Source organism: Salmo trutta, chromosome 17 (assembly GCF_901001165.1).
Source record: "Salmo trutta chromosome 17, fSalTru1.1, whole genome shotgun sequence".
Classification (NCBI taxonomy): domain Eukaryota; kingdom Metazoa; phylum Chordata; class Actinopteri; order Salmoniformes; family Salmonidae; genus Salmo; species Salmo trutta.
In genome coordinates this window covers 43,635,980-43,758,277 of record NC_042973.1, presented here as the reverse complement: position 1 = coordinate 43,758,277, position 122,298 = coordinate 43,635,980, and the positions used below count along the sequence as shown (strand labels likewise).

Here is a 122,298-nt window from a genome sequence, read left to right as displayed (position 1 = left end):
GCTGATTTAGTCATTTTGGCTGCAGCGCCGGGGGAGGGGTTAGGATGCCTGCCAGCATTTCCTTTTCCTGAGTTAGTTATTTTCTCTTGGGGAGGGCGGGGGGGGGGGGGGGGGCGAGGGGAGGGGCTGAGCGGAGCTCCATTGGCGTCGTGCCTCCTGACCTAGATTAGCGAGGCCCACTCCTATTTTTCAAAACCTTTTTTTTTTTTCTGAGCGGTTTGGCTGGAGATGTCTTCCTGTGAGACTCCCCCTCCCCTGCCGCTATGTTTCACTGTAGACATACTCCATCTGCAGTCTCTGTTTCCATCTGAGAATCTGCTCTATACCTAGGAGAGGCTTTAGTTCTGATCTGTGATGATAGGTCACAGGGGTTTGTGATGAGGTCTGTTGGAGTATTCACGTTGAACCATAAATGATGTCTTACAACTCTTTGTTGCCATTTTTTCATTTTTTTAAATTAAAATGCCCCTCTCTGGAACTACTTCCTTTGTTGCCAACTCTTTGTGTGCCAACTTCCCTCATTCAAAGGCCAAACACTTTTTATACAACACCCAGAGTGCAATTATTGTTTTGCGCAATAGACAGATGAAGACCATTAGTTAGAGGTTTTTCCTCAGCAAAGCCACTATGCACATGTAAACAAAAAATGGTTGTATATGCTTCAGGTTTGTGGTCGGTTGTGAATCACCCGTGTTTTGTCATTTATTGTTAGTGTTTTGCATTAGTCGGTTGTTGGAGAGGAAGAAATACTTAAAAAAAAAAAAAAAAACGTTTGAAAATTTGCACAACATTTTGTGTTGTGCTCTCTGTACATTAGCAGAGTTAAATGATGCATGCAGGACATGTAAAGCCTTTACACAAATGTATGAAATGTATAAGGATTTCAAAATAAAACATGAATTATGGCAAACAAGACTTTGCGTGCAATTTGGTGTGAGCATGCTATTATGAGTATTAACACACTATTGTGCATCCTATTTCTTTGTATTTTCGACTGTATTCCAACAGCAGAATGTCATGTCTGTATTTCTAAGCATGACCAGGAGGGAGTCTTTATATCTACTATTACCAATGAGTATTGCATGGAAAACTGACTGGACAGTATTATTTTGCTCTCAACAACTTCTCTACGCTACCGTGACATACTATAGATACAACCTCCGACGTCAAATGACTTTAAACACGGCCTTATTTTAAAATGGAATAGACTTAAATGGTTTAAAGTGTGCATATGAGAGCACCTCACTGACGACTTAATGCCACGGTGAATCAGGATTAGCTTCAATCACCCAGCTCAGACATTGCCGCCACCTTTCTCTTTCTGGATTCTACAGACTACCCATCTTTCTTACTTTCTCTCTATCGATTTCTCCGTGCTGTCCTCCTACCCTGTCTCTAAGCAGTCCTTTTCCGGCGTGCTTATTTCCTCTAATGGAACTGGCTAACGCTTACCTGTCGCCACTGCGTGTTGTCCAATCAGAATCGAGGACGGTATGGCACCACCGTGTTCATTCTTCCATCCTGGTCACCCAGAGGTGTCATGGCCTTCTTCCTCCTGGCTTATCCCTCCTTATCTCTTTATGGGATCGCCTGCCTTTTTAGCTGCTCAGTCCTACAGAACTCCACCTAGAGACAGAGCCATAGAGCAGTGTTTCTCATCTTCTCCACCTGTGGATCCCCCCCGAAGTTTGCACATTTTTATTCTAACCCCACACATGCACACCTGATTCCACTAACCAAGGGCTTGATGATTAGTTGAGTAGTTGAACCAGGTTAGCCTGTGTGGGGATTCAAAAAAAAAAGGTGCAAACCTGGGGGTCCCCGAAGACAGGGGTTCTAGGGGATCTAACAGATCCTACAAAAGAACCCTGCAGACCGGGCTTAATCACTGATGTCTGCCGATGTTACAAAACATTCGCAGATGCCCGAACAAGATGCAGCCTTTAGAGATAGCTGTAAGGGACCGATGTGAGCCCCCCCCCCCCCCCCCCCCCCACGTCATAGATGTTCTACATTGTTATGGGTTTAACCTGGATGCTCAATCCCCTGTTCTGCTGAGGCTGACGGTTCTCTCGCGCTACACCTGTGGTTTATCACACGGTAATCTTCCTGGACACAGTATTCAGATATCAGGGAACCAATGGCCATTCATTTGCCCAAGGCAAACCTACTGTAATGCCATGTGATGAGTGCATGTCCTGTTTCCTAGAAGTAATTCAGTCCCTGATTGTACCTGACAGACATGGATCACAGTGAGTGATCCCCTGGCGTGTGCTACAGGGATTACACTGGCTACTACAAGGACACCTTTTTATAGCCCAAACTGCAACCACACACCACAACAAGAGTGACGTCTGTGTTATGTACATTTCACAATCATGAGAATAGACAGTTATACTAGCAGCAAGCAGACAGACAATTAGAAGACGAGAGATACACACATTCTGTACATAGTAGCTACAGTGTTAACTACTGAGTACCACTCCAAATGGCACTCCGCTGACAGTGACCCCGTATTCATGTTAAAAGTTCAAACTCTTTTATTAACTCAAACAACTACATTTATTCAAACTTCTACAGTATAGAACCTTGTAAGTTTGGACCTGGGGCTTTGGGGTACATATATATGGCCTGAGGTTTTCATTATTCTCATTGCTAATCTCTGCCGGATAGTGCCGTCCTTCAGGTCCATAATCCCGTTAGGCGAGTCTCATCCTAATCCAGCCAGAACATTGCTGTCCGTCTTGGGCTCTGTGTCCCTGTCAGGTATGCTGCTGCACCACTGAACATACAGGTAAGATATATTACTACTACCTTTTCACCTAATCTCTGCACGTTGAGTAACTCGACTGGATTTACTAAGGGGTTTCTTGTCAAATGTGTTGGTGAGATGTCAGCGTTGTGGTGTGCTTCTGTTGTAAAACAGATTGTGATGGTTGTGTGTAAGTATTTACAGGTAGATGTGAATATTTAAAAGTAGTTGGGGTGGTGTTGTGCAAATTGATAATCCTTGCAATAGTTCACTTGCATAGTTCATTTTGATGACGTTTGCGCAGTTTTTTGTTACAGAGCAGGTGGTACAGACCACTCCTAGTGCTATCGTCTGCAGGGGCAAATCCTCTACTTTTGCATAGCACTTTAGGCTACTCTGCTGCAGTGTGTTTTGTGACTTTATAATATAGTAATTGACTGGCGCCTGCATTGATGCGAAGAAATCAAAGGTGCACAGTTTGAGCTATGATCCTCAGATTAGGCCAAATATCAAGTGGCAAGGGATAATCTATCAGAGTTGAGAAAGTCAGTCTGGGATTAAATGGCCAGCATGCACAGGTTCTCCACAGGTATACTAGTGTGGCAGAGTACATGTTTTGTTGGTGCAACCTGATCTCACTTGGCCTGTACATGGGATGGCATGTACAGTCGGAGAATGCGTTTTATTTGAATTTGATTATATTCAAGATAAAATAATGAAATTGACGTTTTAGAGACCCACAAAAGGCAGCACAGCCACACATGTTTGTTTTCAGCATGTTCTCTAACAGTTGATGAAATCCTTTTCCTGACTGTTGTCCCTGTCTTCCGTTCTGCGGTAACTCGCTTGTCCTCTAAAGCAGATTATCACTAGTGTGTGATGAAGGTTATGCCCTGCAACGTGCTATTCTATTTCCTCTTTAAACGCCAGGTTTTGCCAAACAATGTGATTGCAGCTTCATAAGACCAAAACAGCACAGTTACTTTAATCACAGGCTTAAGTACTGGTAATTATTATCTTCAAGCAGGATGTGGAGAGCGATTATTGGCAATGCCAATATACAACAATGCAACAGCTGTCAGCAAGAGCCAAAGTCAAAGCTCCCCACAAGATAACACATGACACGATATTGCAAAAACTATTTCACGTGCATGAAAAATAGTTCACCAATGACTGTTATAATCAGCATGGTCTCTGAAGTGGCTAGATGAACCTTCAGGAATTTCACGTTCCATTGCAGCATATGTGACATTCTGACTGTCTCTGAGTTACCGGGTGACATAGCAACAAATCTGGTTTATTCATGTTATGGGATGCTCACTTCGGCAGATGTTGCCCTAGTTACTGAGCTGTTGTCCTGGTATTTGCCTTTGTCTCAGGATGTTTAACTGGGTGGTGAAAGTGGTTCCTCAGCCTCCTGACGCCCCTGGCTCTCTGGGACAGGAGACAGCCAATCCCGCACCTGCATCACCAGTAAGAACACCCTAATCACACCTGGTCACAGATCAACTCACCTGTATATCTGATCACCTCGCATGATATTGCCAAAATGATGTAAAAAATTGCAAAAAAAAGTTTTATTTATGACTTGTCCTCTTCACATTACCTGATTGTCTCTCTCCATCTTTCTCTCCAAAAGCAAAAAGTGTCTAAAGATGAAGTCAAAAAAGAAGGTCATGCTTCTCTTCTTCAAACAGTGTGTCATAGCTTTGGAAAACAATGAAACAACTGTGAATACGTGTTTTTTATAAATGCCTATTCAATTTGTTAACCCTCTTCTTCACTTCTGTTTTATGTACGTGAATCTCAACAGTCAATGCAAAACCAGCCAAACAGCAGGAAGAGGATATTTCAGAGGACAATGGGTATGTGTGTAAAATTTGACCTGTGAGCATTCTGGTCTGCTTGCATGCAGACTTTTTGCCATGATGGTGATGAAGGTGGCGGTGGTGATGATGATTCTCTCTCTCTCTCTCTCTCTCTCTCTCTCTCTCTCTCTCTCTCTCTCTCTCTCTCTCTCTCTTTCTCTCTCTCAGTATTCAGAGTCAGAGTGGAGTGATGACCTGGCTCTCTAATGGCTTCACCAGTGCTCTGCCTCAACCAACAGGCACCCCTAACCTCAGCAGATCCAACTCTGTATCCAGGGTGAATGTTAGACTGTACCAAACACTACCTGTATCAATCAACCAGCCTGTAATTGAATCAGTGTAGGTCTTTTTTAAGCTGTATAAAGGGTTAATATGTGATTCTATGTTTCTCTAATTCTACCCCTCCACTTTCTGCTTCCATCCATCAGTCACTGCAGGAGGTACAAAGAGAGGACGAAAGGTACAAAGAGAGGACTTTTTTGAAGTGTTGGTTTTGTTGATTCTGTTGACATTTTTGTTGCTGTATATTACTTCAAAGCATGTTGAAATGTGGAAATATATCATATTTTTCAAAAACGATTCCTACTTCCAGGAATGGGGTGATTAAGTGGATTGCAGAGGGACTGAGCAAAGTGGTGCCTCAGCCGGATGACAAGTACAGAGAGGATATTCGAGAGGAGGAGGAGGAGGAGACAGAGGTGAGTTGACACTATCGTGTCACCATGTCACGGTTTCTGTGGAAGTAGATTGTAGATGTATTTTTTCAGGAGAGCACGTGGTGCTCCAGGTCCACTGGCTCCAGGTCATCTATAAGTCTTTGCTAGGTAAAGCACCGCCTTATCTCATCTCACTGGTCACCATAGCAACACTCACCCGTAGCACACGCTCCATCAGGTATATTTCACTGATCATCCCTAAAGCCAACACTTACTTTGACTGGAATGAACTGCAAAAATCACTGAAGCTGGAGTCTTATATCTCCCTCTCTAACTTTAAGCATCAGCTGTCAGAGCAGCTTACCGATCACTGTACCTGTACACAGCCCATCTGTAAATAGCACACCCAACTACCTCATCCCCATATTGTTACTTATCCTCTTGCTCTTTTGCACCCCAGTATCTCTACTTGCACATCATCATCTGCACATCTATCACTCCAGTGTTAATGCTAAATTGTAATTATTTCGCCTCTATGGCCTATTTATTGCCTTACTTAGATTTTTCTATTGTGTTATTGACTGTATGTTTGTTTATGTGTAGCTCTGTGTTGTTGTTTTTGTCACACTGCTTTGCTTTATCTTGGCCAGGTCGCAGTTGTAAATGAGAACTTGTTCTCAACTGGCCTACCTGGTTAAATAAAGGTGAAATAAAAAAATATATACTTTATTCCTAGATTAAACATAAATTTAAAACATCATTTTTGTCAGGTTGCCTCATAATAGCTTTTAAACAATATAATAACTTTTAAAACATAATTACTACATGCCTAGTAATGATGCTACATTAAAATCTTAGCTCCCCATGATAACGCGATATTCTCACTTAAAATCACTTTTGTAAAACAATTCTGCTCCCCGCTTGATGAATAACCGGCAATGGTCTATAATGATGTAACAGGCTTTTGAATAACTAGCTTAATCAAAGCCAATGGTGTCACAGGGCTTTCAGAGAGCTGTGAATGAGACGCGATAGCAACGTAATACCATGAGAGAGGTTTACAAATGTAATAATCTGTTATGAGATCCATGGTGTTAAGACATTACCCACTTCCTCTCACCATTATCTCATAAGTATCTCCTCGATTGAACTATTTCTTTTACAGTGGGCCTACTGTTAGTTTTAAAAGCATCGAGCCCTCTTAAAACTGACTGGTTATGGCTTCCCAGGCTCTCCCGAGGTCCGCCTGCTGTAGTTTCAATTGTATTCTTGTTCAGCTTTCAGACATTAGCTTGGGTGGTGCTGATTATTCATATCTGACATGCTGATTATTCATATCTGACATAACAAAAATGCCATTGTGCTGGAGTTTCTTTTTCTAATGCCCGTAATGAGTTTTGTTTTTTTACTTTATGTTCCTTTATGTACTTAAGACGCACGAAGAGTATATCGCAGAGCCATGTGTAAGTACAGCTAAATAACAGGCTGTATCTGGGCCGGACACCCATCTACCCTCTGAGTAGTCTGAGTAGTCTGAGTAGTCTTACAATCAGTAGTCTGCAACCAATCCACTGTAGCATTTGCTCTAAAGCTTCACATGCGTTCAAACATTTATTTGAAGGATTCAAGGATAGAATAAAAATGGTGAAGTTATGGACAAATGATATCAATGATTGATGAAATCTACTCCTTATCTTACAGACATGTGCAATAGGATACATTGCTAATGATTTGGGCAGGAAAACATTATTCGGAACATTTGAACAGCATTCTTTTGCACCTTCTTATAAGTTGCACACATTTCAAATATTCCAGATCATGTGGTTAAAGAAAGTTTCAAATCCATAGGTACAGATATGGGTACAATTATATCAGTAGATTCCTAATTCCTTTAAAACAACACCCTGCCATACATAAATGGACATCAGAGGAGCATTTGAAACTATTATAATGTAATAACACCCCATAAAATGATCAAAACAGTAATATGGTAAATATTACATATAACCTTCATTGTAAAAACGAAAGTTTGTGACTCTGGCTTCTCTTTTTCAGGTTTATAACATGAAAGATGTGCCAGGTATATGTTTACATTTGTCACACAGCAATCCCATTTTCTGTGTACTGGTATGTCACAAAAGTTGCAATTTCTTTGACTCATTGTTGATTACATATAACTAGTTATTGATGTGGTCACTGAGTGGTCTATTTTCTGTCTAGACGCAGAGCCCCTCCCACACATACCTGTGGTGGAGATCTTTTCAGACGATGAGGAAGAGGATCGGGTACCACAGTTCCCCCTCAAGTGAGTCACACAGAGACCTCCCCCCCACCCCCTCCCACCTTGCCTTCCATCCTTACCTCACTGAACAGACACATCTCCACAGCCAAATCCACCTTTACTTGCTGACAAAGCTTGTCTTAATCCTAATCCTCTCCCACCCCCTCCTCTCTCTCTCTCTCTACCCCCCTCTCTTTCTTCCTCTTCCTCCCCGTCTGTCTTGCGTTGCAGAGTGGTTAACTGGATTAAGAATGTTATTCCTCAGCCTGTGATGCTCCCTGCAGGTTACGTAGAGGCCCAGAGTAAGGCCCAGAGCAAGAGGTCATCTCTTGACAAAGGTACAGTCAGAGTTTAAATGTTTGAGGCCGGTTACCTGGACATACGCTGATTGTACAAACATTAGGAACACCTTCCTAATATTGAGTTGCACCCCCCTTTGCACTCAGAACAGCCTCGATTCATTGGGGCATGGACTCTACAAGGTGTCGAAAGTGTCCCACAGGGGATCCTGGCCCATGTTGACTCCAATGTTTCCCTCAGTTGGGTCAAGTTGGCTGGATGTCCTTTGGGTGGTGGATCATTCTTGATAAACACAGGAAACCCAGTGTTGCAGTTTATGACACACTCAAACCGGTGCACCTGGCACCTACTACCATACCCCATTTGTTCAAAGGCACTTTTTATTTTGTCTGGCCCAATCACCCTCTGAATGGCACACGTACACAATCCATGTCTCAAGGCTTGAAAATCCTTCTTTAACCTGTCTCCTCCCCTTCATCTACACTGATTGAAGTGGATTTAACAAGTGTGACATCAATAAGGGATCATAGTTTACAGTCTATGCCATGGAACGAGCAGGTGTTCCTAATGTTTTGTCCACTCAGTGTAGATTAAGCCTGATCCTGGACTAAGAAGCATACTCAATGGAGGATAACAATTGAAATAACTTTTTAGTCCCGGACTAGGCTTTATCTGTGTCCAGGAAACTGGTCCTTATAGTCTAAATCTACTAGCTGTACATCTATGCTACTGTTGTACACCTGTCTTCTCCTTTCCTCTCAGTTTTGTCGCCACCTCCTGAGTCTCTCAAAGGTGACGAGGACTCACAAAACTCCAAGTAAGTTTCACCCGTGGGCGCTATGCTACTCCTGTCACAATGTAGGCTCAGCTGTCTGTATGTGTCTGTTTGTAAGTTTCTGTGTTCCTTTCGGCCCGTTAGTAAGGTGTTTCTCTATGTGTACCACAGTGTCGTGGGCTGGTTTGTGACGGGGCTCGGCCTCAAGATGCCACAGCCTGTCGCGAGATCAAGAGATGACGTTGAAGTTGTGCAGAATGGTAAGTGTTTATTATTATTGCTTTTCTTTTTTACATTTCTCTTCCCTTCAAACTGATGTCCCAGTTCAAAATAAAATCAGATTGTAAATCACATAATAGACTCACATTCTATTTCATTTATTTAATTGTCTTTTTTACTAAGTGTTAAAGAACTGAAGAGACAGTAACCCTCTCCTTCTGTTGGTCTGTTTCAGACAGAACCTAACTCAGTCCATCTTCTGTTGGTCTGTTTCAGACAGAACCTAACTCAGTCCATCTTCTGCTGGTCTGTTTCAGACAGACCCTAACTCAGTCCATCTTCTGCTGCTCTGTTTCAGACAGACCCTAACTCAGTCCATCTTCTGTTGGTCTGTTTCTGACAGACCCTAACTCAGTCCATCTTCTGTTGGTCTGTTTCTGACAGACCCTAACTCAGTCCATCTTCTGCTGGTCTGTTTCAGACAGACCCTAACTCAGTCCATCTTCTGCCGGTCTGTTTCAGACAGACCCTAACTCAGTCCATCTTCTGCCGGTCTGTTTCAGACAGATCCTAACTCAGTCCATCTTCTGTTGGTCTGTTTCAGACAGACCCTAACTCAGTCCATCTTCTGCTGCTCTGTTTCTGACAGACCCTAACTCAGTCCATCTTCTGCTGGTCTGTTTCAGACAGACCCTAACTCAGTCCATCTTCTGCTGGTCTGTTTCTGACAGATCCTAACTCAGTCCATCTTCTGCCGGTCTGTTTCAGACAGAACCTAACTCAGTCCATCTTCTGTTGGTCTGTTTTAGACAGACCCTAACTCAGTCCATCTTCTGCCGGTCTGTTTCAGACAGACCCTAACTCAGTCCATCTTCTGTTGGTCTGTTTCAGACAGACCCTAACTCAGTCCATCTTCTGCTGCTCTGTTTCTGACAGACCCTAACTCAGTCCATCTTCTGCTGGTCTGTTTCTGACAGATCCTAACTCAGTCCATCTTCTGCCGGTCTGTTTCAGACAGACCCTAACTCAGTCCATCTTCTGCTGCTCTGTTTCAGACAGATCCTAATTCAGTCCATCTTCTGTTGGTCTGTTTCAGACAGACCCTAACTCAGTCCATTTTCTGCTGGTCCGTTTTAGACAGACCCTAACTCAGTCCATCTTCTGTTGGTCTGTTTCAGACAGACCCTAACTCAGTCCATCTTCTGTTGGTCTGTTTCTGACAGACCCTAACTCAGTCCATCTTCTGTTGGTCTGTTTCTGACAGAACCTAACTCAGTCCATCTTCTGTTAGTCTGTTTCAGACAGACCCTAACTCAGTCCATCTTCTGCTGGTCTGTTTTAGACAGACCCTAACTCAGTCCATCTTCTGCTGGTCTGTTTCAGACAGACCCTAACTCAGTCCATCTTCTGCTACTGACATAGATGATTGTGGACATTTATACAGCTCAACTGATCAACCCGGTAGCTGTGAGACATTGCTTCAAAAGAAATTGAACTCCCCTTTCTTTATGGATTTCAGATATTTTTGTTTGATTTTAAATGTATATAGTCAGTGTATGTCAGTTTATTAAAATTAACTGTTTGTCTGTTGATGTCGGTTATTCAACTCTTGTCGATATGTAGCAAGAAATGGGTCTTGTCTTCATTGAAGTAATCTTTGATGTAATGTGGATGCATTAAGAGATTATATTACAAAATACATACAGACACATAGAGCTATCAGGCAACATTGATACTCATAGTTTTTGTACATGAAAGATACCATATTAAACTACCATCTTGTATTGTATGCTTGTGGCATAATTACACATCAAAAACTTAAGCCATGAGAGATTATTTTATGACACTACAAAAGCGCACACAGAAAAACGACATGTTTTGCCCTTGTGACCTATTCTCATCGCCTTGAACTATGTGGCCTAAGGTTGTAATGTTATTTATTTTGATTTGATTGAATTTACTTGAGTGAAATCCACCAAAGAGGATTTGACAAACACAGTCAAGGCAATCAAGTTATTATAAAATAGATTATAAATGATGACATAATGTCTGAACAGTATGGCTGACAGTAAAAAAAAACGTGAACTATTGTAAAAAATAATAAAGATGTCATATGAAATATTATGTGTCATGTTAAGAGATTGATGATATGAAATTCAACAAAACATTTTACACAGTATTCCTTTGGGCGTATTGCTTTTAAATGGAAAATAAAATAAGAGGATGCCATATTTTAATTGTGGATTTCAAATATTTCCCTCAATTCAAATGCTACACTTCCAACACAATTGATTGTTCACATTAACATGTTGACTCTGGGTGTCATGTCCAGACAAAGACAGTGACCTACTGTGTGGCTGCTTGTCCCACAGTCTCTAAACAACCCAAAGCAGTGGACCTGGTTCTGGAGGAAGTAGTAGAAGCAGACTTGAAGGATCTGAATCAGGAAGTGCCATCCAAGGCTATGCAGTCAGAACCACTACAGCCTTTTAAGCCCGCACAGACGACACAGCCAACACAGACGACTCAGTCACAGCCGGCACAGCCAAAACAACCAGTGAAACCAGAAGAGCCTGAACAGACTCTTCCAAATGTGCCAGAGTCTACAACACCATCGCTGGAGGATGCGGAGACTCAGACGGGCAGGTGGACTCCCTTCATAGAGAGCATCAAGAGAGAGGCTGAGGGCGTAGCTATGGCTACCATGGAGGAACGGTAAGGAAGGAGTCAGACAAGATCAAATATTTATGTAGAATATCACAGCAGCCTACACACAGTCACTAATTCACACATTCAGTCTGGTTATGGTGATCCAACAAAAGTTGCATATCTTCTCATAGAGTTAACCAAATGTTCTTTTTTTCAGTCTGATGGAGTAATACAATTAGCAAAACAAAGTTAACTTGGGTGCTACACATGACATACTAGTAATATCCCAGAACGTGCACATCTCTGCAGGATGACCCAGGAGCGCGTGGATTTGGTGCGAATGGCGGAGGAGGTGGCCAGACACACAGCTGAGACGACCATCAGGCAGATGCAAGAGGCACAATCAATCAAGCTTTCCATTCACAGCCAGGAAGCCCTTCTGGAAGAAGACGAGGACCCAGAGTAAGTTGTCACTCAGGCCTCAACCTCCTCAGGGTCCCCTGCCTACTCCAGAGAGAATGCATAGGCTAGCTCCAACCACCTGCTGCCCTAGACTTATATAGAAGTAAATGTAACATTTATTGGGGTCATGGTTTGAGACAACTGGCCATAAACGTGTGAAGTCCCTATATGCCTGTACACGTATGTGAGGGGAGGTAGGACTGTGTTTGTCTTATCTGTGTCCATGTCATGCCCTGAACAGGTTACACATGCTACGGGAGGAGGAGAGTGAGGTGGAGCACACTAAGAATAAGATGACAGAGTAAGATATACCCACTCGTACACTCTTAGAAAAAAAAGGTGCTATCTAGAACCTAAAAGGGTTATTTAGCTGTCCTCATAGGAGAACCCTTTGAAGAAGCCTTTTCAGGGTTCTACATGGAACCAAAAAGGCTTCTCATATGGGGACAGCCGAAGAACTCTTTTGGAACCCTTTTTTCTAAGCGTGTAGAATAAGATGGTTTAAGAATAACCGGAACAAATAGAGGGGAATATGCCCATAAAGGTTCTACAGTACCTTTGTGAAATTCACTAGCTGCCTCAATGCTTCTCAGAGTGAAAAACAACAACAGTAGGCTATGTGTTTGCACTGTCAATTGGTAACTTGTTACACCAATGTAAAATATTTTCCTCTGCAGGACCTGAGAAAGTGCTTTGTGTCATATTATTTAGGTATTTGCTAGGGCAAAAACCAAAACGTGCACAGGGGGCTCATGACCCAGTTAGGGAAACCCTGCCATAATCCACTGCAAACTAGCCTATCATCAACAATTTGTGTAATCACATTCAGATCGAGCATTTCTTGTCCAGGCTCGTTCCAAATCTCTCGTGGATGCCCGCTTAGCGTCATTTCATCCTCATCCTCATCCTCATAGAAACCACATCGCTTCCCTTGGCAAAATGGTCCCCTCTCGACGGTTGCCTTAGCAACTGAGCGCACTTCCTATTTTTCCGCTTCGACGCGGGTGAAGGATGGCGCAGGTTTGTCTCGAGTGAATCCATTGAGGGAGGCGATTCTCTCTCTATTTCAAAACTTTTAAACCTAGCAGAACATTTGCAGGCTTGACAACATATTCGTTCATGTCGCAAAGATGCGTCTTAGGAGGGAAACTATTACCTAATGCACTCGAAATATCTTGAGTGTCCAAGTGAGTACTGTAATTAGCATGTCAAGGCTGCCTTGTCCATATTATGCGAATTGTTTTTGACCCAGATGTAACACTTATGTACCTGTTGCTAACCGTTTACTGGCAACAAACTAAATGTCTGAAAATATGTTTCGTTTATTCCAAACTGTACACTTATTTCTTCTAGGGAATTATCTTGATTGGCTACTGAACTGGTTGCTAGGTTGATTACATAATGCAGGGTATTAGTAGACTAGCATTAGCTAGTGAGCTGTTTTGTTGTTGCTCTACCTATGCAATATGGTGTCAGGTGGTTATGATCATCAGGGAGAGACATTCTGTTGTGTTCATATCACTGGGTGCATATTTCTCTGATGTAGCCCTAACTGCCCATGTACTGTAGGTGTCAGGTGTGTCCTGCTAGGGAGGAGCCAGTGGATGCAGCAAAAAGTGACTCTGCATCACCCGACGTTGAACCAGAGCCCCAGGAAGAGCTAGAGTCCCAGAGTGCCTCTCCATCCCCTCCTCCCAGCCCAGAACCAGATCCAGATCCAGTCAAGACAGCAGAGCCTGAACCTAAACCAAAGGCCCAGGATGCCAAAGTAGCACCTGAACCGGTGACCCAACAACCACAGAAAGCAGAGGACGGAACCGCACCTGACACCACTACCAAGGTAAAGTCACAGTGAGGGTTTCTCCTGAGGCCTGTGCAGCTGTTGTACCTGTCAGTAAATGCTATTCCCTGCTGTTGTTCAGTCACTCATGGCTGTTCTGTTCCTTTTTTTCTGCTTACTGTCTCTGCAGGAAGAGGGGGAGACTGCAGAGGAGGGTGGCTGTGGTGGTAAGTATTTGTTCATTATAATACGCTTGTGTTTATGTTTGTAAGGGAATATTGTAATTGAATGTGTTTCTTGGTTTGAAAGTTGCAAGTCCCATGATGGACCTGACCAATCCTTTATCTGTAGAGAATGCATTGCAGTGTGTGTATGTGTGTGTGTGTGTGTGTGTGTGTGTGTGTGTGTGTGCGCGCGCGCATTCATGATCTCTCACAGTGTAGGGATGAATATTTTCCTGGAACTCTACCAAGTTTCAAACCGGGAATAATTGATATTTATCCAGAGTGTCCCAGGAAATACAGCAAAGTGCCTATTTAAAGTGTTTAAAACCAAGATATGGTCACTATGCCAGGGTTCTCCACCAAATAAGAGTGGCGCAGTGCCAATTTGTTGGCTTGGCTGCGCCACTATGTAAAGATTTCAGAGTAAATTAAACTGATATTTAGTAATGATACTATCTTTGACCAAAGTTGCTAAACTTGCTAGATAACCTCCTTCATTGAGTTGATGATTATACAGATAGCAGATCAACTCATGAATAACGGGGAGATGTAGAGTGGAAACTGTTTAAATATCTTTATACAACGGTTGGGTCTAATCCTGAATGCTGATTGGTTAAAAGCGCATTCCAGCCGGTGTTAATTCCACAAGTTACCACCGGCTAAATCTATGACGTTAAAATGCCTATTTACTCTGTTCCATCTGACTGAGCAATCCACTGTCTCTTCAGCCCAGGCAGGGAGGTTCCACTATAAAAAGCATCTAGACATTATCTCACATTTCTTTTAGGCTAACATGTAGTTTTCAACAGCGGAGATTTGTATCAACCTTGCTGTCTGTCTCTCCGATATTTGAAACATTGTTTCAATATTCAAATTGGATCTCCAACTGTCCCATAGTAATGAACAAGTAGGGGTCGGGAGTCGGGATGAGAGAGAGAGAGAGGCAGGCGAAATCATGAATAAGCTTATACAAAGAAATGTCAATTGAAAACAGGTCAAACGAAACGAAGTGCAGCTAGTTTGCAGTCTTTCCAGCTTCAGTTTGAAGTGATTGTTAGCTGTGCTGTTGGCTAGCTCCTCTGAACAACAGTGTCCTGACGAGAGAGCACATTTTCTATGCCAGGCGAAATCGTGCCTCATTAGCTCATTTGTTATGAATGTATGCAAGTAAATGTCACTAGAAAACAGCTTAAACAAATGCAGCTACTGTTGTTAGCCGTAGTTGGCTAGCTAGCAAGCCAGGGATAAGAATGACTGGGTCACGTCCATAAATACAGAACAAAAAGACTGAACGACCGAGTCGCGTCTCTGGCAACCGAACCGATAGAACAAGCGACCAGCCGGCTTGGTTAGCAACCCCAGATTTTTTGGGGGACTATATATTGTGGAATGATGAAATAATATGAATAAATTCATAAAATTAAAAACAAATATGAAAATGTCATTATTTGAACATGTTGGTAACCCGTTGTATAAAAGTGATAATGCCCTCGAAGCCGACTTCGTCACGGGCCTAACAACACCCGAGCCAATATATCCTCCAAACACCAGCTTCTCGGGCATTATCACATAAACGTATCTTAACGGGACCAACTCTGTTTTAAAATATCTGTATCTACTCTCATACCGTTTGTTGATCACACATTCTCTACCGAAGCTCTCGTATGGGCAGCAAGTCGAGACTGTGCAGAGAAGAAGGGGAAATGTCAAAACATACTGTACAGACTCAATGGTTGCTAACATGGGAAGAAGCCTGTCCATGATAGGGCGTTTCTCTGTCTTCTTGACATCTCAGTCGACCAGACAGGGCCTACAGGGCCTAGTTTGGTCGGACCTGGACTACTGCCCAGCTGTGTGGTCATGTGCGGCAAAGAAGGGCATAGGTAAATTGCAGTTGTTCCAGAACAACGCAGCACGTATCGCACTTAGATGTACACTGAGGGAACGTGTCAGTAACATGCATGTCTGTCTCTCCTGGCTCAAAGTTGAGAGATTGACTGCATCGGTATTGGTCTTTGTGCGAGGTATCGATGTGTTGAAGGCACCGACCTGCCTGTTCAAGCAGTTGGCACACAGTTCAGACACTCATCGGTACAACACAAGTCATGCAACCAGAGGTCTCTTCACAGTCCCCTGGTCCAGAACAGAGTCTGGGAAACGCACAGTATTAAATAGAGCCATGGCTACATGGTACTCTGCCACCCCAGGTAACTCAAGCTAGCAATAAAACCAGTTTAAAAAATCAGATCAAAGAACACCTTACTGCCAAAGGGGACTGTGAAGAGACACAGCTATTTTATATATATTGAATTGAAATTTGCACTGTACTATGTATTAGACCTAGATATTGTGTGTATGTACTGATATGTATATTTCTTTCGACGCAAAACCCACCGTTGGTGTCTGTCAAAGACCTCTATTTTCATAACCATCTGACCAGGGTCAGCTGACATGAAAGTAGAGCTCTTTGTCCACGCACACCAGTGGTGGGTTTTGCGTAGAAAGAAAGATGCATATGCAGAAAATAACCCCATACATACTGTAAAATATGGTGGTGGATCTTTGATGTTATGGAGCTATTTTGCTTCCACTGGTCCTGGCGCCCTTGTTAAGGTCAAGTTTACCCAGTAACAGGACATTTTAGACTAAAATCTGGTTGCCAGTTTTTGTATTTTTTATTTTTGAAATATAAATAAGGGTGACAATAATCATGGACTTGACTGTTTATATATATTTTTTGAGGAGGGGGGCGGGGGCCCCATAGCGGCCGGGCCCTAAGTGACCGCTTATGTCGATTTTTCCCGGGGCCGGCCCTAATTAGGATGAGTGTTGTCTAGTGCTGCCTGACTGACGGTATTGTGCTCTCCTCCCAGTCCCTGCCAGCTGTGATGCAGTAAAGAGCTGTCTCATGCGTGTTCCCCACGCGCCTGCGTGCCTCGACAGCTTCAACAACCTGCTGAAAGAGCACAACATCGCCCCTCCTAAAATTCCCCCCATGCCCCAGCTCCCCACCAATCTCTCCCAGTTCACCTCCCAGGTCACCCAGCTAGTGCCCTCTCTCCCCCCAGAACTTGCCCAAGAGCTCTCCCAGTACACTCGGCCATTCACCCAAATGTCCCAGCGTGTTTCCCAACTGCCACAACAGATCTCTCAACTGCCCCAAATGATGTCCCAACTGCCCCAGCAGCTCCAAGTTCAAATAACTCAGGAGTTACCCGGTCTACCCACCAACCTAACCCAGCAGTTATCGAACTTACCCCAAACCCTGGCCAATATCCCCAGCCAGATATACAACTTACCTCAGCGAGCGGGACAATCCTACACCAACGTGCAGAACCGCCTGAACAGCCTTATGCCTCAGGATGCCTAAGCAGCAGCAGCAGAATCCTGACCTGGAGATGGACCAGATGATCCGCCAGGTCCCCCTCCACCACCGCCCCCTGACCCGCACCCCCTCCCCGTCCTCCCCCAATAGTACCCTGGAGATGCCCAACGTGCCCTCCTACCCCCAACTGCCCCCCATCAGCCTGTCCGGGCAGCTGTCAGGGCTTTCCAACCCTGCCTTCCACATCGAGGACGACCCCACGTCTGCTCGGCCCTCAGGTGATTGAGCGGCAGCCCACAGAGGTCCCGCTGTGGCATGATGCCCCGTTCAGTGCTGTGCCGTGCTTAGATCTGCTGGGCTATGTTGTGTTGTCCTCCGTTGTTGACACTAGCACTGCGTTCGTTGTCGTTGTTGTTGTTTGGATCCTGTGGTTCCAGGAAGCTCTTGCTTTAAATGGTCTACTCTGTTTGTTCTCTATGTGTTCTGTTTTGTTTTTGTTCTTATAGATTAGTTTCAGCTGTCTGTTTTGTGATAGGTAATGTCTGTTTTGTGATAGGTAATGTCTGTTTTGTGATAGGTAATGTCTGTTTTGTGATAGGTAAGCCTTCAAGTGGCACTTGAACAACAGAGGAAGAGTCAGAGTATAGGCCACTTGTAGTGTTCTGTTTAGTGTCTAGCATGTGTTTACCACAGTACAAAAGCCTCATTACTATCTGTGTTCCCCATAACATCCCCGGAGAATAGTTGAGTCAAATTAGTGTGTTCCTGTTTCTTCCCCAGCGAGCTCCAGGCTCAGTGTGCACCCTGCTGTCAATGTGGAGGACGTGGATTCAGGCGGAGGGGGGCACCATCGACACATTCGCCAAATCCTCACCCCCCAGGACCCCAACCTCAAGACCCTGACCGTACCCAGAGTGTCCAAAGCCTGCCGCCAGAGGTGAGCCCACACTCCCAACTGAAATTGCTTCCATTTGGAATAAGGGTATTGTACAAATGTAAAGCAGCTAAACACATAACCGCTGTCTAAGTAATGTATAATACTGTACTAGTTCTACTACCATTGAATTGATTTATTTCCCAATCTATAATTATATCTTCTAAATGTATGTTTTCTTTTTCTCTCCTATATTGCTTTGGCCAAAACAGCAAAGTTGCTGATAAAGAGTAAGAACGGAGCATGGATACACAATAGTCGATCTTAGACCAGGGTTCCCCAACTGGCGGCCTGTGGGTGGTTTTATTTGGCCCCCCAAGTTTTCTGAGCAAATGTTTAAAATAAAAGTAATGTGTTCTTTTGGGGGGGGTGACATAATAGACTGTAAAAACACCAGGAAATCAGCTCCAAGTGATTTTAATTTAAGAAATCTGTTCCTAAGTATTCCCACGCATAATAGAGAGACACGTGATCATATACATATGTAAGCAAAGTTTGAAATAGTTATGTTTTAGTCAAATATTATATCTGTTCGGACCTCTTGTGTCCAATTTGCAGTCTACGTTCTGTCCCCCCGACCATCCGCTCAACGAAAAAACGTCCCACGGCTGAATCCAGTTGATGCTCCCTGTCTTAGACTGTATTTCAAAAGTGCAGTGCTCTCTGTTTTGTTTGTGGATAGCCCCATCCGCATGGTTGTGTAGTGTCTCTTTACCTCTCGTTCTACTGGCTGTGCCTCTCATGTTCACCTGCGTTTGCAGTCCTTCGTTCGGCTGCTCTGCTTTGTATTGCGTTGCGCTGTTCTGTCTCATGTTGTGATGCGTTTGTTCTGTTCTGTGTTTCTGTTGTCTGCTATGGCTGTCAGTCATGCCAGTACTAATAGACAATCAACAGACGAGGAGTATCTTGCACTGCATCTCCAGTGTGCCATCTGGTCGTCTGTCCCGGGACTCATTATACGAATGCTTTTGGGGATTGTTTGTGATTATGATTCTCTCCCTCTCCTACCTCATTCTGTTTCCCGGGTTTGCTTCATCCTCCTCTCTTCCTCAACCATCTCCCCAACCATTGGAGTTATTCCACACGCACACTCTCACTCTCACACACTCCTCTGTCCCTATTGATGGATCCATGGGCTGACCTAGTGAGAAGAATCCCAGGAAGATGTAAGATATGCAGTCGTTGTCACGTCAAGGATCCATCCATCCATCAATCCACAAGTCACCGTTTGTCCAATCATCAACAATTCCCCGACTGCATCGCCACTCCTTCACCCCATCCTAACCTGTGTGCCTCTCTGTATAGTTTTTATAATTGTTTACTGTATACTCAAAAGAGCTGATGCTCAAGATAGTTCAGTGTACATGAATGTTAAACCAACATAATGGTATCATGGTCGACCATGTTCCACATACTGTATTCCATACACTTCCCTTCCTGTGTAGAATGTAATGCCCATGGCAAGGCCAAGACTGCAGGGAACACTGATAACAGGGCAGGGTCCAAATGATAGCAGCCTTGGTCTTTCCTCTCCATCTGTCTCTGGATCAGTTCTATGCGTAGTTTCCTACTGTGCCTCAGTGTTGTTCCCTGCCTCCCCACCACAGAAAGAACCTGCACTCTCAGAGTGAGGATGATGATGAAGAGGAGACTGAGACCGCAGTGAGGGCGTGGCCTAGCCAGTCCAGCATCCTCAGCGGAGACGATGGGTGAATACTGATACTGATACCTCCACATCCCCGCTGTTAGCTAGCTACATGTGTCTCCTGCACAAAATGTGTTGGCCAGTGGGTGTCGACAATGTGGTCAGAATGACCTTTCTCATGGCATCGGTGAATGTTTTTAGAAAGGTTGACTGAAATTCTGACACTAAGAAGTTTGTGGGAGACATTTTCCATTTTATTGGTGCTTTTATTCACACCAACATAAGAAGAGTCCGTGTGGGACTGTGTGTCGTTCATATTTACTTCAAGAGAACAGTGATGTCAGGGAAAGTGTTTGGGACAGGTGTGTGTGTGTGTGTGAATTAACCCATGGATGTTTTGTGTTTGAAGGCTAAAGGAACGGCCTGCGTCGTCCGCTAGCCAGGCCAGCTACGTGGTGAACGAGCGCCTACAGGAGCTGGTCAAGATGTTTAAGGAGAGGACAGAGAGGGCCAAAGAGAAACTCATAGACCCAGATGACTCTGATGATGACAGTCCCACTGCCTGTATGTAACACGTTTACACTTTGGTCATGTGCTCAATATACACAACACTAACACTTGCAACACATAGACAGATACAGTTACAAACACACATGGGTTACGAACAATGAGCCTGTTTGACAATACTACCAATAGGGGCGCTAATGTCAAATGAGACCGTAATACTCCCAAAGCAATTGGACATTTCGGAAAAGTCATTCACTCCGTGGCTAATAAAAGGCAGTTGTTGTGAAGGGTTACAATAGCTTTTATTTCCAAGTGCTAACACACAGCCACACAGAACACAGCTCGGGCCCTCCGGCCACGCACATGTGAGCCGCATCAGGAAATACTTCCGCAAATACTTCTTTTTTTTCTTCTTCCTCAGAGTCAGACGAACTCATGGATACCATTTGTATGTCTCTGCGTGCAGTGTGAAGGAAGTTGAAGGTAGCACATTTTTTAGCTTAGTGTAATTGCTGGAAATCTCCAGGAACTACCAACCAGCTCCTCTCAAAAGCAGGGAAATATACCTTCTAACTACACTAAAGCTGGGTGGTTGGTCATTTAACGCCTTATAAAGCTAAACATGGTAATCAATATTTTGTACATTCGTTAATTTGACTGATAATCCTAAGGAACGAGATTCTCCACTTCCTCATTCTGTCCCGTTGTCGCATAGAGATGTATAGAGATCGTAACGTTTTGTCTATCTCAATGGCCGTACTCTCACGGACGCCATAATGAGACAGATACAACGTTGCGATCTCTATACATCTCTATGTGTCAACTGGACAGAGTGAGGAAGAGGATAAAATATATATTACCATGTATAGCTTTGTAAGACTATAAATGACCAACCACCCAGCTTTGGTGTAGTTAGAAGGTATATTTCTCTGCTTTTGTGAGGAGCTGGTTGGTAGTACCTGGAGATTTCCAGCAATTACACTAAGCTAACGATATGCTACTTTTAACTTCAAGTATCCCTTTAACCTGACCTTTCACCTCTGACCTGTGACTCTCTTCTCTGTCTCACCTGCAGCCCCTGCGAGAGCTCCAACACCTCCTGCGCCTCCAGAGGAGCCGGAGGAGGAAGCACAACCAGCCTCCCCTGACAGGGAGATGGAGGAGCAGCAACCCCAGTCTAGACTGTGCTGCAAGGTGACGCCTCCTCGCTGGATCAGAGCCCTGCTTCACTATCGCTTCCCCGCTAGCATCGACCCCTTCACCAGTGAGCTCCCCCTCCCCCTCCGCCGAGCATACACTACCTCCTCTTCTACTCCTCCTTTAACCCTCCTCTCTCATCCTCCTGCTTTCCTCCTCCCTGCTCCTAATCTTGTAGTCAACCCTCTTCATCGCCTCCCTTTTCGAATCCAACTCTGTTGCCATTTCCTGTGTAGACTTCCTTTTGCTTTTATCAGAATGTTAGTTTGGCTCCACCAAGTGGTTAATGGGTTGATCTTTCAGTGACCTAAATTGTTGATCCTGTCATTCAGTACCAGTCAAAGGTTTTAGAACACCTACTCATTCAAGGGTTTTTCTTTATTTGTTCTATTTTCTACATTGTGGAATAATAGTGAAGACATCAACACTAGGAAATAACACAAATGGAATCAAGTAGTAACCCAATAAGTGTTAAACAAATCAAAATATATTTTATATTTGAGATTCTTCCAAGTAGCCACCCTTTGCCTTGATGACAGCTTTGTACACGCTTGGCATTCTCTCAACCAGCTTCACTTGGAATGCTTTTCCAACAGTCTTGAAGGAGTTCCCACATATGCTGAGCACTTATTGGTTGCTTTTCCACTCTGCTGTCCAATTCATCCCAAACCATCCCAATTGGGTTGAGGTCGGGTGATTGTGGAGGCCATGTCATCTGATGCAGCACTCCATCACTATCCTTCTTGGTCAAATAGACCTTACACAGACTGGAGGTGTGTTTTGGGTCATTGTCCTGTTGAAAAACAAATTATATTCCCACTAAGCGCAAACCAGATGGGATGGTGTATCGCTGCAGAATGCTATGGTAGCCATGTTGGTTAAGTGTGCCTTGAATTCTAAATAAATCACAGACAGTGTCACCAACAAAGCACCCCCACACCATCACACCTGCTCCTCCATGCTTCACTGTGGGAACCACACATGCAGAGATCATCCGTTCACCTACTCTGCATCTCACAAAGACAAGGCGGTTGGAACCAAAAATCTCAAATATGGACTCCTCAGAACAAAGGACAGATTTCCACTGGTCTATTGTCCGTTGTTGTGTTTCTTGGCCCAAGCAAGTCTCTTCTTATTATTGGTGTCCTTTAGTAGTGGTTTGTTTGAAGAAATTTGACCATGGAGGCCTGATTCACACCTCCTCTGAACAGTTGATGTTGAGATGTGTCTGTTACTTGAACTCTGTGAAGCATTTATTTGGGCTGCAATTTCTGAAGCTGGTAACTCTAATGAACTTATCTTCTGCAGAGGTAACTCTGGGTCTTCCTTTCCTGTGGCGGTCCTCATGAGAGCCAGTTTCCTCATAGCGCTTGATGGTTTTTGCGACTGCACTTGAAGAAATTTTAAATGTTCTAGAAATGTGCTGGATTGACTGACCTTCATGTCCTAAAATAATGATAGACTGTCATTTCTCTTTGCTTATTTGAGCTGTTCTTGCCATAATATGGACTTGGTCTTTTACCAAATAAGGCTATCTTCTGTATACCACCCCTACCTTTTCACAACACAGCTGATGGGCTCAAACGTATTAAGAAGGAAAAAAATTCCACAAATTAACTTTGAACAAGGCACACACTGTTAATTGAAATGCCTTCCAGGTGACTACCTCATGAAGCTGGTTGAGAGAATGCTAAGTGTGTGCAAAGCTGTCATCAAGGCAAAGGTTGGCTACTTTGAAGAGTCTCAAATATAAAATATATTTTGATTTGTTTAACACTTTTTTTTGCTACTACATGATTCCATATGTAATATTTCATAGTTTTGATGTCTTCACTATTATTCTACAATGTATAAAATTGTAAAAATAAAGAGAAACCCTTGAATGAGTAGGTGTCCAAACTTTTGACTGGTACTGTACCTGCTCTTTCTTTTGAAGTGTGGGGATGATGCTTAGGGGACTTCAGCCTTTGCTGGTGGTTGACCCTGCTTCTCTCTGTCTAGATCTGGTCTATGTGCTGTGGCTCTTTGTCGTCACCTTGGCGTGGAACTGGAACGTGTGGCTGATCCCAATGCGCTGGGCCTTCCCCTACCAGACCCCTAGTAACATCTACCTGTGGCTGCTAGCCGACTACATGTGTGACCTCATCTACATCCTGGACATCATGGTCTTCCAGCCCCGCCTGCAGTTTGTCCGCGGTGGCGACATAGTGGTGATTCAGCCAGCTTAAGGCGACATATAACTGCAGTTGTTAAAGGGCACTATGTTGACGTATTCCATGGAGACCATGCTGCCAGACGAGAGTTTATGTCTCAAATAGATTTTCCAGATACAACACACAGAAATACACGTCAAAATCATTGATGCATGTGTTTTTCTTTGTTTACATTGCAGTTTGACAAAAAGGACATGCGAAAGAATTACATGAAAACTTTCCGGTTCAAGGTAGATCTTCAGCTGAAAATGTTACAGAATTCACTACTGAATAGCTTTGAATAAGAGGCTGTTTTTAAGCGATGTAATGAGGTGTCCGTTTATTTTCTGAGCGTATCTGTGTTGACTGCGTTTCCCTGGGTTCCAGATGGATGTCATCAGTCTTGTGCCACTGGAATTGTTGTATTTTAAAACTGGGATCAACCCACTCCTCCGCTTCCCACGGCTACTAAAGGCAAGGCTCACCTGCCACCTGTACAATCGTGTTATTCACACTGCGATGAAAATACGTAATCTTTCTGAATTCTCCAGGTAATGTCTTTCTTCGAGTTCAACGACCGTCTTGAGGCCATCCTGACCAAAGCCTACGTTTACAGGTGAGCACAGTCAACGTGTTGTTTCGATCTGTATCGCCATGCTCAGATCGCAATGAATAGGATTATATGGACAGGGGGGGGACCTGATCCTAGATAAGCACTCCTATTAATGTGAGATGCTTTTAGAATGCAGGCCCTGGTCTTTCTGAGAGAAGTGAGAGGCAGCTCAGTATGTATAACCCAGTCTCTTTCCTTCTGTCTGGTTTGATTAGAGTGATCCGGACCACCAGCTACCTGCTGTACTGCCTCCACTGTAACGCCTGTCTGTTCTACTGGATCTCTGCGTATGAAGGTCTGGGCTCCACGAAGTGGGTCTATGATGGAAAGGGCAACAGGTGTGTGGAATCACCTTCCTTAACCTCATATCTTTACACTATCATCTTTTAATTGTCCCTGTAATCCATTTTTTTTTCTTAGTTACATCCGCTGCTACTACTTTGCTGTGAAGACTCTGATCACCATTGGTGGACTGCCGGAGCCCACAACGCTCTTTGAAATCATCTTTCAGCTCATCAACTACTTTGTAGGAGTGTTTGCCTTTTCCATCATGATAGGACAGGTTGGTTACCACATTATCAATGCATGTGTTTGAGAGTGCATTATGTAAAATATGATAGTGTGTTTATGGATGAAATATCTAGATGTTATGATATTTGCTGTTTAATAAGACTACTACTTGTTATCTAGCTCTGAATCCTTATTTGACCATTTGTGCTATTATAAGCTGATTAAACTGTTATCAATGGCTGTTGTGATTGGTGTCGTCTCCTGATTGGGCAATGACCGTCTCTTGCAGATGAGAGATGTGGTCGGTGCAGCCACTTCAGGACAGACGTACTACAGAGCATGCATGGACAACACTGTCAAATACATGGCCTCCTACCGTATCCCCAAAGACGTGCAAAACCGGGTCAAAACCTGGTACAACTACACCTGGCAGTCCCAGGGCATGCTGGGTAGGGACATGTTAGTTTTCATTGGGTTGTGTTGCATTGCTTTGTCTTGTGTTGTGTTGACTCTGTTAGTGTCTCTATGCAGATGAACAGGAGCTTCTGGTCCAGCTCCCAGACAAGATGAGGCTGGACATCGCTGTGGATGTCAACTATGACATTGTCAGTAAAGTCTCTCTCTTCCAGGTACGTAAGTCTTAGGGCCTCTTCAGGCTGTCTCAGACCACAGAAGATTTAAAGAGCTCTATCTCTCTATATTTCTCGATCAGCGCTTTCTTCTCCCTTTCAGGGTTGCGACAGACAGATGATCTTTGACATGTTAAAGAGTCTGAGGTCTGTTGTTTACCTCCCGGGGGACTATGTCTGCAAAAAGGTAAAGGCTAAAGCTAGATCCACCTCTCTAGCGAGTCTCTTTTTTAATATGTTTACTGTGCAGTCTGTATGCATTCTGCTTCTTGTTCTTTGTGTAAGGCAAACTGTAAAGAACATGAGATCTGTCCAGTTGTCTGACTGCCCCTCTGTGTTTCAGGGTGAGGTTGGACGGGAGATGTACATTATCAAGGCCGGGGAGGTGCAGGTGGTGGGCGGGCCAGACGGGAAGACCGTGTTTGTCACACTGAAGTCGGGGTCAGTGTTTGGGGAAATCAGGTGAGCATCCTGATGTCAAGTCTGACGTGCGCTCTTTATTTCGCTGAAGCAAGCGCACACATTTTATCCAGGAAAAAGTACTTTTTCCTCCTTAAATGTTTTCTCTTTGGGTTGAAAGCTTGCTTGCAGTGGGTGGAGGAAACAGAAGAACAGCCAACGTAGTGGCTCATGGCTTCGCCAACCTGTTCATCCTGGACAAGAAGGACCTCAATGAGATTTTAGTGCATTACCCCGAGTCTCAGAAGCTGCTCCGCAAGAAGGCCAGGTGAGAGAGAGGAAAAAGTGACTAAAACCTACTTTATTTATTTATGGGAATCCACTGATATTATGGCTGCCTCGTAGTTCATCATTTTTAGAGTGAAATGTAGTACACTACAATTTTTTTTGCATTATTTGTGACTTATTTTGTACATAATGTTTCTGCCACCGTCTCTTATGACCAAAAAGAGCTTCTAGATATCAGGACAGCGATTACTCACCTCGTACTGGTCGAAGATTGTTTCTTTAACAAGTCGGATGCGAAGGATTTACTCCAGACACCTGACAAGGCCCTCATCCCGTCATTGGCAGGAGAAAAAGACAGAGATATCGGGGACGTAGGTCGGGGTGGTGCCTTGTAAGGATGCGACGGCGAGTGGGTAATCTGCCTCTACCATCAGTTCTATTAGCCAACGTCCAATGATTGGTTAACAAAATAGACGAGCTACGATCACGAATATCCTACCAACGGGACATTAAAAACTGTAATAACTTATGTTTCACCGAGACGTGGCTGAACGATGACATGAATAACATACAGCTGGCAGGGTTTACGCTGCATCGTCAAGATAGAACAGCCGCCTCGGGTAAGACAAGGGGTGGCGGTCTGTATATTTGTAAACAACAGCTGGTGCACGAAATCTAATATTAAGTAAGTCTTGAGGTTTTGCTCGCCTGAGGTAAAGTATTTCATGATAAGCTGTAGACCACACTATTTACCAAGAGAGTTTTCATCCATATTTTTTGAAGCTGTCTATTTACCACAACAAACCGATGCTGGCACTAAAACCGCACTCAAAGAGCCTTATAAGACCATAAGCAATCAGGAAAATGCTCATCCTGAGGCGGCGCTTCTAGTAGCCGGGGACTTTAATGCAGGGAAACTTAAATCCGTTTTACCTAATTTCTACCAGCATTTTAAAATGTGCAACCAGTGGGGGAAAAACTCTAGACCACCTTTACTCCACACACAGAGACGCTTACAAAGCTCCCCCTCGCCCCCTACATTTGGCAAATCTGAACATAATTCTATCCTCCTGATTCATGCTTACAAGCAAAAACTAAAGCAGGAAGCACCAGTGACTCAGTCAATAAAGAAGTAGTCAGATGATGCAGATGCTAAGCTACAGGACTGTTTTGCTAGCACAGACTGGAATATATTCCTGGATTCTTCCGATGGCATTGAGAAGTGGCTTCAATAAGTGCATCGATGATGTCATCCCCACAGTGACTGTGCGTACATACCCCAACCAGAAGCAATGGATTACAGGCAACATCCTCACTGAGCTAAAGGCTAGAGCTGCCGCAAACCATCAAACAGGCAAAGCATCAAAACAGGACTAAGATTAAATTGTACTACACCGGCTCCGATAATCGTTGGATGTGGCAGGGCTTGCAAACTATTACAAACTTCAAAGGGAAGCACAGCCGCGAGCTGCCCAGTGACACGAGCCTACCAGACGAGCTAAATTACTTCTATGCTTGCTTCGAGGCAAGCAACACTGAAGCATGCATGAGAGCATCAGCTGTTCCGGACGACTGTGTGATCACGCTCACGGTAGCCGATGTGAGTAAGACCTTTAAACCGGTCAACATTCACAAGGCCACAGGGCCAGACGGATTACCAGGACGTGTACTCCGAGCATGCCCTGACCAACTGGCAAGTGTCTTCACTGGCATTTTCAACCTGTCCCTGACTGAGTCTGTATTACCAACATGTTTCAAGCAGACCACCATAGTCCCTGTGCCCAAGAATACTAAGGTAACCTGCCTAAATGACTACCAAGCCATAGCACTCACGTCTGTAACCATGAAGTGCTTTGAAAGGCTGGTCATGGCTCACATCAACACCATTATCCCAGAAACCCTAGACCCACTCCAATGTACATACCGCCCCAACAAATCCACAGATGATGCAATCTCTATTGCACTCCACACTGCCCTTTCCCACTTGAACAAAAGGAACACCTATGTGAGAATGCTATTCATTGACTACAGCTCAGCGTTCAACACCATAGTGCCCTCAAAGCTCATGACAAAGCTAAGGACCCTGGGACTAAACACGTCCCTCTGCAACTGGATCCTGGACTTCCTGACGGGCCGCCCCCAGGTGGTAAGGGTAGGTAACAACACACTGATCCTTAACACGGGCTCCCTGTTCACTCATAACTGCATGGTCAGGCACGACTCCAACACCATCATTAAGTTTGCCGACGACACAGCAGTGGTAGGCCGGATCAACGATGAGACAGCCTATAGGGAGGAGGTCAGAGACCTGGCCGTGATGTAACAGGATAACAACCTCTCCCTCAACGTGATCAAGACAAAGGAGATGATTGTGGACTACAGGAAAAGGTGGACCGAGCATGCCCCTATTCTCATCGACAGGACTGCAATGGAGCAGGTTGAGAGCTTCAAGTTCCTTGGTGTCCACATCACCAACAAACTATCATGGTCCAACACACCAAGACAGTCGTGAAGAGGGCACGACAAAACCTATTCCCCCTCAGGAGACTGAAAAGATTTGTCATGGGTCCTCAGATCCTCAAAAAGTTCTACAGCTGCACCATCGAAAGCATCCTGACTGGTTGCATCACTGCCAGGTATGACAACTGCTCAACCTCCAACCGCAAGGCACTACAGAGGGTAGTGCATACGGCCCAGTACATTACTGGGGCCAAGCTTCCTGCCATCCAGGACCTCTATACCAGACGGTGTCATAGGAAGGCCCTAAAAATTGTCAAAGACTCCAGCCACCCTAGTCATAGACTGTTCTCTCTGCTACCACACAGCAAGCGGTACCGGAGCGCCAAGTCTAGGTCCAAAAGGCTTCTAAACATCTTCTCCCCCCAAGCCATAAGACTCCTGAACAGCTAGTCAAATGGCTACCCAGACTATTTTTTACTTAACACTTATTTTTCTTGAAACTGCGTTGTTGGTTAAGGGCTTGTAGGTAACCATTTCACTGTAAGGTCTACACCTGTTTTATTCGGCGCATATGACAAATACAATTTGATTTGATTGATTTGATTTGTTTGATGTTTCTGGCTACAGGAATATGCTGACAAAAGACAAGAAGCCTCAGGAGCCTCCGAAGGAGCCGGCCCAGGTGATCCGTCCTCGGACAGAGACACCCAAGCTACTCAAAGCTGCTCTGGAGATGGCTCATCAGAAAACAGGCCTCAAAGGGACCCTTGCAAAGATTAAGGAGAACACCAACATATCCAGTATTTCTCTACAGGTATGGTATTTGCTGTATAAAAACACACACATTGTCTATACACACACAATGCACCCACCCACCCACAACCCCACCCACAACCCCCCCCCCCCCCCCCCCCACACACACACACACACACACACACACACACACACACACACTGAATGAGCTAACCTCTCCGTTTCCCCACAGCCCTCAATGTCCTCCTCCCTGACTCCCCTGTCCCCAGTCTCTCCGGTCTCCAGTCTGGACCCAGAGCGCAAGTCTGGCATCATGTCCCCAACCTCAGACAGCTCCACGTTGCTCCGCCCTGCCTCCCATTGTCACAGATGTGAGACGCTGTCCAAGGAGCAGGACAACGTGGCGGAAGAAGAGGCAGGAGAGAGTGTGAAGAGGAAAGAAAAGAGAAAGCCATGAGTTGTCTCCAAAAGCTTTAAGAGCAGTCTTCATGTGGAGAAATGGATGCAGTTGTTTATCCCTCTGTACTCTGTTGCCGAGGGAGACCAGAGAGAAGAGCCATGGGTCCTAAAGATCATCCAGTTATGTCATCCAATTATGTCTCAGGAGTCACAGAGTCACAGTTCCTGTTCCGTTATACCTATAGACTCTTTTTTTTTTTACCTCACTGACTGTCTTATCCCCTTGACACTTATGTATAGGGCCTAGGCTACCTAATTCCACAGGGATGACGAAACGGGTGCTAAACTGATGTCTTAGACATTGCACTATATGTTTGTGTTTACAATCCCAGGGGTAAATGTACCAATCAGCAATAATTGACACAGACATAATCTCGTTACGGAGATAACAAAGCGGTCTCACAGGGTAGAGCTATATGGGTGTGGGGAGTGTGTGTGTTGGGGGGGGGGTGTTCTCTCCAGGTCTTCTGTTATGTCTGCTTTCGGAAACAAATTCCTTCTCCTAAACCCTAGTTTTGTTAATTTCCTATTTATTCAGCAAGGGGAGAATTGTGATTGGAAAATACTATAGAGATGTTGGAATGTGAGGAAAGATTTCGCTGATGTTTATAAGAAATGTTTACGTTTTGTAAAGATGACCAGTTGTTTATAGTTTTGTTCAATGGAATATGTTATTTTTGCCTTATTTTTCATGGCCCTTGAGGTAGTGTTTAGTGTTTCTGGGGTGAATGGGTCAAATATGTATATATTTTTTTAACTGAAATATTGAAGTGTACAGGCCTAGATTTAAAAATGTAAACAAATGTCAGCATGTAAATCTAAATATTGTTTTGTATGTGCACAGGTAGCAGTGCAGCTGCTGGTATGCTGTCAGTTCACCATGCCAGACAATCAAAGATTTACTTTAGAGCCAACAACTATAGCTAACAAATTCATTTGGAATTTAGCTGAACAAATTATGACAACAGTTACAACAGATTTTGACATGACAGGTATGTTTAAAATGACTGTTTATCATTTTTTTTTACTAACTTGACAGATCAGAAGACTCATGTCCACAATCTATACATGTACATTACATGTTTTTAAGTTTGATATTATTATTTCATGCTGTTAATCAAATGCTGTTTCATAAGTTCTTGGCTTGTAATACATTGCAAATGGAAAACTAAATGGTGTGTATTTTCCATTAGTTTTCACAGGGAAATACTTAGACCCTTGTGTGTAGTTTTTCAGAAATCAATGAAAGGTTTTACATAATTATATAGATCCTATATTCCCACTTGGAATACATAAGGTCTAAAAACCAGCTACCGAAACTGCCAGACAATCTGTAGATTGAATGTGAATATTATTATCATGTTGGTTGACTACGTTCTTTGTGGGTTTAATGGTATGTATGGTGTAGCTCAGTGGTTCCCAACCTTTTTCGGTTACTGTACCACCAACTGAATCTTGCTCTGCCTGGAGTGCCCCATGTGCATTTTACCAGTAGGCCTATGGTCTCATGAATCTTCTCAAGTACGCCCTGTGGATAGGCCAAGTACCCACAGAGGTCTTGGTACTGCTCATTGGGAACCACTGGTGTAGCTGACAAAAGCTGGCAGCATGCATCACATGCTGAGAAAAATAGCATTTGTGATGCGCCACGCAGCAAATCTGAATGCGTTGATATCACCATGAGTGTTTGATGTTTTTGTGGATTCTTTTAAAAATAAATCATTATGTGATTAAAAATAAATCCCTGTCGTCTTTGTGTGGTTGAGTGATATTGCTGGCGATATGAAGCTTGAGAAATGGATATAGATTTACAATGGAAAATGGACACCACAGTAACATAACTCACAAACAAATCAGTTTGAATTTATACATTCATTTAGCTTGATTTCTACAATTACCAGCTTGGTAAAACTGCACAGTGATGTGAGTCTGAAAATGATGCAGAAAATATAATAGTAAAGTAGTTAGCTAACAACTACCTCTTCCTGAAAGCCCCTTTGTGTCTAGGGCTCTATTTCACTTTCTTAGAGGAACAGGACCAGTTAAGATAATTGGACTAAGAATTCGATGTAGGTAGGCCTTGACTGGCCTCACACTTTTGAGGTGTCAAATTGTGAAGTATGCACTGGGAAAAGTGTAGTATGTCAGTGACCAGGAGTGGTCTTATTTTGATGAATTGTGTTTATGAAGAACAGAGGAAGGTTGCAGTGAGCATCAAAAGAATCCAGACAACAGAAGGGTTGTTTTGAACTTCGGAGTAGAGCACCAGTCAAAGGAGGCATCTCAGGGGTGACAACGAATGTTCATGTTGAATCCCTGAAGTGTGATTGGTGCCCGGCATCTGACCCGTTGGGTGAATGGAGAAAAATTAAGTATTTCAGTCCTGTTGTTTTTTGATGAAGAGCAAATACATACGCATGTGAAGCATGTAAGAGCTTTCGTTCCCATACCATTGCAGTGTAAGAATTGTAAAGGATTTGGCCATGTTTCAAGTGTGTGCAGACAGACAGAGTATATTGAAGAACGGTGTGTAGAAGGACTACGGTGTTGCAATTGTGGGGGAGATCATGAAGGAGATTGAGGTAACACAATTTAGCGCGATCAATCGAATATCCCATGCGGAGGCGATTACAATAATTGAGAAAACAAGTGATGGTAGTGGACGCACCGCGGCCTGTGGTAAATGTTTGCTGCCAGGCAAAATATACCCTGTGTGTTAAAAAGGTGGATTTTGTGGCATTCATTGCCACAGTTCTAAACTGTTACGAACAAGTTTCAAAGAAATCTGAGAAACTGGACATTATTGTGGCTGAGGCAGAAACGTTTTGGGGATTTTATATCTGAAGACTTGCAAGGGGTACTGGCGCCGGAAGACCCGCCCTCCCAGGTTCCCCTTGAGCCTGTAGGGATCAGATGTGCTTTATTTATTTTTTTACAGAAAAGTTGTTTTGATTTAGTTTAGTTTATTTATTTTTTGTATTTCGTAAAATTTTGGGGAATCCTGTTTCAATCCCGCACAATAGGTGGCAGAATGCACATTCAATTGTGCGATTGCCAATCTTCCATAAAAGAAGAAGAATCCTAACCCGATCCCGAAGAAGAAGCCCCTGGTTTTAGTGTTACGTCAGAGGGTTTGTTTTGATCTGCAGTCAGCTGAGGGACCATCTGTGGCGCTGGCAATAATGTGAAGAGGGTGATGACATCTTCGTGCTCTGAATTAAATAACTGTTGTAGTGAGAATTGAAATGCATCAAAAGAGCTCAACTTGGCGAACCAGGTCTGATTGGGGACGTGAATGAATGAAACTAGTAAGATTGAAGATCGCGAGCTAATGTAATGATTAACTAAACTAGCCAGAGAGGAAGCTAGCTAGCTGGATAGCTACCGTTATAACGTTAGTTAGCTGACAGCGTAGCTAGCTCATCAGCTAAAATCGGAATTGAAAATGCTTGACAGATATTGACATGATCAATATAGTGGACTACACTCAATCTTGTAATCCAAGGATGTGACTGGGGATGAGAGAAATAACCATGGAAACGCCTGAGTTACCTCTTGAGGTAAGACTAGCAAAGAGGCTAGTAGCCTGCTTCATAAAATAACAGTTGGCGTCACTGTGGTTGTCAATGCTTTGGGTGTCTTGACTAGCACGGTTGCGTCAACAACTTGATATGTTACTACCAGCACAATAGATGTTAACTAACTAGCTAACACGTTATAATGCACTGATTATTTACATTTTTGGCACACCTGATTTGATCAATTTCCTTATGCATGGTACTATGATAGAACTGTTGTAAAAGACCTGGTGGTCCAATCAACTTCCTGTCTAGATCGTCACCTACATCCTAAGTTTCCTCAAAGCATCAGACAGGAAGGAAGCCTCTCTGGTCTGCTGGAGCTGGTATGATGCGAGCCAAGACCTCCAATTCCAGGTACTATTATATTCCACAATTTCCCCTTAATCTCACTAACTTCACCAATCTCACTAACAACCTAATCCTAACTCTGACTCCATTTTCCAGAGGAATGACACCTTCAAGTTCCCAGCCTCTATCTCCTCCCTGGATCTGATCCGGGGCCTGAGTAGGCGTTCCCGCTGCAGCCTGGTCATAAGCCATCTGGATGGGTCCAGTGTGTCCCGGGCTGTGCTTCAGGAGATAGGGCTCCATCTAGGCCCTCGGCTGGAGAGCCTGGCCCTGCCAGGAAGCAGCGTGACCGAGTCTTCCCTCCTGGCCCTGCTGCCCCACCTGACCGCCCTGCGCAGGCTTGACCTCCGTGGCCTGGACAGCCTCTTCATGTCTGGAGCCTTCCTGTCCAAAGAAGAGCACCGCCAGCAGGTCAGACAGACCCTGTAGGCTGGAGATGATGATGAGTATTCTTTTTCTAATTCTTTTTTCAATTGTATTTTTACATATGCCAGTTTTTTAAAATGAGTTTGTCCTTTTCCTAGGTGCGGGTAGCTTTAGCAGGTCTTGAGGAGCTGGATCTCTCTGACCTGCGCTATCTATCAGACCTCACTTTCAACCGACTCACGGGCTGCACTCTCAGACTTCGCCGTCTCTCCCTGGCCGGCTGCCACATCGCCTTTGAGTTTGACCCGTACCGTGGCTGCCCCGTGGGGCCTGACTCCTCTGCCCTGCTCTCCCTACGGAACCTCCGCAGGCTGCTGCAGGAGCAGGCCTCCACCGTGCGGGGGCTGGACCTGAGCAGAACTAGCATCACCCCAGAGTCGCTGCGCTCCGTGGCCCAGGTAGGGGGCCTGTCTCTAGAGGAGCTGCGTTTGCGGGGCTGCAAGGAGCTGACCGACTACTCTGTGGAGGTGCTCTGCAAGCACCAGCCTGGCCTCCGGATCCTGGACCTCAGCGCCTGTACAGAGCTCACCAGCCGGGCTGTACTGGCTGTGGCCCTGGGTCTGAAGGGCCTCCGGTTCCTCTCTCTGTCCCGGGACTGGAGGATGACGGATAAAGGGCTGGCTGACCTGATGATGCTGCCGGAGCTGAGGACCCTGGATCTGTCTGAGTGCCTGCATGTCAGTGGGGCTGAGATAGTGAAAGGGCTTTCTGCCCTGGAGCCCAGGGCACGGTTGGAGACACTCAGCTTCAAGAGCTGCACCTATATCAGGGTCAGTGTGTGTGCTGCTCTCTCCCTCACATTACTATGACTTTACCAGAGCTGTTTTACCTGACTCTTTCAGGATTTCTCTTTTATAGAATGAAATGTTTATCAGGACATCATCCCTCATGTTCCTTTGTTTCCCATCTCTCTCCCAGGACCTGGCTGTGTTCTCTCTGGCTCGGCTGCTGGGCTCCAGTTTGCGGGAGCTGGACCTCACCTCATGCGTCTACCTCACAGACCTGAGTGTGCGTGCTATCGCCACCTACCTGCCCGGGCTGGTGGTGCTGCGACTGGGCTGGTGCAAGGAGATCACAGACTGGGGACTGCTGGGCATGGTGGAGCTCACCAAGGAGTGTGAGCCCAGCAAGGAAATGGTGAGAGAAGGCTGGGTGGGGGAAAAGTCTAGAAGTCTTGGGAATAGGATATAAGCAGACTAGCTGGTCTTGACTTCGCTTATATTCATGTTACCACCACTGTAGCTTACTACGACCGCGCGCCCCTGACCTTCAACCTCTCACCCTGCCTCCTTTGTAGGAGGACAAGGGGCCCAGCTTCACCCGTACTTTTGGAAATATGGGTTTCTTCCGGCCTCCCAGCATGCCCTTCCAGGAGAAGCCCCGGCTGGTGACGGACGAGGACCTGGGGGTGTTCAAGGAACAGGAGGGGTCCTCACTGCTGGCCCTCAGGAGCCTCCAGGAGCTCGACCTGTCTGCCTGCTCCAAACTCACTGACAGCAGCATCACACAGGTTGGTCTACTATGAGAATATACAGGCTATGGTTAGGGCAAGGAGTTTTAGGTTATTTACCAGGGCCCAGAGTTTTTCCTGGTCAGGTTAGGAAACACTCCATTAAAGGGACAGAAAAATATATATTTAAAAAAAATTTAATATTCATCATCTCCAGCACCAACCCAACATCAACATATGTGGAAATGACGCTCTTCTATGTTTTGTAGCAACATCATCGGTGTGCGTTGTGTGAATTTATTTTGTTTATTTAAAAAAATATATATATATATATATAATACAACCAATTTTGAGTAGGCATTGCCTGCTAATTGGTTGAGGATGTCTTTGGAAATACTTAGCTTCCTCTTATCTTTTTTTATAAACAAAACATAGAAATGTGCCATTTTCAGATGTTGATGATGGAGTGGTGCTAGATATGATGAATATGAAGTTGAACAATTTTGCAATTTCCCTATAAGTTAATCGGGCAATTGTTGTGAGCAGGTGCTGCGTTATCCAGACCTCCAGCGCCTCTCTCTCTCCATGCTGCCTGAGATCAGTGATGACAGCCTGGCGTCGGTGGCCTACCACTGCCGCAGCCTCACCAGCCTGGCACTCAGCCACTGCCCCCAGATCAGTGACCAGGGTATCGCCCGCGCCGCCCCCTACCTCTCCAGGCTGCAGCACCTCTACCTGTCCTGCTGCGACGCAGTCACAGATAGGTGAGACACACACACACACATAGAACCCCAGAGAGACAGACTTATCTGTGTATCAGTGTTTGACAGCAGTGAACTCATGCTCCCACAGGTCTCTCTCCATGCTCGTCCAGCACTGTAAGAGACTGCGGACGCTGGACATCTCCATGTGTAAAGACATCTCCATAACAACGGTGGACCTCCTCCAATCCCAGCTGCCCTTCCTAGAGAATGTCCACTGCCGCTTTGTGGGCGGAGCTGACCTGACCCTCACACTCTGATAGGGTTCTGACTAGGTGGAGTACAGCTATGGCTAGAAGGTACTTTTTCGTACCAGGTTAGGAGAATGATGTTAAGGTTAGCAAAAATGCTCTCCTAACCTGCTACGAAAAGTAACTTCTGGTCGGAGCTGTACTCAATTTACTCACAACCGTCTGATAGGTTGAATGTCCCCAACAACAAAAAATTATCCAGAAACGTTCTGCTTGAATCACAATTCAGTACCTGCTCTTATTATCCAGAGTTTATTTGTAATAGATTCAGTAATTTCTTAGTTTTAACTCCTGTAAACCCTAATATGGGGTGTATGTATTACTCAGTAAGGACCCATATGGCCAGTGTCTTAGACTCAAATTAAGTCTTTAATTAAAAACCATTCTCATTGGAGAATCTGCATTGTTGGGGCGGCAGGGTAGCCTAGTGGTTAGAGCATTGGACTAGTAACCGAAAGGTTGCAAGTTCGAATCCCTGCGCTGACAAGGTACAAATCTGTCGTTCTGCCCCTGAACAAGGCAGTTCACCCACCGTTCCTAGGCTGTCATTGAAAATAAGAATTTGTTCTTAACTGACTTGCCTAGATAAATAAAGGTAAAATAAATTGTAAAGGTATTTTAGGCTAGGATTCTGTCTGATTTGTGATTGAGTCGACATGCCGCATTTACCATGAATGTGGGAGCATTGCCTTGAAAAGGTGCTTAGCGGACAAAATGGCATTGGATCCTTCTGCTTCAGCATCTCCAACCTAATGTGTGTTTGTATATATATATATATATATATGTGTGTGGGAGAGGTTGGCAAAAAAACAGAAGACAAATTTCCATCCCGTGTGGACTAATAAAGTCTATCTAGTCTAGGACTAGAAACCGGCCCTTAAAGTTCTCCTTCAGTGTTTGCCAGGGGTGGGCAACTGTCGGCATGCAGGCCCACAAAAATATGTAATAATAACGGTCAGGTTTACTGTTGAACACGGGCTCGTGCTGATGGAATGGTATCAAATGGTTTCCAGGTGTTTGATGCCATTCCATTTGTGCCGTTCTCCCCTCAGCAACCTCCACTGCTGTTGAGAGTTAGATTAATAGAATACACAAGGTGCAGTTTTGAAATTTGGTTGTGCATCAGCAGTCACTCAATTAGCCCATGTCAGCATTTTTTTTAAATTGAATTGGTTAGTTAGTCTATGGATGTGGGTACGCAGACCCACGAGCCACTGTGGACCCTCATAAGTTGTTTTTTTTTGTGGCCCCCCCCCCACCCCCCATCAAAGTTGCCCATCACTGGTGTAAGCCGTGTGATATAAGGGCACTGTAGCTGGCTTAATATGTAATTTTGTATTCAACTTAATTTAACACTGCCACTGAAGGAAGCAAAACTTTTAATGTTGCTTTGAAAATGTAATATGTATCAAATTTAAGATTTAGTTGTTTCAATAAATGTATGCTTATCTCTTGCTTAGAATCATGAGTACAGTAGGTTTGTTTCTTCTAGGATTTCACCAGACCATAAACCAAGATAGACAAGGACAATTTGTATAAATCATATTTATTCATGTCAACCCTGATCTTAGTAAAGCATAAGTTAGGGGTTACCATGGAGATTGGGTGTTTTAACATGAACAGACATGCAATGAGTAGCAAAATCATCCCAAACTCCAGCTAAACCCAGTTTACTGGCTAAGGAAAAATCAACGTTTGAATTTATGATTGTTAGCCGGCTACAAAAACCCATTATTATTAATTGGCCGATGAGATTTGGAATATGAAAAGTTGGAAGGTCCATCATACATCATTTACTGTTGTACAGTATATTAGTTCAATTTGATGAGGTCAGATTTATCTGTCAGGATCATCCAGTCATGAAAATAAAGTACCCTACAATAACATCAATATTAAACTAATATTTGTTATGGCCTGAAATTCATAATGTACCTTTAATTGCCTTTGACCGAAGCAAAAAAACTTTACCAGGCCAACAATTAATAGCAGCGATACATAATGTATATACATAATGTATATATATATATATATATATATATATATTATATATGGTGCTTGTAGCAAAATCATTTGTCAGTGACACATAACAGTTATCTGTACCTTACGTCGTCTATTAAATGTACCATAAAAACAATATGTCAGTTGGCTGTACCGTCGATAAAGTTCTTCGCGCAATAAAACCCACCCCATTGCCTAAGAGAACCGTTTGAACAACAGCCATCAAACCTAACGACCTTACATAAAAAGTACAAAAGATCAATCCATCATGACCATCATCAAAACCAGTTCATGGGAGGCTCTCTGAGGTATTCTATTTAAAAGTGCTCCTCGTGAGCCAATGGAACTCATTCAAATACTACCTGCACACACTTAAAAAGAGGATTTAATATATTATAAATAGGGATTTCAATAGGCTTGGAGCCGGAGTATGTTTTCTTGTTTCGTCAACTCATTAAAGTACCACTTTAGAACAGGGAGTAGGGATTCTGTTTGAGTAGGTCGGTAAGTACAATGTCAGAAATCCAAGGGATTCTCTCTCCGAGCCATATACAGCATATACCCACCATGGGGTATACAGTATATACCCCATGACAGCCCTTCAGAAGGGCTGTCATGCATCCTGCCTCACAAAGCTTTCAGTTGAAAGAAATCCCACCCGAGAAAAGTAGAAAAACAAACATAGATATGACAAAAACGAAACATGAACTCTCCGCCTAAAGACAATGCACAGAGGAGCGTGGAGGACTGGAGCCACGGAGAGGGGGACTGAAGTAAAGCTAAAGCCTCAAGTATCCAACAACAGAAAACATACTCCCACTGTACAGTTACAATACACTTGTGTGACCAGACCACACCCAAAAAGATGACCGCTCCTATAGAACCCAAGGAATCGTCATATAAGATGAAACCTTCGCCTACGCATTAGATTTGTCGATCCAGTCCTCCATGTCCACTCCTGCCGTGTAGATGTCTACAGGCTTGGTCGTTACTAGGGTGCATTTAATGACATGAAACATTCGGAACGTTGCACATAGAAATATAATGAATGGAGCTGACACAATTGCCTATTTTACAGACGACAAGACCATTTCTGTTCTAATACACACATTTCTAGCTGAGCATTCTGTAACGTTACATCCTCCTGAACAGGGCCCAGGTCTACTCCTCTGCCCTGCCGTGCCCTGGCCTACTGCTCAGCCTGGCTGAAGTCGTAGCAGAAGTTGAAGTTGCTGGGGGGTTTGGGCACCGGCGGGGCGCTGTCTGGGATGGGCACGTTCTCCAGATCCAGGAGGCGGAGCTTGATCTCCATGGAGAGCAGGGTCTCCAGCTCGCTCCTCATGCACTCACTGCTCATGTCCCGTCCCAGGAGCACGCTCAGTCCGTCCGTCCACAGGCAGAACTGAGAGCGACACAGAGATCACCTTTGTTATTCGACCATAATGTTCACTTTGGTAATGTATGTGTTTTAACTTTCCACACCAAGTTGAATTTAAATTCAGAGGGACGAGAGAGAGAGAGCGAGCGATAGAGACCAAGAGAAACACACAGTGAGAGCGAGTGAGCCAGAGAGAAAGATGTAGGATTTAACTCTGGGAAAAGGGAGAGACAGAATTATCTATGTGAATGAGTACAGATACGCCTGTGACATGACATGACATCACTACTCACGTCTGTTCTGGATGAGGCGATAAAGTTGAGGCTGTACTCCTCCACGTCATACGTGACGCTGAACGCCAGTGCCAACACTTCCTGCAGAAGGACACAGCACAATGTCGTTTATGGAGGGCCAGGTACATAGTGTGAAAGAGGAAGTTAGGGGGTAGGGCCGAGGGAGTGTTCAGGGGCCGTTCAGGGGCCGAGGGAGTGTTCAGGGGCCTTTGTCGGTAGGGAAAGTGGTGCTGGTGATGATGGTGCACTAACCTTGGTCTGTTTGCCCTTGTGCTCCTTCATGTGAGGGCAGTCTTTCCCCGTCAGCAGCGCTTTGATATCTGCCACAGGAACTGCCAGAGAAAAAGAGGAAGAGCAGGTTTACCGGCACCCCTCAGCTTCGTACACAGAGCCAATGACAGAGCGTGATGTCATTTCAGTGTCGAGGCCATAGAATTAGGGACGACAACACTAATTTAATAGAATCTCTACGGTCAAGGCAGTGTCAAGGCTACAGTGGAAGAGTATATTGCTGTTAGTAATAACTCACTCTTCTCCTGGAGACTCTCGATGGTGGGTGTTTCTGTGTCCTCCTCCACGTCGCCAAAGTGCAGGACTTTGTGATTGGGCGACAGGCGACAGTGCCACAACTTATCTGAAATGACCAATAATAAAAAATAAATTGGCAGCATGGTGTAAGAAAGGGCAGCTATCTCTTCGTCTACCGTCCTTCATTAGTCTCCCTATGTTTCACCGTGTCGTGCCGTCCAGCTTCCCCCTAAACCTCTCGAGTTCTAATGCGCATGCTCTTAACCTGTCCACCCCTCTCCCGGAGGTGCGAGTGGTCTCACCCTGTCTGCGTCGGCTGCTGATCTTGCGGAAGAGGGTTCCCTGACACAGGCGGTTCAGTCTCTGCTGGCGAATCAGCTCCAACAGCTCTGGCCTCAGACGCTCCTTCAGCTCTCTACAGAGGGCGGGGGGGTAGAGACAGAGTCAAGCCCACCGCAAGTACCATAACGCACTCAACATGATTCATTTCAATGAGCTTTATTTGACGTATTAAAAAAGGTCAGTCACTTGCGTTGCAAAGGCAAGGACATATGAGTAGATATGGACCAGAGAGGACGAGGACAAGCAGGTAGGATCAGTGCTGTTTGGTTGACTGGGAATGTGTAGACTGGGCTGTGGACCTGTGACTGGGAGGGTCACATGACATTTCCAAGCTGTTTGGTGACAAACAGGGCAGACGCAGAGGATAGCAACAGCACTGATTATGATTCCATAGGGGTGAAAAATACTCTGGACCAGAGACAAATGGTACGAATACAGGTGTAAGTATATACACACACACACACACACACACACACTAACTAAAGGGGCTGATCCCTGCCCTCTAGGGGCTAGTGGAGGAAGTACAGGATTACGAGGGTTTGTGTGTGTGTGTGTGTGTGTGTGTGATAGAGAGAGCAAGAAAAAGATTCTGCTGAACAATTTAAGGACTTACAATACAGGCGGGGCGAGGGTCTCTTCTAGGTGCAACCGCTCCGTCTGGCGTAGTTTGAGGATCTCACTGTAGTTCAGAGCATTCACCTTGTTCTTAAACAGCTCCAGAGACGTGGGTTTACTGGACAGAGTCCTGGTGATCTGCTCACGCACAACCTGCATCACCTACAGATGGACAGAATCAGTCAGATTATTTAAAGAGAAAACATACCAGCTATTTTATGGCTATAGACATGGTTTCTCTGGTGGGTTACAAGACAATTCAAAAGCCCTTGGGTGGGTCACAAAGCAAAAACGTTGGGAACCACTGAGCTATATTAAAGTTTATCTTAGTGTATGTACTGTATGTTTTCATATATTTCAGTAGCTAGCTATTGTGTGAATGTGGGTTTGAGTTGAGAGAAAGCAGACTGTTCCCGCTCTTTTCTCTGCACAGCGACGCTTACAAACTCAGACAAGGCTTGACCTCGGTCCCCCCCCAAAACATGAGCTCTCTGAGGCGAAGGCCACATGACAAAGCACAGGAGGGAGGAAATACGGGAGGGTGTGTGTGTGTGTGTGTGTGAGACAGGAAAATCTGCTGTTTCTCTCTACTAACTGCAGCCACAGTTTCAAAATCCATCCCAGAAATCTATGAGAACACAAGTCGATCACCCCACCCTCACTCTTTCCCTTTCTCTGTGTGGCCATACTCCGACTGTCTCTCAATGACACTGCACTTGACACCAAGCAGTCTTCGCCATGAGAATGTCATTTGTTTTGTGCATCATGGTAACCCCATATCCCTCCAATGTACAGCAGCACCAGTATGGAAGACTTTAAAGAAATGGTACTGTACGTACAGATGTGTTGAGCACACAATAACCATGGCCCATGAAGCAGGCTCCCAATTACAGTATCCATGGAGAGCCCAGTATCTATGGAGCAAGAAGTATAGCGCAAACAATGTTTAGCAATTGCGCACTCATCCTCTATGGAGTAAGTGGTGTCTGCTGTGCATGTGGCACCCATGGAGGCACATAGCTGTATTTGTTAAATCTAAAATAATCCCACCTCAAAAGAAATTTGAGGTAATAGAATGCGAAACATAACAAAATACAGGTAACTGCCAAAATAAAAGGAAATACTTGAGCAAATGAGGGATACAAAGTATATTGAAAGCAGGTGCTTCCACACAGGTGTGGTTCCTGAGTTGATTAAGCCATTAAAACATCCCATAATGCTTAGGGTCTTGTATAAAAATGCCCAGTTGCACATTATATAGGCTACCATGGCTAGAAGAGATCTCAGTGACTTGAAAGAGTGGTCTCAACAGAGCATGGGGGTTTAAAGGGTGTGAGTGTGTGAGTGTGTTCCTGTCTCAGAGTAATGGACGGCAGGTAGCCTAGCGGGGCGGCAGGTAGCCTAGCGGGGCGGCAGGTAGCCTAGCGGGGCGGCAGGTAGCCTAGTGGTCGAATGCCTGAACTGACAAGGTAAAAATCTGTCGTTCTGCCCCTGAACAAGGCAGTTAACCCACTGTTCCGTGGTAGGCAGTTATTGTAAGTAAGAATTTGTTCTTAACTGACCTTCCTTGTTAAACAAAGGTTACATAAAAACAATTTTAAATGGAGACCACACCTAGCAGTGGAGGTTTCAGTGAGGAGGCATACAAAATGGACCCAGTGCAGTGCCTAAGAGTGGCCTTTTATTTGTGGAGAAGAGACACCAAAACTATTGTACACCTATGTACAAACAAAATAAACATGACGATGGACAGAACAGGTAACATAAACAAGGGGTAAACTGAACATAAAGGTTGAGCTCAATAAACACCAATAATACCTGTCCGCAACCTGTCCCCTTTCTGCCAAGACAGGAACGACACAGCTTAAGTATAGTAGCTGGGATACTTCCACATGGACCATACCATTACAACCAATCACAAATTAATGGCATAATTACACAAATTAAATGATCAATCACCATATTCAGGAAATCACATTGGCAATTCTGAAATACACACACTTCAATTAATAGTGCAGAATCCTGCATAAACCAGAAAAAAACCCGGGGAACATTCATCTCCCCCTGAGATTTGACCAGCTTGGCATAACCCAACCACACAGGAAAAATTGCGCTTCAGACCACGGACCTGGTTTGCCAACCTTCCTGATGCAGCAGGAAGGAATAATTCACCTCTTCAATCAACGAGGATTAACAGGTATGTTTTTAAAACATTCTGTACATATTACTAAAAACTGTACAACTGGTGGCCGCAAAAAAAATAGATTCTATATTAAAAAACACAGAATTAGATCGTCGCTATCCTCCAACACAGCAACTACATTACACCACACATTATAGTATTCAAATAGCTCTAAATAAGACCCCAAAAACCATACTAATACGTAATAGCCAATGTAATATAACATGTATTTATCCATGCAGGCAGAGAAAAATATCTACAACACATCCAAGGAGAATGGCACTAAAACTGTAACTAAAATTGAGAACCGTCATTTTATATGACGGAAAAAAATACTCGGAACAAAACAAAGCTTTCAGTGACGCCTCGCTTAAATGCCCCCAAGCATCATCCTGTGTAACAACACTATTCACATACTGTGTAAAGACCACGTAGAAATGACTAATGAATCCAAATAGAGTATCTCACCTCCATGTTGTGTCTTTCAAGTACAACCCAGAGGCCAAGAATGTTAGTTCCACAGTCGAGAGAGAGAGAGAGAGAGAGAGAGAGAGAGAGAGAGAGAGAGAGAGAGAGAGAGAGAGAGAGAGAGAGAGAGAGAGAGAGAGAGAGAAACATGAGAGGAGAGAAACATGAGAGGAGAGAAACATGAGAGGACAGCGGATGGGGGGGGAGAAGAGAGAGTATCACCTTTATGGCATCAGCAGTACGGAGATGAGGTTATTTTGTAAACAGACACCCTGATATTCCCTCACACCCCGTCCGCCTCCTCTCTCCCCTGCCGTCACTCCTCTGGTTTAACCAATAGAAAGAGGAGAACCCCAGTACCGGAGACTTCTACCTCAGCCATAGTGAGGAGCAGCTGTCTCTGTTCCCTCATAACCCAGCAGAGTGAGTGTGTGTGTGTGTGTGTGTGTGTGTGTGTGTGTGTGTGTGTGGAGGATGACTGTTATTGGAGGGAAAGTGCGTGAGGGGGGGGGGGGGGGTCACACACACACAGTCCCAGTTAGAGGCCCCCAGCTGGCAGCAGCGTGTATCCAGGACTGATTAACGGCTGAAAATCGACAGCACAGTTAGGGGTTTATTGGAGGGAAGAGGGAGAGAGAGGACGAGAGGAAGAGACAGGGTTTGTGATCGAATGAGTAGAGAGAAAACAGAGAGACTGCAACAGAGGTAGAGGAGGAGGGGAAAGGCTGAGGGACATAGTAGTAAAAGCCAAAAGGGGTTATTCAAAGGGTTCTCCTATGGGGACAGTCGAAGAACCCTTTTGGTTATAGAGGGCGTTTGATTCTCTAAGAGTGTAGAATCTCATTATGGGTTGTTGACAGTCTGAGGTGTGGAATCTCGGTGAGACAGGCACGGTGGAGACAGATACCACTCACTCTTCAAGCTGTAAACAAATTCTCTCAGCACCAGTACTCTGCATTCATCCCCTTAACAAGTATCTGACTCGAGGATGAACAAATCTAAAAAGGAGATAAGAAATACCCATAGGGAGATGCCTTTGCTTTGTACCCCCCCCCCCCATCTCTCTCTCTTTTTAACATGGCTGACCACTGTGGCTGACCACTGTGGCTGACCACTGTCCATCTCTCCATTGTCAGTGTCCAGAGGTTTTTCTCTTGTGTAATTACTGCTGATGGAACCGATTGATTGTGAGGGACCTTTCTCCCTCGCTCTGATTCTGCTATGGAGTGGGATTCTCTTTGTGCTTCTAATGCCCTATTGTCCCTGCTCCACGGGATTGTGGGAGGCAGCAGAGGGCGCAACACAATGACAGGGCCTGCTGGCTGGACACTCGCTCCAACCCAAAAGGTCAAAAGGTTAAGGGTTTATGACCAGAGAGCATTTTGCAAAACATGGGCCTGTAGTGTGGTTTTGGTGTTCATGAATAGTTCTGTCTGAGTGAGTCCAGTGTAGTTAACATTGGAAAGGAAATAGCCTGGATTGGGTCCATCCAGCCGTCTTTCCTATATTACCCTAGCACGGCATCTATACATTTAGATTGGGCAGCCAGTCGATATTCCATTGTGGTAGCCATTCTGGATGACTAATCAATGTCCCGTTCTAACGATTACAACTGACTAATTATACCCCAGCTGGTTGCCTCCCACAGCCCTCTATAGATTCAACTCTGTTTCCTACTCTGTGTGGCTGTGGCAGATGCAGATGGATGGTATTATCCTGCAGACTATGCTTCCATGGTGGCTCACAGGACACAGAGCACTTATTGTTTTCAGTGTAGCGCATGCAGGTAAATGCCATTCCACTCCGGATGCCATGGAGTGCTTTGAAGTTTGATTTTCTAAATTAGATTACCACTTTGCCACTCCACGGTTGGCAATGTAAACAAATAGACCATCTATCAGACGATGCACTGCAACACGCTTGGACATGATAAACAACATACACTATATATACTCAAAAGTATATGAACACCCCTTCAAATTAGTGGATTCGGCTATTTCAGCCACACCCAATGCTGACAGGTGTATAAAATCAAGCACGCAGCCATGCAATCTCCATAGACAAACATTGGCAGTAGAATGGCCTTACTGAAGAGCTCAGTGACTTTGAACGTGGCACCGTCATAGGATGCCACCTTTCCAACAAGTCAGTTCGTAAAATTCCTGCCCTGCTAGAGCTTCCCTGGTCAACTGTAAGTGTTGTTATTGTGAAGTGGAAAGGCCTAATAGCAACAACAACTCAGCAATGAAGTGATAGGCCACACAAGCTCACAGAACAGGACCGCTGAAGCGCGTAGCGAGTAAAAACCATCTGTCCTCAGTTGCAACACTCACTAGCGAGTTCCAAACTGCCTCTAAAAACAACGTCAGCACAAGAACAGTTCGTTGGGAGCTTCATGAAATGGGTTTCCATGGCCGAGAAGTCACACACAAGCCTAAGATCCCCATGTGCAATGCTAAGTTTTGGCTGGAGTGGTGTAAAGCTCGCCACCATTGGACTCTGAAGCAGGGGAAACGCTTTCTCACCAATGAAGAATCACGCTTCACCATCTGGCAGTCCGACGGACGAATCTGGTTTTGGCGGATGCCAGGAGAACTCTATCTTCCCAAATGCATAGTGCCAACTGTAAAGTTTGGTGAAGGAGGAATAATGATCTGGGGCTGTTTTTCATGGTTCGGGCTAGACCCCTTAGTTCCAGTGAAGGGGAATCTTAACACTACAGCATACAATGACATTCTTGACAATTCTGTGCTTCCAACTTTGTGGCAACAGTTTGGGGAAGACCCTTTCCTGTTTCAACATGACAATGCCCCAGTGCACAAAGCAAGGTCCATACAGAAATGGTTTGTCAAGATCGGTGTGGAAGAACTTGCCAGGTTGGCACAGAGCCCTGACCTCAACCCCATCGAACACCTTTGGAATGAATTGGAACGCCGACTGCGAGCCAGGCTTAATCGCCCAACATCAGAGCCCGACCTCACTAATGCTCTTGTGGTTGAACGGAAGCAAGTCCCTGCAGCAATGTTCCAACATCTAGTGGAAAGCCTTCCCAGAAGAGTGGAGGCTGTCATAGCAACAAAGGGGACCAACTCCATATTAATGGCCATGATTTTGGAATGAGATGTTCGACGAGCAGGTGTGCACATACTTTTGGTCAGGTAATATACCTGCTAGCTACTTGTAGACATGCTCCCTGTACCCTTCAACTAGTCTGTTTCAAATGGCAAGAGGCTGTTTCTTGTACATTAGAGTTCAGTATGGGAAAAGGGTGAGATATAGGGTGAGAGTGAGATAGATGTGATGCTGAGACATGGGGTGGGAGTGAGACACGGAGAAAGAGTGAGCTATATGGTGACATTGCAGTGTGGGTTGTGTTACCTTGTCAAAGTCCTCCTGCGTGGCTCTCATCTCCTTCCAGGTCTTATTGAGCAGCTGGATGCAGATGCAGAAGAGCTCGTCCAGCAGCTGGTCCTGAGCGAAGAAGATGGGGTGGTAGTCTGAACCTGTTTCTGAGGCTAGTGGTGAGAGAGTGAGAGAGTGAGAGTGAGATCTCACATTTTTCAGCATGTTTTTACAAAAATATAGATTTAGAGTCAGATAAACTTGGATTTTTCAGCAAGGACATATACAGGATACTACCCTCCACAACATAACCTTCACTGCAAATCAAAACTCTAAACCCACAACCTGATTTTGGACAAAATTACCTGGAAGGATTCATACTACCAAAGATTCTTATTTCCAAGCTATACAGCAAATGCTCTGGGAAACAAACAGAAACCTGAAAACACCATCCAACTTGGAACTGAGTAATGTTTAGTCTGAAACTACATTTAAAGCCAAGAAGAAAAATACATTAGAATGATATATTTTACTTTATAAGGACTGAATGCTAAGATAACCTCTTACATCTAGGCATTCCGCCAGCGGAACCCCGTTCCGCCAGCGGAACCCCTAGCCAACAGCCAATGGGATCGCATGGCGCGAAATACAAAACCTCAAAAATCCAATTTAAGTTTTTCAAACATACGACTATTTTACACCATTTGAAAGATAAACCTCTCCTGAATCCAACCACATTGTCCGATTTCAAAAAGGCTTTACAGCGAAAGCAAAACATTAGATTATGTTAGGAGAGTACATAGACCAAAATAACCACACAGCCATTTTCCAAGCAAGCATATATGTCAATAAAACCCAAAACACAGCTAAATGAAGCACTAACCTTTGATGATCTTCATCAGATGACACTCCTAGGACATTACTGCCTGCTACTCAGGCCCAGAAGCTAGGATATGCATATTATTAGTAGATTTGGATAGACAACACTCTGACGTTTCTAAAACTGTTTGAATGATGTTTGTGAGTATAACAGAACTCATATGGCAGGCAAAAACCTGAGAAAAATTCAACAAGGAAGTGGGAAATGTGAGGTTTGTAGTTTTTCAAGTGATTGCCTATCCAATATACAGTGTCTGTGGGGTCATACTGCACTTCCTACGGCTTCCACTAGATGTCAACCGTCTTTAGAACATTGTTTCAGGCTTCTACTGTGAATGGGGAGAGAATAAGAGCTATTGGAATAAGGTGTCAAATTGGCATGAGCTCAGTCATGCACAAGGCCGTGAGAGCGAGCTGAGTTCCTTTTCATTTCTGAAGACAAAGGAATTGTCCGGTTGGAATATTATTGAAGATTTAATAAAAACATCCTAAAGATTGATTCTATACATCATTTGACATGTTTCTACGAACTGTAATGGAACTATTTTGACTTTTCGTCTGGACTAAATGTGCGCGCTTTGTGAATTTGGAATGCTGGACTAAACGCAAACAAAATGGAGGTATTTGGACATAAAGATGAACTTTATCGAACAAAATAAACATTTATTGTGGAACTGGGATTCCTGGGAGTGCATTCCGATGAAGATCAAAGGTAAGTGAATATTTATAACGCTATTTCTGACTTCTGTTGACTCCACAACATGGCGGGTATCTGTATGGCTTGTTTTGGTGTCTGAGCGCTGTACTCAGATTATGGCATGGCATGCTTTTGCCGTAAAGCTTTTTTGAAATCTGACACAGCGGTTGCAGTGTATCTTTAATTCTATGTAAAACACTTGTATCTTATATCAACGTTTATGATGAGTATTTCTGTAAATTGATGTGGCTCCGTGCAAAATCACTGGATGTTTTGGAGGCAAAACATTACTGAACATAACCCGCCAATGTAAACTGAGATTTTTGGATATAAATATGAACTTTATCGAACAAAACATACATGTATTGTATAACATGAAGTCCTGTGAGTGGCATCTGATGAAGATCAAAGGTTAGTGATTCATTTTATCTCTATTTCTGCTTTTTGTGACTCCTCTCTTTGGCTGGAAAATGGCTGTATGTTTTCTTTTGACTAGGCGCTGACCTAACATAATCGCAAGGTATGCTTTCTCTGTAAAGCCTTTTTGAAATCGGACACTGTGGTTGGATTAATGAGAAGTTCATTAACGCTAGCGTCCCACATATCCCAAAGAGGTTAAGAGGGGGGGGGGGGGGGCGTGTTAGCAATGGGTGGAAACTCAGGATATTAGACAACGAGGACTCTGAGTCAGCCAAGGTCAACCTGTACAAGTTTGGAACAGTAATGGTACAGGGCAACCCCAAACAGTTTCAGCTGGACTTTCACATAATCAAAGAGGTAGCTCAGCAGGATAACCTCTCTCTTGAGAAAGATATCCCCACCCTGAGAGTGTCAGACCAGACCTCTTCATTATTCAACCCCACAGACGAGCAACTCCAAGCGGAATGTCAAACCTCCCAGCACAGAGTACTTCTTCCCTCATTAAAATGAAGGAAAAATTCACCCAGCTGGAGGTAAGGCAGATGGAGCTGGAACAGCAGGTGAACACACTCCAGTCAGCATAAAAAAAAAAAATAGGCCAGCTCAACAACACCCCCTCAACCAGACACGGAGAGCTGGAGGTGGAGAGAGATATCTACACTCTGGACTGTGGTGAGACAACATCAACAGGAGAAAGAGCAGGAGCAGAAGAACAGAGCACTAGAGGAGAAGGTGAAAGTGCTCGAGGAGAAGTTGAGAACGATGACGTGTGACAGAGAACAACCCATTAGAGAGCTGGCCACTCCCACAGAGAAGCCAGCAGAACAGCCCACCTCAGACCCTGACCAAAGTCTCGACACCACAGCAGAACAGTCTACCCCAGACCATAGCATCGACATCACAGTAGGACAGACAAATGAAGAACCCCAAGCCCAGGGGATCCCACCCCCTCTGAGCACCCCTCCTGTCAGCCACCCTGATAGCCCTCCTGACAACCCCCCCACAGAGGACATACACAAGACACAGATCGTACTCCTTATGGACTCAAACGGGAAATACACTGCTCAAAAAAATAAAGGGAACACTAAAATAACACATCCTAGATCTGAATGAATGAAATAATCTTATTAAATACTTTTTTATTTACATAGTTGAATGTGCTGACAACAAAATCACACAAAAATAATCAATGGAAATCCAATTTATCAACCCATGGAGGTCTGGATTTGGAGTCACACTCAAAATTAAAGTGGAAAACCACACTACAGGCTGATCCAACTTTGATGTAACGTCCTTAAAACAAGTCAAAATGAGGCTCAGTAGTGTGTGTGGCCTCCACATGCCTGTATGACCTCCCTACAACACCTGGGCATGCTCCTGATGAGGTGGCGGATGGTCTCCTGAGGGATCTCCTCCCAGACCTGGACTAAAACATCCGCCAACTCCTGGACAGTCTGTGGTGCAACGTGGCGTTGGTGGATGGAGCGAGACATGATGTCCCAGATGTGCTCAATTGGATTCAGGTCTGGGGAACGGGCGGGCCAGTCCATAGCATTAATCCCTTCCTCTTGCAGGAACTGCTGACACACTCCAGCCACATGAGGTCTAGCATTGTCTTGCATTAGGAGGAACCCAGGGCCAACCGCACCAACATATGGTCTCACAAGGGGTCTGAGGATCTCATCTCGGAACCTAATGGCAGTCAGGCTACCTCTGGCGAGCAAATGGAGGGCTGTGCGGCCCCCCAAAGAAATGCCACCCCACACCATGACTGACCCACCGCCAAACCGGTCATGCTGAAGGATGTTGCAGGCAGCATAACTTTCTCCACGGCGTCTCCAGACTGTCACGTCTCTCACATGTGCTCAGTGTGAACCTGCTTTCATCTGTGAAGAGCACAGGGCGCCAGTGGCGAATTTGCCAATCTTGGTGTTCTCTGGCAAATGCCAAACGTCCTGCACGATGTTGGGCTGTAAGCACAACCCCCCCCCCCCCCCTGTGGACGTCGGGCCCTCATACCACCCTCATGGAGTCGGTTTCTGACCGTTTGAGCAGACATGCACATTTGTGGCCTGCTGGAGGTCATTTTGCAGGGCTCTGGCAGTGCTCCTCCTGCTCCTCCTTGCACAAAGGCGGAGGTAGCGGTCCTGCTGCTGGGTTGTTGCCCTCCTACGGCCTCCTCCACGTCTCCTGATGTACTGGCCTGTCTCCTGGTAGCGCCTCCATGCTCTAGACACTACGCTGACAGACACAGCAAACCTTCTTGCCACAGCTCGCATTGATGTGCCATCCTGGATGAGCTGCACTACCTGAGCCACTTGTGTGGGTTGTAGACTCCGTCTCATGCTACCACTAGAGTGAAAGCACCGCCAGCATTCAAAAGTGACCAAAACATCAGCCAGGAAGCATAGGAACTGAGAAGTGGTCTGTGGTCACCACCTGCAGAACCACTCCTTTATTGGGGGTGTCTTGCTAATTGCATATAATTTCCACCTGTTGTCTATTCCATTTGCACAACAGCATGTGAAATGTATTGTCAATCAGTGTTGCTTCCTAAGTGGACAGTTTGATTTCACTGAAGTGTGATTGACTTGGAGTTATTGTGTTGTTTAAGTGTTCCCTTTATTTTTTTGAGCAGTGTATATACAAGAAAATGTACTTTTTCCCCAACACAGTGTCTAAACTCTGGTGTCCAAACACCCAACGTGCCCTAGACCTTCTGTCTGAGGACCAACAAGGTTCACCTAGCCACATAATAATACACACAGGCACAAATGACCTGAGAACACAGGAGAAAAAGGGTGGCCATAGCACTAAAGGCAGTAATTGAAAAAGCTTATTCTACTTTCCCCAAAGCACAAGTGGTTATCTCCACCCTGCTACCACGAAAATACTTCCACCTTGCTACCATACAGCGAGTAAACGCAAGTATTTCCTGTTGACGGTGACTCAAAAGCAAATGTACACCTGGCCCACCACTCAACCCTGGACTTGACCAGCCTTTACGACCAGGTCCACCTATACAAGGCAGCAGTGCACACCTTTGCCCATACCCTAAAGGACATCGCCCTCAACCGCAGCCCCAACACCTCACACAGGAGCAACAGATCAGCAGACACCCTGTCCAGACCAGCGAGACACCCCCCCCCCCCGACCTACATCCAGACCAGCGAGACACCCCCCCTGACCTACATCCAGACCAGCGAGACACCCCCCCTGACCTACATCCAGACCAGCGAGACACCCCCCCTGACCTACATCCAGACCAGCGAGACACCCCCCCTGACCTACATCCAGACCATGCCGAGAGCACCTACATCCAGACCACAGAACAGAGCAATACTCAATCACGAGGCATCAAAGCTAAAGGAACTGAATAATATAAAGAAATGCTATAGATGGAAGGAAAGTAGTGTAGAAACCTACCAAAAAACTATTAGGTATCAACAAACTCAATCCCTTTTAGACAACTTCCTGGACAAAATGTTTCACTATAATAGTGAAGGTGTAAACTTGGCAGTAGAAAACCTAAACAGTCTATTAAACCTCTCAGCTTCCTATCAAATCTAAACATTTCAAACAGAAAACTGAAGAAAATGAACAATGAGAAATGGTTTGATGAAGAATGCAAAAACCTAAGAAAGAAATTGAGAAACCTATCCAACCAAAAACAGAGAGACCCAGAAAACCTGAGCCTTCACTATGGTGAATCACTAAAACAATACAGAAATACACAACGGAAAAAGAAGGAACAGCACATCACAAATCAGCTCAATGTAACTGAAGAAACCACAGACTAACCACTTCTGGGAAAACACTAAACAAACAACACGAATAGCCATCTATCCAAAACGGAGATGTATAGGTAAACCACTTCTCCAATCTTTTTGGCTCTATAACAAAGAACAAACAGCAAAAACATATACATGATCAAATACAAATCTTAGAATCCATTTTTAAAGACTACCAGAACCCATTGGATTCTCCAATTACATTGAATGAACTACAGGACAAAATACAAACCCTCCAACCCAAAAAGGCCTGTGGTGTTGATAGTATCCTCAATGAAATTACAAAATATGCAGACCACAACTTCCTATACTTAAACTCTTTAACATCATCCTTAGCTCTGGCATCTTCCCCAATATTTGGAACAAAGGACTGATCACCCCAATCCACAAAAGTGGAGACAAATTTGACCCCAATAACTACCGTGGGATATGTGTCAACACCACATGTACTAGCTCAGGTTGACTTACGGGGCTCTCCGATGCTTAGGATCTCACACAGGATGAGAGTCAGCTGGATGCTGCTGCGGGCGAATGGACACTCGTGCTTATCCTCCCTACTGCTGTTCTCCAGAACAAACTAAGAGACAGAGAAGGGAGAGAAATTGTCATGAAGATGACATACCTACCTAACCCGCACCCTAACAACGACCCATGTTAGTCCCTTTAACCCCCCCCCACACCCTCCGTTCCCTTGATTTCTCTTCCCTCCCCCTCCCTATTTTCACCCTGCTGTAGGCATCGGGGTAGCAGGAGGCAAAGTGGGCCATGGTGTCTAGGGCCAGCAGTCCTGGAGGGGCCCGGAGCAGGTCCTGACCTGGGTTACTGTTGTTCTGGAGAGAGAGAGGACAGAACAGGGATAAAAAAACACTGTGTATGGTGGGAGACAATGAAGAACGGTATAGATAAGAATAAGACTCAGACAAGTTTAGCAACTGTGAATGATTAACAGGAAGTGATAAGAGTGGAATCACATCGTCTGATAGCGGGGCAGTTATATCAACCAGCAACGTTTGGTATAGATGAGAATACGACCCCGTTGAAAGCAACAGCTTATTGTTGACAGTAAGTGATAGACGAGGTAAGTGAAGAGACAGAGGCCCAGTGAGGGGGACTGAATGAGGTGGTGGTAAGTAGAATCTCATGGAGTAGACTCACAGAGAAGCCCAGCTTCTTGAACTCCTTGGCGCAGAGAGAGCGTCGTCGCTCATGACTCAAGCTGTTCTCACTCTCCGTCTCAAAGGCTGCCTGCCGCAGGCCGTGTAGAATCTCCCTCTGCTCCTGGAGGAGGAAGGGGGAGGATAGGGATGTGGCCGATAATATATATATATATATAACTAAGTGGATTTCAAGGGGGGGGGGGGTCGTCATCTAACTCACCTGGTTGTAGGAGTCCAGGGGCATCCTCATGCGAGGCTCCAGGTGGTTCAGAGTGACAGACTGGAGGACGTACAGGTAATGGGCCATCTCATCCCCCACGGAGGCAGAACTATGGATGATGTTCTGTGGGTCACAACAAACCATGAGGCACAGGTTCAAAACAGAGCAGTATTTACTATGGATAAAATGACTGAAAGGAGACTAAAAAACGAAAACAATTTCTGCTATAACGACAATTGTATTTTCCCCAACTTGATATTCGAAAGGGAGCAATGACAGTCAGGTATCATTGTACCTCAATCTTGGAACATTCAAAATGGCTTTACCTTATAGATGTACTGTCGAAGATTTTTCTTCCCTAGGAAGACAAACAGCTCCTGAAAAGCAAAGGTGTATGTTATTACCTGATAATTACCACTAGTACCACCAGTTATTAATAATTAAATGCAGTGACACTAATTTCCCCAGAAGGAGGCAGTAAAAGCTACACGGTCACAAATCAGGTCAGGAGGAGGGACACAGCAGGACTTTGCCCCCAGCTGCAGTGACATAACGGTCACATAAATCAGTCCAAAACCCTTTGTTTTGAACAGACTCACTCAGCCTGTTTAAACTGATTAAAGTGACTTGCACCTCACTCTGGAAACCAGGGCAGGCGAGGGGAAAGAAGAGAGAGAGAGAGAGAGAGAGCGCAAGGATAAAGAGAGAGAGAGAGAGAAAGAGATACCATTTTGTACCTGTCTGTCTGCATGTCCAGCTGTCTGTAGCAGAGCCATGAGGAGGGCCATGGCTTTGGTTTGAATCTGCTGGTTTGTCCTGGAATAAAGAGAGTATGGGTGGGCGTATGAGTGATGGGACAGATGCGTTGTTCCGACAAACAGTAGACTTCAGACACTGGGCAAACTTAAAATGGCCTTTTTTCAGAGCTAGATTTAACTGTAAAATGATTTGGAGATGGGGTCTCTATGTTGGTAAGCATTTTCAGTATAAGCGCGCTCATTCATTGGAGGTACTGGGGGTTGATCGTTCCCACCATGCTACCCATGGACGACACACACTTACACCTGCAGTTGTGAGAGCAGTCTCTCTAGAGTGACTTCCTGCTTGACCTGCTGGAAGAGGCTGCTGCTGCTCAGCACCATGCTCTCCAGGATGGCCAGGGACACCTGCTGGATGGATGCATCCAGCACCGTGGCATTGACGAAGCTGGCAATCTGAAAAGGTACAATGAGTCAGACACAGGGTGAGATAGATACAGGAGGAGTAGCGTGGGAAAGAAATGGGACGACATGGGAAATGGAATCGGTTGAAACGATGCATGATGACTAGACTAGGCTTTAAAAATCACTCTCAGATGATTATATCTGAAAGCCCCTTTTAGTCCAGGACTAGGCTTAATCTATGTCCTGGAAACCGAACCTAAATGTATTGTCTAATTCCTTACATGTATGTATGTATGTATGTATGTATGTATGTATGTATGTATGTATGTATGTATGTATGTATGTATGTATGTATGTATGTATGTATGTCTCGTCCTCCACTTTGTCTATAGGAGCCAATAGTTGAGGAACCTACCTTCTTGATGAAGACAGCAGAGAGGTTCTCCCATGATACAATCCCATGATCCATCAGCTCCATGAAGCCTGTCAGTGTGTGGGCCATGATCAGAGGGGCCCTTCCAAACAAAACACAACACACAACTTAGACCAGAACATTAGAACATCATCGAATACAACCTTGACATAGAAAACCACAGACACCACTGAGCATTTACACTGATTGGGTTCCAGGTGCCGATAAGAAGACTAAACCAGACTAAACCGTCCCAGGCTGAAACCTTTTCCCATGTTTGGTACGAGGGTAGGCCGTCATTGTAAATAAGAATTTGTTCTTAACTGACTTGCCTAGTTAAATAAAAAGGTTAACAGAATGTGTTTCATGCCTTCACTGGGATTCAAGTGGTATAATTGATTCGTGGGAAAGTGTGTTTCCTAAACAAGGCATGATGGTACATCTTCAAAAGCATGACATCGGGCTCGTATCCACGGCATCCCATTGGGACTCTGATAAACATCTTAACCCCATCACTAGCTATGCAACACAAAGCTGCAAATTCTTCATAGCCAATTCTCCATACCAATTCTATGTCCTTTTTTGACTCACATAATGCAACTGAAGAAACCAATTACAGCTTCCTTGAATTCCTCCATAGTAACTATGCTAACAGTGTGAGGAAAAGGTCAGACTCGGCCCATTCTTCACCCAGGAATGTGTTCCCACATGTGAGGAAATCACCTCATATCTCTTCACCAGCATCGATCAAAGTACAGCATTCCACTGCAGGCAGTGCAAATATATGCACATCCCCCCCACTCTACTATATAAGGTTAGTTAGAGGGAGAGTAGAGGGAGAGTGAAGGATTGTAGTGATGCATGTTACTGGGGAAAATAAGACAAACAGACAAAGACTCAGAGAGACACACAGAGACGCACTGACAAGTATAGAGAGACATGGAGAAGGGAACTGACTCGTGAGCGTCCTCTACGATCTTCACCAGCAGAGAGTGGCCATTACGGCTGATAAACTCCTGAGCAAACGTGACATCAGTAGACACGCAGGCCAGCTGTTTCAGCGAATCACAGCGCACGTCTGAGTCGGAGCTCTGGATGCCCTTGTAGAGGTCCTCGGCACAACGGCCCTACCACACACACACACACACACAACATAAAACCCCAGACAAAAGGATGGACGAAGTAGTTACACTGATAATGTAATACAATTGTAATAGGCCTACATAGCGTGCAGACACACACAGTCATGAGGGGATTATCTATGTTAGGCTCTTGTTTGCAGACTCACCGGTGCCTTGGTCAGACGGAGAATGCAGCCATTCTTTATGTCCAGACGGTTCTAGAACGCAAAAGGCCACAGAGAAGACAATGACACACAGTCATACAGGCAATAAAGACTGACTTAGAAATGGCTTAGACTGATTACTGTTTTCAAACTGTACTAAGGGACATAATTATAAAGTGAGAGAGGGCGAGCGAGCGATAGGAGAGAGAGAAAAAAAGAGAGAGAGAGAAACAGAGAGAGATTGATTTAGTTTCAGATGAATAGCCCAGGAAATAGCTCAACAGCTCTCCACAGACACAGACACCCACAAACGCAAAAATAGACTTGCTTTCTAATTTGACACGCTGTGACGCCGTTGACGCTTGCAGCCCATCTGTTCTCTCATTAACTCCTGTGCGTTCTAATTCCAGTGTGTACACGCTCGTTCACGTGAGTAAAAAACACCTTGTGTTTGAATTGGGCATTGGGATCAATATCATGCCAAATGTATTGTGAACTCACAGCATGCATTTTGTATTCGTGTATCATGATCTGTACAAATAAGTACCAATCCACAAATGTAAATCACTTTCCACAAATGTAAATCACTATCCACAAACAAACACCTTTTGATTTGCATTTGTAAATGGATATATTGCATTCGAATATTTTTATAACTGCAGATATGCAGGTAATTTCCAAGGGCCTCGAGTCAAATGACTGCCATGAACACAAAGAGTTATCACTCGTAGAAAGTGAGTTGCAGTCGTTGTTCCCCTTGCTCTGCAAGGGCCGTGGCTTTTGTGGAGCGATGGGTAACGATGCTTTGATGGTGACGGTTGCCGATGTGTGCAGAGGGTCCCTGGATCAAGCCCAGATTGAGGCGAGGAGAGGGACGGAAGCAATACCGTTACAAAGTCTGAGCCCATATCCTCCCCTCTAGCTTTTGCATGCCTCTCCTGGGGAAACGGTTAGAGGCCTCAGGAATACTTATGTCTCCTTAATGCTCATCGTCTGTGCAACATCGAGACAGCGGATGGATTATAATCACTTACAATGTATGACATATCCTTCACATGTAGTGGTGCTATTAAACTGGCCAGCTAATTCAACTAGTTGGGTGATGAACGGGTGTACACCTCAATAGTGTTGCAAATATTGAGTCCTCTAGGGCTTCGATTATTTACGTTGGACATACTATGGTTACACATATGGTTAACATATTATAACTTCAGCAGCCTTAAAAAGGTAGGCATCAACAGTGCCAAACGAGAGGCTGCCAGCAATTTATAGAAACCGCTTTCTATGGGTACAAAACTTTTTTATACAAATATAGAATCACTTTCAACGCGTGAGAACTTTTTGTATTTTTCTTGTCGTCAAATCCCTGCCAAAAGTCAGGTGACCTAAGCGCTTCCAAATATGGAGTTGCAGGTTTGCCATATCTGTCATGTTTGCGCATATCTCTCCTACGTGCAAATTTTTATGGCAGTCATTTTACTTTAAGCCCTTGGAAATGACCTGCATTGCCCCTGGTCGAGGGGTGTGTTTGACCTCTCCAAAGGTCACCAGCTTAGTTTTGCTCCAACAGCTACCCACACCCAGGTCACTGGCGTTGATGACATTTCAGACATCACTGGCATGACAGGCAAGTTACAGTACAGAAGCTACACACTGGACAGCCAGAGAGACCTGTTTGTTCACAGACAGCCTCCGTGATCACAGAAAACAAAGATCGATCAACTCACAGATTCAGTGATGTAGGTCTGAACACCGTCGGCATACTGGAGGGAGTAGTTGTCAGGGCCCGGAAGAGTCCACCTTAAACACAGTCATCATAGCCACTGTAACTACCGCAACAGGACAAAGTAGTTGCTTGAACTCCACAAGAACAGCATTAGGCCAAATAGAAAGCGCTTTTTAAACATGAACACACTTACCCATCACAAACCTCCTTTATTACGGCAGAAAGGGGCTTTTTCTGTCAGAAGACAAGATAGATGTGATCAATGAGCAGCAGAAAGTAGGAACTGATTTAGATATCATGCCTTCATTTTGTAAACCACGGTGGAACTATAGTACACCAGTCCCATGACCCGAGCCTGCTGATCCTAGATAAAAGCTTTGAGTTTACTTCCTCTATGCTGTTAACTAATGTATTTGAGGCAGCATGGAAATTCAGTGCATTGAATAAATAAAAGGCAAACTACTCCAAAGTCTACACATCAATTGCCCTGTAATTTGTGGTATACATGGTGGTCAACCAATCAAAGGTTTTGGTGCACTGTGGTAGACCTATCGCTGCCCTGTAATTAGTGATGTGTTGGGGGTCAACTAATCAGAGGTTTTTGGTGAGGTCTGGTAGTCCAATAGGAGTGATTTTGAGGGGCTTGCGGTTAGTTATTTTCTCCCATGAAATGTCTACAGAACCAGCCTGTTCACAAATCCTGGACATTACAACGTTTTAAGGGTCACTCTCTAACTCCAAGAACATTCTGTGGTACTGTTGAAGTACTAAACATCTTACTATCAAGTGTTAAGTACAGTACCAGTCAAAAGTTTGGACACACCTACTCATTCAAGGCTTTTCCTTTATTTGTACTATTTTCTACATTGTAGAATAATAGTGAAGACCTCAAAATTATGAAATAACACATATGGAATCATTTAGTAACCCAAAAAAACTGTTAAACAAATCAAACTACTTAATATTTGAGATTCTTCAAAGTTGCCTTGATGACAGCTTTGCACACTTCGCATTCTCTCAACCATGAGGTTGTCACCTGGAATGCATTTCAATTAATAGGTGTGCCTTGTTCAAGGTTAATTTGTGGAATTTGTTTCTTTCTTAATGCCTTTGTGCCAATCAGTTGTGTTGTGACAAGGTCGGTGTGGTATACAGAAGATAGCACTATTTGGTAAAAGACCAAGTCCATATTATGGCAAGAACAGCTCAAATAAGCAAAGAGAAATGACAGTCCATCGTTACTTTAAGACATGAAGGTTAGTCAATGTGGAAAATTTTAAGAACTTTGAGAATTTCTTCAAGTGCAGTTGCAAAAACCATCAAGCGCTATGATGAAACTGACTCTCATGAGGACCGCCACAGGAAAGGTAGACCCAGTTCAAGTAACAGACACATCTCAGCATCAACTGTTCAGAGGAGACTGCGTGAATCTGGCCTTCATGGTTGAATTGCTGCAAAGAAACCACTACTAAAGGACACCAATAATAAGAAGAGACTTGCTTGGGCCAAGAAACACGAGCAATGGACATAAGACCGGTGGAATTCTGTACTTTGGTCTGAGTCCAAATTTGAGATTATTGGTTCCAACCGCTGTGTCTTTGTGAGACACAGAGTAAGTGAATGGATGATCTCCGCATGTGTGGTTCCCACCGTAAAGCATGGAGGTGTGATGGTGTGGGAGTGCTTTGCTGGTGACGCTGTCGTGACTTATTAACAATCAAGACACACTTAACCAGCATGGCTATCACAGCATTCTACAGCGATACGCCATCCCATCTGGTTTGCGCTTAGTGGGACTATCAAAACACACCCCCAGGCTGTGTAAGGGCTATTTGACCAAGAAGGAGAGTGATGGAGTGGTGCATCAGATGACCTGGCCTCCACAATCACCCAACCGCAACCCAATTGAAATGGTTTGGGATGAGATGGATCGGAGAGTGAAGGAAAAGCAGCCAACAAGTGCTCAGCATATGTGGAAACTCCTTCAAGACTGTTGGAAAAGTATTTCTCATGAAGCTGGTTGAGAGAACACCAAGAATGTGCAAAGCTGTGATCAAGGCAAAGGGTGACCACTTATTTTGGCACTTTTCTTCCCAATTTGTGGTATCGAATTGGTAGTTACAGTCTTGTCCCATCGCTGCAACTCCCATACGGACTCGGTAGAGGCAAAGGTCGAGTGCCATGTGTCCTCCGAAACACAACCCCGCCAAGCTGCACTGCTCCTTGACACACTGCACGCTTAAGCCAGCCACACCAATGTGTCGGAGGAAACACCGTACACCTGGTGACCGTGTCAGCGTGCATGCGCCCGGGCCCGCCACAGAGCGCGATGGGACAAGGACATCCCGGCCCGGTAGCGGCCGGCTGCGACACGTTTTTAACTTCAATGAGGTTGTAGAGGGACAGTTATAGATCCACTCGACCGAGAAGGGTAACTGGAGTAAGGTTGGCATCCTGGAGATGTTCCTGGGCTGCATCGCCATGGCACTCATCGTGCAGCTCAAGTCCGATCAATCTTTTATTGCTAGTGCTGAGCAATTAACCGACATTTCGGTTAAATTAAATTGTATTTATTTATTTAACTAGGGAAGTCAGTTAAGAACGAATTCTTATTTATAATGACGGCCTACCAAAAGCCAAAAGGCCTCCTGCGGGGAGAGGGGCTGGGATTAAAAAATATATTTAAAAAAATATAGGACAAAACACACATCACGACAAGAGACAACACAACACTACATAAAGAGAGACCTAAAGACAACAACATCGCAAAGCACCAACAAATGACAACAGAGCATGGTAGCAACACAACAGCAGCACAAAACATGGTGCAAACATTATTTAATTCTTTTTTTTTCTTCTGTGAACTCGATGTGCAGTTTCTGTAGAGATAAATCAGATCAAGGCTGAACTGTGCGATGTAGTTGGGAGTTGTAGTTTTCAAACAGGCCAATATTCTACATAGTTTAGCACAGAGGTGGTAATTAACTACAATGACCATAATCCACTGCGGGCCCACGTTAAACTTGTCCTGTCTGTGAGGAGGAGACCGAGGGATCAAAAGCAGGTGCTTCACAAGCCTGAAAATACATGATCTAAGCAGTCATAAAAGTATGCCTTATCTACTTTGAAGAACTAATAAAATAGTGATATTGTCAGACAGAATAGGCAGCAGTTCTATAGAGATAAGATGGTAACTTGGAATTAAATAAAGTCATCAAATAAAACAAATATTTTATTAAAGTAAATGATGGTTAATAAGTGATAAGCAGTAATGGGCAGTCAAAACCATCATGGAACTTTTATTCATTGTTTTATTCAGTGTTGTTACAGCGTTCAACCCATGATAACAATGACTGAGAAATCGGATTATCTCGAGGGAAAATCAAGGTGGAACTACATTATTATGGACAGAATTGCAAAATCTCCACGAGACCTGGACGGAGTCTGAGGATAAAGTGAAGGAAATGATCTCTAAGAAATGTAAGATGAACCACAGGCAGATTGAGGTGTCGTGCGCCAACAGGATTGGGAAACCCTCCACCTGCCCAGGTGACAGGCCCTAGTGGTCAAGTTCCTGAGGTTCAAGGACAAGGTAGCTGTTCTGGAAAGAGCCAAGAAATTGAGAGGAACGTACATCTTCCACAACGAGGACTATCCTGAAGCTGTGCGACAGAAGAGAAAATAACTTATCCGCTATGACAGGCACATTGTCCCCCCTCCCTACCAAAAGCCTGGAAGGGATGACAGCCAAGCCTATGGGTTCGTAGCTTCAACCCCACAGCAAAACACACACAAACTGTTTATGGACTGCTTAATGTTTTTTTTTTTCTCTTGCTTTGTTTGTACTTTTCCATATTATTTCCATCTCTGAGAAGTACCCAGGAAAGGGCTGAAAAATAGCCCATATTAATATTTGTAGCCTTAGAAATAAGGTTAATGAAATCAATAACTTGGTAACATTCATATATTAGCCATTTCTGAGACTCACTTAGATAATTCCTTTGATGATACAGCAGTAGCAATACAAGGATAACATCTATAGACAAGACAGTAATGTTTATGGGGGAAGTACGTATGCAGACCCTTTACTAAGTACTTTGTTGAAGCACCTTTGGCAACGATTACAGCCTCAAGTCTTCTTGGGTATAACGCTACAAGCATTGCACACTTGTATTTGGCTGTGTGCTTAAGGTTGTTGTCCTGTTGGAAAGTGAACCTTCGAATATAATTTCTGCCCTCTGAATTCATACTCGTTATATAAATAGGCCTGTTTAATTTTGTCTGGCTTGCCGTTCCAAATAAAATTTAATATTTTTTGTTCATATAATATATATATATATTTTTTTTAAAACAGGTCTGTAGGTGTAGGCAAGACCATAAGCAAATAGGTAAATTGGGATATGAGTAAATAATTCATTAGGGTGATTTTCCGCAAGTAGACAGGTATTTTCCTTTCCACGGTAGCAAGATTTGATCTATTTTTGCTAACTTTCTATTAAAGTGTATTGTAGTGAGATCATTTCTTTCTTTCGGGATATGAATACAGAGTATGTCCACATCACCGTCAGACCATTTTATTGGTAAACTACCTGGTAATATAAAAGTAGTATTTTTTAGTGATCCAATATAGTACACTTATCACTTATCAAAATTTGGTTGTAATCCAGAGACGTTAGAAAAAGTATCTAGATCCTCTATGAGGCTGTGAAGAGATCCAAATTGTGGATTCAAAAGAAAGCATGAATCATCAACGTACAATGATTTAGTGTTGTTTACATTGTTCCAAACTGTCCGAAAAATTATTTTTATAATAATACCTCTCCTTTTTGTGAATCTCCTTATTGTTGTTATTATTATGATCATCATTATAATAATAAGTAATGTCGTTATCATTAGTGGTCTTTGTATAGTAGCCTTGTATAACCACCATCAAGCTGTAGGCCTAAGAGCGCATCCTGTTTAGTGTTAATACCGTAACTTACTTAGGCCTATATTTCAATATATAGGCTACTGTTGTCACACCCTGATCTGTTTCACCTGTCCTTGTTATTGTCTCCACCCCCTCCAGGTGTCGCTTGTTTTCCCCAGTGTATTTATCCCTGTGTTTCCTGTCTCTCTGTGCCAGTCTGTCTTGTATGTTGCAAATCAACCAGCATTTTTTCTAGTCCTCCCGGTTTTGACCCTTGCCTGTTACTGGACTCTGTACCCTCCTGCCTGACCACTCTGCCTGTCTTGACCTCGAGCCTGTCTGCCACTCTGTACCTCCTGGACTCTGAACTGGTTTTGACCTTTTGCCTGTCCACAACCATTCTCTTGCCTACTCCTTTTTGGATTATTAAACATCTTAGACTCCAACCATCTGCCTCCTGTGTCTGAATCTGGGTCTCGCCTTGTGTCATGATAACTGTATCAATCAATCATTCATTCGTTCATGCCATCACACAGCATATGGGTCATTCATGATTTCAAATGTGATCAAGCATACTAGTTTTAAAATAAAATAAAAGTGAATCTTGGAAAATGTACGTAAACAATAAATAAAGCGTTCACGAATGAATGCGACCGTTTTTAATCTTTGCTGTAAAAAAGGCTTTACAAAAAAAAAACCTTCACAACAGACTCACTGGTACGCTTCTAAGTGTTGTTTACGTCGTTCAAACGGTCAGAAAAATTATATTGTAATCTAACGGTATAATATGCACGCAGTGTTAGCTCCTTACCTTCTTTTACTTGATCTACAGTATTTTCCACAACTAGTCAAATTTATTCCACAAGTCTGAGTTCCCCTTCACCTCTTGAGCAACCAGTAAACATTCCCCCGTTTCAAGTTTATTTGTCACGTCCTCTGCATCCATTTTGCAGCCATGTGTTCGGAGTTTGTTATAACCAATTTATTGATGTGATTATGATATGCTATAAGTCAGGCCCAATTGGTCACGTGCATGCGATGCATACATGTGTCACGTAAAGAAAGCAAGGTTTGAGGGAATAGGGAATGTTTTTCCTAAACAAATTAGGGATTTCAGTAACAGAACTTTTCAGTCAGAAATGGCTGTAATTATGTTGCAGCTTCAGCAACACGAACAGCGCGATAAACACTTGATGCACTGTGGTGGTCGCTGTGTGGTGGTCGCTGTTTACAGACAGATTATTTCACTTATAACTCACTGTATCACAATTCCAGTGGGTCAGAAGTTTACATACACTAAGTTGACGGTGCCTTTAAACAGCTTGGAAAATTCCAGAAAATGATGTCATGGCTTTAGAAGCTTCTGATTGACATAATTTGAGTCGATTGGAGGTGTACCTGTGGATGTATTTCAAGGCCTACCTTCAAACTCAGTGCCTCTTTGCTTGACATCATGGGAAAATCAAAAGAAATCAGCCAAGACCTCAGAAAAAAATTGTAGACCTCCACATCCTTTCCAAATGCCTGAAGGTACCACGTTCATCTGTACAAACAATTTTACGCAAGTCTAAATGCCATGGGACCACGCAGCCGTCATACCACTCAGGAAGGAGACGCGTTCTGTCTCCTAGAGATTAACGTACTTTGGTGCGAAAAGTGCAAATCTATATCCACAGAAAAACGAGTTCTATATCGACATAAACTGAAAGGCCGCTCAGCAAGGAAGAAGCCACTGCTCCAAAACCGCCATAAAAAAGCCAGACTACGGTTTGCAACTGCACATGGGGACAAAGATCGTACTTTTTGGAGAAATGTCCTCTGGTCTGATGAAACAAATATATAACTTTTTGGCCATAATGACCATCGTTATGTTTGGAGGAAAAAAGGGGGAGACTTGCAAGTCGAAGAACATCATCCCAACCGTGAAGCATGGAGGTGGCAGCATCATGTTGTGGGGGTCCTTTGCTGCAGGAGGGACTGGTGCACTTCACAAAATAGATGGCATCATGAGGAATTAATATTATGTGGAATTATTGAAGCAACATCTCAAGACATCAGTCAGGAAGTTAAAGCTTGGTCGCAAATGGGTCTTCCAAATGGACAATGACCTCAAGCATACTTCCAAAATTATGGCAAAATGGCTTAAGGACAACAAAGTCAAGGTATTGGAGTGGCCATCACAAAGCCATGACCTCAATCCTATAGAAAATTTGTGGGCAGAACTGAAAAAGCGTGTGCGAGCAAGGAGGCCTACAAACCTGACTCAGTTACACCAGCTCTGTCAGGAGGAATGGGCCAAAATTCATCCAACATATTGTGGGAAGCTTGAGGAAGGCTACCCGAAACGTTTGACCCAAGTTAAACAATTTAAAGGCAATGCTACCAAATACTAGTTGAGTGTATGTAAACTTCTGAGCCACTGGGAATGTGATGAAAGAAATAAAAGTTGAAATATATCATTCTCTCTACAATTATTCTGACATTTCACATTATTAAAATAAAGTGGTGATCCTAACTGACCTAAGACAAAAGATTTTTACTGGGATTAAATGTCAGGAATTGTGAAAAACTGAGTTTAAATGTATTTGGTTAAGGTGTATGTAATCTTCTGACTTCAACTGTAGTTGATTTGATTAAAATACATAGGATGTGTCTATATGGAAAAATACACGTTTAAACATTTTGACCAATCGATTGGTCGAAAGAACAGATGACTCTCGGTTTACCAAGGTTTTTTCCCGTCGGGGACAGCCCTAAAAGAAATGCTCTGCCTTTTTGACACCACACTCCAAAAAGCAAGTCCTGCAGGCTGTAGTTTTTCTTATCTTGATTATTGTCCAGTCATGTGGTCAAGTGCTTCAAAGAAAGAGCCGGCATCTGGCCCAGAACAGAGCAGCACGTCTTGCTCTTCATTGAAATCAGAGGGCTGATATAAATACTATGCATGCCAGTCTCTCTTAGCTAAGAGTTGAGGAGAGACTGACTGCATCACGTCTTCTTTTTATAACATTAATGTGTTGAAAATTCCAAATTGTTTGCATAGTCAACTTACACACAGCTCTGACACACATTTACCCCACCAGACATGCCACCAGGGGTCTATTCACAGTCCCCAAATCCAGAACAATTTCAAGAAAGCATATAGTATTATATAGAGCCATTATTATGGAACTCCCTTCCATCTCATATTGCTCAAATGAACAGCAAAGCTGGTTTCAGAAAAAAGACAGAGCAACACCTCAGAGCAACACCTCACAGCACATCTCTCCCCTATTCGACCTAGATATTTTGTGTGCATGTATTGATATGTAGGCTGTGTGTGACATTTTTAAATGCTTGTAGTTCTGTCCTTGAGCTCTTCTTGTCTATTAAATGTTCTTTATTATGGTAATGTTTCATGTTTTGTGTGGACCTCAGGAAGAGTAGCTGCTGCTTTCGCAACAGCTAATGGGGATCTTAATAAAAAAACAAATAATGAATAGTGCATGTTAAAAAAAAAAAAACACTAAATTGAAAACAGCACTAATCGCTCAGTAATATTTATTGCTGATAATTGCAAACGTGTAGTGTACTTTGAGTTACTTTAAAATTTCAGACTTGATTTGCTCTAACAGAAAAATGTATCGACCCCTACAAAAATATTCATGAATTATTATCCACATAATAATGAACATTTCCTGTTGCTGCAGGATTATTTTCCTGCTGTAAGCAAACTGGCTCAAATTAACATTCAACATTCGAAAATACTTTGTGCCAAAACATCCATGTTTTCTTTACAGAGCGTGTTATGATCTTACCAGAGCTCTGACAACATACTGCATGACATCAACTTCACAGGCACTCTATCTAGCTAACACCTTTTAGTCAACTAAAGCCTTGGTCTATTAACAGTTTGACATCATAAACAACCATTACATTAGCACCCTACTTTACTATGATAACTTCTCTATTGACAGGGTGGCAGTTTTCTACGGCAGCAGCTGCTTCACAACACTGAACACACTGCATCGATGCTGAGGTGCACCAACCCTTCATAAACCACATTATTAGCCCGCCCATCTCTGTCTTGCTACATAAACCACAGCTCTAATACAACCCACAGGCTGCAGTGCTGAGTTCGACTGTAACTTTCCACTCAAGATTTGATAGTTTTACTTTTCAACTCGGACTCGGGCTCCTCTCCTGTGTGCTACTGCTTACCTGGTCCAGTTGAATGAGCTGAGGGTATGCCCCTGGCATCTGGATGGCAATCTTCACGATATCCTTCTGTTGCGGCATCTTGAAGTGTGTTTATAGGTGTCCTCCTAAGTTTCTGAGACATAATAACCTTTTATTTTTCAAATAGTTCACACAGTAAAATAGGGTTTCTGTAGGTTTCTGACCTGATCAGCCTTGTCCTCGAGTCATGAGAGCTTCAATTTTCCAAATGAAACTTTATCTTCCTCTTTTACAAGTACTATGTCTATATTTTCTTCAGTGTGTACAGAGAACATGGCCCTTTCTGTGTATAGGACTACACACAATTGAAGGCCAGACAGACAGACATGCATCCAGAGGAGTCCCAGAGGAGAGGAGACAGGCAAACTCTTTCATGCTCTCTCCAGCACATATGGAAACACTAAAGTTTGTTAAACAATTTTGAACATGCTTCACCTGATGAAAAGGAAAATCTGTGTGTGTGTGTGTATGTGTGTGTGTCCCATCTGCGAGCAATGGAAATAACCTACTTACAATGATCACCACCAGTGTTTTGGCTTCGATGGAAACTAACCTGAAACTTTTCACTCACTTCATATACTAATACTCTTGAAGCCTTGTGAGAGACAATGATCTCCTGACCCATAAAATTCCTATGCAGTAGCCTAGTAGCCTATCCATACAAGGATATTGTGAGGTGTTGGTAGTGTAGGCCAGTGTTTCCCAAACTCGGTCCTGCCCCCCCCAAAGGTTATTTGAGTCTGCTATGTAGTGCTAGGGCAAAAAACAAACCGTGCACCCATGCGGGGGGGGGGGGGGGGGCAGGACCGAGGTTGGGAAACCCTGGTGTAGGCTACATGACAGGCTGGCAGGAAGGAGGTGTTTGGGTTTCCAAGGCTCTCTCCCTTGCCTGTCCCAGCATGCATTGGGTTTGAGACTAAGTGGCTGTAACAAACATTTCGCACCCGCTATAACACCTGCTGAAGTTGCTAAACTGTGTACGCGACCAATAAACTGCTGCTGCTGCAAGAGACAGAGGAGATAGAGAGACAGACAGAGAGAGAGAATGTGTGACCTCAACCTCATCGAACACCTTTGGGATAAATTAGAACGCCGACTGTGAGCCAGGCCTAATCGCCCAACATCAGTGCCCGACCTCACTGATGCTCTTGTGGCTGAATGGAAGCAAGTCTCCATAGCAATGTTCCAACGTCTAGTGGAAAGCCTTCCCAGAAGAGTGGAGCCTGTTACAGCAGCAAATGGGGGACCAACTCCATATTAATGCCCATGATTTAGGAATGAGATGTCGACGAGCAGGTGTCCACATACTTTTGGCCATGTCATGTATTACTGCTGTTCACTGTAACGGTGTTAGTGATTATTATAGTGAACCACATCGTAACAATGCCCATGACCATATAGGGCTATGCATTAATGTGTACCTTCGTGTATCCCTTCTGTCAGCCTGCAGAACTAACTCTGTGTGTCATGCCCCTTGACCCTCCGCCTGTCCCATTAGGGTGGGGAGGACGGGGCCTTTAGCTTCTTGGAATTCCAAATCTGACAGACCTCCACCTACAACTGCCACCACACACACACTTTGAAGTCTGTTGACATCGGCACCACCAGTTAAGAAGGGCTATTACTGCCTGAGACTTTACATTCTGGGTGCTGGGGAAATGGCAGTTGTCTACACACGAGTGAAAATTGATCCATGGATCAAGAGCCAGTCCTTTCCTGGCGTGACTCATTTCAAATGTATATTGAATGAGTCACACAGCGGTCTAAGGCACTGCATCTCTCTAAGGCACTGCATGCTAGAGGTGTCACTACAGTCCCTGGTTTGAATCCAGGCTGTATCACATCCGGACGTGATTGGGAGTCCCATAGGGCGGCGCACAATTGGCCCAGCGTTGTCTGGGTTTGGCCGGGGTAGGCCGTCATTGTAAATAAGAATTTGTTCTCAACTGACTTGCCTAGTTAAATAAAGGTTAAATAAAAAATTTAATTCTCAAATGGTGGTGCTGATGACAACCCGACTTCAAAGTGTGTGTGTGTGTGTGGTGGCAGTTGTAGGTGGAGGTCTGTCAGGGTTGGAATTCCAAGAAGCTAAAAAGGCCCCGTCCTCCCCACCCTAATAGGACAGGCAGAGGGCTTTATGAGGGATCCTAGGAAATCGAATCAATCTACCTAATGAATAGTTTCATTAATTGGTGGGTATTTTGGAAGTAATTTTCAGTGTATGCCAGCATCTGCTGTGAAATAGCTAATGCAGAGAAATGAGTTAACATTCCATCTTTGTGAAGTGTTGGGTAACATAAAATACTCATTGGTTCAACATACATTTTAAATCGATGAGTATTGCATGTTACCAAACTCTTCACAAAGATGGAATGTTAACTTATTTCTCTGCATTAGCCATTTCACAGCAGATGCTGGCATACAATGAAAACTACTTCCAAAATACCCACCATGAATTAAACTACTCATTATGTAGATTGATTCGATTTCCTAGGATCCCCCATTAAAGTTAGGGTGACTGATTAGCGTTATATTGATAATGTCAACCCGTTTATTCTAGCTCGCTGTAGACACGGATAACGCTGCACTGGGCCCCCGGAGCCATTCGTACCAGGAATACTAAACATATTTGTTCCTTATCGTTCGCAAAGTTTAGAGAACAATCAAAAGAAAATCTCTATTTGAGTTGAACATTTATTTAGTTCTTACCTTTTTGAAAATAGAAGTTAGTGTCCTCGCGAAAGCCCAGAGTTCGAGAATGGAAGCATTTGCAATCCCTCCCTAGAAAGGACGACAATAATCCGTGAGAATTATATTTTGAATTTGAGCAATCTTGGAGAAGGCTCCCCTAGGCGGAGAAATGTCTTAACAAATTTCAAAAAAGTAATTGATAATTTAAAGTTCCGGGTTGAGTCGAGTCACACCCGCCCCCCTGTAGGAAGCAGCGTGTACTGACCATAGATCGACCAGCCCCAACTTTTCCGACATAGTGGGTTTACTGTAAACGGATGTGCATGTAAGGGAAAATTCTTTGAAAAGGCTATAGAGCGCTCAAAAAATGACTACGGGCAGGTTCAATTAAAATATGGTGCGATTTTTTTCTCCACATTGAATCTTTCCAAAATGCAATTAATTTTTATTGGACTGATGTGAGATAGCTGTCCAGATTCAAAGATACTGTATATGCCATTTCAATTATATAGGCTACTAATTCATAAATTATATTAATCTGGTTTCTGATAAATATTGCCTGTTAGATTATATTATCTTGTGTTTTATACTGAACAAAAAATATAAACGCAACATGTAAAGTGTTGGTCCCATGTTTCATGAGCTGAAATGAAAGAGCCCAGAAATGTTCCATACACAAAAAAAAGATTATTTCACTCAAATGTTGTGCATACATTTGTTTACATCCCTGTTAGTGAGCATTTCTCATTTGCCGAGATAATCCATCCACCTGACAGGTGTGGCATTTCAAGAAGCTGATTAAACAGCATAATCATTACACAGGTGCGCCTTGTGTCTGGGACAATAAAAAGTGCAGTTTTGTCCCACAACACAATGCCACAGATGTCTTATGTTTTGAGGGAGTGTACAATTGGCATGCTGACTGCAAGAATGTCCACCAGAGATGTTGCCAGAGAATTGAATGTTAATTTCTCTACCATAGGCCACCTCCAACGTCCTTTTAGAGAATTTGGCAGTACGTCCAACTGGTCTCACAACCGCAGACCACGTGTAACCATGCCAGTCCAGGACCTCCACATCCAGCTTCTTCACCTGCAGGAGTCTGAGACCAGCCCCCTGGACAGCTGATGAAACTGAAGAGTATCTCAGTCTGTAATAAAGCCATTTTGTGGGGGAAAACTAATTCTGATTGGCTGGGCCTGGCTCCCCAGTGGGTGGGCCTATGCCCCCCCAGGCCAACCCATGGCTGCACCCCTGCACAGTCATGTGAAATCGATAGATTAGGGCCTAACATATTTCAATTGAATGATTTCCTTATATGAACTTTAACTCAAATTGTTGCATTTATATTTTTGTTCAGTATAGATAGCCTACTACATAAAGCTGTGCAGTAGCCAATGCGCATGTTTGGGGAATTTTTCACAATTCAATTAATGCAGTCATTAGTTTTGTTTAGGGTTCCTTATCCATATTCAGTTATAACATTGCATTACCCTCAATTTGGCCTTCTCTGCCAACAAGACAAGTAAAAGAAATTGACACATTATTACTATTATTTTTTTTACATATATAAAGCAACTAAAGTTAACAATCATTAACCTATTATTGCAAATGCAATGATACTGTAGATCCTCTGAGCCTCTTAACACATCCAGCGTTACATGTAAATAGACTCCGCTTGAATTCCCTGGGCGTTGAAGGCTTCAGCGAACTGACAACACCACCCAAACGACAGATGGTGCAGTGCTAATGGGTTGGAGTGTTATAAAGTGCAATGATGTGAGAGCACTTTGATACAGATTATCGTATTTTGAGCATGTATTTTATACACCCAAAATCGGTAATATATCTGACAGGTATAAAAAAATTAATGCTACTCTATAATACAAAAGGAAACAATGTCTTCTGGGAAAGAAATAAAACAAAAATGAACAGAACAAAATTAAGAACAACTATTCTCTCACAAAGAACCATGGCAACATTTGTATTTCCATAGTCAGGGTGAAAGTATGTGGGGGGACTTTTTCTATTGAACACGGATCAGAGCAACATATACAAAGACGATAGACAACACTCAAAACGCTACCATACTTTATAGGAATTAATGATTGTTTCATGTATTTTTTTAACAGCTACAAACATTATTTTACATAGACTAAATAAAATATTTATATACATAATAATTGTAAGACAAACCAAGAGTGACACAGACAAATGTTGTAAAGTGAGTGAGACGTGTAAGAAAGAAAACAATGACAAAACAAGGCAAGGGGACCAAGATGAATGATAGACGTGTTGCAGTTAATTCAATGTGCATTACACCTAAAAAAAAAAACGAAACTTTCTCTTATCCTGTTGTCTTCGTCTGGAACCCTGGTTCACTATTGCTGTCTCAATGCATTACATATGTAGTTCATTACACATTTAACTCCACAAATGCTGCTAATACAAAATATATATATTCTCTATATATACAGAACAGTGCATATTTGATCAGCTGTGTGTGTGTGTACACATTCACATGTACTGTATGAGTGTGTGCAGCTGCCTGGGTGTCTCTGAATCTGTTGACACTGTGTTGATGAGGTGCAATGATGAGAGTGCAATGATGACTGCTTTTGCCAGTTTGTAACTTACTTCAAACCATAGATGGAAGGAGGGAATATAGTTCATCACAGATCAGCATGAGAAAGGAATTTCCCCAGAGAGATCATCAGTTCAGTTCGGAGAGGACAATATTTCTTTATCCCCCCTTTTCATCTAACTTAGAGCCACTACGTCCTGAAACATTTGCTGCTAATGTTTAGTGGAAAGATTTGGGAACGATTTGGGTAAGAGAAAGAAGAGCATCAGACTGACAACTTTTCTTTTTTTCCTTTTTTTTTTTTTTTTTTTTTTACACAGAAAAATCTTCTAATACATAGGGATCCAAAAATAAAATCAGTCATTTGTTTTTTCCCCCATATAAAAATGGTCAATATGTTTTGTTCTTAGATTTCCTTACATAATACACTATTGGGAACTCAGCTCGGAGGTCAAAGATTAAGGATAGGAACATCAAAGAGGTCACAAAGGCCTTCGGTTTCGTCAAGGTTATAGATATAGTCGTGGTCACCCGGCGGGGGAGACAGACGGAGGAGTGGAGAGAACACTGGGAAAGAAAGAGCCGGGTACAGAGATCAGGGGGGAGTGTATTTCTTAACTTGTGATATGTCAAGTATATCTCTACTGATCCACAAATCCAAATAAGCAGACCTGTAGGCATGTCGACTTACCTTCAGAAGACATCAACTCCTCCAACAGGTCTGCACTCATGATCTCTACTCCGAGAGACAGTGTGAGAGGGAGAGAGATGGGGAATGAGGATGAGGGGTTAGAATTAAAAAGGTGCAAAACATTTATTCTGGAAGCTATAATCTCAAGTAATTGCCTATACATTGATAACATTTGCCATAGCAAAATAACTCCAATAGATTTCATAATTTGTGGAGGTGATCTATACCTTTACTTGGGTCAAACATATCAGAAAGTTCTTTGGGGAAATCCAGCACTACAAACAGAAGACAGAAAACATAGTCACTCACTGAATAACGCCAAAAAAGGATTGATGAAGAGTGCACACAATCCCTAAATAAACCTAGACTGATGTATATTTTGTAGTTCTGTGGTGTTCCCCTTGTATGATTTTGTAGCAGGATAGAGAAGCATTATGCTCTTAGGGAAACAGCAGGTGACAATTACGTTCTGAGGGGTCAGTCTTGATTGGTCCAAAGATTGCTGAAGATGAGGAAGAGAAGCCATCCAATGAGGCAGAGGACTGGAGAGGCTGGGTGTCCAACAGGGTTGTCGGTTGGGCAGTTGTGTTTGTAGAGGGTGTGGAAACAGTCAGTGTGCTGGCGTTTTTGCTAGACACTGTAAAAGTAGGACAATGATATGAGAATGACATTTTGCTGCCCTTCCAATGCTCAGATAAAGACAAGCATACAGTAAGAAGTCTACCCTTTTTCAGACCAAGTCGTACCTGCGGTGGTGACTGCCAGGTTGGTAGTAGCTGTGGAAGCAGGTGAGAGTGTGGCTGAACTGGGGTTGGAGGAGGGGGTCAGAGGCTGGTTGGGCTGGGAGGGGGCAGCAGGTGCTGGTTTTGGGTTAGCAGCAGCAGGCACTGGCAGGCTCTGGAGCATGTCCTCTGGTGGGGGGACAGGCAGTACCACGGGAGACGAGCTGGACGGGTCCTTGTTTACTAGAAGAACCTCAATGGGTCCTGCTGAGCTCTTGATACGGATCTGATACTTCTTCTGTCCATTCAGTACCTGCCAACAGTCACTCAGAGTCAGACACATGGTAGAGGCACAGGGAAGTCCAACTCAGATTCTGTAGAGCTGCTGCGTGTAGGCCTTTGTTTCACCCCAGTACTGACACTTGATTCATATAATCGTTGTCCAGACTGTGTTTAGTTGATTGCTTTTAAACAGTCTATTAGTACTAGGCTGGAACAGAAGCCTGCACTACCAGTAGCTCGCCAAAATCCAAGTTGGAGATCCATGGTCGGAGGACAGTGAGACAAAAGGGGAGAGTCATTTTTATATCCCTTTCATAAACGGACCAAAATCCCATGAATTGATCATGCCTGCTTCTTTTCACCTGCTTTTGGTATATCTGAAAAGAGTAGGCGGTAAAAAAAAAAATATATGCCAAAAGAAAAGCCACCTAAATAGTGCCTAAAATGAAACCCGCAAAATTCTGGTAGATTTTGGCATTGGTGGTTAAGATTACAATTTCACCCGCCACGTTGGTGGGTGTTCAGGGCAGGAACTTAACACCCGCCAAATACAGGTAGATTGTGATTGGTGGGTAAGAATGTCTATTTCACCAGCCATGTTGGCTGGTGGTCAGAGAAATGTTTTTCCCCATCCAAAGCACAAATGTAGAAGTAGATCGAATTGACAAGAAAGGCTACTGAAGTGTGACTTTGTCCTTAGGTTCTTGGCCAGTTACATAGTTTTGTTCACACGCTAGGTTGTTTTTCCAATGTTTGAGTTTGCTGCAAAGGTCTGCTGCTAGGGAAGAGACCTCGCAGTCAGATTTTCTTCCGTCACAGACAAGTGCCCAGTTACGACAGTAACAGCCCGTCCCTTAAAGGAGAAGCAGAACATTTGTGTCTCACATAATGACTCAAATATTAAGGGAACATTCTGCTTGATTAAGCATGAAATCACTCCAAAAACCTTATGAATTTTTAGTAATTTCTTATCATTAACCCTATCAGTCCCGAGACTAGGCTTGGGTGGGTATTTGGAAAAAGCCATGGTATGGTTTTTCAATACCAATACTTTCAAAACAATTTCTTTTAAGTTAAAAAAATAAATAAAATATGTAGTTATATGCAGTTTTCTTTCAGAAAAGCATGCATCAAAACTTTGTTCATTTGCAGAATTTCTCTCGTTCACTTTCACTTGTAAATGTCCACACTCACCGGAAATGACATTCGGTAGCTACTAGCAATGCTTGTATAACTTTGAGCTGACTTTGCCTCTCTTTGCAATTAGTTTGTTCGTTTTCGCTCGTTAGCAAACAGTGTCTGTGGTTTTGCTATTAGTTTGTACTAATTTAATTAACATTCTGGTAATAGAGGCCCAATGGGCTTTCTTATATTTTTTAGCACCCCCTTGTGTGCTATGTCAGTAATACAGGAAATCCTGGTATGAGATAAGGATGGTATGACTATGAAAATCTGGAATCCTTCCGGAAAAAAATAAGGTCCGCCAAAGCAAAATCCTGATAAAAATTTATTTATGTGAATTCTGTAAGTACAGAAATGTGCTCACTGGGAAATTAATATCCAACTAGTTAGTGACAACTGTGTCGAGTTGAATTTGTGACAGCAACTATATGAGCTTATTACAGTGTTATAGACACTATGTCCTGGGATTTCCTACTTCTATGTCGAAGGAACCCCTTACCCTCTAACGACTCTGGGACTGGGTCTCGACCCCGCCCTGTGCAACTGGGTCCTGGACTTCCTGACGGGCCGCCCCCAGGTGGTGAGGGTAGGTAACAACATCTCCACCCCGCTGATCCTCAACACTGGGGCCCCACAAGGGTGCGTTCTCAAGCCCTCTCCTGTACTCCCTGTTCACCCATGACTGCGTGGCCATGCACGCCTCCAACTCAATCATCAAGTTTGCAGACAACACTACAGTGGTTGGCTTGATTACCAACAACGATGAGATGGCCTACAGGGAGGAGGTGAGGGCGCTCAGAGTGTGGTGTCAGGAAAATAACCTCACACTCAATGTCAACTAAACAAAGGAGATGATCGTGGACTTCAGGAAACAGCAGAGGGAGCAGCCCCCCATCCACATCGACGGGACAGTAGCGGAGAGGGTGGAAAGTTAAGTTCCTCGGCGTACACATCACGGACAAACTGAAATGGTCCACCCACACAGACAGCGTGGTGAAGAAGGCGCAGCAGCGCCTCTTCAACCTCAAGAGGCTGAAGAAATTCGGCTTGTCACCAAAAACACTCAAACTTTTACAGATGCACAATCGAGAGCATCCTGTCGGGCTGTATCACCGCCTGGTACGGCAACTGCTCTGCCCATAACCGTAAGGCTCTCCAGAGGGTAGTGAGGTCTACACAACGCATCACCGGGTGCAAACTACCTGCCCTCCAGGAACACCTACACCACCCGATGTCACAAGGCCAAAAGGATCATCAAGGACAACAACCACCCGAGCCACTGCCTGTTCACCCCGCTATCATCCAGAAGGCGAGGTCAGTAGAGGTGCATCAAAGCGGGGACAGAGAGACTGAAAAACAGCTTCTATCTCAAGGCCATCAGACTGTTAAACAGCCATCACTAACATTGAGTGGCTGCTGCCAACATACTGACTCAACTCTAGCCACTTTAATAATGGAAAAATGTATGTAATAAATGTATATCACTAGCCACTTTAAACAATGCCACTTTATATAATGTTTACAAACCCTACATTACTCATCTCATATGTATATACTGTACTCTATACCCTCTACTGCATCTTGCCTATGCCGTTCGGCCATCACTCATTCATATATATTTATGTACATATTCTTATTAATTCCATTACACTTGTGTGTATATAAGGTAGTTGTTGTGAAATTGTTAGGTTAGATATTACTGCATGGTCGGAACTAGAAGCACAAGGATTTCGCTACACTCGCATTAACATCTGCTAACCATGTGTATGTGACAAATAAAATTTGATTTGACTTGTGTGGTTTGTGAGCGTTATAGAGCAAAACATGTGCGTTATCGTGAGATTCTCAGCTTTTCATAGATAGTTTGTTGCTCAAACCATTTGGACTCTACAGACGTTTATGTATAAAAGACCTGGCCCCTTCAGGATCCGCCCTTGTCTCACAAACACCGCTCTAGCTCAGCCCCCGTTAAATGAAACAGACCAATGGTTGATATCTAGAGATGTAAAAGAAATAGACCAATCCAAATGGTACAACCAAACTCAAAAACACAACTTCTACGGGGTTAGAAGTCCAAAAGCGCCGGCATTACAGTGGGACCTATTGGGTTAAAGCACACAGCATTCGGGAAAGTATTCAGACCCCTTGACTTTTCCACATTTTGATACGTTACAGCCTTATTCTAAAATGGATTACATTTCTTTTTTTCCCTGATCAATCTACACACAATACCCCATTAAGACAATGCAAAAACAGGTTTAGAAATGTTTGCTAATTTAGTAGAAATAAAAAACTGAAGTATCACATTAGCATAAGTATTCAGACCTTTGACTCAGTACTTTGTTGAAGCACCTTTAGCAGTGATTACAGCCTCGAGTCTTCTTGGGTATGACGCTACAAGCTTGGCACACCTGTATTTGGGATGTTTCTCCCATTCTTCTCTGCAGATCCCCTCAAGCTCTGTCAGGTTGGATGGGGAGTGTCGCTGCACAGCTATTTTCAGGTCTCTCCAGAGATGTTCGATAGGGTTCAAGTCCAGCTCTGGCTGGGCCACTCAAGGACATTCAGAGACTTGTCCCGAAGCCACTCTTGCTTTGTCTTGCGTGCTTAGGGTCATCGTCCTGTTGGAAGGTGAACCTTCGCCCTAGTCTGAGGTCCTGAGTGCTCTTGTGCAGGTTTTCATCAAGGATCTCAGTGTACTTAGCTCCGTTTATCTTTCCCACGATCCGGACTAGTCTCCCAATCCCTGACGCTGAAAAACATTCCCACAACATGATGCTGCCACCAACATGCTTCACCGTAGGGATGATGCCAGGTTTCCTGGTTTTTACGAATTATCTTTGAAAAGACAGGGTCCTGAAAAGGGGGCATTTTGTTTGTGTACAATTAATGAACATATACACACAATACCAGTCAAAGGTTTGGACACACCTACTCATTCAAGGGTTTTTCTTGATTTCTTTACTATTTTCAACATTATTAGAATAATAGTGAAGACATCAAAACTATGAAATAACACATGGAATCATGTACAGGTCGTGGCCAAAAGTTTTGAGAATGACACAAATATTAATTTTCAAAGTCTGCTGCCTCAGTTATGATGGCAATTTGCATATACTCCAGAATGTTAGGAAGAGTGATCAGATGAATTGCAATTAATTGCAAAGTCCCTCTTTGCAATGCAGATTAACTGAATCCCCCAAAAAATATTTCCACTGCATTTCAGCCCTGCCACAAAAGGACCAGCTGACATCATGTCAGTGATTCTCTCGTTAACACAGGTGTGAGTGTTGATGAGGACAAGGCTGGAGATCACTCTGGCATGCTGATTGAGTTCGAATAACAGACTGGAAGCTTCAAAAGGAGGGTGGTGCTTGGAATCATTGTTCTACCTCTGTCAAACATGGTTACCTGCAAGGAAACACATGCCGTCATCATTGCTTTGCACAAAAAGGGATTCACAGGCAAGGATATTGCTGCCAGTAAGATTGCACCTAAATCAACCATTTATCGGATCATCAAGCACTTCAAGGAGAGCGGTTCAATTGTTGTGAAGAATGCTTCAGGGTGCCCAAGAAAGTCCAGCAAGCGCCAGGACCGTCTCCTAAAATTGATTCAGGTGCGGGATCGGGGCACCACCAGTACAGAGCTTGCTCAGGAATGGCAGCAGGCAGGTGTGAGTGCATCTGCACGCACAGTGAGGCAAAGACTTTTGGAGGATGGCCTGGTGTCAAGAAGGGCAGCAAAGAAGCCACTTCTCTCCAGGAAAAACATCAGGGACAGACTGATATTCTGCAAAGGGTACAGGGATTGGACTGCTGAGGACTAGGGTAAAGTCATTTTCTCTGATGAATCCCCTTTGCGATAGTTTGGGGCATCCAGAAAAAAGCTAGTCCGGAGAAGACAAGGTGAGCGCTACCATCAGTCCCGTGTCATGCCAACAGTAAAGCATCCTGAGACCATTCATGTGTGGGGTTGCCTCTCAGCCAAGGAAGTGGGCTCACTCACAATTTTGCCTAAGAACACAGCCATGAATAAAGAATGGTGCCAACACATCCTCCGAGAGCAACTTCTCCCAACCATCCAGGAACAGTTTGGTGACGAACAATGCCTTTTCCAGCATGATGGAGCACCTTGCCATAAGGCAAAAGTGATAACTAAGTGGCTCGGGGAACAAAACATCGATATTTTGGGTCCATGGCCTGGAAACTCCCCAGACCTTAATCCCATTGAGAACTTGTGGTCAATTCTCAAGAAGCTGGTGGACAAACAAAACCCCACAAATTCTGACAAACTCCAAGCATTGATTATGCAAGAATGGGCTGCCATCAGTCAGGATGTGGCCCAAAAGTTAATTGACAGCATGCCAGGGCGGATTTCAGAGGTCTTGAAAAAGAAGGGTCAACACTGCAAATATTGACTCTTTGCATCAACTTCATGTAATTAACAATAAAAGCCTTTGACACTTATGAAATGCTTGTAATTATACTTCAGTATTCCATAGTAACATCTGATAAACATCTCAAGACACTGAAGCAGCAAACTTTGTGGAAATTAATATTTGTGTCATTCTCAAAACTTTTGGCCACGACTGGTAAACAAAAATGTATTAAAACAAATATATTTGAGACCATAATAATATTTGAATAACAAATAATATTTTAGATTCTTCAAAGTAGCCACCTTTTGCCTTGATGACAGCTTTGTACACTCTTGGAATTCTCTCAACCAGCTTCACTTGGAATGCTTTTCCAACAGTCTTGAAGGAGTTCCCACATATGCTGAGCACTTTTTGGCTGCTTTTCCTTCACGCTGAGGTCAAACTCATCCCAAACCATCTCAATTTGGTTGAGGTCGGGTGATTGTGGAGGCCAGTTCATCTGATGCAGCACTCCATCAGTCTCTTCTTGGTTAAATAGCCCTTACACAGCCTGGAGGTGTGTTGGGTCATTGTCCTGTTAAAAAACAAATGATAGTCCCACTAAGCCCAAACCAGATGGGATTGTGTATCGCTGCAGAATTACACAGCAAAGACACAGCGGTTGGAATAAAACATTTTTAAAAATTGGACTCATCAGACCAAAAGACAGATTTCCACCGGTCTTATGTCCATTGCTCGTGTTTCTTGGCCCAAGCGAGTCTCTTCTTATTATTGGTGTCTAGTAGTGGTTTCTTTGCAGAAATTCAACCATGAAGGCCTGATTCACGCAATCTCCTCTGAACAGTTGATGTTGAGATGTCTGTTACTTGAACTCTGTGAAGCATTTATTTGGGCTGCAATCTGAGGCTGGTAACTCTAAATAAACTGATCCTCAGCAGCAGAGGTAACTCTGGGTCTTCCTTTCCTGTGGTGGTCCTCAGAGCCAGTTTCATCATAGTGTTTGATGGTTTTTGCGACTGCACTTGAAGAAACATTCAAAGTTCTTATAATTTTCCACATTGACTGACCTTCATGTCTTAAAGCAATGATGGACTGTCGTTTCTCTTTGCTTATTTGACCTGTTCTTGCCATAATATGGACTTGGTCTTATACCAAACAGGGCTATATTCTGTATACCACCCCTACCTTGTCAAAACACAACTAATTGGCTAAATGCATTAAGAAGGAAATAAATTCCACAAATTAACTTAAGGCACACCTGTTAATTGAAATGCATTCCAGGTGACTACCTCATGAAGCTAGTAGAAAGAATGTCATGAGTGTGCAAAGCTGTCAAGGCAACTTTGAAGAATCTCAAATATTAAGTAGTTTGATTTGTTTAACAGTGGCTACTTTTGATTCCATACGTGTGATTTCATAGTTTGTCTTCACTATTGATTGATTGAGCAGGTGTACAAACTTTTCACTGGTACTGTACATACACACACAAAAAAAGTATGTGGGCACCCCTTCAAATGAGTGGATTCAGCCATTTCAGTTGTATAAAACAGTTGTATAAAAAAAATTGACACACAGCAATGAAATCTCCAGTAGAATGGCCTTACTGAAGAACTAAGTGACTTTAAACATGGCATCATAGGATGCCACCTTTCCAACAAGTCGGTTCGTCAAATTTCTTCCCTGCTGGAGCTGCACCGGTTAACTGTAAGTGCTGTTATTGTGAAGTGGAAATGTCTAAGATCGACAACAACTCACCCGCGAAGTCGTAGGCCACACAAGCTCACAGAATGGGAGCGCTGAAGTGCGTAGCCCATAAAAATTGTTTGTCTTCGTTTGCAACACTCACTACCAAGTTCCAAACTGCCTTTGGAAGCAACGTCAGCACAAGAACTGTTTGTCGGGAGCTTCATGAAATGGTTTTCCATGGCCGAGCAGCCGCACGCAAGCCTACGATCATGCGCAACGGCGAGCGTCGGATGGATATGTGTAAAGCTCGCCACCATTGGACTCTGGGGCAGTGGAAACGCATTCTCAGGAATTAAGAAATCACACTTCACCATCTGGCAGTCTGACGGACGAATCTGGGTTTGGCGAATGCCAAGAGAACGCTACCTGCACGAATGCATAGTGCCAACTGTAAAGTTTGGTAGAAGAGGAATAATGGTCTGGGGCAGTTTTTTATGGTTCGGGCTAGGCCCCTTAGTTCCAGTTAAGGGAAATCTTAACGCTACAGCATACAATGACTTTCTAGACGATTCTGTGCTTCCAACTTTGTGGCAACAGTTGGGGGAAGGTCCTTTCCTTTTTCAGCATGACAATGCCCCTGCGGGCAAAGCGAGGTCCATACAGAAATGGTTTGTTGAGATCGGTGTGGAAGAACTTGGCTGGCCTGCACAGAGCCCTGACCTCAACCCCATCGAAAACCTTTGTGATGAATTGGAATGCCGACTGCGAGCCAGGCCTAATCACTCGACCTCACTATTGCTCTTGTGGCTGAATGGAAGAAAGTCCCTGCAGCAATGTTCCAACATCTAGTGGAAAGCCTTCCCTGAAGATTGGAGGCTGTTATAGCAGCAACCGGGGGGGACCAACTACATATTAATGCCCACGATTTTGGAATGAGATTGATGAACAGGTGTCCACATACCTTTGGTCATGTAGTGTACTTTCATTGTGCTCCTAGATGTATTTGTATGCTTCCACATTTATATTTAGTAGCTATATCTATACACAGTGTACAAAACATTAGGAACACTTTCCTAATATTGAGTTGCACCCCCTTTTGCCCTCAGAACAGCCTCAATTCGTCGGGGCACGGACTACAAGGTGTCGAAAGCATTCGACAGTGATCCTGGCCCATGTTGATGCCAATGCTTCCCACAGTTGTGTCAAGTTGGCTGGATGTCCTTTGGGTGGTGGACAATTCAGGTAAAATATATATTTTTTAACACTTTCTCTCCTCTCCTTCACGCCTGACTGCATGTGCTACCTTAGAAATAAAATGAATAGAATGGGCGTCCTCATTCAAATCAACGATGGCATAATGGTTGGTCTGGCGGCCATTGCAATTGTACCAATAGCAACATTTTCTTTCGTAGGATAGCCGGAGGGAAAGTCATTAATAGTCATGAGTTACATTGGGTGATTGGTTGAGCCTTCTTGGGTGTGTGCGTCACACAGAGCTGCTGCAAAGCCATCTCTAGCTTGCTCGCCAGCATGAACAGTAAGTACCAAATGACTTGTGAAACCTAGCTTCAGCTTAATTATTTGAGAAATAAATGAAAGCCTCAACAGCTAGCTACCAATCTAAGTCCGATCATTCATAAGTCCACTAATTGTTATTTTTACATTTCCACAATCTGTCTTTTGCTTGATAAAAAATATATAGGTAATCCACAATTAGTTGGCTAGTAGTGGCTACTGCCTGGCCAGTGAGTTTGCTAGATTTCAGTTATTTATATATCCTCCTAAACGCGGTGGCCAGTAGTAGGGCTTTTTTATTTATTTTTTATTTCTCCTTTATTTAACCAGGTAGGCAAGTTGAGAACAAGTTCTCATTTACAATTGCGACCTGGCCAAGATAAAGCAAAGCAGTTCGACAACATACAACAACACAGAGTTACACATGGAGTAAACAACATACAGTCAATAATACAGTAGAAAAAAAAAAATAAGACTATATACAATGTGAGCAAATGATGTGAGATAAGGGAGGTAAAAGCAAAAAAATGCCATAGTGGCAAAGTAAATAAAGTATAGCAAGAAAAACACTGGAATGGTAGATTTGTAGTTTGAAGAAAGTTCAAAGTTCAAATAGGTTGGGCAATATATCAAATTAATTTGATTAATTAGAGTGTACGTTTTAGCGCGTTATTCCAAATGCCTGTACTGCAAGTACATTTTTTATTTCTTGTTTTTATGTGCGTTTATGTCCGTTCTCATGTCTTTTTGGGCTGTCCCCTTTTGCTCCTTCTGTGCTGTATGCACCTTCTCATTTGCACACAAACAATGCCCCTGCCACTCACAACAACAAAGATGAGAGAACTTCTCTGACAAGCGGTTTCAACTCGCTATTTGCATTTGAGGTTTGGTCGGTCATATGGACACCGAAACACACAGACATTCTTTTTGTGTAATAGGGGAGAAGTTAACCTTTCTAAAGATAACATTTTTATGTCTCAACTCCTCAAGTTGCACACAGAGCAGACACTACTAAAATGGGCATATCAATGAATCTTGAATCTGGTAAAAAACATATATACTCAGTTTGTTGCATTGCGGTACCACTAGCAGCATTTTAGACAGACTTATACTAGTGGTGTAGTCTGTTTTGTAAACGCGTTTATGAGACCTGTGTTACATTTCTATAATGCCTGCTACAAGAATAAAATCAAAATCGATTTGTCACGTGCGCCGAATACAACATGTGTAGACCTTACCGTGAAATGCTTACTTATAAAGAAGTTAGTCATTATTAGTGAATGTGCATTATGCATGGTTTGGGTTACATTTATAACAAAAAGGGCATTTTCATAGACTTAAAAGACTTATCAGTTATAATTGCAAAAAATAAATAAATGCTAAGTTTAACACAGGTTAAAGTATTTTAATAGAATTATTAGTGGGTTTTATGGTTGTGGAAGGCTTTATATTAAACCACGGTATCATTCCACTAGCCCTAAATTCATTTGATTATTGTTGTTTGAAATGCAGTGTAGTTGGCCTTTAATTGTACAACAAAGGTTATTTAGAGAAAACATTTTAGAATTTTTTGGGGATATATATTGTGAATCGCCCATAACTTTGAAAAACAATCTCGATTTTTAAGTCGTATCACAGAGCCCTAGTCAGTGGATAAACTAACTACACTGAACAAAAATATTAACACAACATGGAACAATTTCAAAAGATTTGACTGAGTTACAGTTCAAATAAGGAAATCAGTCAATTTAAATAAATTAGGCCCTAATCTATGGATTTCACACGACTGAGAATAGAGATGCATCTATTGGTCACAGATACCTTTAAAAAAAAAAAAAAAAGTAGGGGTGTGGAACAGAAAACCTGTCAGTATCTGGTGTGACCACCATTTGCCTCATGCAGCACGACACATCTCCTTCGCATAGAGTTGATCAGGCGGTGATTGTGGCCAGTGGAATGTTGTCCCACTCTTCTTCAATAGCTGGGCGAAGTTGCTGGATATTTGTATATATTATGGATCCCCAGTCCAGGTGTACGTGTGTGTATACTGTGTATGTTATGTGTGTTTGAATAAGTGTGTGTGTGTGAGAGAGAGACTTCACAGTCCTCGCTGTTCCATAAGGTGTATTTTTTAAATATGATTTTAACTGCTTGCATGAGTTACTTGATGTGGACTAGAGTTCCATTTACTGTGCACCTCCCATAGTCTGTTCTGGACTGGGGACTATGAAGAGACCTCTTGTTGCATGTCTTGTGGGGTATGTATGGGTGTCTGAGCTGTGTGCTAGTAGTTCAAACAGACAGCTTGTGCATTCAACATGTCAATACCTCTCATAAATAAAAGTAGTGATGACATCAATCTCTCCTCCACTTTGAGCCATGAGAGATTGACATGAATATTATTAATGTTATCTCTACATGTACATTTAAGGGCCAGTTCTGGGCCAGTTGTAATTTTCCCAAGTTCCTCTTTGCGGGACGTGACCACATGACTAGGCAGTAGTCAGGTGCAAAACTAGGGCCTGTGGGATCTGCCTTGTTGATATTGTTGTCAAAAAGGCAGAGTAGCGCTTTATTATAGACAGACCTCACCCCATCTTAGCTACTGTTGCATCAATAGGTTTTGATCATAACAGTTTACAATCCAGGGTTACTCCAAGCAATTTAGTTACCTCAACTTGCTCAATTTCCACGTCATTCATTACAAGATTTAGTTGAGGTTTAAGGTTTAGTGAATCATTTGTCCCAAATGCAATGCTTTTAGTTTTTGAAATATTTAGGACTAACTTATTTCTTGCCACACATTCTGAAACTGACTGCAGCTCTTTAAGTGTTGCAGTGCTTTCACTTGTTGTAGTAGTTGACGTGTATAGTGGAGTCATCTGCATACATAGACACACAGGCTTTACTCAGAGCCAGTGTCAGGTCATTAGTAAAGATTGAAAAAAGTAAGGTGCCAAGACAGATGCCCAGGGGAATGCCTGATTCTTCCTGAATTATGTTTGAGAAGCTACCATTAAAAAAAAAAACTCTGTGTTCTGTTAGACAGGTAAAGTTCGATCCACGACACATTTTTCAGCAGCATACTGTGATCGACAATGTCAAAAGCCGCACTGAAGTCTAACAAAACAGCTCTCACAATCAATTTCTCTCAGCCAATTAGTAATTTGTGTAAGTGCCGTGCATGTTGAATGCCCTTCCCTATATATTTACTGTAAAATAGCATTGTATCTTGTCAAACACAAAAAGTTTACTAAGGGGCTGACTGGGCAGCTATATGAGCCAGAAAAAGGGTGCTTTACTATTCTTGGGTAGCGGAATTACTTTTGATTCCATCCAGGCCGGAGGGCACACACTTTGTAAACTTAGATTGAAGAAATGGCAAACAGGAGTGGCAATATCGTCCACTATCATCCTCAGTAATTTTCCATCTAAATTGTCAGACCCAGCTGGCCTGTAACTGTTAATCGACTGATTATGTCACCTCTTCCACACTCACTTTACGGAATTCAAAATGACAATGCTTGTCTTTCATATTTTGGCCAGTTATACTTGGATGTGTTTGCTAATCTTGCCAATAAATAAAAATGTATTAAAGTAGTTCGCAATATCAGTGGGTTTTGTGATGAATGAGCCATCTGATTCAAAGAATGATGGAACTGAGCTTGCCCTTCTGCCAAATTTTAATTTAAGGTGCTCCAAAGCTTTTTAATCATTCTTCATATACATTTGAAGTTGGAAGTTTACATACACTTAGGTTGGAGTCATTAAAACTCATTTTTCAACCCCTCCACAAATTTCTTGTTAACCAACTATAGTTTGGCAAGTCGGTTAGGACATCTACTTTGTGCATGACACAAGTAATTTTTCCAACAATTGTTTACAGACAGATTATTTCACTGTATCACAATTCCAGTGGATCAGATACACTAAGTTGAATGTACCTTTAAACAGTTTGGAAAATTCCAGAAAATTATGTCATGGCTTTAGAAGCTTCTGATAGGCTAATTGACATCATTTGAGTAAATTGGAGGTGTACCTGTGGATGCATTTCAAGGCCTACCTTCAAACTCAGTGCCTCTTTGCTTGACATCATGGGAAAATCAAAAGAAATCAGCCAAGACCTCAGAAAAAAATTGTAGACCTCCACAAGTCTGGTTCATCTTTGGGAGCAATTTCCAAATGCCTGAAGGTACCACGTTCATCTGTACAAACAATAGTACGCAAGTATAAACACCATGGGACCACGCAGCCGTCATACCGCTCAGGAAGGAGACACGTTCTGTGTCCTAGAGATGAACGTACTTTGGTGCGAAATGTGCAAATCAATCCCAGAACAGAGGCAAGGGACCTTGTGAAGATGCTGGAGGAAACAGGTACAAAAATATCTATATCCACAGTAAAACGAGTCCTATATCAACATAACCTGAAAGGCCTCTCAGCAAGGAAGAAGCCACAGTTCCAAATCCGCCATAAAAAAAGCAAGTCTACGGTTTGCAACTGCACATGGGGACAAACTCGTACTTTTTGGAGAAATGTCCTCTGTTCTGATGAAACAAAAATAGAACTGTTTGGCCATAATGACCATAGTTATGTTTGGAGGAAAAAGGGGGAGGCTTGCAAGCCAAAGAACACCATCCCAACCGTGAAGCATGGGGGTGGCAGCATCATGTTGTGGGGGTGCTTTGCTGCAGGAGGGACTGGTGCACTTCACAAAATAGATGGCATCATGAGGATGGACAATTATGTGGATATATTGAAGCAACATCGAGACATCAGTCAGGAAGTTAAAGCGTGGTCGCAAATGGGTCTTCCAAATAGACAATGACCCCAAGCATATTCCAAAATTGTGGCAAAATGGCTTAAGGACAACAAAGTCAAGGTATTGGAGTGACCATCACAAAGCCCTGACCTCAATCCTTTATAGAGAATTTGTGGGCAGAACTGAAAAAGCGTGTGCGAGCAAGGAGGCCTACAAACCTGACTCAGTTACACCAGCTCTGTCAGGAGGAATGGGCCAAAATACACCCAACTTATTTTGGGAAACGATCTGAAACGTTTGACCCAAGTTAACTTCTCTAGGGTAGGGGCTAGTATTTTGACGTCCGGATGAAAGGCGTGCCCGTAATAAACTGCCTGCTACTCAGGCTCAGAAGGTATGATATGCATATTATTAGTAGATTCGGATAGAAAACACTCTGAAGTTTCTAAAACTGTTTGAATGATGTCTGTGAGTATAACAGAACTGATATGGCAGGCAAAAACCTGAGAAAAATCCAACCAGGAAGTGTGGAAATCTGAGGTTTGTAGTTTTTCAAGTGATTGCCTATACAGTATACAGTGACTTAGGGTTCATTTTGCACTTCCTAAGGCTTCCACTAGATGTCAACAGTCTTTAGAACGTTGTTTCATGCTTCTACTGTGAATAGGGAGAGAATAAGAGCTCCTGGAAGTAGATGAGTGAGAAAATGACGAGCTCAGTGGCGCACGGTTGCATCAAGGAGAAGTGTATCTATAATTCTTTGAATAACAGTTTAATATTTTATCAGCATTTATGATGAGTATTTCTGTAAATCGATGTGCTCATTCACCAGAAGTTTTGGGAGGCAAAACGTTTCTGAACATTACACGCCAATGTAAAATGGGTTTTTTGGATACAAATACGAACTTTATCGAGCAAAACATACATGTATTGTGTAACATGAAGTCCTATGAGTGCCATCTGATGAAAATCAAAGGTTAGTGATTCATTTTAGCTGTATTTCTGGTTTTTGTGACACCTCTCCGTGCTTGGAAAATGGCTGTGTGGTTTTTCTTGTCTAGGTGCTGTCCTAACATAATCTAATGCTATGCTTTCGCCGTAAAGCCTTTTTTGAAATCGGACAATGTGGTTGGATTAACGAGAAGTTCATCTTTAAAATAGTGTAAAATAGTTGTATGTTTGAGAAATTTGAATGATGAGATTTTTGTTGTTTTGAATTTGGCGCCCTGCTATTTCACTGGCTGTTGGCAGTGTGTCCCGCTGGTGGGACGCTAGCGTCCTCATACCCCAGACAGGTTAAACAATTTAAAGGCAATGCTACCAAATACTAATTGAGTGTATGTAAACTTCTGACCCACTGGGAATGTGATGAAAGAACTAAAAGCTGAAATAAATCACTCTCTCTACTATTATTCTGACATTTCACATTCTTAAAGTAAAGTGGTGATCCTAACTGATCTAAGACAGGGACTTTTTACTGGGATTAAAGGTCAGGATTTGTGAACAACTGAGTTTAAAATGTATATTTGGCTAAGGTGTATGTAAACTTCCAACTTCAACTGTATCTTTCATCTTTGTTTTATAGTATAGTTTCTTCTTTTTGCTCTGTTTAGTCACAATATTTCTCAATTTGCAAAAGATTTGCCAATCGGTTATGCAGCCATACTTATTTACCACTCCTTCTGCCTCATCCCTCTTAACCATAACATTTTTCAATTCCTCATCAACTCATGAGGATTTAACCGTTTTTACAGCCATTGTCTAAATGGGTGCATGTTAATTAGCAAATGGAGTAAGAAATGTCATAAATGTGTCAAGTGTAGAAAATATTCTTAACATCATCATAGGAATCACTACAAAACCGGTTGTAGGACCTCATACACAATATTGGGCCCAGCCCTTGGTACTTTGGTTTTCCTAGATATGGCTACCATATTGTGATCACTACATCCGATGGATTTTGCTTTAAAGCAGATTTCTGCAACATTAGTAAAGATGTGATCAATACATGTGGATGATTTCATTGCTGTTTCTAAAGAGCCTGGTAGGTTGACTGATAACCTGAACCAGATTGCAGGCACTGGTTAGTTTGAAGCTTTTTCTTTTGAAGAAAGCCAGTCAATAATTAGATCACACAGAAAATATACTTCTCTGTTGTCACTGCATCACATACACTATGAAGCATTTCACACGTTATCCAGATACTGACTGTTAGCACTTGGTGGCCTATAGCAGCTAGTCACAAGAATGGGCGTTAGGTGAGGCAGGTGAACCTGTAGCCATATTATTTCAACAGTATTTAACATGAGATCCTCTCTAAGCTTTACTGGAATGTATCTCTAAACAATGCAGAAATGTTGCTGTCTATTTCTGTAGATGTTATAACCATGTATTGCTACCACTATAATCAAAAGGTATAATCCAAGTGAGTTTCAGAGATAGTCTGTATATGAATGTCATCTGTTACTAGCAAGCCTTGAGCCTTTTACTTTTGGTCCAACAGCTTCAAAAACTATATTTTTTGTTATTGAAAATATATTTCACAGCGTAAACTGAAATTGAGCGAACAGTGCAGAATTTTTACAACCAGGAAATGACAGAGCAAATTGGCAGGTAGGTAATACCGCAAAACCCAATCATACCACTATTAGCGGCAGATATATTATGGACATTTTCTGAAATTACAACGCAAAAAAAATCCTATGTGTAGCACCTTTAAGAGTATAGGTAATATACCACATCTGTCTGAAATGGGTATTATAGTGCAAACACTTACAGACTCCGGTATGGGCACCTCCAACTGTGTTCCTGTGGGAGCGCGGATTGCTAGGAGGGTGTCACCTGTGGAGACCAAACAGAGATGTGGTGAGTGGGAAGAAAATAAACAAAGGAGGAAGCAGAATAAAAAAGGGGGAAAAACTGACAGAAACACAAGTAGGAGAGAAATGTACCTTTGAATGCACTGCAGAGGTCTTCGTGTTTTACATAAGCCATAGTGTGTTTGTGTTAAGGGAAAGAGTTGGTGTATTTAATGTAAGAAACCTAGCAAACTCCACGCTGATTTACCACATTCTTACAAATAGTCTCCACAAGTACTTATTTAGTGGTGTCTTCGCTAATGACATCAGTTATCACTGTTCTATTGCATGTATTAGAGATACCAAACAGAAAAAAAGCTTTGATCCTCGTATAATTTATTAATTATGAAGCGAAATAAACAAAATAATAATAATAATATCCCAGCCTAAGCTTTTCTTCATAAGATGCATGCCGGACCCTGAATTATCTCTAGAACTTCATCTATTTTATATATCTCTGGCAGACACACCCTTTTAATGCCTTGGAGTTAAATAGAGAGAAAATCCTTGGTTCTCTATAGTACTTTCAGATCTCATTATGATGAGAAATCAGGCCTGGGCCAAGGCTAGAAAAAAAACTCACTCAGTAGCTGATTGGCAGCATTTCCGGCAATTGAGAAATAGATGCACTTCCTCAATGAATAAAAGTTAAATTAAGCGACTTCTAACTTCTCTCAGAATCTGCTGGTGATCCAACAATTTTGGAAAACAGTTCATGCACTCAAGCGTGGAAATTCTTCTCCTTCCCTGCCTAAGCAAGTTGTGTCAGACTGCCATCATTACTTTTAAAATCAGCATTTTATCTCGACAGGCTTTTAATTTGAAAGAAATGGTGGTTAAATTGACCCGTCAGTCAGTAAACTGTGCTTCCCTCTCCCAGTCTCCAGTTGGCTCTTTGGAAGATCAATCAACTTCTTGTGAATCTTTTTTTTTTTTTTAAATAACCTACTTGGGATGTGCTAGATGTCTTGCTTAAGATTGATGCAACAAAAAAAAATCCACTGGTTTGCTGATTTGCTTGAGCCTTTCTTGCTGAGCTTTCTTCTCCCGATTGCAGAATCAGTAGCTAGGTTTCCATCTACTTGCATAAAAAGGTTGGATGGAAACCTGGTTAGTGACATTTTTAATCTGACCATTATCTCGGTGCTATCCCCAGGGTTTGGAAGGCAGCCCATGTGCTCCCTCTCCACAAAGGTGGTTACCTCTCCAACCTACAGTGCATTCGTAAAGTATTCAGACCCCTTGACTTTTTCCAGTTAGGTTACAGCCATATTCTAAAATTGATGAAAAAAAAAGTTTTAATCCTCAATCTAAGCACAATACGTCTTTTTGAAATTAGTTGACCTCTGCATGTGTGGTTCCCACCTTGAAGCATGGAGGAGGTGTGATGGTGTGGGGGTGCTTTGCTGGTGACACTGGTCAGTGATTTATTTAGTATTCAAGGCACACTTAACGAGCAAGGCTACCACAGCATTCTGCAGCGATTGGCCATCCCATCTGGTTTGCGCTTAGTGGGACTATCATTTGTTTTTCAACAGGACAATGACCCAACACACCTCCAGGCTGTGTAAGGGCTATTTGACCAAGAAGAGAGTGATGGAGTGCTGCATCAGATGTTAACTTTTAACAAGGCACACCAGTTAATTGAAATGCATTCCAGGTTGACTACCTCATGAAGCTGGTTGTGAGAATGCCAAGCGTGTGCAAAGCTGTCATCAAGGCAAAGAGTGGCTACTTTGAAGAACCTAAAATATATTTTCATATAACACTTTTTGGGTTACTACATGATTCCATGTGTTATTTCATAGTTCAGATGTCTTCACTATTATTCTACAATGAAGAAAATTGTCAAAATAAAGAAAAACCCTTCAATGAATAGGTGTCCAAACTTTTGACTGGTACTGTATGTCACATGAACTTCTGACAACTGTGTTTCCGCTAATTTCATTATGGAACAAACATTTGAGACTCATTGCTTTTTTTTTTTACATTATTATTTTTATGTAGCCTAGAGCCTCCTGGTTGTATGAATTTGGGCTCTATCTTCCCACAACTGTTCCAGAATCTGTTTGGAATAGGCTATTTCGTTCTGAACAAGCTGACCAATAGAATAGGTCAACTTTTCTACTATGGGGGGATAATAGATTAACAGAGGCTAGTGATTTTGCAGGTCGTTACTGGTTCGTTCTTGTTGGCTGAGAAAAAGTAAAATGTGGACAGTCATTCTAACATCTTCAAAGTGAAAATCAGAATTCGGTAACAAGGACCGTACATTGTTGCATCCTGGACTTGCATGTTCTGTTAATATGAATTACCATCATGTAAATGTGATTTCTGTCATTCTGAGCACCGTGGGTGGACGCCCTAATCAGGTTATGCAGCCAATGTCTGGTAAATTCAAATGTTGCCGGTCAAATGTCCAGCGCCACATTTTCCTAATGGAAACCCTGCTTCCGCCGTACCTTACTTCATTGTTAACTTATAGACGTACGAGATACAAGACCCGATCTCAGGGTTGGCCAACTCTGGAGATCCGTTTGAGCTCCACTTAGTTAGGTAAATCTGCTTTTAGTTCATTTGCACCTTACTTGTGGAATAGGCTCTCTAAAATTGGATGAATTGGTGCCTCTAGGACAATTCAAAAGGCTGATTGAGGCCCTTTTTACTGAAGAATGTGTTTGTTTTCCATAATTGTGTTTTGCTTTTACTGTATTGATGCGAATACTGATACTTTTTTTGTGTGTATTGATGTGTATGCAGGGCTCATCTGAGAAAGAGAATCTCAGCATGACTCCCTGTTGAAATAAAGGTTAGATAAAAAAAACGATGAATTAAGAGCTAAGCATTGAGCAAAAAACTGATCACTACCACATAAAGCAGTGGTCACCAACCTTTTGAGCCAAGATCACTTTGAGTCAAAATTCAAGCCGATATCAAGCACCAATTCATATTGTTACTCCAAATGACCAGACAAAGTTAAATAATCCTTGATACTAAAAAAAAAAAGATACGTGGGCCCCCTTGAGTGGCGCAGAGGTCTAAGACACTGCATCGCAGTGCTAGCTGTGTCACTACAGTTCCTGGTTCGATTCCAGGCTGTGTCGCAGCTGGCCACGACCGGGAGACCCATGAGGCGGCGCACAATTGGCCCAGCGTCGTCCGGGTTAGGGGAGGGTTTGGCCGGGGGGGCTTAACTTGTCTCATCGCGCTATAGCGACTCCTTCTGGCGCGCCTGCAGGCTGACTTCAGGTCATCAGTTGAACAGTGTTTCCTCCGACACATTGGTGCGGCTGGTTTCCGGGTTAAGTAAGTGGGTGTTAAGAAGCGCGGTTTGGCGGGTTATGTTTCGGAGGACTCATGACTCGACATTCGCCTCTCCTGAGCCCATTGGGGAGTTGGAGCAATGAGACAAGATCGTAATATCACGAAATTGGGGAAAATATCAAAATAAATGTCCAGTTGTTTTTAATATATATGATATCTTCAAGGGGAGAGGGTGCCACCCAAGATTTACTAACAGAGCTCGTAATGCCATGTTCTTTATATATATATATATAAAAACGATTCAAAAAGACAACCCACTAATAACAACAACACAAGCTTATCGGAACACTTTGCTATACTCATTCATTGCCGCTGCAGTGCTGGATGTAGCGTGTGGAAGTAGGAAGAATGTGCATTTCATGGCTTATAAGAAGGTGTTGAGAAAGTGTTGACATTTCTGAATAACAATTTAAACATGACTTTACACATAAAAACAGCAGCTCTTTGCTGTATTCTTTGAGTCTCTCTCTAGTCATGGTTTTAAGAGTTGAAATCTCACAGTATCAACATTTGCTGTCCTTTCGAGACTTCTTTTTACAGTCTATGGCTGGAGGAAACTGTGCAGACATGGTGATCTGAGCTATCTGATTGGCCAGCGGTAGGCCTACAGGTACACTTCACTTGCTCTCTTGCCAGAGTTCTACCTTCAGATACATGAAATAGTTTAAAATGGGAACACTTTGCCTTGCCAGTACTAGGGCTGCTGAATCAAGCGCTACCCACCAACGCGCAAAAAAACTAAAAACAATAGGAACACAAGGCTTTATGGGTTTTTACAGAAATGTTTGTTGATCGACAAGGAATGCCTTGGAGATAGACTGGTTGGTGACCACTGATCTAAAGCATTTTAAGGTGCAGTGTACCTTAACCCATTTACTAAGCTTTGTGACAACTAGACAGAAGGATTGTAGTAAAGGATATGGGCTATTCTGTGAGTCGTCTGTAACGTTCTTGATGCTCTGCTGGACCCAGACCCTCTGCTGATCCAACTCGTGTTCCCTCTTGTCCAGATCATCCAGCTCTGCCTTCAGCTCAATGAGCTTATCGGCTATCTCCCGCGTGTTACATCCAGGACCAACACCCCTGGGGACAGGAAACACAGGTATCACAAAGAGATAACACACACACACACACACGACAACAGTCAAGGGCTAGGCATTGGTAGGAACGCAGACAACTCATTATATGAGGTTACTTACATAACAGACAGCTTAAACACACTGATATCTTCATGGGGAGAGGGTGCCACCCAAGATTTACTAACAGAGCTCGTAATGCCATGTTCTTCTGCATGTCCTTGACTTACTTCCACTGAATACTGTTCTTGGACTTCTTCTCGATCAATCCGATGCCTTCGAGCACATTGGTAATGTCGTAGATGCGGCGCTTCTGTCTTACAGCTAAGGTGTCTGCTGCCTGTGGGAGAGAAAGAGCGGTCAATGTTATTCATACATCAGTGTATAGAGCAATTCGGGGATGCATTGACCAATTCCACAGTGAGAATCAAATGGCTTTATACATAGTTATAGAATCTACTATCAAGGGAGCTTCACTATTCTTGAGCTGCAAAGTCACAAAAAAAATAAAAAATGCATGAAATGAAATGTATGCATTCACTACTGTAAGTCGCTCTGGATAAGAGCATCTGCTAAATGACTAAAATGTAAAATGTAAAATAGTGGAGTGTCCTTTCATGCTTGTGTTCAACAAGCACTTACAGAAATAAACATATGGCTAGTGCTGATAACTATGATGGTTCATACTCATTGCTGCTAGGGATGACATCTATTCCGTTGTGGTCTGTCACACCCAGCCTAAACTAAACAACACATCCAGGGACCTACCCTAGATAAAGAGCACGGTGTTGTCAGCATAATTGAACCTATATTAATGGTGACTTGTGGTTTGATTTCTCTTCAACATAAAAGTCTGTGTGTGTGTGTGCGTGTGCCTGAGTCTGAAACCGGGTCGTGGTTTCAAAACCCAAGTAACAGGTTGCTGGCTGACCAAATCCAGTTCATAACAACGTGCAGCCTTGCTTACTTAATTGAGTCTGCAGGGGGCAGAATAGAACAAGTAAGCTGGCTCGCCAACTTTTACATGTGTGTTGTGAACAACATTAGCGTGAGCAACAATAGTGGAATGGTAGTTCGCCTTCAAAATAAAAGTCCCCAATTGAAACGGATAAAAATGGTGGATTCATGCCAAAATTGGACTCGATAATGCAAAAATAATTGGTTGGAACGCTATATAAAAATGGAACAATAGACAATTTGTCAAATTTATGTTGAAATCACACTGGCTGAATTAGACTTCAGAATTGCATTGAGGGGGGTGGCAGGTAGCCTATTGGTTGGAGCGTTGGGCCAGTAACAGAAAGGTTGCTGGATCGAATCCCCGAGCTGACAAGGTAAAATTCTGTTCTTCTGCCCCTGAAAAAGGCAGTTAACCCACTGTTCCCCGGTAGGCTGTCATTGTAAATAAGAATGTATTCTTAACTGACTTGCCGAGTTAAATAAAGGTTCAATTTAAAAAGATGAAAAAATATTGCAATGTACAGCCATACCCATGGATCTTGGGTCCTTGACACCCACAGATTCCAATTCTAAAGAGTGTCACACAAATATTAGTGTCGTAGCTCTTATTGCGGGACTTTAACTGTAGGAAATCACCTTACTATTTAGACTATTATGCGTATTGGACCTTCATATTGCAATGTATAGCCTATGGATCTTGGGTCCATGAAATGGGGGATCAGCCTACCTTATGGTTCATCGACCCAAGATCCATAGGTAAGGCTATACATTGCAATATGAATGATCAAAACACAAAGGTTGACTGGTGAGCTTAATGTTGCTTATTTTGCAGTGGTTTCAGAGTCCTGTACCATTTAATGGACCCAAGATCAATATGTAAGGCTGTACATTGCAATATGAACGTCCAATACACACAATAGACTGAATTGTGAGGTGATTTCTCACAGTTAAAGTCCCGCAATAAGAGCTACGACGTGGATGTCACTGAGTAGGCTGACACCAAATTTCATTAATCTAAAGAGCCATAGGTAAGGCTGTACATTGCAATATAAGTATGTCCCAATGCAATTCTGAAGTCTAATACATCCAGTGTGATAAATACTTTTTTATTTTATTTTACTTATTGTCTTTAGTTGAATTTATATCACAGTATAGCATTCCAACTTTGTTTAGCATTATCTAGTTCAATTGTGGCATGACTCCACTGTTTGTATCCGTTTGCATCAGTTTCGATTGGGACTTTTATTTTAAAGGCGAACTGCATTATTGTTGCTCACGCTAATGTTGTTCACAACACACACGTCCAACTTTTAGTAAGTTCAGGGGAAGGGCTAGGTAGCTAAAACAAGCTTTGAACTACTCAATGACCTCGTTAGACATAAATAGAATAAACACTTGACACAACGTATCACTGATGAGCTGGCAACTAGCAATGCTAGCCACACAAGGTAAATTGACATCCGCGTGTCAACAACAAAGAGTGAAGCATGCTTACTGCTTTCAGATCTAGAACTCCATCCTTGGCCTCTTGTAGCAAAGTTACAAATTTTGTTGTAAGCAATCCTAGACTCTTCTCGTGTCGACTTGGAGTTTGAGGTTGAAGCGAATCTCCCATAGCTCCAAGTTCGGTTCTTCCCGACTCCAGTTCCATCTGATTACGAAGTCTTGTTCAGATCCGTAGCTAGCTGCCTCCCGGTTTAGTCCCGAACTCACTTGCTAGCCAATGCCAACGTTAGCTAGCTTCAGCAGGTAGCCTCTATCACACGCCGTGCTTTGTTTGACTATATAAAGTGCTTTGCACTGTAATGGTAGGAGAATCCAATATGGTCCAGACTCTTGACCTATTAATCCAGAACAGGCCTACAAAATATTTAAATGAGCATTAAGTCAGAAGCCGTTGCACACGCGAGGTATGCTGGGATGGTTTGGTTTAATTGGTTAGTGAAACTGAAGCTAAGGGGCCGTCTGCAAAATATGAGCTACTTTGAAAAACTACACTGTAAAACGTTATCGATGTACTTGACAAGAAAGTCAACTGTTTCTATTAAAACATTTAGCAATATTTAATATTACCTCATCACATCTGATAAATGAGACCATCGTTCTACGCATTTATACGCAAATATTGATGCATTATTCAACGGGCGGGTCCGCATTCCAGCCTATGTCTATTCCACTCTGTTCCATCAAACTGCACAATCCACTGTCTAATCACATCAACCCAGACAGACAATTTATAAATTTGACCTCCACAGTAAAATGCATCTAGGCATTATCTCCAATTTCTTTTAGACTTGGAGTCGCGATAATATGGTGTGTGGTCCTCCCACTATGATTCGGAAAACATGCGGTTTTTAGGCTAATCAAATTCAAATCAAATGTATTTATATAGCCCTTCTTAGAACAGCTGATATCTCAAAGTGCTGTACAGAAACCCAGCCTAAAACTCAAACAGCAAGGAAAAACTCTCTAGAAAGGCCAAAACCTAGGAAGAAACCTAGAGAGGAACCAGGCTATGAGGGGTGGCCTGTCCTCTTCTGGCTGTGCAGGGTGGAGATTATAACAGAACATGGCCAAGATGTTCAAATGTTCATAAATGACCAGCATGGTCAAATAATAATAATCACAGTAGTTGTCGAGGGTGCAACAGGTCAGCACCTCAGGAGTAAATGTCAGTTGGCTTTTCATAGCCGATCATTGAGAGTATCTCTACCGCTCCTGCTGTCTCTAGAGAGTTGAAAACAGCAGGTCTGGGATAGGTAGCATGTCCAGTGAACAGGTCAGGGTTCCATAGCCGCAGGCAGAACAGTTGAAACTGGAGCAGCAGCACGGCCAGGTGGACTGGGCACAGGAAGGAGTCATCATGCCAGGTAGTCCTTAGGCATGGTCCTAGGGCTCAGGTCCTGAGAGAGAGAGAGAGACGCACCCCTCCTAGGGAAGGCATGGAAGAGCACCAGTGACTCAGCCCCTGTAATAGGGTTAGAGGCAGAGAATCCCAGTGGAGAGAGGGGAACCGGCCAGGCAGAGACAGCAAGGGCGGTCCGTTGCTCCAGTGCCTTTCCGTTCACCTTCACACTCCTGGGCCAGACTACACTCAATCATAGGACCTACTGAAGAGATGAGTCTTCAATAAAGACTTAAAGGTTGAGACCGAGTCTGCGTCTCTCACATGGATAGGCAGACCATTCCATAAAAATTGAGCTCTATAGGAGAAAGCCCTGCCTCCAGCTGTTTGCTTAGAAATTCCATGGACAATTAGGAGGCCTGCGTCTTGTGACCGTAGCGTACGTGTAGGTATGTACGGCAGGACCAAATCGGAAAGATAGGTAGGAGCAAGCCCATGTAATGCTTTGTAGGTTAGCAGTAAAACCTTGAAATCAGCCCTTGCCTAAACAGGAAGCCAGTGTAGGGAGGCTAGCACTGGAGTAATATGATACATTTTTTGGTTCTAGTCAGGATTCTAGCAGCCGTATTTAGCACTAACTGAAGTTTATTTAGTGCTTTATCCGGGTAGCCGGAAAGTAGAGCATTGCAGTAGTCTAACCTAGAAGTGACAAAAGCATGGATTCATTTCTGAACATTTCTGATTTTAGCAATGTTACGTAGATGGAAAAAAGCTGTCCTTGAAACAGTCTTGATATGTTTGTCAAAAGAGATCAGGGCCCAGAGTAACGCCGAGGTCCTTCACAGTTTTATTTGAGACGACTGTACAACCATCAAGATTAAATGTCAGATTCAACAGAATATCTCTTTGTTTCTTGGGACCTAGAACAAGCATCTTAGTTTTGTCGGAGTTTAAAAGTAGAAAGTTTGCAGCCGTCCACTTCCTTATGTCTGAAACACAGGCTTCCAGTGAGGGCAATTTTGGGGCTTCACCATGTTTCATCGAAATGTACAGCTGTGTGTCATCCGCATAGCAGTGAAAGTTAACATTATGTTTTCGAATGACATCCCCAAGAGGTAAAATATATAGTGAAAACAATAGTGGTCCTAAAACGGAAATTGGTGTAGACCAATTTGGGTTTCCAATCTCTCCAAAAGAATGTGGTGATCGATGGTATCAAAAGCAGCACTAAGGTCTAGGAGCACAAGGACAGATGCAGAGCCTCGGTCTGACGCCATTAAAAGGTAATTTACCACCTTCAAAAGTGCAGACTCAGTGCTATGATGGGGTCTAAAACCAGACTGAAGCGTTTCGTATACATTGTTTGTCTTCAGGAAGGCAGTGAATTTCTGCGCAACAGCTTTTTCTAAAATGTTTGAGAGGAATGGGAGATTCGATATAGGCCGATAGTTTTTTATATTTTCTGGGTCAAGGTTTGGCTTTTTCAAGAGAGGCTTTATTACTTCCACTTTTAGTGAGTTTGGTACACATCCAGTGGATAGACAGCTGTTTATTATGTTCAACATAAATTATGATAAACTTCACAGGGTGGTGAAGTGCACGGTATTCTTGATGCTCATTTTCAATGAATATCCAGGGTCTTATGCTGGTGACATTATGATCGATGCTTTACTGCCGTTTGACAAATAAAAATATTATCGCTTTTATCCATAATAATCTCATAATGTAGACTAGCCTACCAGCACAGTTTACCTGTACTGTATCTGCAAACTGTTGGCTGGAGCGCACGTGCCAAGACCAGAGTAGGCACATTTGCTATTCAACACACCCGTTTTTGTGACACAACTATCGGTAGAGTTGAAAATGCCATGGAAACAGGTTGAACTTTAGATTTGTATTCGGTACACGAAAATTTAAGCGAAAAAGTAAATGTTGTGTGTATTACGTCATCATGCACTGATTTTTACTGGTGGGAAAACGTGTAGATTTTAGAATATTCGCATGCAAATCTGTCGCCAATTGGATGGAAACCTAGCTAGTGACAAGGACAAGTGTGATAATTAGAGTCGTCTATACAACAACTAATTTTTAGTGAAAATGTATGTTTAAACTTTGGACGCCTACGCGCATCCGTGTACGCGCATGTCTATAGCTTTGGAAAAGAGCAGAGCAGAGTGCAGTCACTGCTGTGCTTGGAACTGAACAACAAGTATGTTGGGCTCGTTCGTTCTGCTGTGGATATGTATCTGCCTCCTCTTCTTCTTCTTGAAGTTTAATAGACCCCCAAACTTTCCTCCTGGTCCACAACCCATTCCAATATTTGGGAATCTGCTGCATCTGAGCTTGGGGAATCCTATGAAAGATCTGGAGAAGGTAAACCTTGTAAAAAAAACGCTGTTATGCTATTTTAACTCTCCTGAAGAATCAATAAGCATTACTTGGAGGTGTCAGGTTAAATTCATAATTCCTTTTTGCAATATGAACATAACATCTATCAAATAATTGTATCAAAGCAACCTTTGCACGTATGTCTATAATTGCGTAATAAGTGGTGCTCTGTATGCCGTTTAAGTTTCCTGTAATCTCAAATCCATACATTGCTGGCCTTGGTATGACAAAGAACTGATTTTCTAATCACAGTTTTACTCAATTCAACAATTCCATTAACAAAATAGCCTTTAAAGGTGCACTATGCAACTGCAACACTATGCAACTTTAATATTCTTAAAGGATTAGTTCACTTTTTTTAACCAAATCGAAATTTTTCATGTAAATGGCATGTTATAGAATTTTTTACATGTATTTTATTTGACCTTTATTTAACTAGGCAAGTCAGTTAAGAACAAATTATTATTTACAATGACGGCCTACCGGGGAACAGTGGGTTAACTGCCTTGTTCAGGGGCAGAACGACAGATTTTTACCTTGTCAGCTCGGGAATTGGATTCAGCAACCTTTTGGTTGCTAGTCCAATGCTCTAACCACTAGGATACCTGCTGCCCCAAAGGGTCTCTAGAAGAGTCCAGAGACTTTTTGTTTGCGATTTCACTTCCACATTGCTCTTTCTGCAGTATGGGAGCTATGGAAAACATAAACAAAGGCTCCAAAACCTTCCAAATACGTCCTTTTAGAAACAACAAACCTCTCAGTATAGTGATGCAGGTCTTTAGCTGTGGTACACATGAAATTGTGTAATTCCGAACTTTATCCATTTTCACGACTTGAGCGGTTTCCCCCTACCAGCTGTGCTGCCCTGGTTACACAGAGAAGCAGCTAAGTTGCACAAATGGAATATAACTTTACGGATAATGTTTGGAATTACACAGTTCATGTTTTCCTGTAGCTCCCATACTGCAGAATGAGCAATGATGAAAGTTTATTGGGGGTGGGGATAGTTTCTCAAAACCAAATGAAATTACTAAAAAAGTGTCTGGACCATTCCATAACATACCATTTACATAAAAAAATAAGATTTGGTTTAAAAATAGTGAACAAATCCTTTAATATGTCCCATTCCGTAGTTGGCGAAGCGCTATGGGAATGTTTTCAGTCTTTATTTTGGTGGAAGGCCAGCTGTGATCCTCAATGGGCTTGAATCTATGAAGGAGGCCCTGGTTACCAGGGCTGCAGATTTTGCAGGAAGACCCCAAGACCTTATGATCAACCACGTCACAGAAGGAAAAGGTAATATTATGAAAAAATACAATACAGGACATTATCAACAAGAAAACATTTGAATGTATTACTGTGAAGAGCTCTATTCTGAAGCAATCTTTTCTTTCTATTCCATTTTTTTGCCCTTAAGAATATAACTATCATTTGATTGATATGTCAAAAAATACTGACCTATTGTAATGAACTATCCCAGGTGTCATTCTTGTGGACTATGGCTCCAGCTGGAAAGAGCATCGTCGCTTCGCCCTAATGACCCTGAAAAACTTTGGTCTGGGGAAGCAGTCCATGGAGGAGAGGATTCTGGGGGAGATATCACACATCATTGCACCCTTGGCGAAAAGCGTTGGTATGAAAGTGGAACATATAAAATGGTGTTTTGTTTTGTAGGAACATAGCCATTTAACAGATGTCCTTATACAGATTGTTCTCTTTCACGTTGAGCAAGAGGGTAAAGTATCTCTTATCAAAGTAATACTGTTATTTTTCCACAGGAAAATCCATGAACCCACAGGTTCTCTTCCACAATGCTGCATCCAATATCATCTGCCTTGTCCTTTTTGGGTCGCGTTATGACTATAACGATGAGTTTCTTAAGACCTTCGTGAAGCTCTACACTGAGAATGCAAAGATTGCCAATGGACCCTGGGCTATGGTATTATACATAATTACAGCTTTTTGGTAACTGTATACTTACATAAAACAGCATAGAACAATGTTAATTACATTGCTTCCTGTAAATCACACCTTTTGGTTTGAAAGCAGATATGGATGGTAGATCATTACGCAGGTTTCTTCTGTTGACCCAGGTTTATAAAAAAAAAAGAAATGTCTCAACCAAAAAAAATCACATTTTTACCATTCGACAGGTGGATTTGTATTTTGTCTAACTTTATTTATTGTGACAAATGATGATGGAAATTGTGTTTTTCTAATAAATGATTGCCAAATCATTTTGAAGGGAACACGGGGCACATGCTGTCACTGCGTAACTAAAGCTCCACTCCACATTTAATTCTAAATGCCTACGCCTTGCGAAATCAATGTTTTCAACTATACAAATAACTTTTCTCTCAATAATGTCTCAATTGCTTCACCTTGCTTTTCTGGTTGGCTGGCAAGATTCACCATCCAATTATTTCAGATCTACAGGAGTGCAAGTTTCACCATGGCACGGACTGTGGCAATACGATGGCACATGAGAATTATTATACATGCTGACTTTCGTGGGCTAACTGAGACATGAAATAGATAGGTGGGAGGTCTTACGGGCTTTTGGCAATTTGCCTAACTGGGTAATGGAACTTCAAGCACTATATTTGTATTAGTCACTCTGTGTGTGTGTGTGTGTCTGTGTGTGTGTGTGTGTGTGTGTGTGTATACAGTTGAAGTTGGAAGTTTATATACACTTAGGTTGGTGTCATTAAAACTCGTTTTTCAACCACTCCACAAATGTCTTGTTAACAAATTATAGTTTTGTCAAGTCGGTTAGGACATCTACTTTGTGCATGACACAAGTCATTTTTCCAACAATTGATTACAGACAGATTATTTCACTTATAATTCTCTGTATCGCAATTCCAGTGGGCCAGAAGTTTACATACACTAAGTTGACTATGCCTTTAAACAGCTTGGAAAATTTCAGAAAATTATGTCATGGCTTTAGAAGCTTCTGATAGGCTAATTGACATAATTTGAGTCAATTGGAGGTGTACCTGTGGATGTATTTCAAGGCCTACCTTCAAACTCAGTGCCTCTTTGCTTGACATCATGGGAAAATCAAAAGAAATCAGCCAAGACCTCAGAAAAACATGGGGACAAAGATTGTACTTTTTGGAGAAATGTCCTCTGGTCTGATGAAACAAAAATAAAACTGTTTGGCCATAAGGACCATAGTTATGTTTGGAGAAAAAAGGGGGAGGCTTGCAAGTCGAAGAAGACCATCCCAACCGTGAAGCATGGAGGTGGCAGCATCATGTTGTGGGGGTCCTTTGCTGCAGGAGGGACTGGTGCACTTCACAAAATAGATGGCATCATGAGGAGTTAATATTATGTGGATATATTGAAGCAACATCTCAAGACATCAGTCAGGAAGTTAAAGCTTGGTCGCAAATGGGTCTTCCAAATGGACAATGACCCCAAGCATACTTCCAAAGTTGTGGCAAAATGGCTTAAGGACAACAAAGTCAAGGTATTGGAGTGGCCATCACAAAGCCCTGACCTCAATCCTATAGAAAATTTGTGGGCAGAACTGAAAAAGCGTGTGCGAGCAAGGAGGCCTACAAACCTGACTCAGTTACACCAGCTCTGTCAGGAGGAATGGGCCAAAATTCACCCAACATATTGTGGGAAGCTTGAGGAAGGCTACCCGAAACGTTTGACCCAAGTTAAACAATTTAAAGGCAATGCTACCAAATACCAGTTGAGTGTATGTAAACTTCTGACCCACTGGGAATGTGATGAAAGAAATAAAAGCTGAAATAAATCATTCTCTCAGTGGCTCAGCTGGTAGCGCATGGTGTTTGCAACGCCAGGGTTGTGGGTTTGATTCCCACGGGGGACCAGTACGGAGAAAAAATGTATGAAATGTATGCATTCACTACTGTAAGTCGCTCTGGATAAGAGCGTCTGCGAAATGACTGAAATGTGAAATTATTCTGACATTTCACATTCTTAAAATAAAGTGGTGATCCTAACTGACCTAAGACAAGAGATTTTTACTGGGATTAAATGTCAGGAATTTGAAAAACTGAGTTTAAATGTATTTGGCTAAGATGTAAACTTCTGACTTCAACTATATATATATATATATATATATATATTTGAGATATATATGTGTATGTATGTATGTATTTTTTTGTGACGTCATTGCGTCCATCTGTTTTCATCAACACAAGATAGTTAAATGGAAACACACCCTAGCAGGCAATTGTCACATCTATTTTTTTATGCACACTTACTAAATGTCGACAAAAAAAATCACTGGAAAAGTGAATGGAAGCATGGTTAATGGTTGGTGCAGTAGTAGTTCTGACTCATTACGTGGTCTTTCTCCACAGCTTTACGACACAGTGCCCATGCTCCGACACCTTCCCTTGCCATTCCAGAAGGCCTTTAAAAATGCAACTTGTTGCAAACAGATGTCTTTTGGACTCGTCACTCAGCATAAGGAAACCAGGATTCCTGGGGCGCCAAGGGACTTCATTGACTGCTACCTGGATGAACTAGACAAAGTGTGTTCATTTTGTTTATGGGAGTGAGTAGATAAGAGGGTTTGACCACATCATCTATCATTATGACTAGGTTGTACAGTTTTCGTCTCACACTGCTGTACTCTCCCCACCAGAGAGGAGATGATGGATCATCTTTTTCAGAGGCCCAACTCATAATGTACGTCCTGGACTTGCACTTTGCTGGAACAGACACCACCTCCAACACACTGCTCACTGCTTTCCTCTACCTCATGACCCATCCAGAGATTCAGGGTCTGTTTGCTTTATCTTCTAATGCTGACATTCAGAAAGTGTCTTTCTACTAATACAGTTGTAGTAGTTGTAGATTATTCCTCCAAAAAAAAGGTGTCAAGCAATTTTGACTTAAGTCCTTTTTTTTTACAAATTCCCTTCCCTTTGGTCTTCTCAGAGAGGTGTCAGCAGGAAATTGACACGGTTCTGGAGGGGAAAGAACACGCATCTTTTGAGGACAGACACAGGATGCCATACACTCAGGCAGTGACCCACGAGAGTCAGCGCATCGCCAGTACTGTCCCCCTCAGTGTGTTTCATTGCACCACCAGAGACACTGAGGTGATGGGCTACAGTATCCCGAAGGTGAGAAGCAGCAATAGATCTAAAATGTCTTGTCTTCTCATTTCAAAATCTCTAACATAATGTTACTTATTTCTTCTCCACTTGGATATGTCTCATCCTCTCTCTCCATTTCTTACTTGCAGGGCACTTTGATCATTCCAAACCTTACCTCTGTGCTGTCTGAAGAGGGTCAGTGGAAGTTCCCCCATGAGTTCAACCCCTTAAACTTCCTGAATGAGCAGGGCGAGTTTGAGAAGCCTGAGGCCTTTATGCCGTTCTCTGCAGGTGAGGGATAGAGCAAAACAAAGTGCATCACTGATGTTGTTGACATCGTAATACATAAAGGGCTCATACAGTTTGTTGTTGTTGCAGGGCCCCGAATGTGTCTTGGAGAAGGACTTGCTCGCATGGAGCTCTTCCTGATCATGGTCACTCTGCTGCGACGCTTCAAGTTTGTCTGGCCTGAGGATGCAGGGGAACCTGACTACACCCCTGTGTTTGGTGTAACCCTGTCCCCCAAACCCTACAGACTGGGTGTGAGACTGAGAGGGAACTAGTTAGGAGGAAGCTATTCTATTCTAGACAGAGATCAAATAGGATTGGTGTAATATAATATGTAATATTGTAATTATTCTACTTAATTCAACTATCTATATGTATTTGTGCTTAACACATTTTTGTCACAATTTGCTTATGTGAATATATAATATAGGACTCATTACACACACCATTGATGGGGGGACCTCTGATGTTATAGTGTTCACTCTCTACATAAACAATATCGGTGATGAGATAAGAAAGTGTCAAATTCATTTATATGCTGATGACACTGTCATGTACCCTATCGCTTCAACGGCTGACCAAGCGTTATCACTATTGGAGACAGATTTGAAGATATTACAAGGGTATTTTATACAGCTGAAACTTGTTTTAAATGCAAAGAAAACACATTTATGATTTTTAATAGGTTCAAAAGTTGGTTGGAAATGCACTTGCATTTACGAGCTTAGATGGTTCTCGAATTAATCATGTCTCTGCATATAAATACTTAGGGATATGGTTGGATGATAAACTGTCTTTTAAAATGCATATTGACGAACTTTGTAAACGGCTAAAAATCAAGCTAGGCTTCCTCTATAGAAACAGGACATGTTTGTCTTCTACAAATAGAAGACAAATTGTGCAAGCTACTTTTATGTCTGTTATAGATTATGGGGATATTATCAACATGCATGCTACAGTATCAACACTTAAATCGCTGGATGCTACTTATAATTGCACACTTAGGTTTATTACGGGTGCTAGCTACAGAACTCACCACTGTGTTTTATATCAACATGTGGGTTGGACTTCGCTGTCCATGAGACGAGAACAACATGCTCTCGTTTTTGTCTATTAGGCACTTCTGAATAAACTACCTTCTTATCATCACTCATCAATATTAGAATTAGAATTCCTAAAACCAGGTCTCAAGCATGGATTACACTTGAGGCCCATGTGATTTCCACAGAGTTGGGTATGGCTGCCTTTTCCTGTTACGCTCCTTGCCTATGGAAAAGCCTGCAGACTAAACTTAAACTTGAGACTCTTGTCCCCCTTGCCTATTTTAAACATTTATTAGAGGATTTTTATTTTCGTATTGCTTGTAACTGCTTCGGGTAATGCAAGTTCTTGTGCTGTTAGGGGAATAACCTATGTGTAAATGTAATAATCTGCTGCTGTATTTTTTTGTGTTATCTGTGATCGTTTTGTTTGTCTTGTGTAATTTCTTAATCATTGTACCTGAACTGTATGTGTAAACATGTTTACGCAGAGCCCAGCTGTAAAAGAGACCTTAGTCTCAGTCTGTGTTCCTTGTTGAAATAAAGGTATACTAATAGGCTTTCAGTACCAGTTATTTTGGGATAGTACTTTCAAAACGTATTGTGGGAATCTGTGGTTTGATGACTTCTAAATGAAAAATGTAATGTGAGATATTTTACTGCAGTGTACTTTATCAACACAGCACCTTTCACATAGTTCATGGACAGTTTATAATAGTACAACTTGTCTAGTTAAATAAAGGCAAAATAAAAAAAAATAAACTTGCTGTTACACATACAGTTAAAGTCGGAAGTTTACATACACCTTAGCCAAGTACATTTAAACTCAGTTTTTCACAATTCCTGACATTTAATCCTAGTAAAATTTCGCTGTTTTAGGTCAGTTAGGATTACCACTTTATTTTAAGAATGTGAAATGTCAGAATAATAGTAGAGAATTATTTATTTCAGCTTTTATTTCTTTCATCACATTCAGAAGATTACATACACTCAATTAGTATTTGGTAGCATTGCCTTTAAATTGTTTAACTTGGGTCAAACGTTTCAGATATCCTTCCACCAGCTTCCCACAATAGGTTGGGTGAATTTTGGCCCATTCCTCCTGACAGAGCTGATGTAATTGAGTCAGGTTTGTAGGCCTTGCTCGCACACACTTTTTCAGTTCTGCCCACACATTTTCTATAGGATTGAGGTCAGGGCTTTGTGATGGCCACTCCAATACCTTGACTTTGTTGTCCTTTTTTTTGTTTCATCAGACCAGAGGACATTTCTCCAAAAAGTGCGATATTTGTGCCCATGTGCAGTTGCAAACCGTAGTCTGGCTTCTTCCTTGCTGAGCGGCCTTTCAGGTTATGCCGATATATGACTCGTTTTACTGTGGATATAGATACTTTTGTACCTGTTTCCTCCAGCATCTTCACAAGGTCCTTTGCTGTTGTTCTGGGATTGATTTGCACTTTTCGCTCCAAAGTACGTTCATCTCTAGGAGACAGAACGTGTCTCCTTCCTGAACGGTATGACGGCTGCGTGGTCCCATGGGGTTTATTCTTGTGTACTATTGTTTGTACAGATGAACGTGTTACCTTCAGGCATTTGTAAATTGCTCCCAAGGATGAACCAGACTTGTGGAGGTCTACAATTTTCTTTTTGAGGTCTTGGCTGATTTATTTTGATTTTCCCATGATGTCAAGCAAAGAGACACTGAGTTTGAAGGTAGACCTTGAAATACATCCACAGGTACACCTCCAATTGACTCAACTGATGTCAATTAGGCACAGTCAACTTAGTGTATGTAAACTTCTGACCCACTGGAATTGTGATAGAGTGAATTATAAGTAAAATAATCTGTAGGTAAACAATTGGTGGAAAAATTACTTGTGTCATGCACGAAGTAGATGTCCTAACCGACTTGCCAAAACTATAGTTTGTTAACAAGAAATTTGTGAAGAGGTTGAAAAACACATTTTAATGACTCCAACCTAAGTGTATGTAAACTTCCGACTTCAACTGTAGCTGGCAATAAGCCTGATAGATTTGTTTTTACCAGACCTGTAAATATTAACATAATGACAGTAAGTTAAAACATGACATGATTTCAATATCCAGACATTGTTCTTCTGTGCGTGACGATAGGTGTTGAAACCTTAATACAGTTGAAAATGTGTAAATGGGGTTGTGTGACAAGGACCAAGTTATGCCTTTAATTCAAAACTGGATCAAAATGGCTGCTATTTAATTAGAATCAATTTGTGAAGATACAAATTTAATAAAACTATTTATAGAGCACATTTCTTACAAGAGATGCATTTCAAAGTGCTTAACAAATAAAATAAAAAAGGTGTGAAAATGCAATAGTCCTAGGTTTTCTAAATGAGACTAATTAAAATACAATAACAGTAAACATAAATCTAATGAATTCAAATAAAAAAGATACATAGAATGAGAAAAAATAGATCACCTTTACTCCACACACAGAGACGCGTACAAAGCTCTCCCTCGCCAATCCATTTGGCAAATCTGACCATAATTCTATCCTCCTGATTCAGGAAGCACCAGTGACTCGGTCAATAAAAAAAGTGGTCAGATGAAGCAGATGCTAAGCTACAGGACTCTTTTGCTAGCCCAGACTGGAACATGTTCCGGGATTCTTCCGATGGCATTGAGGAGTACACCACATCAGTCATTGCCTTCGTCAATAAGTGCATCGATGACATTGTCCCCACAGTGACCGTACGTACATACCCGAACCAGAAGCCATGGATTACAGGCAACATCAGCACTGAGCTAAAAGCTAGAGCTGCCGCTTTCAAGGAGCCTCCCTCTGCAACTGGATCCTGGACTTCCTGACGGGCTGCCCCCAGGTGGTAATGGTAGGTGACAACACATCCGCTGATCCTCAACACAGGGGCCCCTCAAGGGTGCATGCTCAGTCCCCTCTTGTATTCCCTGTTCACTCATGACTGCACGGCCAGGTACGACTCCAACACCATCATTAAGTTTGCCGATGACACAACAGTGGTAAGCCTGATCACCGACAGCATTTGGAGACAGTGGCCAGGTACACAAAACCAAAGTATGGATTCCTGTCTTAACTTGTAGAATCCAGTAAACAGATTGCCATTGACATGGTCACTGAGCGTAAGAACATCCGAGTTCCTAGTAAACCAATGGACTTCGTTGACAGCTACCTGGATGAACTAGACAACGTGTGTGTGTTTTTTTCATGGGAGTTTAGGTAGCTTAAAGTAGCTGTTCACTGTTTCCGGATTTGTATGAAATATTACATATAATGAATTACAATATGAGTAAACTTGTCTTCCTTCCAAATTTAAAAAATGTATTATGTTAAAAAGCAACTTTTCTGTGTTTGAATGGTGTGGCCGTACGCAAACAACAAAATGGTGTTGGCAAATACCGGTAAACAGCTGATTGGCCAACTTAGCCAATGAGACATCTCGGCCAAAGTATGTGAGGTCACCTCATACGAGGAAATCGCAAGCATCGCAAGCAAAATTTCAGTTTCCAACAATCCTTCATCTGGAACAATGATCACTCACATGTTCCACACCACCACCAGGACTGAATAGGCTGGGGAGGGTCAATGTCCATACCAAAGTTAAATATGCTCTGCAGCGGGAGGTGATTGGCTTAGGTTGTCCTGCCCACATCATTCATAACACGGCCAGAACAGCTTTGGATATGATTCCCCATGATGTTGAGTACCTGCTCACAAAGATATTTTAATATTTTTACTGTCAGAGTAGAAAGACTGAAGAGTTTTTGTGAATTTGTTGGCCAGGACTACCATAACATTTTAGGACACAGCAATGTTCGCTGGATGTCCATGTTCCCTGCTCTAGAAAGAGTGCTGAAAATGTATGTGCCATTGAAATCCTTTTTTCTATCTGAAGACAAATGCCCTGTTGTCCTGCGAACAATGTTCAAAGATCCACTGACTGAATTTTGGCTGGCCTTTGTCCTTGGAAACCTGACCGTATTCAGTGACACGATCAAGATGCTTGAAGGCCAGGACCGCTGTGCTGTGGAGTCAGCTGCAATTCTGAGATACGTTGAGGCAAAATTGACTGTAAGACGTGATGACAACTTCATTCCAGTTTTGGTCAGAGGACTTCTGAGAGAGCTAGAGGAAAATGAAGCAATGTCTAAAGAGAGCTTTCTCAAAACATCCCAATTATTCTTCACTATGGCTGTGAACTACTTGCAAGCATAGGGAAAGCACACAGATAATCTAAAATATTTACATTGTCTCCTTTTAAAAAGGCAACATCAGCGTGAAGAGATCTAGAAGGCAGCAGCCACACTGCAGGACAAATGCCCCAATGTGACCATCAATGAGGATGCATTGTTTGACGAGGTTACCGGCCTGCAAGAGATCCTGAAGGGGGAATCGCTTGAAGAATGGAAAACATCTGAGACACGGTAGTTACCCACTTCAAAGAGAATGACATCCCACACACTAACCTGGCTAGATTAGTGTCTGTTGTCATGTGCTTAACTGGAAGTAATGCACCAGTCAAGAGAGTGTTCTCCCAAATTAATGATATATGGACAGCAGCAAGAAATAGGTTCACTGTTCCTACCATCAAGGCCATGCTTATTGTGAAGACAAACCTCAACCTCCCCCGTCCAGGAGTTCATGGAGAAGCAAGCCAAAGACAGAGCAATCCTGAAGAAGATACATTCTTCTGAGAAATATACAGATTAGGTTGGTATAAGTATATTATGTAGTTACCAATCTCATCATGATCTTATTTCTTTATTATGTTGTTAAGTATTTCACATATACTAATTGTCTCTGTTTTTTCAATTTTGCTCATGTTCTCTTCTGCTCTTATTCTACCCAGACTACCGAATGGCTGTTCAGATCGGATAGTTCTGTCTTGTCTGTAGTGTTTATGTAATATGCAGTGCCTTGTAAAAGTATTCATCCGCCTTGGCGTTTTGCCTATTTTATTGCATTACAACCTGACATTTAAATGGATTTTATTTAGATTTCATGTAATGGACATACACAAAATAATCCAATTTGGTGAAGTGAAATGAAAAATGACTTGTTTAAAAAAATTATACAAAAAATACATGGAAAAGTGGTGCGTGCGTATGTATTCACCACCTTTGCTATGAAGCCCCTAAATAAGATCTGGTGCAACCAATTACCTTCATAAGTCACATAATTAGTTAAATAAAGTCCACCTGTGTGCAATCTAAGTGTCACATGATCTGTCACATGATCTCAGTATATATACACCTGTTCTGAAAGGCCCCAGAGTCTGCAACACCACTAACCAAGGGGCATCACCAAGCAAGCGGCACCATGAAGACCAAGGAGCTCTCCAAACAGGTTAAGGACAAAGTTGTGGAGAAGTACAGATCATTGTTGGGCTATAAAAAAATATCTGAAATTTTGAACATCCCACGGAGCACCATTAAATCCATTATTAAAAAATGGAAAGAATATGGTACCACACCAAACCTGCCAAGAGAGGGCCGCCCACCAAAACTCACAGACCAGGCAAGGAGGGCATTAATCAGAGAGGCAACAAAGAGACCAAAGATAACCCTGAAGGAGCTGCAAAGCTCCACAGCAGAGATTGGAGTATCTGTCTATTGAACAGAGCTGGGCTTTACGGAAGAGTGGCCATTGCTTAAAGAAAGAAATAAGCAAACATGTTTGGTGTTCGCCAAAAGGCATGTGGGAGACTCCCCAAACATATGGAAGAAGGTACTCTGGTCAGATGAGACTAAAATGTAGCTTTTTGGCCATCAAGGAAAACACTATGTCTGGCGCAAACCCAACACCTCTCATCACCCCGAGAACACCATCCCCACAGTGAAGCATGGTGGTGGCAGCATCATGTTGTGGGGATGTTTTTCATTGGCAGGGACTAGGAAACTGGTCAGAATTGAAGGAATGATGGATGGCGCTAAATACAGGGAAATTCTTGAGGGAAACCTGTTTCAGTCTTCCAGAGATTTTAGACTGGGACGGAGATTCACCTTCCAGCTGGACAATGACCCTAAGCATACTGCTAAAGCAACACTCGAGTGGTTTAAGGGGAAACATTTAAATGTCTTGTAATGGCCTAATCAAAACCCAGACATCAATCCAATTGAGAATCTGTGGTATGACATAAAGATTGCGGTACACCAGCGAAACCCATCCAACTTGAAGGAGCTGGAGCACTTTTGCCTTGAAGAATGGGCAAAAAACCCAGCAGCTAGATGTGCCAAGCTTATAGAGACATACCCCAAGAGACTTGTAGCTGTAATTGCTGCAAAAGGTGGCTCTACAAAGTATTGACTTTTGGGGGGGGGGGGGGGGGGGGGTGAATAGTTATGCACGCTCAAGTTCTGTTTTTTTGTCTTACTTCTTGTTTGTTTCACAATAAAAAAAGGTGGTAGGCATGTTGTGTAAATCAAATGATACAACCCCCCCCAAAAATCAAGGCAACAAAATAGTAAACATGCCAAGGGGGATGAACACTTTCACAAGCCACTGTAGTTGTTTTCTCTGTCTGTCTATCACAGTATGCCTGTTAGACTAAATACATGAAACCGGAATTGTCCCCCTTTTTTATTTCATAGATAATAACATAGGATATTTGAATGATATATTGACCGCCGAACTGGAAATGTCCCCGGTTTTCATTTCAGAAATCTGGTCACTTTAGGTTAAGTGTGCCTTGAATTCTAAATAAATCACCAACAGTGTCACCAGCAAAGCACCCTACACCATCACACATCCTCCATGCGTCACGGTGGGAACCACACATGTGGAGATCATCCGTTCACCTACTCTGCGTCTCACAAAGACATGGCGGTTGGAACCAAAAATCTCAAATTTGGGCTCATCAGACCAAAGGACAGATTTGCACCGGTCTAATGTCCATTGCTCCTGTTTCTTGGCCCAAGCAAGTCTCTTCTTATTATTGGTGTCCTTTAGTAGTGGTTTCTTTGCAACAATTCAACCATGAAGGCCTGATTCACACCTCCTCTGAACAGTTGATGCTGAGATGTGTCTGTTACTTGAACTCTGCATTTATTTGGGCTGGTAACTCTAATGAACTTTTATAGCAGTCCTCATGAGAGCCAGTTTCATCATAGTGCTTGATGGTTTTTGCAACTGCATTTGAAGAAATGTTCAAAGTTCTTGAAATGTTCCTGATTGACTGACCTTCATGTCTTAAAGTAATGATGGACTGTTTCTCTCTGCTTATTTGAGCTGTCCTTGACATAATATGGACTTGGTCTTTTACCAAATAGGGCTATCTTCTGTATATCACCCCTACCCTGTTACAACACAACACAACTGACACAAGAGCAAATAGATTTATTAGAATAAGAATTTGAAATGAATGACATCCATGCTTTGATACACGGATCAAAGCATCTTTAATCCACTTTAGTCAAATCAATTTCTAAAGTGTCACAGAGATTTCAATCAAGCTGGTGACAAGAAAGTTATATATGAGAAACATCAGATTTCTTCTAATAATCAACAACACTTTTACATGTGTTTTTCATCAAAACAGCTGTCAACGCACTATGGGAAGGTGTTCAGCCTCTACTTCGAGACAGACTTCTGTGATCATCAATGGAACAAAGGCTATGAGGGAAGAATTGGTAACCAGAGCTGTAGATTTTGCTGGATGACCCAATGGGCTCTTCCTACTCAGCCAAATCACACAAGGCAAAGGTGTTAGCACAACAAATGACCTCATCTAGATAATGTTACTGTAACTAAAACAATGCAACAGTCAGGTAGCACCCCTGGATGGGATTGTCTCAACTAGGTGACTCAAATGGAAAAGCTGTTACTTTTTAATAGGCAAGCCACATGACATGACACAGCATATTTGCAATATTTGCAGTTTCAGGAGTCATCATGATGAACTATGGACCTAGCTGGAGAGATCACTGTTGCTTTGCCCTGATAATTCTGAGAAACATTGGTCTGGGAAAGCAGTCCAGGTAGGAGAGGATTCTAGAGTAGATACACTACATTGCCTAAGTATGTGGATAGCCCTTCAAATGAGTCGATTCGGCTATTTCAGCCACATCCATTGCTGACAGGTGTATAAAATCGAGCACACAGCCATGCAATCACCATAGACAAACATTGTCAGTAGAATGGTCTTACTGAAGAGCTCAGTGACTTTCAACATGGCACCGTCATAGAATGCCACATTTCCAATGTGTAGGAGCAACAATGGCTCAGCCTTGAAGTGGTAGGCCACAAGCTCACAGAACAGGACCACCGATTGCTGAAGCATGTAACAATCACCTGTCCTTCGTTGCAACACTCACTACCGAGTTACAAACTGCCTCTGGAAGCATCGTCAGCACAAGAACTGTTCATCAGGAGCTTCATGAAATTAGTTTCCATGGCCGAGCAGCTGCACACAAACCTAAGATCACCATGTGCAATGTCAAGCGTTGGCTGGAGTGGTGTAAAGCTTGCCGCCATTTGACTCTGGTGCAGTGGAAACGCGTTCTCTGGAGTGATGAATCACGCTTCACCATCTGGAAGTCTGATGGATGAATCTGGGTTTGGCGGATGCCAGGAGAACACTACCTTCCCCAATGCATAGTGCCAACTGTAAAGTTTGGTGGAGGAGCAATAATGGTCTGGGGCTGTTTTCATGGTTCGGGCTAGGCTCCTTAGTTCCAGTTAAGTGAAATCTTAACCCTACAGCATACAATGACATTCTAGATGACTCTGTTCTTCCAACGTTGTGGCAACAGTTTGGGGAAGGCCCTTTCCTGTTTCAGTATGACAATGCCCCCGTGCACAAAGCGAGGTCCATACAGAAATGGTTTGTCGAGATCGGTGTGGAAGAACATGACTGGCCTGCACAGAGCCCTGAGCTCAACCCCATCGAACACCTTTTGGATGAATTGGAACGCAGACTGCGAGCCAGGTCTAATCGCCCAACATCAGTGCCTGACCTCACTAATGCTCTTGTTGCTGAATGGAAGCAAATCCCCTCAGCAAATGTTCCAACATCTGGTGGAAAGCCTTCCCAGAAGAGTGGAGGCTGTTATAGCAGCAAAGGGGGGACCAACTATGTATTAATTCCCATGATTTTGGAATGAGATGTTCGACGTGCAGGTGTCCACATACCTTCGGTCATGTAGCGTACATGTCTCTCCGCCCTAACAATGGGAGTCAGTGTCCACAAAGCGACATAGCAGGCTGTCTAGCTCCCGCCTATCCATTCTTTGGATTTGTGTATAAATGTCATTATTGTAATCCTTTTTTAAATATTCGATGAGGTTGACGTCAACCGCCTGTATTCAATGGAGAGAGATGCTATGCTACTATAGCATCATGTCATGAATATGCATTGCCATCTCGAGACCACTCCGATATATTTTTAAGAAGTAAAATCAAATTTTATTGGTCACATACACATGGTTAGCAGATGTTAATACGAGTGTAGCGAAATGCTTGTGCTTCTACTTCCGACAGTGCAGTAATATCTAAGTAATCTAACAATTCCACAACAACTACCTAATACACATAAATCTAAGTAAAGGAATGAGAATATGTACATATAAATATATGGAGGAGCGATGACCGAGCGACATAGGCAAGATGTAATGGATGGTATAGAATACAGTATATACATACTATATGAGGGGCGGCAGGTAGCCTAGTGGTTAGAGCATTGGGCCAGTAACCGAAAGGTTCCTAGATCGAAAGGTAAAAATCTGTCGTTCTGCCCCTGAACAAGGCAGCTTAACCCACTGTTCCTAGGCTGTCATTGTAAATAAGAATTTGTTCTTAACTGACTTGCCTAGCTAAATAAATTAGTAAAGATATGTAAGCAGTGACTAGTGATCCATTTATTAAGTGGCCAATGACTTCGAGTGTATGTAGGCAGCAGCCTCTCTGTGTCAGTGATGTCTGTTTAGCAGTCTGATGGCCTTGAGATAGAAGCTGTTTTTCAGTCTCTTGGTCCCAGCTTTGATGCACCTCTACTGACCTCGCCTTCTGGATGGTACCGGGTTGAACAGGCAGTGGCTGGTGTTGTCCTTGATTATCTTTTTGGCCTTCCTGTGACATCAGGTGCTGTAGGTGTCTTGGAGGGCAGGTAGTTTGTCCCCGGTGATGCGTTGTGCTGACAGCACCACCCTCTAGAAAGCCTTGCGGTTGTGGGCGGTGCAGTTGCAGTACCAGGCGGTGATACAGTCCGACAGGATGCTCTCAATTGTGCGTCTGTAAAAGTTTGTGAGGGTTTTAGGTGACAAGCCGAACTGTTGCGCCTTCTTCACCACACTGTCTGTGTGGGTGGACCATTTCAGTTTGTTGAAATGGTCCACTTATATCAGTACACTCGTAACAATTTAAGCATTACGAAACTTATAGTCGATCAAATAAACATCACGTAGAAAATAAGCCATTCCTTTTTTTCTGACCAAATTCGACACTCTATCCGTTACCTCCATACAAAAACTCATTGCTTGGTTGGCAAAACAACAAAAAAAACACCACCTGCTGGAGGGATTTTCCGCCGAGTAGGCCATCTCTCTTCCCCTCTGATTATGTAAAACAACTGGGAATTCGGAAATCTCCGACTTCAGCACGCTCAAGACAACTGGGAACTCGGGGGAAAACGAGAGCTCCAACTGGGAAAACGGGAAACGTGGGAAAACGTGTTTTGAACGTTCATCCAACTTGGAATTAAATTCGGAAACTCAGGCATCTTTCTAGAGCTCCGACTTTCCGACCTGAAGATCACTGACATCATGATTTGATAGAATTCAATGCAATTCAACGTCGGGTTTCCAGGCAATGATGTGACTAGCAACTACCGTTAGTGCTTTGGTAAACGATTTCAAGTTATGAATGCTATGTAGCTTGCAAGTTAATAACCCGTAACTAGCTAGATTAATAAGACCCTTTGATAGTGATTTTTTTTTTTTTACGTGTCAATATATTTAATCCTACCTAACCAGCCTGCATTGTTGGTTGTTATGGGGGTCTGATGATCCTTGTTTCCTGAAGACAGAGGGCAGCGACCCTCTCCAAAGCTTCCTGCAGTGGTGTGAAGGGCGGAAACTCAACAGCAAGGAATCACAATCAGAATATCCAGAAAAAGTATAAAGACATTGTCCACAATAAGTAAAAAGACCTCCACTTCACAGACCTAGGTGTATTGGGGGTGAAACTCAGCTGACTTCTGTGCATTCTGTGTGCATGCTTATTCAGTTGTGTTCACATCAGCAAGGAGGACACAGTAGCAGAGTATGGCATGCTGGAAGGTGACTATACCCAGAATAGCTCTTCTGCACCACCAAAGACCTGGCAAATGCTGGAAGGTGAGACTGCATACAACACACACACACACCTCTGGTCAGAGGCCCCCAAAGAAAACATCTGGTCAGAGGCCTCCCTAGGTAAATATCTCTGGAGAGCACTTCTGGCTGGGTGCCCCTCCTGGCTTTGATGTATGAGTACACATCTCCCCAGTCCCACTGAAGGCCTTACCTATCCCTCTGGCCTCACTTCATAGCTCTGGATCACCCCATGTTCTGGTAAGGTCAAACACATACAGTACATAAACACATCTTATATTCTTAGTTGAGTAGACTTAAATACTCTGATCGCTCTGTGATTCCAGTTGCTGGTATTTTGGCTGAGTTGGATTTTGTGGATGTGGTTTGTAGGTCAAAGGATGAGAGGGATAGACTCTCGAAGTGGACTGGGATCCCAGAGGCGATGGCCATTGACCTCACCAACATCCAGAAAGAGTACAAAGACATCGTCCTACCTTACACCATAACCTGTGGGACCCAGAGAGACACACACTTTACCTCTACAGAAGCATGGTGGCTTTTGTCATGGCTTACAGGTGAGAAGTTGCATGACTCAGTCATCAAGAAGGGCTATATAATAGTGGGATGATTGGCTTTCTGCAATGCTGCTTGTTCATCATTACAAAACAGTCCACCCAAATTATAGACGTTTGATATTTTCCTCCAGTCAAGTATACAATTTACTTATATTGTTAATGCAGCATAATTTACAAAGTTGATCATACATCCAAAATACAAGATACAATATATGATTCTGACGCATAGGGTTGCAAAGGGTATTGTCACGTATACTCCCTCTCTGGCCTCTAGGTCGTCAGACTGCTGATTATCCTGCACACCTGTCACCATCGTCTTGCGCACCAACGCCTCATGACACTCACCTGGACTCCATCACCTCCTTGATTATTTTCCCTATATCTGTCACTCCCCTTGGTTCTTGATTCTGTTTTCATGTCGGTGTTTGTGTTTCGTGTTCATTGTTTATTTTATTTATTAAAACACTCACTCCCTGAACTTGCTTCCCGACTTGCTTCCTTTATATATATTTTTACACACTTTTATTTATTTTACTGTCTATGTCTTTGTTGTAAATGTTTTGGCACCAAACTGGTGGCAGTTGAAAAAAAGTGAATGGTTTGAAGAGTTGCAGAGTTGCAGAGTTATAAATAATGACATTGTTTTAAAATTAATTATGCCATTGTCTCTTGAACCATATGGTCTATCCACTAGAAACTCAAACTCATGGACACCGATATAAAGAATGAATACTATATATGAATTTTTAAAAATGAAGTTAAATATAAATTACCAAAGTTACCATAGATTGCCATCTGTTATTAACCAAAATTACAGAAGATTCCAGTAACTTTGGTAAATTACCGGTAACTTTGCAACCCTACTTAAGCAAAATTAAGACCCACATTGGGATACATTTTAGACACCAACATATTGCCAGTAAAAAATAAAACTGAAGTCTGGCTAGAAAAGCTATTGCAATTAATATTTGCAAAGTGAGCTGTTTTTGGGGAAACAGGTTTGTTTCTGGCACCATACATGCAACCCAGATTCTCCATATAATTCCCTTTAAAAGCCACTCCTGTGATTGGGTGATGATTTCCGCACATCAAACCCCTCGTGTGATTGAGTGATTTGTTTCCACACACCACACCCCAGGTGAGACCAGTGTCTTACTATACAGTATAAGGAAAAAGAGGTCAAGTAAATTGTTCGTGACTGCTGGCTATATCACTTGGTCCGGAGAAACTACAAGTTATAGTTTTCAGTGGTAACCCGTGTTTATTTTTACTGCTGAACTCACAAGTCCTCCAGTGGAGGTAGTGTAAAATATCTACAACCAGAAATAAGGGTTACAGCT

At 42.9% G+C, this 122,298-nt stretch overlaps 5 protein-coding genes and 1 pseudogene across 12 annotated transcripts; 4 read left to right on the top strand and 2 right to left on the bottom strand.

Annotated features, from left to right (window-relative positions):
• Nucleotides 1-2,463: 2,463 nt before the first annotated feature.
• On the top strand, nt 2,464-31,618 carry LOC115152247 (cyclic nucleotide-gated cation channel beta-1). 4 transcript variants are annotated; one of them, XM_029696913.1, is made up of 36 exons: nt 2,464-2,794; nt 4,132-4,225; nt 4,392-4,425; nt 4,566-4,617; nt 4,789-4,897; nt 5,049-5,080; nt 5,213-5,318; nt 6,710-6,739; nt 7,332-7,356; nt 7,497-7,581; nt 7,789-7,895; nt 8,620-8,674; nt 8,804-8,892; nt 11,224-11,566; nt 11,810-11,962; nt 12,204-12,263; nt 13,532-13,802; nt 13,933-13,969; nt 18,072-18,228; nt 18,438-18,455; nt 19,833-19,934; nt 20,280-20,434; nt 21,453-21,641; nt 23,576-23,784; nt 23,967-24,017; nt 24,154-24,240; nt 24,318-24,382; nt 24,595-24,717; nt 24,800-24,941; nt 25,179-25,338; nt 25,421-25,518; nt 25,622-25,705; nt 25,862-25,980; nt 26,099-26,245; nt 29,293-29,479; nt 29,651-31,618. In XM_029696913.1, the coding sequence occupies exons 2-36, from the start codon at nt 4,133-4,135 to the stop codon at nt 29,873-29,875; spliced, it is 3,999 nt and encodes a 1,332-aa protein (XP_029552773.1). In that variant the 5' UTR covers nt 2,464-2,794; nt 4,132; the 3' UTR covers nt 29,876-31,618. The 4 variants fall into 4 exon arrangements, with proteins under 4 accessions (XP_029552773.1, XP_029552775.1, XP_029552776.1 ...); XM_029696915.1 differs by lacking the exon at nt 6,710-6,739 and having other exon boundaries at nt 2,465-2,794; XM_029696916.1 differs by lacking the exon at nt 12,204-12,263 and having other exon boundaries at nt 2,466-2,794.
• Nucleotides 31,619-32,987: 1,369 nt separating this feature from the next.
• On the top strand, nt 32,988-37,570 carry LOC115152246 (F-box/LRR-repeat protein 14). 2 transcript variants are annotated; one of them, XR_003867447.1, is made up of 9 exons: nt 32,988-33,437; nt 33,711-33,812; nt 33,903-34,217; nt 34,331-35,002; nt 35,151-35,369; nt 35,530-35,742; nt 36,229-36,446; nt 36,535-36,806; nt 36,844-37,570. XR_003867447.1 is itself a non-coding variant. In XM_029696912.1 (8 exons), exons 1-8 carry the CDS (start codon nt 33,396-33,398, stop codon nt 36,701-36,703), a joined length of 1,950 nt encoding a protein of 649 aa, XP_029552772.1. In that variant the 5' UTR covers nt 32,988-33,395; the 3' UTR covers nt 36,704-37,570. The 2 variants fall into 2 exon arrangements, 1 of the variants encoding a protein (XP_029552772.1); XM_029696912.1 differs by having other exon boundaries at nt 36,535-37,570.
• Nucleotides 37,571-38,224: 654 nt separating this feature from the next.
• Nucleotides 38,225-71,696, bottom strand: LOC115152245 (engulfment and cell motility protein 3). 3 transcript variants are annotated; one of them, XM_029696910.1, is made up of 22 exons: nt 71,674-71,696; nt 71,427-71,498; nt 68,700-68,811; nt 59,784-59,824; nt 59,592-59,664; nt 57,868-57,918; nt 57,537-57,706; nt 56,583-56,682; nt 56,067-56,218; nt 55,742-55,820; nt 55,331-55,381; nt 55,005-55,127; nt 54,783-54,905; nt 54,353-54,457; nt 54,096-54,204; nt 47,877-48,013; nt 41,847-42,010; nt 41,194-41,306; nt 40,893-40,997; nt 40,616-40,695; nt 40,364-40,444; nt 38,225-40,094 (listed from the first exon to the last, which is right to left on the bottom strand). In XM_029696910.1, exons 3-22 carry the CDS (start codon nt 68,775-68,777, stop codon nt 39,882-39,884), a joined length of 2,148 nt encoding a protein of 715 aa, XP_029552770.1. In that variant the 5' UTR covers nt 68,778-68,811; nt 71,427-71,498; nt 71,674-71,696; the 3' UTR covers nt 38,225-39,881. The 3 variants fall into 3 exon arrangements, with proteins under 3 accessions (XP_029552770.1, XP_029552769.1, XP_029552771.1); XM_029696909.1 differs by lacking the exon at nt 71,674-71,696 and having other exon boundaries at nt 71,427-71,663; XM_029696911.1 differs by lacking the exons at nt 47,877-48,013; nt 54,096-54,204; nt 54,353-54,457; ... (11 more) ...; nt 71,427-71,498; nt 71,674-71,696 and adding an exon at nt 44,499-44,562.
• A 1,267-nt stretch (nt 71,697-72,963) lies between these two features.
• On the bottom strand, nt 72,964-99,352 carry LOC115152244 (transcription factor E2F4). The gene is made up of 10 exons (XM_029696908.1): nt 98,927-99,352; nt 96,702-96,811; nt 96,317-96,478; nt 92,165-92,208; nt 91,990-92,054; nt 75,430-75,718; nt 75,150-75,320; nt 74,911-74,958; nt 74,684-74,728; nt 72,964-74,559 (listed from the first exon to the last, which is right to left on the bottom strand). Exons 1-10 carry the CDS (start codon nt 99,080-99,082, stop codon nt 74,444-74,446), a joined length of 1,206 nt encoding a protein of 401 aa, XP_029552768.1. The 5' UTR covers nt 99,083-99,352; the 3' UTR covers nt 72,964-74,443.
• Nucleotides 99,353-102,296: 2,944 nt separating this feature from the next.
• LOC115152243 (cytochrome P450 2F2) lies at nt 102,297-109,219 on the top strand. Of its 2 annotated transcripts, XR_003867445.1 has the most exons (10): nt 102,472-102,649; nt 103,798-103,960; nt 104,145-104,297; nt 104,443-104,603; nt 107,008-107,181; nt 107,295-107,433; nt 107,591-107,778; nt 107,901-108,042; nt 108,130-108,410; nt 108,773-109,219. XR_003867445.1 is itself a non-coding variant. In XM_029696907.1 (9 exons), the coding sequence occupies exons 1-9, from the start codon at nt 102,488-102,490 to the stop codon at nt 108,312-108,314; spliced, it is 1,467 nt and encodes a 488-aa protein (XP_029552767.1). In that variant the 5' UTR covers nt 102,297-102,487; the 3' UTR covers nt 108,315-109,192. The 2 variants fall into 2 exon arrangements, 1 of the variants encoding a protein (XP_029552767.1); XM_029696907.1 differs by having other exon boundaries at nt 102,297-102,649; nt 108,130-109,192.
• Nucleotides 109,220-120,358: 11,139 nt separating this feature from the next.
• The window catches only part of LOC115151369 (N-lysine methyltransferase setd6-like), a 3,296-nt pseudogene continuing 1,356 nt past the window's right edge, over nt 120,359-122,298 (top strand).

Bases quoted from the DNA above. Each gene is read 5' to 3' on its own strand.
- LOC115152247 (XM_029696913.1), top strand. From the start codon at position 4,133: ATGTTTAACTGGGTGGTGAAAGTGGTTCCTCAGCCTCCTGACGCCCCT. The intron at 8,893-11,223 runs GTAAGTGTTTAT...CTTGTCCCACAG, and splicing joins CGTTGAAGTTGTGCAGAATG to TCTCTAAACAACCCAAAGCA. The intron at 21,642-23,575 runs GTGAGCTCCCCC...CTCTCTGTCTAG, and splicing joins TAGCATCGACCCCTTCACCA to ATCTGGTCTATGTGCTGTGG.
- LOC115152246 (XM_029696912.1), top strand. From the start codon at position 33,396: ATGAGAGAAATAACCATGGAAACGCCTGAGTTACCTCTTGAG. The intron at 35,003-35,150 runs GTCAGTGTGTGT...TCTCTCTCCCAG, and splicing joins AGAGCTGCACCTATATCAGG to GACCTGGCTGTGTTCTCTCT. The intron at 36,447-36,534 runs GTGAGACACACA...ATGCTCCCACAG, and splicing joins TGCGACGCAGTCACAGATAG to GTCTCTCTCCATGCTCGTCC.
- LOC115152245 (XM_029696910.1), bottom strand. From the start codon at position 68,777: ATGCCGCAACAGAAGGATATCGTGAAGATTGCCATCCAGATGCCAGGG. The intron at 40,696-40,892 runs GTGAGTTATTAC...TTTCTCTGGCAG, and splicing joins CGAGAGTCTCCAGGAGAAGA to TTCCTGTGGCAGATATCAAA. The intron at 40,445-40,615 runs GTTAGTGCACCA...GTCCTTCTGCAG, and splicing joins ACAAGGGCAAACAGACCAAG to GAAGTGTTGGCACTGGCGTT.
- LOC115152244 (XM_029696908.1), bottom strand. From the start codon at position 99,082: ATGGAACTGGAGTCGGGAAGAACCGAACTTGGAGCTATGGGAGATTCG. The intron at 92,055-92,164 runs GTACATTTCTCT...TGGTCTCCACAG, and splicing joins CCTCTGCAGTGCATTCAAAG to GTGACACCCTCCTAGCAATC. The intron at 75,321-75,429 runs GTACGACTTGGT...CTACTTTTACAG, and splicing joins CCTGGCAGTCACCACCGCAG to TGTCTAGCAAAAACGCCAGC.
- LOC115152243 (XM_029696907.1), top strand. From the start codon at position 102,488: ATGTTGGGCTCGTTCGTTCTGCTGTGGATATGTATCTGCCTCCTCTTC. The intron at 103,961-104,144 runs GTAATATTATGA...GAACTATCCCAG, and splicing joins CCACGTCACAGAAGGAAAAG to GTGTCATTCTTGTGGACTAT. The intron at 104,604-107,007 runs GTATTATACATA...CTTTCTCCACAG, and splicing joins CCAATGGACCCTGGGCTATG to CTTTACGACACAGTGCCCAT.